General features: G+C 39.0%; 3 protein-coding genes across 5 annotated transcripts; all 3 read left to right on the top strand.

The window, feature by feature from the left end:
• The first annotated feature begins 2477 nt into the window (after positions 1 to 2477).
• Positions 2478 to 30405, top strand: LOC139738703 (DENN domain-containing protein 11-like). The gene is made up of 8 exons (XM_071649338.1): positions 2478 to 2685; positions 11711 to 11810; positions 13401 to 13559; positions 14499 to 14706; positions 20653 to 20791; positions 22348 to 22473; positions 28609 to 28834; positions 30207 to 30405. Exons 1-8 carry the CDS (start codon positions 2478 to 2480, stop codon positions 30403 to 30405), a joined length of 1365 nt encoding a protein of 454 aa, XP_071505439.1.
• Positions 30406 to 35688: 5283 nt separating this feature from the next.
• LOC139738712 (VPS9 domain-containing protein 1-like) lies at positions 35689 to 63431 on the top strand. Its single transcript, XM_071649347.1, has 14 exons — positions 35689 to 35929; positions 37588 to 37660; positions 39470 to 39574; positions 41398 to 41725; positions 49414 to 49525; positions 54152 to 54214; positions 55061 to 55201; positions 56136 to 56367; positions 57771 to 58874; positions 59714 to 59843; positions 60558 to 60781; positions 61609 to 61693; positions 62689 to 62793; positions 63178 to 63431. Exons 1-14 carry the CDS (start codon positions 35825 to 35827, stop codon positions 63272 to 63274), a joined length of 2904 nt encoding a protein of 967 aa, XP_071505448.1. The 5' UTR covers positions 35689 to 35824; the 3' UTR covers positions 63275 to 63431.
• A 24903-nt stretch (positions 63432 to 88334) lies between these two features.
• LOC139738713 (uncharacterized) lies at positions 88335 to 96149 on the top strand. Of its 3 annotated transcripts, none has more exons than XM_071649349.1 (2): positions 88335 to 88478; positions 93404 to 96149. In XM_071649349.1, exon 2 carries the CDS (start codon positions 93415 to 93417, stop codon positions 94966 to 94968), a length of 1554 nt encoding a protein of 517 aa, XP_071505450.1. In that variant the 5' UTR covers positions 88335 to 88478; positions 93404 to 93414; the 3' UTR covers positions 94969 to 96149. The 3 variants fall into 3 exon arrangements, with proteins under 3 accessions (XP_071505450.1, XP_071505449.1, XP_071505451.1); XM_071649348.1 differs by lacking the exon at positions 88335 to 88478 and adding an exon at positions 89704 to 89809; XM_071649350.1 differs by lacking the exon at positions 88335 to 88478 and adding an exon at positions 89708 to 89809 and having other exon boundaries at positions 93407 to 96149.
• Positions 96150 to 144179: the final 48030 nt, after the last annotated feature.

The following is a 144179-nucleotide window of genomic DNA, read 5'->3' on the forward strand; positions in this document are numbered from 1 at the left end:
AAGCAACATATGTTCAGTTGTGTGTCTTGGATGCATACTTATGGAGGTAGTATGACTGTTGATTGTAGTCATTTGTTCATGTTTTTCTCATGAACAGAATATCGTCTTGTGTAAGAAAATGGCAGTTTCATCTTTGTATTCCTGTAGGGCTGACTTTATAAGATTTACTGGAATTGTCTGCTTATGGTGGCTTGTAAATCATGTATTGTTTCAAGGAAAGAAGAAAATGTATTGTAAATAAAACTAACTCTGAATACATTGATTTTATGTGCATTGTGATAATTTGTGTCTGTTTGTATGTGTATGTTAATGTCTGTATCTGTGTCTGTGTGTGTGTTAATAGCACTCTTAGGCATACCATGTATATAGGTTTCTAAGGAAAAGCAAGCTCTTCCAAATAGACCTGTGATAATGAAATACATGTGTTTCTTTCTTACTTGTATTTCTTTATCTCATCTTAATCCTGTCATCTTTGCCTGTGCCTTGAGCATTTAAAATTTGGCGCAATGTAAATTGCATCTATTATTGTTTTGAGAATGTCTTTGATTGCTATTACAGGGGAGATTCGATATAACGAACACTGTATAACGAGATATTGGTTAATACAAGGAAACTTTCGTCGTCCCAAATTTCCTTCCACTCAAGTCTATGTAAAACACTACTACAAAGTAGTACTCTTATAGCGAGATCGGCTTTATGAAATAACTGCTATAATGAGATCAATTTTGTGATTTCCAAAAAAAAGAAAGAAAAACATAGTTCGTCAAACCTGTTATAGCGAGGTAAAGCGAAATCTCTTCGGATAAAGCTTTACTTTTACTTCACACCTAGCACTGCATGCTATATGCGTATGTGCCCACATATTGTATTCATACATGCAGAGAGTGTGCTAGGAGTATGTACGGCCCTATGCACATTATATATGGCATCATGACATACGATGCATCATGCGTTACCCTGGGGTACCATGTTGTGTAGCACCACCTTGCGTCCACTTGAGGACAGCTGCAGAGAAATGCATGCACTGTGTGTGCGTGTACATAGTTATTCCCGTGCCACTGCATGTTATACAAATGTAGTATGCATGCATGGTACGCTGTGCTAGCAATAACGTGTGCCGCAATGCAGTGCAGTGGCTAGCGCGCGCTAGCTCCAGCTAGCTATGGAAAAAAAAATCACGACAAATAATTTCCCACTTTTTGCAACCCAGGGTATAACCTTGAAAAAAAAATAATTCAACAAAATGGGTGATTTTTATTTGGTACCCCAGGGTACCATTTATGTCATCATATAGCAGGTGTGAGGCAATCTTCTGATGCTGTGATTGGCTCTCTGCTAGGGAATTCCCCATCTTCACACACTCAGGCATAAATTCAAAATGTGTCACTTGTCACACACAGCATTATGCAGAACATGCACAAGCTTTCCACACACAATTACATTCTTGCCATAACCACATACCAATCCACAGATGATCATGACACGATTGCACGCAAACTACCGGGTATGCATTTACAAATTCAAACATCCAGTTTAACAAACACATTCTTGATATTGTATTTCATTGGCGAAACACAACTTCTTACACATAAAGGTGAGTGATTCCCTCACACACATTGCCAGGTTATCAGTCTTAATTGAAACGTCATATGTAGTCCCACATGCGCAAATTAATGTCTAGGTTATGCTTTTTTTCATGCCTATTGATATATTGAGATTTCGACTATAACTAGGAAAACGACTCAGTCCTAACCTTCTCTTTATATCGACTTTCCCCTGTATCATATAAATGTTAAGATTGTATTGCAGGACATGGTTACCCCAACCTGACACTATGTAAATTGATGTACATGCTTACTATATCATCAAAACATTTGAGGCAAAAGTAAGTTTTTCGCAAATCACTTTGTTGTTACTCTAGTCGCACTTGGACTGGGTAATCCTAATTGCAATGTCATCATGAGCAACAAATTGATAAAGTGACAGTCTAGTTTAACATTCGATGCCTGTCGCATCCTAAAATACTAGTAACTAAATTTTCAAAAAAGGGGTACATCGTCAAAGTACAAATACACCAGGGGACTAGTCGCTCTTGTTCCATCCTGTAGTAAATTAACAACATGCACCTAAAAAGGGGGGAAGAAGGGGAGGGAGAGAGAAAACGAAAGGAAGAAAGGTCTCTGTCTCGTGATTGGTCAAAAGTTTTTGAACATCTAGTCACGAGAGCATTATTGCAGACGGGATTGGCTGTTTGACATGAGCAGGAACAAGTGTGTACCAAAGCCTGAGCTACGCACGTACGGTACATGTGTGCTATTTCACCGAGCCCAGCATGCAGAACCCAGCAGCACAAGCGGGCGCGAACCTGCGATGAATCACACAGGAGCGCGTGGCTGCTGTTCGGATCGGACGGAGACGGGGCAACGCTGCTAACGCAAGCGCTTCGTAATCTCGATCTTTGGCTGTTTACTGTCAAGATGGCGACCTCCACGAGCGATAAATCACCGCTCCTAGTGAATATTGAAGATGATTCTGTGGACGTGTTGAAGCCTAAATCGCAACTGAAGCCTTCGCCAACGAAGCCAGGGGCTACGGAGGGAAGAAGAGAGGCAGAAGACGGACAGACTATACCGTTTTCCGATGACATCGTCGCTGTTTTTGTGGTAGCCTTCGACACTCGTTCAGGTACGTACGTGGTTGGTGGTGGGATGGTACGTACAGTACTACAGTATGCGATGATGTCAACAACTCAGAACTGGACAACAATGCTTACATGCTCCTTTGTGGTCCTTGCATATCACATGATGGCAGCGTTTGTGTGCTGTCTGCTCCTACTCGCTTCAGCCAAGAAATGGCAGTCGTACAGTCCAAGAACCCATGTGCTTACCTAACGGTTAGTTGTAGTAGATCTTACCGCAGCAGCGACCCCATCCATACCAGTTCGGGAAACCCACTCACAAGGGGGGCCCCTCCTTATAAGTAACCCGTCCCCCTTACAGTAACCCCGTCCCCCTTATAAGTAACCCCCGGGGCACTCCTTATAAGGAGTCTCCACGCTTTTTTGCAATGCAACGCGAAAATGAAAGGACTGCGGCAATTCGCTTGATTATGTCCAAAAAGCTTCACAAGTTTCCTAGTTACTCACGAAATTTGAGCAAAATCGGTTCGAGGCATCATATCTAAAATCATGGATTTAAATGCGATGTCAAACGACCCATGCGAATGCTGAAATGCGAGCGATTACTGGCGTGAGTGTCGCCAGGCGCGGCGGCGCGGCAATGCTTGAGTGCAGACGTGGCGACTGAGTACGGAGATGTCAAACGACCCATGCGAATGCTGAAATGCGAGCGATTACTGGCGTGAGTGTCGCCAGGCGCAGCGGCGCGGCAATGCTTGAGTGCAGACGTGGCGACTGAGTACGGAGACTTTCGTACCGGAGACTTTCGTACTCAGTAGCCACGTCTGCACTCAAGCATTGCCGCGCCGCCGCGCCTGGCGACACTCACGCCAGTAATCGCTCGCATTTCAGCATTCGCATGGGTCGTTTGACATCGCATTTAAATCCATGATTTTAGATATGATGCCTTGAACCGATTTTGCTCAAATTTCGTGAGTAACTAGGAAACTTGTGAAGTTGTTTGTTAATATGGACATAATCAAGCGAATTGCCGCAGTCCTTTCATTTTCGCGTTGCATTGCAAAAAAGCGTGGAGACTCCTTGTAAGGGGTGCCCCAGGGGTTACTTATAAGGCCAAAATAAAAAAAAAGGTTGTATTGGCGTAACATGAGATTTTCAAATAGGGTCGGTCGGGCGGATTTTTTTTTTTTTTTTTTTTTTTTTTTTTTTTTTTTTTGCTACCTGCATTTTACGTGTAAAACTCGTGCTCAGTAAACAGTTACAACTGCTGCGCCGAATGTGCTGAATGTGCTGTGTTCATCTATTCTACAAATCATTTATGAGGCCGATATTACTGGAATTATACCCCTTCACAGAATTTAAAGACGTTGAAATCCCTATCCTGAATGTTTTCACGTCATATTTTACTATTTTGACGTAGATAAGATAGATGCAAATTGACCCACATGTACGATCTTTTCATCGCACACGGCGATCTCTATTACAGTCCCACATATACAGATTCGTGTAAGTTCTTCTATGGCAAAACTGTGCACAATGCATTGCAATCTGAATGCTAAGTATACACTGTATAAATCTTGATTGGGTACGCGTCCGTGTTGGAAACAGATGACGTACTGATCAAGCGAGGCTATGCGAGCGCGAGGCGCTAGCTAGATCTCTCCCTCGTACATCCGATATCCCCAGAGCCGTTCCCACTTCCGGGTTTTTTGCGATCGCGATCGCAGTCAACAAGATACTTGATATCGATGGCAAAAAAAATAACAAAAAAACATAGGGTCGGCGGAATTTTTAGGGTCGGGCGGGTTACGCCAATGCAACAATTTTTTTTTTTTGGCCTAAGGGGGACGTGGTTACTTATAAGGGGGACGGGTTACTTATAAGGAGGGGCCCCCCTTGTGAGTGGGTTTCCCGAACTGATACGGACAAATACGTACCGTAAAGGGTGTACAGCGCCCCGCGACGGGGTTATAGTAGATCATGTCTAATCATGCTAATACTAATGACAATGTATTTTTACCAATTTTGCAAGGTGCGGCCTCAAGAAAGATGGATCCTCGTGACGGTGTGTGATTGGCACCGTACATTTAAATCACATTTCACATCCCTTTTTGGTTTCAGCAACCTAGTACAATCACCGAGTTTGAATAATCATGTAGACCAAAGCTAAAGCCATAAAGGCCAACCCAGGGTGAGGCTCGTGTGTGAGATACACAGCCCTGTCGCTGTACATAAGTGGGTGCTTCGCACGGCATTTGGTCAGTGCTGTTCGGGCGAGTACTAGATCTGTAACTGTGTAGACGTTGTAAATGTAACAAACTGACGAATCGGGATAAGATTTTTTTTTTCCATTATTTCAGAGAATAATTTTGCCAAGGCAGTGGACTAAATGTCCTCTGCGATAGGTTAATTATTGATAAATAATGCAGCGTCCATTCATTTAAAATCATGTATGACGGACAACAGTTTACCACTGGTTGCGTTCCATTGCGTGCCAATGCACACCACCCGGCTCGTCTCTTCTCAATTAAGCCGCGCAGGGCCAGGAAAGGGCATTAGAGCAACCATGTGGCGTACCATTAGTGCTTTCATTATGCACACTTACATTGACACATACACACACGCATGCACACGTCACAGTACCGGAACGCATGCTGTCGAACCTGCAGTGTCTGATAGGTACTCAAACTTGCACACACTATTGGGGTAAAACCTTGCACAGATAAAATAGGGCAGTAAAGTGCACAATTGCCATTTAGAAAATGGGTTCAAGAATGTAGCCAATAGGAAGCGCTGAAATGAGTGACGTGTGCCTTGGTTACTCAGTCCCATTGCACTGCGTGTTAAATCCTATTGCCGATCGTCTGTGCGCGCGGCGGCTCTTTTGAATTGCATGCATACGCGCTGTCAATCCTGTAAACAACTTCTAGTTCGGGCTGCCAGCCGGCCGGCCTTTCTTCCCTTGTGCATAACGTGTGGCACAGGTTTGGCGTACGTATACTCTACTTACGTACACTTTGTACAGTACAGTAGACCAAGCATTGTGGGACCGGACGCGTACATGGAGTCACTTTGAAGGGCAAATCCAACGATTTAGCAGGTTAATTCTCACGCCGTTTTCAGAGTATGTTGTCTAGTAGACCTATATGAGGAGTCTATATCAAGTCTTTAAGGTAAAGGGTGCATATTCTATGTAAAATAAGTAAGTTTTCATGCGGGAACTTAAGTGTCCGGAAACCCAACCCCCATCATACTGTATGTGCGGGATTTCCGAGTGCGACGTGCGTAAATGTTTGGGACGAACATCTTCGGACGTCTTGACCCACAAAGGTACGTGAAAAACGCTGAAAAATGCTGTTAGTTTTCGAATTTTCGACCCATTTTATAAAACAAATGATGCACAGGATCATTTCGTGGCGTTAGTGGAGGCGTAGCTCACTCTCGGGTATTTACAATGTAGTGCAACATGCACGAGGCGAAGCCGAGTGCATGTTTCACAATTGTAAATACCCTCGAGTGCACTATACGCCTACACTAACGCACTCTATCCTGTGCATCATTTGTATATTATAAAATGGGTTCAAGAATGTAGCCAATAGGAAGCGCTGAAATGAGACACACCTCCTTCCTTTACTTCAGTACAACTGCACTGCCTGTAATCCTATGGTAGATTGCCGATCGTCTGTGCGCGCGGCGGCTCCTTTGATGAATTGCATGCATACGCGTACGCGCTGCCAATCCTGTAAACAACTTCTAGTTCGGGCTGCCGGCCGGCCGGCCGGCCTGCTTCCCTTGTGCATAACATGTGTGGCGTACGTACGTATACTGTACTATACGTACACTTTGTACAGTACAGTAGACCAAGCGTTATGGGACCGGACGCGTACATGGAGTCACTTTGAAGAGCAAATCCAACGATTTAGCAGGTTAATTCTCACGCCGTTTTCAGAGTATGTTGTCTAGTAGGCCTATATGAGGAGTCTATATCAAGTCTTTAAGGTAAAGGGTGCATATTCTATGTAAAATAAGTAAGTTTTCATGCGGGTGTCCGGAAACCCAACCCCCCATTATACTTATACTGTATGTGCGGGACTTCCGCGAGTGCGACGTGCGTAAAAGTTTGGGACGAACATCTTCGGACGTCTTGACCCACAAAGGTACGTGAAAAACGCTGAAAAATGATGTTAGTTTTCGAATTTTCGACCCATTTTATAAAACAAATGATGCACAGGATTATTTCGTGGCGTTAGTGGAGGCGTAGCTCACTCTCAGGTATTTACAATGTAGTGCAACATGCACTCGGCTTCGCCTCGTGCATGTTTCACAATTGTAAATACCCTCGAGTGCACTACGCCTACACTAACGCACTCTATCCTGTGCATCATTTGTATATTAGCCGACTTACCAACTGCACCTCTCTTTCTCGTGTTGACGTTGCCTCAACGTTAAGCCAATTTATACTAACCATTTTTCCACATGCCCCACCTTGGTATGATTATATGTGCCAATATTACACCAATCACTTTTCCACCCTTGTTATTTCAAGATAGTGTTTCAAGAGAATGAACCTAGTGTGTGTTCTTACAGTTTGTCAGTGGTAAATAAACATGTCTTTCAATGAATTGCCAAGACAGTCACTGCTTCTTGCTTCTAGTGACAAAGCATGTAATTGTAAAGTAGCATTTGCGACTATGTGACAAGGAGTGATGAGAGAATGTATTTTTGTATTCATTTAGATATCAAATTCCACTTTACCAAACTGCACCATAATCACATAGGAATTGTAGTGCTCAGTTCTACTTAATAACTTATTTCCCTTATGTAAATTTGAACCAAATAGAATGGTGGCAAGTATTGATATCTACTAGTTGGTAAGTTTGCAATGTCTTCACTTAAACAAGAACCATTCAAATGGTCTTCGATGTACATTGCCTATCTACATGATTTTGAAACTAAAGTTCACCATCTAATTTTGTATGTGAATGCCAGTATGCAGGTAGATGCTATGATGTCTTTCAGTTAACAGAATCTGAAAATCATGAAATGTGTGTGTTATTTGATTTTTAGTCCCACAGGTTACTTGAAAGACACCATACTTCTATATCCATATGAAATTTGACAACTAACTTCAATTTAAAAATTGCTCGGGCAGCGTATGCCCAAGACTTACAAGTGAGTTTTTATTTTGAGCAAAGACATCGCAAGTTGACATTGATATCAACGCTTCCCAACATCCAGTTAAGTTCATATGAACACAAACCCAAAGAGCAATGTGGATTGAGTGAAAGTAGCAACATTAATAGTACACATCAGTGAAAGTTTAAGAAAATCAGACTATCGATACAAAAGTTATGAATTTTTAAAGTTTTGGTGTTGGAACCATTGGATCAGGAGACTACTAGAGGTTATGACGTATACATTGTGTGGACAACAATATAAAGAAAATATGTGTAACTTTCATGAAAAATGATTTTTTTTGTAGAATTCCCTTTATATTTTCTTTATATTGTTGTCCACACACAGGTCATAGTTTATTTGATGAACATTGGCCTTGAAATGGCTGAGATACCCAAAAAAGTGATCCTGATAAAATATTCAGGCCACAACTTTTATTAAGATCTCTTTGTTTTACCTTTTTTTTTTTAGATATCTCGGTCATTTCAAAACCGATATACATCAAATAAACTTTTGATTCCCCTTATTATTGTATGTTCTTTAACATTTCATAGATTGTTTTTTTAGATATCTTGCAAAACATCACAAGTTGAATCCTCACCTCAACCAGCACTGTACAGTCCCTTTATTAATATTACTCATACATTGTATGTCAGATCCAAATTATTTTCATATTTGTAACAAATATGAAAAGGATATATGTGAATTTTGTTCAGCCAAATTTACTCTTCCAGAAAGAGGTACATTTTTGAAATATAGGTTGACAGACGATATCCATGTATGGTGTTGGGAATATTGTAGACAAGTTACAATTTCAAAAAGTATCACATGATCCTGGGCTGTAATACGGGATGTATACACTTTCTACCCTCTGGGGGAACATAAGACTCTTTGTGTATCACATATTTTGAGGGGTTGGGTTGGGGGAAGGAGGGGTTCAGTGCAGCAGATTCAAAGAAACACACAGTGAACAGACACACCCAACATTCAATTTGCCGGTAAGAGGAATAAATGTCAGCTGCTATTAAAAGGTACCCATGACACTTGTCTTATGAAAAAACAGGTATATTGTCTTGAGCCTCCACAATACATACAGTAATTATGTTAAGCATGAAGGCAGCAGACCTGCTGGTAGGGATTTTCAGTGAAGTACAAATTCACTTAAATGCAGTTCTTTGCCTTTTGGTGACTCACATGGGCAAAGCCTTTAGCATGAGAGTTATTCAGTTTTAGTAAACATATTCATGCTAATAAAATTTATGATGTGGAAAGCATTGACAAAGATACCACCTACTTATCATAGAATTGTTGCCAAACAGACAAAAAGTGTCCTGGAGAAAAGGGTTTTTCATATTTTCTAACTTAGCATTTAAAAGTGCTTATCATAGATATGTATGCTTTTAAGGGGAGGTGAGGATTAATTACTAAGCTGATGAGAATTCCTTGTCAGGCAAATATGACACCACTCTCAAATTGCGTAGATATCAGGCTGATCATGAGTTTAGTATGACTTGCATTTATGTGCAAGAGTCCTTTAATGCACAGATCTCTTCAGTTCTTCCTACTCACTGATGTTGAATACCATCACTGTGAATAATGGTAAAAGGTAGTTCCTAATGGCAATGCTATGTGCAGTACATTTTGTAACAGGAAAAAAAAAATGTTTGGTACTTTATAATATTACACAAATTTCAACAAGTTGTGATTTTCCTCCATAAGGTAGTATGATGTCATAAACTGTATTTACTCCTGAAGGTGCCTTTCATAAAAATGTCTTCCATTCCTGCCATCGGTGTGTTAAAATTTATGTCCATGGACCATTGGAATAGCTAATACAATCCAAGGCCCCAAACCATCCTGCAATGGCATTATACACAATTCCGTCATAAAATTTAAGATTAAAACCTTGCGTGAGGTCAGTCATTTTGTGGACTCGATTGTGTGTTTAGTTGTAATAAACAATACCCAAATTCTATTTGATGATCTAATAAAATGTTTTGTTCAGTTGCTCTTATTTATTATGATTTTACAACTAAATTGTAGTGTGTGTGATTCAAAGAATGCTATTTGCAGCTGCTGTAATGTCACAAAATGAGTGGGGGGGGGGGGAATCTGTTTTCAAAATGGAAGTTGAATTAGTGCATATCACCGCATAGAATCATAAACGTATTGGTGCATACCTTCCTAATTAATAATTTCCATGGTTCCATCCCATTGGTTCTATCGTCAGTGTGAGAAAAAGTGCACCTGTACCAACATTTGGCTGGTAATTAGCAGGCCAACCCTGGCGTGTTGTAAGAGATTACGTTAGCTGCTAGATGGATATCTATTTAGTAATATGTATTGATGGGTTATGATTCACAGCATTTGTCATGTAATTGAATTATTGGAAAGGATTTATGAATTGAGAGGCACAGCAGCTGGAATATTTGATAGAAAGAAATCACAGATGCAACCTTATTGTAATGTGGCGTGTTTATGTACAAATTTTTGTCATAGCATCATTCACTTTTTTTGAAAAGCTCATTGTGCCTCGATCTGATGAGGTCAAGAACAGTATAAATAGTTGTATTATATATTAATAAATGATCCACATAGAATGTATTAGACCCCGTTTACAGTGCGAGGCGAGCCCGCCTTCATTTCAGTGTAAACGCGCAAAAGGCCAAATGCGGGGCCAAAATTGTCCGCGCATTTGGCCACGCTCTGGAGGTGGTCTCGGCCGCGGCTCGGCCGCGGCTGAGCCTGGCCTTTTCTCAGTGTAAACGCAAACTGGGTCAAATGCGCGGCCAATTTTAGTCTGGCTTCCAAACCCCCTGCCCGTACTATTTCGTTATTCAGGATATTAACCCCTTCAACGTCAAAAACTAGTATAGTTTAAGATGGGTTTGTCCTGCAAAGGATTTTTCCTTTGGCAAAGGCCTTTGCCCGAACGGCGACTTCATCGCCATGGAATCCAGTTGGCAAAGGGTGTGAAAACCAGACTATACCAAATTGTATTTGTTTACAAGCAGAGCGCCACTACGACAAAATATTGAAAGGTTTGAATTAAAAGCGCGGCCGAGCCCGGCAGTGTAAATGAGGCTGGGCTCAGCCGCGGCTCGGCCCAGCCCCGCACTGTAAACGGGGTACAAGTCTGTGTACATTAGTCAGTCATAGTTATCTTTGCAATTTGGAACAACTTGAACCTTTCAAATTCATGAAATTCTTCCGATGTAGGGCAATTTGTCAAGTGCTCAGTAGCATGAACCTTATTCAACTTGCATTTGTATGTCATTATGAAGATTAAGCCAGTTCCATGCAAGGTCTTTTTAAAAGAATATGAAACATAAGGTAATAAACTGTTGAACTTTGTATGATTCTTATCTGAATACAACCTGTATACGTATCTTTTGTAAAATTTTCACCAAGTGACACCTCTGTTGTATTTTTATTCTTTCTCTCTCTATCTCTCTCTTAACCAACCTTCATATCATGCTTTGCCCCTCATAAGTGAGACAAACTTGCCAATAAGAGAAGTGACCTGCACTCAGGGGAAGAGGGAGAAAAGAGGTCCTCTCAGAATGTGACAATACAATGGTATCTAGTCTGGCTTCCAGGCAATAGACTTCCCCTCTGGAGACACGCTCAGGTGGCACAGTCCCCTCGACTCTTGAGATTGTGGGCTGAACAGGTATGATGGTGAGCGGAAGCACCCTACAGCCTGGAGGTCAGGCTACACAGCACCTCACCAAAATAGTCTTATTAAATATCTTACTTTAGGTAAGAACCCAGAGAAACAAAACAAACAGGAAACCTGATCCGACAGCTCTCTGCACAGTCATCTTGTGTGTCATTTCCTTTCACTTGTGTTGTTGCTTTCTCTCTGATCTCGCTCCTTCTTTTTCAAACTCTCAGGTAACATTGTGGAATGGTGCCAACCAGAGGACATCAGTCTGGAAGGTGTTGAGTTTAAAGCAATGGCCAGTGGTGCACACACAGTCCTAACTGACTTCATGTGAGTCCATCACAAATTTGATCACAAGGAACCAAAAGTTGATGCACAATAAACTCAGCTATAATAGCATAAAATTAAGTCTGGTCTTGATCTGCACTTTTTGTATTAGTGAAGTGGATTTGTATGTTGGTACTTTCTCATTTCTGTACACAGTATTGCTTCATAGAATGTAAACATTGAATAAAAACTCTCAAGGATTTAAATCAAAGGAGGAAAAGAATTGATCATCCAGAAAAGATAATGAAAAGATAGATAATGAACAAATGAATCAGTGAGTATCCAGTATGAGTTTGTAGTCCGTAGAGCACATTTTTGGGGAGCAAGATTTCAATGCTTTTTGAAACATATGGTCTCATTCTACAATTCCTGATTAACCCTCTGCATGCCATACTAATTTCCTGACGTTTGTGTACATTTGACTAATTGGCACAGGAAGGATTAAGGGCTTTCACTAAAAACTGATGGACTAGTTTACTAAATGTATTTGGAAATTATGAGTACTTCTATCATTAGTGTTGGCCATAGCAACCTATAGTTATGTGATAGGCTGCCATGCAGATTTTATGACCTGGGCCCCGTTGCATAAAAGTCACTATTGTGATAACTTTGCCATCCAGTGGTAACTACCATGGTAACAATACTCAACAGCCAATCAAAATCAAGAATTCCATGGTAGTTACCACTGGATGGCAAAGTTATCACAATAGTGACTTTTATGCAACGGGGCCCAGATGACAACTACTGTATTGTGAGCAGGGATACATAATTTGTAAATTTAAGCTGCACAGAAATAAAAATTGAAAGGTATGCATGTACAACAAAAGCTTGTCATCACTTGTCAGAATCAGATGAATGCTGTTGCGTCCTTTTGACTTGTCCAGCTGTAGTTTTGCTTATGGTCAACCTTTAGTATGTTGTATAGTAGTTGTCCTCCACAGTATTACTGTAAAAGTGGATATTTTCGCGCGACTAATTTTTCGCGCTTGGCCGGGTAAGAAGAGTTTCGCGTGTTTTTAATTCTGCGGAATCAAGACATCAACTACTGGAACATATGCCACGCAGAAATATTTGCACGCTTTTATTTTCGCGCTAGCTTCTGGTTGCGCAAAATGCACAAAAATTTCAACACCGCGAAAATTTCCACTTCTACAGTATGTGTTCTTTCACAATAACAGATTATACACACATGCAAGATCACATTTCCACTCTAGAAATTAACTTGAATTGAAATTAGTTGAATGACTCATAAAGGATCTTAGTGATATGATGATCTTCTTTACTTAATATGAACCACTGTAGTTTATTAATACCATTTACATTGTATCTATTACAGGAGAAATGTGTATCATGTGCCATCAGAAGATGTCTATATTGCTTTCAAGTACTGAAGATATGAGTTTTTGTATTCATACATCGTGGGTTTTTTTTTCCAGACATGCTGGTTAGTCCATATCAGGTAAATTAATTTAATATTTGAAATTTGATATTTTGAAGAGTCTCTTCCCCAAGCATGATTTCAAGTTCCCTTGATTGCAGGTAGTTCTTTAGAGCTGTAATCTTTGTTTCATTTGTCCATGTGCTCACTCACAGCTATTTCAGGAAAGATAAGTACTATGGGCTGAGTTGCTTTGAAAACATGCATGTGGACAACGTAGCAGAGAGAGGCGCCAGAATGAAATCTGTCGGGATCTTGTCGGCATCATACACCACACTACACAAACATATGAAATTCTTGGAACACCAAGTGAGGTAGGTGTAGTGGTGTGAAGACAACCTTGCTAATTTCATTTGGAGGGGCCGCTGCAATGATTTTCAGTCCTAATGGGGAAAAATGTGAAATGCATCCGAGGGTGCGGTATCCAAACACTGCAGTCTGCAGGTTGTATGGTGTGATGGGTTTAAGAAGGTACTGTTTATTGGGACACAACAGTTTGACCTCGTATGTGATGAGAACATTGTGCTCACTGTTCATGTCACATGAGAAAAAAATTAATTGTGAAACACATGCAGAAAATCAACCAAATTTGGTATGAGGATATACCACAAGAATCTAGATGCTTATTTTGTTGTAGTTGGTTGAAAAAGCAAAAATCAAGAACACATTGCAATATTTCCAAGATGACTTGAAATGGTCATAAAAGCTTAATGAAAGCAGAACTTTACTTTCTTAACAGAAATATTGACCACGATAGTATGATGTTTAGCTAGAATTTTCTGTGTTGAAAGTCATAATGTTCCATTTGACCTCTAACCTCTGTAAACTCCCATTGATGTAGAAATGATAGCCTGTTCTTGATCATATGAGCATCAAAATTTGGTAAGATCCATGTCATGCAACATGTTGTCAATGGTATTGGGTATGATAGATAACTCTTTAAATTTAATACCATTAGCCCAACAGTTTTCATTTGACATTTTGAAATTATGCTGAGAAAGTGACAATTTTTTTTTTTTTTTTTTTTTTTTTTTTGGGGGGGGAGTCGTTTAATGAAGACAAACACATTTGCGTCTAACGATTGTTCAGTGATATTAAACATTTGAGATAAAAAAAGCTGCAAACCATGTGAAAAGATGAAATGTATAAGTGCATGTATAATTCTAATGTGATATTTTCCATCATTTGCTCCAACCATTCTTATTCTGCTTTTTGTCTGCGCCACATGACCCATTCCTCCCCTTGCACAAAAGGCATCAGCTTGAGGTTCCTGGCCGATACGAGCAGCTACTTGCATTCTTCAACGATCACAAAGCATCACTCCCACTATCACGAGAAGCCTCCAGAGAAGGCATCTCTGGTCTCCACTCATCGTCCAGTCCTCTCCATGTCTCGTCCCCGCTGACCGTCCAGACACCAGTGTCCACGCCCAGCTCTGAGGAGAGCTTCCCAGAAATGAAGGTACAGTCCAGTCTTATCTTTCCAAAGCCAGCTGTTCTGTACTATTATCTCTTTTCTGTTTACTGTAACTTGTCTACAGTGATCACCTCCTTCATTGTGGTCACTACAAAATTGGCTACATAGAAATATTGGTTTTACTTCAGGGTCACTTTTATAGGGTTGAAAGTTATACTTTTTTTTTTCAGCTGTAACAGACTACTGTATACACCATATATTTGGTGAGTCTACTTTTTCATGAATAAGGACTTCCTGACAGTTCTGTAAGTGGTTAAGCGATCATGGAGTATGGTAATGAATGGATAAATGCATGCATACTCACTGCATTCATGTTGAGATCAGAGAATTTCATATTTTCATGTGTTAAATTTGCGAAATTTGCAAAAATAAAATCCTCATGAAATATATGGTGTATTTATGCAGTATTTGAGCATATTAATGTACAGGTGTGTTATATTCTCAGATCATTGTTTTTGTTGCTTTTAGATTAGTGGATATCTTAAACCTGTAATTTTTGAAATTCCTGTGAAAAATACAAGTTGTTGAGCACTGCTTTTGCAGTGTTGTAAGTGACGGGTCTAGGAACAGTACCCCCTGGAAAACCACCCTCCAGATAACTACCACCCGGATAATTACCCCCCAGGACAATTCCCCCCTAGGGCAACTACCCCCCGGACAACTACCCTCCAAGGGCAATTACCCTCCAGGGTAATTACCCCCTAGGACAACTACCCCTCGGACAACTACCCTCCTAGGGCAATCACCCCCCAGGGCAATTCCCCCTTAGGAAAACTACCCCCTGGATAACTACCCCTCGGATAACTACCCCTGGATAACTACCCCCGCGGATAACTACCCCCTGGATAATTACCCCCCGGAAAACTACCCCCTGGATAACTACCCCCCTGGAAAACTACCCCCTGGGTAACTACCCCCAGGAGAACTACCCCCTGGGTAACTACCCCCAGGATAACTACCCCCCGGATAACTACCCCTCGGATAACTACCCCCCGGATAATTACCCCCCGGATAATTACCCCCCAGATAATTACCCCCCGGATAATTACCCCCCGGATAATTACCCTCCGGATAACTAACACCCCCCCCCCCCCCCCCCCCCCGATAATTACCACCAGGATAATTATCCCCAGGTTAATTACCCCCTCCTCCGATAACTAGACCCCAGATAACTTCCACCCGATAACTACCCCCTCCGATAACTCCCCATGGATGATTACCCCGGATAAGTAGGCCTACAACTCGCCCTCCCCTATAACTATCAAGAGGAAAATTACCCCCAGGACAGTGCACCACATCAATTACTCCCTGGGTAACTACCTCCCGGGTCACTGCCCCCACCCCCCCGACTCTTACTTTAATAAAAAGGATATCATTACTACAGAAAACGAAGTTCTTTGTATTATTTACCAGGAATCACGGAGATGCCATACTGAGACATCATCTTATGAAAACAACATCTTAAGGATTTACGATTTGTATCGTTTGCATTTAGGACGATTTATGTACAAGCTTAATTTCTCCCTCTGTATTTTGACTCTATGTTCATAAAACACGAAGCTGTCCCTTCATATCCTACCCGGTAATCCAGTAAATGTCAATGCCTTTAACCAAAACTATTTTTGCTAAATCTGTATTTTCTTTTACTGTTCCGAAATTTCGGATTTCTCTTGATAGTATAGTATAAAAGAAGTTTTAAAGGGTATGTACAGTTCTGGTCGAGGTGAGAATTTTGCTTTTAACGTTTTGCGAGATATTCAGAAAGCGCTCTATGAGATGTCAAAGATCATGCAATTCTAAGGGGTATCAAAAGTTTATTTGATGAAAATCGGGTTTGAAATGGCTGAGATATCCAAAAACAAGGTGAAACAAAGAGATCCTAATAAAGGTGGGGCATGTCGCCTTTTAGTATTATCACTTTTTTGGATATCTCAGCCATTTGAACACCAATTTTCATCAAATAAACGTTGAATCCTTTTAAAAATTACATGCTCTTTCATATTTCATGAGATGTTTCTCACTATCTCACCTAAGAATGTTCAAAACATGAATCCCCACCTCAACCAGTACTGTACAGTCCCTTTAAGTTTGAATGCCTTTACCATTGAATTAAAGACATTTTGAAGAAATGTTACACTTCAGAATGAGTTATACTTTTTGCAATATTTTTTTTAACCACAATCGTCTATCGTTTACCACAACTCCATGTAACACTTCTTTATTTTGAGGAGCTTATATCTCATGCCTCACGTGCCCTGGTTTTGACCCATTATCTTCCTCTTCCCTCTCGCTTTTCTCTGTCCACCGTGAAGGTAGTCTATTCCTGTCATTCATTACTCACCTTTCCTCTTTCTCTCATTACAAGGGATTTATCTCGTGTGTGTTCATGTGCAATGCACTCCCGTTAAAACGAAATGCTCAGGACCGGCAGTTTTTTGTTTTTTGTTTTTTTTTCGTTTTAACGAAATTTCATTATAACCGAACAAATATAATATGCAATGTATAAGGAAAAGAAGGAAACCACGCATAAAAAATTCTATTTGTTGAATCCTCATCATACGCTGGAAAGCTATGTGAGATGGGAGAATACCTTTTTAATTTCGTTTAAATATTACATTTTAAAAAGAGCATAAAGTTGTTTGTGTTGTCACACATGTGTAGAAAATGACGGTGTAGGATTTGGTTACAGTTCGCTATTCCAAAGGTTCTTTTCTTACTAAAGTACGTTACTCCGAAGCCTCCTTATTCCGAAGTTTCGCCATTCCCGGGATTCCGATGGTTTGTTTATCTGAAGGTTTGCATTTCTGAAGAATCATTATTCCGAAAGTTCATGATTTAGATCAAAATAATATATTGTTCATTTTCCGAAGGTTCGTTGATCTGAAAATGAAATGAGGTTCGTCATTTTGAAGGTTTATAAATCAAAAAGTGAGAAAGGTTCACTATTCAGAAAGTCTGTTGTTCCGAAGGCTTTTTCATCCGAAAATGAAATAAGGTTCGTTATTCCGAAGAAATTTTGTTAATGAAAAAAAAAATGAGAAAGGTTACTTATTTCGAAGATTTATTTATCTTAAGACGATTATAAGGATTGCAGTTCTTAAGTTTTGTTAGGGTACTCTCCTTTTTTCACCATGGACGATATTTTTGTAATGTTCCGATTAACGAACGTTTTGAATTCCTATCATGTTCGGACTAACGAACCTTATAAGAATGAGAATAAGGACCATATTTTATTATCGGATTAAAAAACCTTTGTTATGGAATAACGCCAAAATGTGCTTAATATTTCATTTTCGAACTATTACGGACATTTAGTTGTATCAGAATCTATGTGTTTTGTATTGAAGGACTTCGGAACAATGAAACAAACCTTATCTGAATTCAGATTATTGTATTACAATAATGCAAGTTCCCCTCGGACTGTGCGTGATACGCGGAGTGAACATTCAATGATGCGTTCGCTCATGCAGAGACGCTTTAAAAATGCTTGTTCCGCTACGCATTTTCGAAGCGATCCGCATTTCGTTATAACGGAGCACATTTCCTTTGTTTTTCTTTGTCAGTGGTGCTCAGAAAAGACTTCGTGATAACGAAAATCTTTTTATTACCGTCTTCGTTATAAGCGAATTTTGTACCATAGACTTTAATGGCGATAATTTTGGGACCAGAAGTTTTGCTTCGTTATAACGAAATTTCGTTATAACCGTGTTCGTTGTAACGGGAGTGCACTGTATCTTTATTTGTGTTCTTCGTCTCTGTCTTAATTTGCTTTCTTTGCATTGTTTCATCAATTTTGTAACTATTTTACTGTTATACCGTTAACGCTCATTTCAGGATTGCCCTACTGCATCATTGGGCATTAACAACTAGTATATCAAGAATGTGGGAAGAGATTGTCACCTCCTTGGTATGATCACCGCAGAGCATTACCTCCCTTGACAATTACTCCCTATCAAAATTAGGCTCCAAACAGTCACCCCTCTTACAATAACTCTCCCCCAGAAAATTACGTTTCTCATTGTTATTTTCGAACATCGTTTGCTATTTGAATTGAAAAAAAAAGAAGCATTTTTTCACTACATATCGTCTGGTTTTGGTCGAGACCTAACTTCAGGTTTTAAACATCTTTTGGGTGAGAAAATTAGAAACCCGTTACGAAATGAGCATGTTATTCCAAGAAGGATTCAAGTTTTTGTGAAAAAAAAATACTCTTGAAATGGCCAGGATAAAACAGAGCAGCCCTATAATGTAAAAAGGATTCTGTCAACTACAACTCTCTATAGATCTATTAAAAAAGAGGGTGCAGGACAAAAGACTTCGTTAACAACTAGGGGTGTTTTGTAAAAAAAAAAAAAGAAATACCGTTAAACTCGTAATATTTTACTCTTTCTAATCAGACTAACTTAATTTGAACTGGATTTCCCCTTAAAGTGTCGAGGACATTTAATTTGAAAATTAGCACAATTCTACTTGTATGTAAAACAAGCTGTAATCTTACTCTTATGACAGATTAGGGCACCGTTTGATAAAAGTTGCCAGTTATGACATCTTGTTAGTCTCTAATAATTTCAATAAAACCATGGGTTCTGCTTGATTGATAAGCTCGAGTCACCGACTTGTTACCATGGACCTGCTTTGATCGACCTACAACGTCTACGATTGGTAATTGTGTGGAACTGACAGCTTGTCAGGACTGACTTCATAAAACCGTGCGCGGATCCTATCAGAAATTATGGCTTTATATCGAAGGATCCCTCGCTAATGTTAAGGAAATATGAATTGCAGTGAAATCAACTCTCCTTTTCTTATGTTTATCTTCTAATGTGTTATAACGGTAGAAAATGACAAGCCAAAAGAGTAAATGATGACAGTGTAAGTGAAAGGTGCATCTTCTGATATGGTGTTATGAACTTATGGAAAAATTACAAAGGGTGGTACTTCTTTCGGGGCGGGGAGGGAGGGTTGTCCAGTAGGTAAGTATCAGGAGGGGGTGGGGGGGGGGGGGGGGTCGGGGTATGGTTATGGGGGGGGGTAGTAATCCGGGTGGTAGTTATCCGGGGGGTAGTTATCCGGGGGGTAGTTATCCGGGGGGTAGTTATCCGGGGGGGTAGTTATCCGGTTGGTAGTTATCCTGGGGGTAGTTATCCGGGGGGTAGTTACCCAGGGGGTAGTTCTCCGGGGGGTAGTTATCCAAGGGGTAGTTATCCGGGGGGTAGTTATCCAGGGGGTAGTTATCCGGATGGTAGTTATCTGGGGGGTAGTTATCGGGGGTTAGTCATCCAGGGGGTAGTTACCCAGGGGGTAGTTATCCAGGGGGTAGATGTCCTAAGGGTAATTGCCCTTGGGGGTAGTTGCCCTAGGAGGGTAGATGACCGGGTGGTAGTTGTCCTAGGGGGTAATGGCCCTGGAGGGTGATTGCCCTAGGAGGGTAGTTGTCCGGGGGGGGGGGGGGGGGGGGGGTTGTTGCCCTAAGGGGGAATAGACCTGGGGGGTAATTATCCGGGTGGTAGTTATCCGGAGGGTAGTTGCCCAGGGGGTAAGTGCCCGGATACGGTAAGTGACTAATATTCATCTATCTTAATCTTTGGAGAATCTTGCCCACACAGAATCTACTGAAAAGCTCAAAATGTTCAGACTCTGTTGATGTTTTAGTTTCCTTTTGGACTCATGGGATCTTTGCATTGGCATTGAAATATTTTCATTTCAATTTGCTTTTGTAATGTAACTCTATGATCATTGATAAAAACTTGTGAGGTGCTAACATGATGTCCTCACGTAATGAAATTTGTAAGCTGCTATGAAACTATTCTTTGGCAGACCCAGTGCATTACAAAAAAAAACTAAGTTAACTTGAAAAATCATATGCAGTTGCATCAATGTAGTGTTGTCATCAGTGTCAATTTGATCTTTTTATTTTCTTTCATAAATCAGATAACACATCCAGCAGGGTGCTTCAGCCAGTTCATGAACTTCTTTGGTGAGCAAATCTTTACCCTGTGGAAGTACATCCTGCTAAGGAAACGGATACTTTTCTTCTCCCCGCCTCCCATCGGAGTTGTCTGTTACCGAGGTAACCCCTTTTGATACGCTTAGGAGATGTATAAAATATTCTGTCATTTGATCCCATTTGGGGTTAACCTGCTAGGGGAACTGTTCAGCCAAATTGTCGAGAATTAGATTTTCACCGTAGTGAAAAAAAGGCTTGTAAGGTATTGCTTTGGGTGTTAAGGTGATTGTGTACAATTTTTTTTTTTAAATTTAACAAGTGTCCCTTATTTAGGTCCAGGGTCAGGGCCCCAAAGCAATGCCAGACATAATGTTTTCTCCTAACAAGCATGGCACTCTTGGTTTTTGACTCTCATATTCCCAGAATTTTAATTTTTTTTTTCTGGTTAACTTTTTCAATTGTCTGAGCTTGTACATGAATCATTCCCTTTGCAGACATTTCTATTCCCAGAGAATTTACAACCGTTTCACTTCTCAAAGCTTTTTTTTAACCCTTTAATTGCTAGAGCTCTTCAAATAAGTTTTTTTAATTCTCTTAACTCTTTTTTTCCTGTGGGAAAAAAAAAAAAAAAAACAGAAGTAATAGATCCCTTGTTTTGGGGACCTATCTTTCCTTTGAATAAATTGCCTTTTCTGAAAGCTTTTGAACATTTCAATTAGCAAAGCCTTATTTTGTTATTGTTGTTTGTTGACCTCATTACCTAAGATCCTCTTTGTTCACTGCCCAGTTCTCAAATTGTTTTAACCCTTTCATTCTTAAGGGCCTTTGGTAAACCTTGCTTCTTCTTAGAGCTTTTAAATCCTTTAATTCTCTCTCCCTCTCTCTCTCTCTCTCTCTCTCTTTTGGATGATCTTTCCATTCTTGGAGCTTTTGTGTTTAGTGATCAATTTAGGCATAATACTGTGAGCTCTTGTATTTTGCATGTTCTTTTTGTTTTTATTTGTCAGTTTTATCATTTTCATAGAATCCTGTCTTAGTCACCCTTTCATCCCTTGAGCCTCTTTTGTTAACCCTTCCAATGTCAGAGCCTTAAAATCTTTAGTTTTTGGGACCATTCTTTCATGGATAACTCTTCCATTTTGAAGCTTCTAAAAGCCTTTAAGTGTTAATCCTTTAATTCTTAGGAACCTTTGTAGGAACACTTTCATTTCCATAGCCAGTGAAACATGCTGTCTTGTTTGTCTTCCATTGTGCAGAGCCATTTTCTTGCCCAGCCATTCTCACCACCCCTAAGATTCTTCACTCATTATTTCTTTTTCTCTAGAGTCTGTCCGTGTAGCATAGGTATTATATCGTTTTGTAGGCCTTTAGAGGACCTGTGAAGAGTTACTCACAATATCCTGTAGAGTGAAATGTTTAATGGTTTGGAAGTTTGTTAATTTTGTGCTGTACTGAACTAGCATGAATATAGCATGTGAATATTGTTCATTAATATGAAAGTCTCTTGCATGAAAAAAAATACTCTTGTCTGTGAAAATACAAATAAGCAAATATCACTGAAATTAGCCCATGCACTTTTAAGTACTTAATATCAAGGGACACTGCAGGCAGGTTGCAACAAGGTCAAATTTATTGTGAAGCTCAGGATAAGATTTTACTGTCCCTGTTTTCTCTTTCAGTGTATTGTGCAAGTCTGATGAGCCAACACGATGTGATTCTCAACAGCGCCATTGAGCTGAAGCCGTACTTCTATGTCAACATTGCTGATATTGACACCTTGGAGTCAGAGATGTCCTATATAGCATGTGAGTCCATGTAGATGAAAAATTGACTTCAATAGATAAAGTAGAATCAAATAAAGTAGAATCAAACAAAATTGTAGAAGTGCCATAAAAATTGCACATAGAAGGAGCTTTTACAAGGAGCTGCAACCACTTAATGCAAATTACATGAGGTAATGATGCCATTACCTCCCATTCATTAGTACATTCATGACAAATATACACTCCCCTCCAAAAGTCGGGGAACACCTTTGAGCAGAAACCGAATTTGTCCACATCAACCACATTTCATTTGTCATAGCTTTGTGGTACTACAACAATTTGGTATCAAAGTGAAGAGTGCACATTAGCATTCAAATTGACATAGGTTTTTAACTTACCCCTGTTAAGCATTTTAGGAGGCAGTCGTATGTTAAAGGGGCAACCCACCCATCAAAATGTAATACCCAGCAGACACAGGAAGTTATTGGCTTTGGTTCGTGGTGCTGGAACTTGTGCCCTTTACTCATTCCACAAAGTATGCCCTTTCTATGTGCTAATGAATACTAGTAATTCAAATTTATTTTTCAATAAACAATACCCAATGTTTCAGATGAACGGAAAACTTATTTCTTGTTTATTGTAATTCAATAAACACAATAGACAAATACTTTTTATTTTTTCAATAAACATGCTAACAAAGGTCTTGATTTTTCTTCTTGATCATGGAATTTCATTTATTGTGATCAATTTCACAGTTTATTCTTTGTGTGATACCAAAAAATCAGAATCTAAAATGTATATTCTGTGTCATTATGCCAAGTCTTTGTTTTTTCATAGTGTTCCACTTAGACAGCCTTCTCATCAAAGAATCCTCCTTTGACAGCGACCACAGCACGGCAGACTCTTGGCATCCTGTTGGTCAACTTGTTGATGGAGTTACTGGAAATATCTTGCCATGCCTTCTGCAGAATCTCTCACGGATGAGTCTTTCTTGTCGGGCAAATTTCTCGGACATTTCTGTTTAGTTCTTCCCACTGGAGCTCGATGGGGTTGAGATCTGGGGACTGGGGTGGCCAATCCATGATTTTCAGGACTTGTTTGTCTTCTTTTTTTCTTCAGGTAGTCTTTGCATAGTCTTGAGGAGTGTTGCGGGTCATTGTCCTGCTGGAAGACAAACGCTTCTCCGATTAGACGTTTTCCTGAAGGGATGGCCTTCTGCTGTAAGATGGAATGGTAGCCGTGCTGGTTGAGGATACCCTCTACTCTGTGCAAGCTGCCAACCATCCCTGCACCAAAGCAACCCAAAACCATGACATTGCCACCACTATGTTTCACAGTTGGTTTGATGCACTGTGGCAGCATCTTTTCTCCCTCTTGTCGTCTCACATAGGTACGCCTCTTACTGCCAAACGCCTTGAACTTTGACTCGTCAGACCAAAGAACCTTCTGCCACTGCTCCAAAGACCAGTCTTTGTGCTTCATTGCCCAAGCAAGTCTTTTCTTACGTTTTTTTTTCTCTGAGAAGTGGTTTCCTTGAAGCCACACAACCCATCAGCCCTGCTGCATGAAGACGTCTCCTGACTGTTGAGGAAGATACAGGTGTCTCACGATTGTTGTTTAAATCGGCTGTGATCTGTGGGCAAGTCAGATAACGGTTGCGCAGACTCCTCACCCGAATGTATTTTTCTTCAGCAGAAGATGATGTTTTTGGCCTACCACATCGTCTCCTGTCCTCATTGGACGCGGTAGCCTCTCTGCGTTTAAGACTGTAGTGAACAGCATGGACACTTGTCTTTAGTTTCTCAGCTATTTCACGCATTGAATAGCCTTCGTTTCTCAAAACTACCATCGACTGGTATGTTTCTAGAGAAAGCTGTCTTCCCTTAGCCATTTTATTTCTGTGTCTGACAACTGACTAGGACAAACTGAAATGGCAAAATGAATGAAGGTGCACTGGTATAAATGTAAAAAGCTCTGAACAACTTTCAAACTCATGAATTTCAAATTGCACTGACGCCTACACCACTTTCATGCATTTTCTTTCAAGTAGGATGATGCATGTATCAAGTTCATTTGTTTTCCTGGATAAAAATGCATATTTCCATAAATTAACCCTCTAATGAACAATAGGCTACAAATATTCAGCAATAAATTCAGAAGACAGCTGCTGTAATATTCACAAATAATGACAGGAATTTCAGAATAGAACTGATAAAAAAAGTGAGATTTTTTGGAGAGAATGCCATCTTGATGGGTAGCCTGCCCTCTTTGGCAGCCGTTTGTCTCTAAAGAGCTTTAAATTTGTTTGAATCAATGAGAAACTATACACTGATGTATAGTCTTTACTTTAAAACAAACATAAAGCTCTGCTGTGAGCATGAATTCCAGTAAAATCTGCTTAGTTTAGAAAAGCACAAACTGATTGCAGGTGTTCCCAAACGTTTGGAGGGGAGTGTAATAGAAGTGTGTTTTTGGCTAGTAACTTGATAATTATGACTCCCTTCTCATCAAAATTCTGTATTGCTACATTAGTGTAAGGTTGTAATAATTTGATGCAAAATGATGCAATAAATGTAGGTTAAAAAAGGAAGACTTTAATGAGGATTTTTTGCAGGTTATTAACCCATCCTGAGTATACTTTGGCAGGTGTCTATGGGAAATGTGTGTAGTACTGGTAGCAAAATTAGTCCGTCCTCAACGGGTTAAGAGACTTGTGATGTAATACATGTGATTGTAATTGCATCTTCTCGTCTAATCTCCATCATTGCCTGCAGTGATTGATTATGTTTCCATGATGATGTTTTGCTCTCATCTGAACTTAAAGGGACTGTGCAGTACTGGTTGAGGTGGGGTTTCAGGTTTATAACATTCCTAAGTGAGATAACGAGAAACATCTTATGAAATATGAAAGAGCATGTAATTTTAAGAAGGATTCAACGTTTATTTGATAAAAAATTGGTTTTCAAATGGCTGAGATATCCAAAAAAGTGATAATAATAAAAGGCGACAAGCCAGGCTTTTTTTTTTTTTAGGATCTCTTTGTTTCACCTTGTTTTTGGATATCTCAGCCATTTCAAAACCGATTTTCATCAAATAAACTTTTGATACCCCTTAGAATTACATGCTCTTTGGCATCTCATAGAGTGGTTTCTGAATATCTTGCAAAACGTTAAAAGCTGAATCCTCACCTCAACCAGAACTGTACACACCCTTTAAAATATAGGTAAGGCTGTGCAATACAGAGGCAAAAAATAAAACAAAAGCATACAGGCACACAGACACAAACACTCACACACTCACACACACACACACACACCTGTATTATAAACAAACACGCTTCACATTCCTAAACCAGGTGTTGTGGAGTAGATTTCACTTTAACACCTGTCGGAAGTTACCGATCAATGGAATGCAGAACAAACAGACAGGGAATGTTGATTACATTAAACACCTGTTTTCTCAATGTTTTGTTCTTTCTTATCAAGCCATGTTCACACAGTCACGTGATTGGCCAATTAGCTTGTATCTATATAGCCATGGTCACACTGGCAAAAGTCACAAAGTTTAGATCACAAAGTCTTTGTAATCTTTGGTTGTCCATCTGCACTGGCTGCCAAACTTCTCGATCTTTAGTTCTCGAAGTTAGGGTCAGTAGTGCACATGTGCAAGAAAAAAGAAAAGAGTACCCTGTCTGACAGGTAATGATTGTGATGTAACAATGCACACAGACACATCGCATTGAGGCACTGCCCAAAAACCATCGATCGATGCCATACTTGCCAACATTTTCATTTGAGAAAGCGGTAGAATCCAGGATGCCTATATGCGAGCAGCGCTAGCTTGAATGCTAATGAAATCTTTTAAAAGCGGTAGTCTACCGCCAAATGCGGTAGAGTTGGCAAGTATGCGATGCTGATGCTGCAAACAGGTTGTGGACTGGTCATGTGACAAATTTTGCAAAGTTTCAGTTGTGAGTGTTTGAATATCTCTAGTTTTAGTGGGAAGTTTTGTATGAAGTTTTGCGGGAAATTTGCGGTCACACTGGCAAAACTTTGAGGTCTTAAAGATCATAATCTTAAACTTCGTGATCTTTTGCTAGTGTAACCACGGCTATTGAGTTGGTATGTACATTCACATGGTGTGTTTCATTGATGATAGGATGCATGGTTAGCTAGCAACAAGCTGAATTCAATGGTAAAATCTTGAAGTGAGTGCATGGCATGCAAGGTACCCCCATTTCATGCATAATGGTCATTTGATCACAGGCATTTATTTCAGTTAAGTAATTCAGTGCTCGTTTGGGCCAAGCCTAATCATGAGCTCTTTGTTCTTTGTGTTCACATGGATGCACTAATTGCCATGCTTTGCAGAGGGTGTGGTCATTATGATCAGTGTTTTTGCTAACCGCAAAATGCTTATGGTTAGGATCATCCTAAGATAGCTAAGACTTCATTTCACCAGTTCTCAAGTTAGAGGTCCTTAGGACACTCATATCATGGAAGTTAGCTATTAAACCCCAAGTTAACTGAAAATTAGGACAAATCTGTGTGGACTGTTATCTTGACTGAGGTGAACTGCACCATTTGTTTGTGCCATTTTGCATGTTTTAGCCATGAAATGATTGACATGGTATTCTCCAGCTGTTAGTGAACTGACTGCAGATGCAATTAACAACTTGTTTTTAACATTTTTTTACAAACAGCTCTCAGACAAAAAAAAAAAAGAAGAAAAAAAAAAAAAACAAGACTGCCCAGGGTCAATTACTGAATATCATCAATATGCAGAGGTCATTAAACTGTTTCCCTTTTGTCTAGTCTGCCTGTTCTTTCACAGTCTCATCTAGCAATCTATACAATAGAGTGCCAAAGTTTGATGTCACAGCCATTTATTGCTGTGGAAACTGGTTCTTAACAACCTCACCTGGTCCAGTCTGTGAACACTATTGTTATTCTATAGGTGTGGTCAGACTGGCAAAAGATCGAGAAGTTTAGGACAACTGTATATCGCAAGTTTTGCCAGTGTGGATGCAAACTTGATGCGAAACTTCTCACTCCAACTAGGGATATTTTCCCCATGCCACCCCCGCCAAATTTCTCGATCTTTTGCCATTGTGACCAGACGACAAAAAATCATGCAGACTTTGCAATCTTAAACTTCTTGATCTTTTGTCAGTTTGACCACCCTTTATTTGTTGGTTTTTTCGTTTTATGTAAAAGGAATGCCTTTGATATGTTTGTGTACGATAAGATTAAGACATAATACTGTATACAAATAGTGAATGGTCACGAGTGCAATGGTACGAGATTTCACACGAGGTGAAAGATAGAGGCGCTCTATTCAATGAGGCGAAGCTGAGTTGAAAAGTGCGCCTCATCTTTCACCGAGTGCGAAATCTGGTTCCACTGCACGAGTAAAGACCATACACTATTTGTTTTATACAACACCTCGAACGTCAACAGATTTGGTACTCACAAATTCTTGAATTTAGCACAGAAATGGCAACCATTTTCCGTGAAAGACGAATGAATAGCCTCACAGTTGCATTTACCGTGTATGTACATGTGTACGTACGTACGTATATATGCGAAACAAAGTTGTTTACAAAAATGAGTGACAAAAGTACGCACTTGTAAGCGCGCTTGTAATTGTTGAGTGCGCGCGGCACATGTTTGTTTATTGTGACATCAGGGCACGTGCAATAAAACATTTTGGTCAAACCAAAATTGCATGCTGAGACAGCGAGAGCGTGCAATAGAACCTTTCACTAAATGTCATGTGATGGACAATCGACCAATCGGAAAGCTACATTCTAAATAAGTGTTGTATAATATGTCCAGTTTGATATATGGATTCATTTGAAGTAAGATTACAGCAGGATGATGATGAGTCAAAGTCAGGTAAAGATCACGTTAGGAAATGAATTCATTGTGCTTTATAAGTACCAAAGTTTGATGTCATAGCTTTTCATCACCATAAAAACTGGTTTAAACAACCTCACCTGGCCGGAGTGTTTTATGCATGCACCTGATTCAAACACAAGCTATAACAAAAGACTGTAAGATCATGACTTTGGTACTCTATTCATCTATCTGCCTGTAAAGTATTTGGCAGTTTCAGGATTTGATGCTTGATATATATTTCTTCCTTTTTCACCAACTTTTGATCCAATCCAATCAGGCACAACAGAGAAGATCTTTCAAGATAAGGAGAGCCTCTATGACGTGTACGTGGACAACCAGAATGTGAAGACACACGTGCAAAGCCTCCGCGAGATGGACAGGACCAACACAATGGACAGGGAAAAGTTTGTGCGGCTCAATAACCAGCGTTCCACAGCTGTCTTCAATGCCCAGGAGCAAGGTATGGAGCCCTGCCAGGAGGATGATGACGAAATCTTTGCAAAGTGAGTGCGCCCTCTTTTGCCAACCTTTACCAGAGGAAGTTGTAATGATGGTAGAAGGATAATTGTTTGTAGAAGTACTGGTAGTAGCAGCAGCAGCAATAGCGCAGTCATTGTAGAGGCAGTGATAGTAGTAGAGGTAATGGAAAATGTAGTATTGTAATGGCAAATGTGGTATAGTACGAGATCGGCTATAACGAAATAACTGCTATAACGAGATAAATTTTGAGACTTCCAAACAAAGAAAAACATAGTAAATCAAACCTGCTATAGCGAGGTAAAGCAAAATGCCTTCGGTAAAGCTTTACTTCGCCTGTGCTATCATCTTCCGAGATTGTAAAGCTTGATGCGCCAAAAACTGTCTTGTACACACATAGTCATTTTCTTCAGTGCACTCTAGCACTGCATGTTGTACGTGTGAAGTGTGTGTGTGCACGCACACTGATACATGCAGAAAATGTGGTGGGACGGCCATACGTATACATGACATCATCATGACGTTTAGCCGCGGGTGTGAGGCAATCGGATGCTGTGATTGGCCTTCTACTTAGGGAATTCCCCGTCTTCACACACACGCAGTCATTATGTACATATAGAATGTGTCACATACACACACAGCATTGTGCAGACCATATTCAAGCTTTCCACACACACACACCCATATACGATAACCACATGCCAATCCACAGACGATCTTGATACAATCGCAAGCTATATAAATTTACAAATTCAAACATCTACAATTGATAAGAAACACAGTCTTGATATTGGATTTCCTTGGCGAAAAACATCTTCTTACCCATAAAGGTGAGTAATTTTCTCACACACAATATCAAGTTATCAGTCTTGATTGAAATATGATGGGTAGTCCCACATGTGCAAATTAATGTCTTTATTTTATGCCTTCTTTTATGCCTACTGATATAACGAGATATCGGCTATAACGAGGAAAATGACTCGGTCCCGACCATCTCGTTATATCGAGTTTCCACTGTAGTAGTACTAGTAGTAGTGACAGACATAATTCAATATTAGTAGTAAAAGTAATTGCAACAGCAGTCCTAGTAGTAGTAATTGTATTCACAGTCTGGTTATATAAATGTTAGACTTAGTGTTACAGGTAAGGATAGGTGATTATGCAACATTGTCAGTCATTGAATATTATCTGCTGTTTCTACTGTCATTGGAAAAATTTGGCAGTAAATGCATTGTTGAAATTTGTTTGTTCGATACCTTTGTTGTTATTGTGACAATATTTTCAATCAAACTCCATTGTACAAGTTTTTATGAGTGATCAAATGTTTTGAATAATGCTGAAATGATTAAAAACGCACATGAAAAAGCGAAAGCATATGTACCTCTACATTCTCTGCAGCTTCTTCCACGAGCAGAACAACCATATATTCCAGACGCTTCAGGAAGTTGCTGCCACGGAGGACAAGTCGCTCACCACTGACCACATGAAGGCCATGGGACTGGACCCGGCGGGCGATCGCCAGTTCATCATGGATCTCGTCGAGCTCTACGGCATCGACATCATCATGATGATTGACACTCCATGCTGTCCAGTTTGAAGTGGACAATGAGATAAAATGGTGGTAAACCTCTGTGTAGGATAGAGTGATTTAGTCATGTATTCAAAGCAGTGGGTGATTTTTTTTTTCACAGGTCCAGTAACAGCTGCTCATTTCATTTTCTTCCTTTGATTTGTTTTGTAAAGGGTGCAATGTGTCAGAAGTCAATACGCAAGTATTTTTTTAAACTTCTTTGAATGACTTTATGGACGTTAAAGAAATTAAGATGAGGTTGCCTGTGTGTTTTACAATTAGAGCATCACCTTGCAAGCTATCCTCATATTCAACAGAGAGTTTGTAACTATTTATTTTGTAAAATGAACAGTAAATTTTGATCATTGATTTCTATTTCACTTTTATGATGGTATGAGTCTGAGCACTTTGTGGACGCACAGTTATCAGGCATTCTTTGTGGCAGTATTTTCAATTAAGATATAATTTATGAGGCAATATATGTAAAGAGAGGCAAAGGTATATATATTCGTGGACAGTCAAGGACTATGTAAAGATTTTTAAAATGGGCACTCACTCTTCCATTTTAGTGTTTTTATGTTTTCGATCTGAGAATTATATTTGTATTATTGTGTTTCTTTCTAGGGGAACGTTATACAGCTAAGTCAGCAAAGTTGTAAATTTTTTTTGATTATTTGTGATTAAGCAACTGCAATGTTAAACAGTGTCGTTAAAACCTGCCAGCTTAGATCATTGAAGTAAGAAGCTTGGGATGTCCGTATGTTGCAAATTTGATACTGAAATATACTATTGAAAGTGGTTTGTCATTGTAACATACAGCAGCAATCAAAGGTGTGTGTTGATTTGGATACCTGGTGTTATGTGTGTGTATATGGGTTTGTATGGCTTGCAGGTGAGGACTGAGTTTGTAATATAATTCTTGGAAATAATCGTTGGCAGAAGTCCTCACTAGGCAAACTGGAATCTTTTGCATTTGTACTGCCAGACATCTATTGAGGAAAAACAAACAGAAGCACAAACATTTGCACTGGAGGAAAGCTACAAAAGCCATGTCATTGCATGTGTGTGTGTGTGTGTGTGTATGTGTATGTGTTTGTGAGTATGTGTAATCGTGCATTTGCACTATATTCACATAGTGCTGTGATAACTTTCAGTGTTCAAGTTCCAATTAGAAATGTAAGCATTTATTCAACCAAAAGTGTTGGTTTGGAAGACAGTATGAGCTGTAAAATAGGGTTAAATGGGTTTGGCAGTAGTATGTATCTTTCATTATGTAATGAGATATTTGATGTATTATGTTTTTATCATGTCTGTAGTTGCTTACTTGATGTTCGTTACTTTCTGTAACACGGGAGTGTTTGTGGATAGTAATCATGGGATGTGATTATTTAAGGTCCTTGTGTCTGTACCTTCCTCACAATGTCATTTACATTGTGATGAAACACTTGCTATGGAATGTAAACAAGTCATTATTCATGAGCACAAAATTTTTACATTTGAGTTCCGATTTGCATATAATGTTCTCAGTGGCAGATCCAGGTGGGGTGCATTGGGCGCGCGCGCCCCCTTTGATTTTTGTTAAAACAGAAGAAATAAAAGAAAAAATGGGGGCGTGCATCCCCTTTAATTTTGTAAAGGCGCCCCTCCTTTACAGAATTCCTGGATCCGTCCCTGGTTCTCATGGTGTATAGAATATGAGAAGCAGAGGAAGGAAAAAAAAGAAGCCTCTAATAAACAAATTCTTCCTGAACATTACCAGATATCTATGAGGCCAATTGACTTTTATGTAACATCATTAAATCAAATGAGATAAATAATTTGATTTAAATGTCACATTGTCATTTGGAATTCAACCACAACCAGTACAATTCAGCATCATGGTTATTGTGGAATTATCAAATTTCATAAATCCAAACTGTAGTGATACTTCTGTTTCCTATGATTGCTTTCACTTTTATATGAATGCAGAAATTGAATATGAAATGTGTGATATTCCTTTTTTTTTTCACAAAAGCAAATATCATGAGTATCTTTAATTTTGTTACGTTATTCATATCATTCCAAATTTGAAAGGGGTATGTCATTGATTGCTGAACCATATTTTTCTATTTCTCTCTCTCTCTCTCTCTCTCTCTCTCTCTCTGTGCACAATTGTAGCTGTTGAAACATTATGGCCCAGGAGAAAAAAAAATCATATTTTTATGTCTGTCTGTGTTTCTGTCGGATGATTTAATAGAAACAGTTAGCTTTTAGGCAGCTAATCAAATCTTTGAATGCCATATGAAATGAAGTCGATACTGGTGTGTGGGTTTCCCTTGATTTCTTTATGTGGTGAACTGACTACGCCCTGAAAATTGCATGAACACATTGAAATCTTTACTACTCAATCACAACCATAAGATGGCATTTTTATCTGATCTTAAAGATAAAACCAAAGATTAGAATCTCAATTTTCTGTATGATGAGGCGATCATGTATTGCAAAGAAGATGGTAATTTGCATCACTTGTATGATTTTGAAAATATGTAAAATGTCTTTTTTTATCTATTTCTATTTTTTTTCTTTGTGCTCTGGGTTTTATGAAAGATATGCATCCTTTATGGCAGGGAAAATCATTTGTCTTTTTCACCTTGTATGAAATGTATACAAGCGTTATGCAAGTTGTATCACCATCACCCTATTAGCAGTGGTACCGGTACTTGAATAATGCTGTGCGAAGTCATTTCTTGGTGATTAACCGACATCCAGAATTTTAAATTTAAAAAAAAAAAAGAGAGAAGTGCAGTTTCAGCAGCTTTCATGTTCTATTTCTTTAGTTTCATAGTTTTGACAAAAACAACAACTTATTTCATGTTTACACTTATCCATTTATGAATTAATTGACATCAACAGGGGTCTTAAAGCAATTTCCCAAGATTTTGTGTATCTTCATGAAGTGATACAGTCAAATTCATGAGTTTGTTTATTATTTGTTGGTATGTTCAGGAGTCTACAGTGATATTTCAAGTAGCTGAATTTCCCATTTGAACTGAGTTAGACAGAATGGAAGGTTTCTGCTATTTCACTGAACATACTGTCGTATATCAGTGTGGGATAAGATTAAATTTACTAAAGTATCATACAAAAACTGGCTTAACATTGATGTGTGATCTTGGTAAATATACCAGTATGCTTTATGGGACATGATTTTGTGGGGAGAGGAACAGAATGCCAATGGAATAAGAAAGATTAGGTTATGGTAGGTAATTTAATATATGTGCTGATATCGTCTTTTGGCACGCTCCACAATCTTCTCGAAGTGAAGAGTATTTATATTTGTGAATAGACCTTTCTTGAAGTACTTGGTATATTAAACATACCTCTTGTCAGACACAAGCTGTGAATGATTGTGGTGAATGTGTTAATTTTTTATTTGGTTAGGATGTGCAAATTGTGAGTAGCTCTACAGTCAGTCACATTCCTTGCAATTTTTATTTCTTTTTGAAAGTTTCTTTTTAACATAGTCTATATTTTTGTTGAAAACATGCAGTTATGAATTATGTATATATATCATGTATATATAACTGTTAACACAAGGATATATGTTTTATGTGACAAAAATATATGTGCAATAGTACAGAGCTCCAGACTTGAGCGTTATTATTCATGATAGTGCTTATTAAAAAAAAAAAAGATGACTGAAGATCATGAATGCTTCTGCACAGTACGATTGTCATTTTCTGTGGTCCGAGTGATGTTTGAGTGGTCATTGTGTGATGGGGGTTGTCTTGCCTGTGTAGCGGAAGCGAGACATGAGCATCAATTTTCCATTGCTGTAGTCGTCAGCATCGGCATCGTCACCTGTTTGGTGTATTCTCTGTAGCTTCCCACAGCTTTTAGCTCTGACCACCAAACTTACACCACAGGTACACAACCTAAAAATGCCCGTCAAGTTCAAATATGGGTGAAGTTTGAAAAGTTCAAAGATCAATGAATTTGCCTTGATAAGCACTGTACTCACAGTACATTGTATTGTGGCGTACTCTCAATTTTCCACACATTTGAGCTATGATCACCAAACTCACACCACAGGTTGCCAACATAACCTGAAATGCCAGTCAAATTTGAATATGGGTGAAGTCCAACAAGTTAAAAGGTCGAATGGTCGATGAACTTTACCTTGAGATATGACCACTAAATTCAAACCACAGGTACATCACATAAAGATGTCTGTCAAGTTTGAATATTGGTGACTTGTGACATGGTCAACTGTCAAAGTGTCAAACTTTCCACAACTTTGAGCTATGACAACAAAGTTCTCCATAAGTGCATCACCAGGTTAAAGCCAGTAGATGCCATTTTAGAGGAAGGCAAAAAATCACATGAATGGGGGAAAGTGAACAAACAGCAGCATGCTCAAAATGTACAAAAGTTCACAAGCGATGGATCACTATTGGGGAAAATAATCACTAATGCTCTGACAAAGTACTGCACTTGATGATTATGAGGAATTTCATATAGTGATTGTTCATATTTACCTCTTACTTATTTTGGTTTGGGTGATTACATTTTCCTTGACACTAACATGATCTCTTTTCAAAAGTTATGCAGGGAAAATATTGAGACAATGATGTGGTGTGCATAAGGAACTGATTATCCAGGTAGTCAAAGCCAAAATGAATATACATTGAGAAATACAGTCAACCTTGCCTAAGTCAAATCTATTTTGACTCAAGAAATACCTTCGACGTATAGAGAAAATTTGACTTCAAAATCAATTCAGTATAGAATGAAATAAAAAGAGGACTTGAAAAGACCTTTGACTTAAACGATTAGTAGTAAGGTGGACTGTATAAAGATGCTTAAAATGATCACTGCTGTGATAATCACTGCTATTACTACCAAGCTGAATTTGTCTCAAAGTACAGATTGATCAAATTATTCATCTACTCGTCATCTATTATTCTGTTCTCTATCTCTATCTATCTATCTATGTGTCTACCTTTCTTTCTTTCTGTTCATCTGAATTTATTCAATTATGTAATCAATTGTGATATCTATTTTCCATGTTCTATCCAGTTTAGTCGATGGCCTATAAAAGCATTTCATTTATAAGTCTTTGATAGCCACTCCTAAATGGGAGTGAAACTTGAGAGCAATCCAATGAAGAACTAGCTAGGGCCTTTCTTCCGCATGTAAAAAAAGCAAGCAAGCCAGCAAACAAACAAACGTGCTATGAAGCTAGGTACGGGTAAAGCAGCTTCAGAAGTTCTAGTACCTACTCGTTTTATGTGGTACGAGAATAGAGAAATATAAGCTTGAACGCAGACTAACAAGGAATGACGTCATATGTTGGGCTGCTGGACATGGTGGAGAGGTCTGTTTACTTGTAAAACCTGTGGGTTTGCGGATTTAATGGCACGATTTCACCAGCATTTTATCATAACCTGTATTAATTCATGAGGAAATGGATTCAAGACAACCAAGTAACGATAGCGGGCAAGCACAGCTGCAGACGGCCATGAAAGCTGTCGGACAAGCTATCGAGCTCGACAGCGACGGCAATGCACAGGTCAGTCACAGTTTCCACGCCCACGGCTGCCCATACCTTTCAGATAGCACTCCGTAGAAATACATAGATTACACGGAGTAGTGAGTGACAGTGTTCGATTCGAAGTCATCACAGTCACGACACGCACATTTATGTGCTTGTACTTGCATATGTCAAGTAGCATGTAGTGTGGAAGTGTATAACTTACCATACTAGTAGTATAGTGTAGTGTGTATTATGACTTAATATTTCAAATAAGCAAAGAAAGGCATATTGACAATTGTTTGCTACACATCACATGGAAAAGAAAACACATAACGTTACAGTGTACACACCAAAACTTCTCAGTAATGTTAATCATAATGCAGATATTCTATGCACACCCACAAATGAGAATTTACTTATTTAGTTCAGAAATATCAATAGTATAGCAAGCATACCCTGGTGAACATGATTCAATTGGGAACAGCAGGAGCAAACGATGGTTTTAAGGCCATGTAGTATCTAATACTAATATGAAAATAATCATTTTTTCTCATCATAACTTTTTGGAAAAAAAAGGGAGGATGAGCACACTTATGGCCGATCCACGATCCGACAACGCTATTTGGGTAGTCTAATTTCCATTCATATTTAACTACAGTACAATCTGTACTAGGCTGTGCGTGTGCGAGGTTCAATGGCTGGAAACAGTGAAAAATAATCAAAATTTCGAATTTTTATTTAAAACACACAAAAAAAACGTTGACATGGCTAAAAAATGATAAAGGCGGGGACAAGAAACTATTAATGTTTTTTTTTTCTACATGGCCTAATTGTGTGTGCTTCTATAATGATAATAGTAATAGCTGTTTTTTATATAGCACGCATTTCATACTTGTTAAGTATCTCAATGTGCTATTACAGACTATTCTACATATGATTATCAGCTAAACCAAATGTATAAGGTGTCTGATAATAAATCTTGAGTCATTAGAGTATACTAGAGTATTTAGACAGCTAACATTTCAACAAACTGATTAAGAAAACATGACTGACAACTACAAGGTGATGCATTTTTGCAATATTTACATATTGTTACAGTGTGTACTGATTAAAAATTCATTTATCCTCTCTTTTACGAGGGGCATTAGTATGTTTAGAGACTGAATATGCGATGAGTAACGAGGAAAATTATTTTATGGTGTCAATAGCACACTGTTCCCCACGACAACTTCTCTTACTATCAGAGTGTTTGCTATACATAGTAGATTTTGTTGGGCTCTGTACTTTGTAATACATGGGACAATATTTTGTCATACAATATAGCACGGCAGAAACCACAAGTATTGTAAGCTGTGCCACCCAATTAGACATCACTTATTAACAAACTGAAAGTGATCATGACCTATGCTATCATTTTGATCAAAACACATTGTCACATACTTTTTCCTTTTTCCGTTGCTTTTCTTTTCTTTTTCTTTTTTTTTATTCTTTGAGTTTAGGAGGGTCAAAAAGTTAAAGATTTTTTTCTAAACTTTGGCTAAACATTACATTTTCCAGTCATAACTTAATGGCAGGAATGTCCAACAATGATATGATGATTGCATAGGGAAGATTGTATTAGCAGTTACATCTCTGGATTGAGTGTCAGTGTCACATCTCATTATTTTATATTAAATGGTGCAATTTCATTTCAGGGTGCCTATTTGCAATACCTGAGCTGCATGCAGTACATCTCACAGTGTCTGCTCCAGGATGCAAGAAATAAAGGTAATCATAATGTTACAATTTCTGTCCTTTCTAAAAGTCTTCCTGGCAACCCAAATCATCTACAAAGAAGTGAAAAACAGATATGTGAATTTTTTCATCCTAGAACATTGTTGATGCTGCCTCAAGATCTCAATAAATAATGCAAATGTTTCTTTACATGTTATTTGAAGTCAGGCTGTCCATAACAACAAGAACATAAAATTTGTAATTACCCATAACACTCAGTATGGCTCACTTTATAAGATCAGTTATCAGATATTTCAGAGAGAGGGTTATATTTTGGTGTTAGTTTTTTTTGGTGCTTGTGAACTACAGGAAAATGCTGGGAATTCACCCAGTAAATTGTTACGCACTGTAGGATCTAGTGAGCCCGCTCAAAATAAGTCTTGTCCCACATAAATGGCTGAAACCACTTTTCTTGTGTGGTTGAAAAAAAAAAAGAAAGAAAAATGTTTGCAGTTGTTTGATCACTGACATTTGGTCATGATATAATTTTTTTTCTTTTATGTAGAACTCGCAACTCATGCTTGATACAAAGTCTTCTCCAAAGCCTGCATGAAATAAAAGAAACATTTTTAAAAGCCCTGTTGGAACTGTATGGAAAATTTGTTTAAATGGATACATGGAGTTGTGGTGACAAGAAGTGAGTGTATTTGCCAAAATGTGTCATACAGTGGAAAAAAAGAAGATTGTGTAAACAAAGCACAAGTGTCAAGAACTATATGAACTTCGTTTTATTCTCTTTTTGATACAAGAATTATTAGTGTCTTAACCCGTGGACGTCAAGTCAAGAGTATACTTAGGCAAGTGTCTATAGATGGGAAATGCATGTTGTAGCAAAAACAAACCATTCCAATGGGTTAAAGGACCGTGTGTACAGTTCTGGTCGAGGTGAAGATTTAGCTTTTAACGTTTTGCGAGATATTCAGAAACCACTCTATGAGATGTGAAAGAGCATGCAGTTCTAAGGGGTATCAAAAGTTTATTCGATGAAAATCGGTTTTGAAATGGCTGAGATATCCAAAAACAAGGTGAAACAAAGAGATCCTAATAAAGTTGTGGCATGTCGCCTTTTATTATTAGCACTTTTTTGGATATCTCAGCCATTTGAAAACCAATTTTCATCAAATAAACGTTGAATCCTTCTTAGAATTACATGCTCTTTCATATTTCATAAGAGGCTTTTCATTATCTCATTTAGGAATGTTCAAAACATGAATCCCTACCTCAACCAGTACTGTACAGTCCCTTTAAGATATCAATCACCCTCTTTCAGGGAGATACTCTATAGATTTGCCATGTTACAATGTCTTTCATGTATGAATTTTGACTGGAATACTGATACATTACAATTTAATGGGTATTTGCCATACAAAGACTGTCCCTGATAACAAAGGAGCCAGACTCTATGTAGAGATAATTACTTAGAATCAAACTGGTTTCTATGTCCTGAAATATACAGTTGGGACAGATGAGATGAAAACTTCATTGTCTTGGCCCTAGGGCAAGCACACAGTGAATGTAAATAAATGAGGGCTGCATTTTGTAATAAATTTGTCTGGCTGAATTGGAGATCCTCCATTTCTTACTATTATGTGTGTATTTTCTATTCATTGTTATATATATCTTATTTGAATACAGAAATAAAACAGCAACAACAAGGGAACTGGCCTGTTCATTTTGACCTTGAGTACCATTTCAGGATCATTTAAAGGTCTTGCAGATTCTGCATATTTTTCTCAGAATTTCAGATATTCTCTTACATATTTCATTTTGTGTTTGTTTCTAACCTTGCTGTTGTTACAAAAGCTGCCCAGCCAGGGCCTGTTAGCCTGAAGACAAAGACAGCCCTAAGAATGGCCAAGCTAGCTCACCAGTGCAGTGAACGTGTGTCAGCCATCATGGCAAATATGGGTAAGGAGATATTTACTGCATAGTACTTCATTTGGCAGTGATGCCAACATTGAATCAATTTACAATATGGCTTTCAATAAATTTCTATGATGTACCAGTACAGTGGCTAGTACTCTCTCGGAAACTTTATCATATTAGATATATTTATGCTTTTAAAGATTGTGGAGTTTTATATGTGGCCCAATAATTGTGTAAGTAAAGTGAATTTGATTTAAGTGAGACTGCAAGTAAGGTGTGTAGCATTTAATAGTCTGCAAGGGAGAATTATAAAACTGTTCCCTACACATCTTGATCTCTGCAAGTAATTAATTCATGCAGTCACAAGACTCTATTTACTTATTTCCAGTCCATGCAAAAAACAGTCAGGTGATACCTATTAAAGTGACAAAAATCAATAGAAATTCTCTGTAATACAATGTACAATGTATAATAAGATACTTCTTAATCAGCCTCTTATCACAACAACTGTCGTTTTCAGTCTCATATGTATGTGATGTGCTTCTGAAGCCCTTTGTAACCCCTTTTCTGATTAGTTATTTTGCACTCTTAAACTGAGAAAAATCTGGTAGCTAGGAAATTCATTGCATGCAACCACTAGCTTGTAGGCTTCCTAAACATAATGTTTTCAGGATCTTCTAACAAAGAGAATGAAAGTGAAACAAAAATGTCTCTTACTTTGATTGTCATCAAGGGTCAAAGTACATAGATCTCTTGTATCTAGAGGTAGATGAAACAGTAGACAGTTTTCAGTTGTTTTCCCAATCTATAAGTTGGTTGAGATAGTGCATAGTCTATGCAGGAGTCAAGGGTTGAGTAGTGTGACTGGAGGAGACGTTACTTTTGATGATTACAATATGTCCATGCTCATTAAAGGCCATTATCACATCATGTAGCAGAATTGAGTGAACTTGACCCTTGAATGCATAATGTACGGAAACAGATTACACATGGTTCCATAGTTGGATTGAATCTGCTTCATAATGATAACCAGTGGCAGCTGGTAAATTTTCCAACCCTGCAAAGAATGATTGTAAAGATATAAAGAGCATAAAGGTTGACCATATCAGGGCAAAAAGATACAAAATCATACAAAGATAATGTTCATATTTCTTTTGATCTACCCCTTAGCTCTTTCTGTTTAATCTCCATGCAGAAAGTGATAAGTTTGTTCTTCAAAATATATATATATATATATATATATTTCATTCTTCACAAAGCTGTATGTAGTGTTCTTTTTTTAATTAATTGCACAAGGCTATCTAAAATCCACTTCCATCTCAATTTCCCGTCATCCATTCTGTAAAATAGCCACAGACCTGCAAATATGGAAACTTGTGACTGCCAGAATAACAGTGCGTGCATTGCGTTTCCTGCTTTAAGAGTTAAAAGGAAGTTCCACCCTAAGCATATTGCTAATATCAATTACGGTATGTGTACATACTGGCAGAATGTGTAGAATTCTTCTTGTATACTGATGAATGGCAATTCCTATGCATCCATGGTGTATGAAGAAATGTGAACCAGGGATTGATTTATGACAGTTCCACCAACAACCTGCCCTTGTCTCTGCCACAAATCCCACCCTTTTACCATATTGAAACCATTGGTTATAGGTGATTACCATTTTAATTTAAAGCGTAATCCCTACCCTGGGCTGATAGTTGATATTGACATGTAACCTTCATGGAAACATCACTGATTTTTTGATTGCATCACTGATCTTTAAATTCTTTATTTTATTTTACTTTCATTCTGTCCTTGTCATTATTATCATTGCATATTTGTTTTTGGTGTTTTTTTTTGTCTTTGTTTTATTGCAACAGAAGAGGGCTCTACTTCCACCACAAGCCTCATTGTGCCTACGGCTCACTTCTCATCAAACCTGAGCCCATCTCCCCCTCCTCCTTTCCAACCCCCTCCATCCCAGCCCCCTCCATCTCACACTCAGTCCACCAAGCCCAGGGGCAGCAGCCCTCACATGATGCTGTCCTTGTCAGCATCCACTGGACGCATCAGCCCCTCCATGTTTCCATCAGTCCCTTCCACCTTGAGTCAGTCGGTGCCCACCCACGTGGCAGTGGTACGGCCCACCGTCCAGCATCCAGGCCAACAGAGTGGGACTGCTCCATCTTTCCAGCCTGCTGTTCAGAGGTATGATCTTGTCTGCATGCCTAGTCTCCTCCTCTTCCTTCATGGCATTAAAAAACAAACAAACAAACAAACAAACAAAGCCTGGGAGATATTGCTGTACTTGCCAGACTGTGATACCATGTTTTATTTCTGGTGTTGAACATAAGAGATGTGAGGATTCTAACAACATTGAAGTGGCAATGGAAGAATTTTCTTTTTGACTGACCTATAAGCATAATTTTAGGCCAAACTTCTAGGAGCAGGTACGTATATACACTATACATCTGTCAATATAATTTTGCTAAAGCATTGATGGGGGGGGGGGGGGGGGGGGGTGGTTGCTACTGAACGTGATAAACGTGAAGACCACCTACGAGGTATGCTTGTAATGTGTCTTTCAGTAGGAGCATGGGGAACAGATTTGTTTTCATTCGTTTTCATTCAAAACTGTTCTGTTGAATAAGGATGCTACAAGGTATTTTAGCCCTTCATCTGCTCAATCTCATAGCTTTTACTTATCAAGCTTTCTCATCAGTATTCAGTTAATCCCCCCAGACGTGACCTAATAGTATAAGTTGTCAGGCCCACTGAGATATATATGGTAATTTGCCTCAGTTATACAAAGGGCACGTGGTGATGTAATAGGGATTCAAAGGGGGATTAGGTAAACTCTCTATTCATTGACAGTTAGTTTCCAGACATATGTGCCAGTCAGCGAAGAAAGCACTCCAGCATGTGTGACAGCTGGCAAACAAAGTGCAGTAATATATATATATATATATATATATATATATATATATATATATATAATCATATATATGTATATAGTCATATATATATATATGTATATATATATATATATATATATATATATATATATATATATATATATATATATATATATATACACACAGTGTGAAAAGAAGAGCCAGGTGGACGTAGCTAGGTCAACGTGTCTGTTTATTGCCGCCGAGCTTTCGGTCCCAAACGGACCTTCATCAGGGCTGTAACGATACAAAAATGACTCACTCGTATGGCTACACTAATAAATATATATTCATATATACAGCATGTGGCAGCATTGCAAGACGTAAGTGGCTATATAATACAGTACAACAGCCACGCGTCATCTTCTGGCTATCGTATAATGAGGTAAATAATGCTAATATACCACAACCATTCATATACATACAGTTGTATTATAACATATAACAGAATATTACATAAGGTACAGAATATGAACGGTGCCTATATAGCGCATATCACTACCGTGGTGTCTCTATGCGCTTTAAAGGAGAGCGATGAAAGTAGAAACTAATGGTTGAATACCACTGTCTTTATATTGGCAATGAATAATATATCTTGTCCAGAGATTTATGCATTTGGCAAGCATTGGCAAGCAATATTGGTTAATATCAAATATGAACTTGTTTTTTATGCAAACGGTAATGATATCAAATTCAAAATGAGCAGAGTCCTAAGATTTTAAACTATTTAAACTTAAACTATTTGTGTCTCTCTTCAGGTTATTACAGGAGGTAGAGAAAAATAGTCATCCAAAGTTTGATCGCAAAGAGTTGCAGTCTTGCCAAATGTATGGATTATTATTGATCCTATTCAAGAACCTTTTCTTTTTTTGTCTAGCAGATTAGCCCTTGAAACAATACCTAACTGCATCCCCAGCCTGGCTTAATTAACTCTGCCTAATCCTCTTGATCCCTATCAGTGAAAGAGAGGAAGCTCGGATTAGTAACCATAAAAAATGTCTGTTCGTGCGTCTGTGTATACAATGCAATGGAAGAAAACACTCCATGCAGCAGTGTACAGGGGATTGTACCTAAAACTGCACCAAGCAAACAAGGCTTTTGACACAAGCACACAAAGAAACTACTAATTGGAGTTACAAGTGGGTGCTCCTGTACTTTGATCAGATAACATCCATTCAGGGATGAGAAGGACAAAAAGTAAACAAAAGTATAGATTTCCAGAGGTCACATTAAATGTCCATCTTTCTGTAATTTTGGTTTGACTTTAACCCATTGAGGACGGACTGATTTTGCTATAACACATGTTTCCCGTAGACACCAGCCCGAGTTTTGTACTCAGGACTGGTCCTCAGTGGGTTAAGATTCAAATAGTGTTACTCCTTGGTATTTTTAAGCATTGTTAAGGTGAGTGAGTCACAGTAGCTGCCTTGATTTCCTCTTTCTGAAAACAAGCTGTGGAATCTTGAGCATTCTCCTACTGTACTCCACAAGGCTGTACAAAATCAATTGAAATTCAAACATCAAATGTCAGCAACTCATGTGATATGAAATATGTGTGTTGTCATTCATACCTGAAAGAGAGCAACTAATGTTTCCAAACCAGGGTTCTGTCTAGGCAGGGCTGCACACTTTTTTATTTATTTTTTATTTTTTACTGGTCCATTCCTGAAAAAGTTACTAGTCCAACAGTGATTTTTACTGGTCCTGGACCGTCGGACTAGTGCCAGTGTGCAGCGTTGACCTAGGCTTATCTATAAATTGAATTTCAAACTGTATGTGGTATCAAATTGGTTTCAGCAAATCTTGATTTAGCATACCCATGGATTTTGCAATGAAGAGAAATATAAAGTCTTTTCTTTTCGAAAGTTCTCTTTCATTTGGCTTGAGTTAAAGCATCAAAATCACAATCAAAATTTTGTTGAGTAAATATTACACTATAACCATATGTGGAAAGCTCTGCGTTTTCACTTTGCTTGTTTGTTTGTTTGTTTTTTCTCTTTTGTCAGGCTATTGCTCACAGTGACATACATGCAAATTTGAAGCACTGATGAGATCACCACACAATACTTCCATTAGTTTGCACACAAATATGTTGTGCTGTGGATGAAAAATCTCATAAAATGGAATACACAAGCCTGATTAAAAAAAAGAAATCAATCAAGTAAATGTCAGTTTTAGATAATTACCTCCATGAGAAAAATGTAAATGACTGGAACTTCATTTCAATCTCAATTACAAATACGTACAAAGTGATGATGTAATATTGGAAAAAAAAAAATCCTCCTTCGGATGATTTTGCTTTCTTAAATGGAGCATTGATATTTGGTTTTTAATTGTTGAGATCTACTAGTTTAGATTAAAGAAAAATACAAAATCAGCCAGAAATAGGATTCCATTTTGTGGCCTGTCTGTAAAATATATTGTCTTGACCAAGTGAGGCAAAGATAATAATTCCATGATATTGATACAGCTTGCTTTACAATGCCTTGGACTGGCCTCTAGAGGGCTCACTTGTAGAAGTCACACATTTAGATGTGACTTTGGCAATGGAATTAATTTGTTCAGAGAAGATATCCTTGATTTTGAAAATTAGTATTTTGCTCAAAGGTTGTTTTTTTTTTCATTTGTTTGTTGTTGTTTGTGAGGGATCTGTTGTGTTTTTTGTAGGACCATCTATTCTATTCATGCTCTGGACTTTATGTCAGAAAACAAAACCTAAGCACAGAGATTTAGATCATCAAGAGGTTACTTTCGTGATTAAAACCTGCTAGACTAGAATGCAGTATTCTAAGTTTCAGAAACTCACCTAGTCCTTCTGTAGCAGTTGCTATTGTGTTCAATTGATAAATGATTTGTGTGTGTGTGTGTGTGTGTGTGTGCTATTATGTGTGTGTGTGTTGCTATTATGTGTGTGTGTGTTGCTATTATGATCACAAATGTATATTTTCGTCATTTCAATTGTAGCAAATGAAAATTGTTATTTTTTTTTCTATTACTTTGAATGGAACAGAATAAACATCGTTGAAAAACAAAAAAAAAGTGTGTATGTGTGTGTGTGTTCTTGTGGACAAAAGAGAGAGAGAGCACGTTAGCAGTGTGTCCCAGTGGACCCTGGCTGCACTTCAAAGCCTCTTTTCTTAAGAGTTACATTCTCAGAGTACAGATTTTTTTTTTTTTTTTTTTTGTAGTCACTACTTCAGCTAGTTAGAAACAGATTATGTTGGTGAGTTGTTCACATCATTTTTAATCTGAGAATCTCTTCTTTCAAAATCTGACTGAAACTTTAAACAAAAATCTACCTGGTGATTTTGAGTTGGTTTTTATGATGCAAAGTTGCATACAGGATGGCTCACTAAGTCTGACACTGTTATTTGAGACAACTCTGTGACTGTATAGAAAAGCTATCAAGGGTGTCAGTAGTTTTTGTGGAGCATTTTGAAAATACTTCCCTTTAAGTGATGGAAATATGTCTTAAGTCATTGTCCATGTATATACGTAGCTAGTAGTCTACACTGTAAAGTCATTCTGTCAGTATCAGATGATACAGTGTGAAAGACAGGTAGAGAGCATGAGCAATGTATCCTGGAGCTTGTGGCATAAAAAGATGCAATCAAGCATAAGTCAGGTGTCAACCAATCAGAATTGAGTGTTCAGAGACTTACATTGTATATATTTGATTATCTGACTTATGTGGAATTTCAACTTTTATGCAACAGGGCTGAGCTTTGCATCACATGATATTGCATTGCATAATACTGCACAGCAGTTCTTTGTCTCCATAGACATGCAAATTCCCAAACCTTGTTGTTTTCCTGGCGATCTGCTAGAAGATAATGAAACAGGCATGCCAACACATGATCAGCTGTATGTCAGCTGACTTTGATATGTCCGTTTGCTCTATCCCCTGAAATTCAACCCCACCCCTCCCCCATACACACACAAATGCACACATACACACACACACCCATACACACACACCCATACACACGCACACACACAACACACACCCTTTTGAATGTAAAACATGTAGGAGATATCAGTTGCAAGTGGTGGAGAGGGCATATAAAAGGCCAGGATATTAGAGATAATTGGTGAAAACTGATAGGTCTCAAAGTTTGCCTCAAGTTGTGGAACACTCTTAGGTCATCCTCTGAAAGTCACTTTCATTTCTGTGGAAAAGTGCATGCTATCCTGCTTTGTCTGGATTCTTGGAAGTCCTTTACATTCTAATGAAAAACTCTGGCTCGCTCTTTGATTGAAACATGATGAGAAGCGCAAATGACTTTTGATAATCATCCATTCTATGTTGGTGAGATATGTTGCACATAAATTTCAGGCATTGTTAACACTAGGCCTTCCGTGACATGTTTTCTGTTTGATAGATCACTTGCTTTGTAGTTGGAGTAACCTGGAGAAACCAAAATATGGCATCATTTTGCTCTCAGTGTTGCAGCTTAAAAAACAGAAACACATGTAATGAACAATTTGCAGATAAGAATTTGGTATAAAAGCCTGTCAAATCCTCTGCAGATGAGAATAACATATTATGTTTTATAGCAAAGAACGATGAAATTGATAATGATTGCACCATAGAATGTTAGCCATTGGACTCGTATCTGTTTTACTGCAACTTAGATATTTTGACAATTCTGCTTGTCCACATGGTCTAGAACGTAATCAAAATAATGTGAAAAAACAGAAAAATATATATTTTCATCATTACTGCCTTTAAATGCCTAAAGTATACCTAACTTGAATATATATGTTATCATGTATCGAGGAAATAACAAAAAGAATAAGAAAATATGTACATACAAAACTTTTCAGCAGAGTTATGTGTAGAAAGAGTGTATGGGCAACTGCTCATGCATGATTCTCAAGGAGTAAATTAGAGATATATTTTTTCAAGATTGTTCAGTGATGGCCATGCCCAAAGGTCTCCCCATCCTTTGTGCCTTTGTCACTTTGTCACCCCTTCCTGTGAGAGAGGTGTGTGCACCTGTGATTCCCGCTTGCTCGTGGCTCGCGGCGGTGAATCACGCAGCACGCCAATCACCCTTCACCAATTCGTTTTTCTCGGGGTCAGTTGCAAGTGAAAGATTGTTGAGCGAGTCGCTATGTCTCGGTGGCCTGTTTGTCCATGTTCTAGTGTGTGGATTATGCCTGGATGGGAATTTAGCATGGTACTTATACCGTCTAGTCGTTATAGCCCACCCAGTCTCTGCTGGCACAACAGCCTTCCATGGTAAAGTGCAGGTATGCTACAGTTTGCACTTTTCCTCTCTCTTTTCTCTCCCTCTGTATTACAAGTCGCTCCAAAATATAGTCTTTCTTACTTGATTGAATTGAAGATTTTGGCCATTTGTGCATAGATTTCCAGTATCCCTGCATTTCTACATTTTTTTTCCCCTTTGTCTTTGTGAGATAGCAGAGTGAGTGCAATGCTGAAGTGATGGACTGCTTTCCTGTCATTGTTCTATGTCAGGCACTTTGGCAAGATTGAATGCCAAGGCTGTGGTTGCAACTGCCATGTTGCATCTGTGTGTTATGAGGAACAACCTGAATGGAATCTTCATTGTCAATCAGCGATTTTTGTAGTCTGTTTTGTAATGTCATGTATTGCTGTGTAACCAGTGGAGATTCTTCACTGCTCCATAGAGTTTTGTACTGAACATTCATTTCAAGAGAAACTGGCTAATTTTATTAGAAGTATTTGAGATATAAATGCTAGAGTGTGTAGACTAGCAAGTTCAAATGACCACCTGATGGAAAAGTACCAACATAGATCTGAGAATATTGGGCTGGTAGAAACATCTCATTTCAGGAATTTGAGTCATTGAACTTGCATCATTAAAACCAGTTTTCTTTTTTTTTTAAGTACTGCAATTATCTGTCATTAATATTCTTTTTTGTATTAGTGAATAAAAGTAAATCTCAATGAAATATTTTTTCTGTTGCATTTTCAAGGTTTTCTGCTCATAAATTCACTCTTGATCTGCCTTCATGAGATTGAGCTGATTTGAGCATGCTGTCTTGTGCAATTTTGCCTATTGTAACTCTAAATAAACAATCACTTTCATGCTACTTTGCTTTGAGGTACAGGTTTGTTGTGTTATCTTACAGGCACCCTTGCAACATCTGCAACATACTGTGTCAACCATATGCAGACTGTAGTTAATATTTTGTAGTCATCACTTATATTTGTCAGTATACATCATTTTTGATGTATCAGATGTCTTTGGAAAGAATACAACATTAAATGTTGATACCTTTATGAATTTGTATGAATTTGATCAAAATGTAACAAGCTACATTAGGATGTTTTAAAAATTTAATATGTATTTTCTTTAATAGCTAGGAGATAGGCATTTTTTTTAAAGCTACATTAGGATGTTTTAAAAATTTAATATGTATTTTCTTAGCTAGGAGATAGGCATTTTTTTTTAAACACATGCTTATTTTTTAAGAATAAAGGTATTTTAATGTTCTAATAAAACTAAATTTGGGAATTTGCCAACCAAAATGCAACGAGCAATCATCATCACTACCCAGCTGTGTATGCCAAAAACAAAGTCTTCAGACAGTACTGATTCTAATGCCATGGAATATGTAGGATCATGTTGAAATCTTTCTCTGCTTCTAGCATACCTTCTGGGAAATAAGTGAATGATAACTGCATGGTCCCCCGTGGTCCACCCCTGATGACTAGCAACAGTCTGTGAATGGTCCATGCACAAGGTCCACACCTCTCTCCATTTCAAGAAAAGAAAGAGGAGAAAGCTAGATGATTGTTTTAACCCGTTGAGGACGGACTGATTCTGCTATAATACGCATTTCCCATAGACACCTGCCCGAGTATTCTCAGGACTCGTCTTTGACAGGTTAAATGCATTTAATATCTCCAAGTCATATGTGTCTTCTGTGTCAAACTGTCTTTAATAGGGATGATACCCTCAGTCCCCTGGAGAAGGCGTACCGAGAGAACCGGAGATTGATGGCTGCCTACAGGAGCAGACTGAGTCGGATGCAGACTGGCAAGAACAAAGCCATTGTGGTGAGGCGTGAACCCATCCCATACCAGAGTTTAAGATTCCTATATACTTTGTATAGGACTCTGCCTCACTCCCATAGGGAAGGGGTTAATGACTAGTATCACTCTTCATTCACTTAACTACCCCTTCAATCAGATGATAAAGGAATCTCTTGTGTGGTATGAGTCGTGATTGCTAATTTGTTTTGAGTTATGGCTCTTAAATTAAAAACATAGAGCCCTTACAGATGAGAGAAAAGTCTGTCTTGTAGTTATTATTATTATTATTATTATTATTATTATTATTATTATTATTATTATTATTATTATTATTATTATCATCGTCATCATCATCATCATAATCATCATTATTATTTATTCAGCCAAATGAAAATAACAATAACAGTTGCATGACATACATTCAAATGGAAATAGCACAGTTGACGTATAACACAAACAGTATGGACAGGGATGCAACACATTGGCTAGGGCTCACAAAAGTAATTATTTTACTGTTGCCCTTAAATAGGCATGTGAGCCCTCATGCAATGCATTCCCTTACACACATATACAATGGACGTATAAAAATATGAAATGTTATGAAAACAGACTAATAATAAAAAATCGCATTGATGTTTCTGGATCGCAATTGTAATCTTGATATGAGTTTTGGAGGTAGAAGCTACCTGACCTGTTGGTCAAATTCACAAAGCACATGCCAGCTAGTGCAGCACGGACAGATTACATTAAATTTCACACGGGCTGTGGGTGGAAGTAAATGTAGGGTCAAGTCAAGCTCTGCCTCCTCAATCCTGTTTTGGAGGTCAAGCCCTCACAGTCTTTAGGTGCGCACCAAGAATTGAGCAAATCAAGATTTGAAAACACCGCCGGACCACAATTTGCTAATTGAGATTCTGGAATCATAAAAATCTAGAGTTAAGAGAAACTGATAACAAAATCAGAAAATATTTGGTAAAGAGCTTGAAAAAGCTATCATGGTAAAAGGTTGCATATTGACACACACATGAATATGTGAAAATGTGCATTAGAAAGTGTGTCTACAAATGACCATTTTTTATAACAGTGTGCAACATGCCAGAGCATGTATCTATTGTATCAGTAGACTGGGATTATTTGTTTGACAATTTTTTTTTTCAAAGTTTTTGTTTGCCAATAAATAGTAGCCGGGTTCACACGTACACCAATTAGCGGGATACAAATCTCGAGATTTGCATCGCGATCGTCATCCCGAGTTTTTTGCACGTGTGGACAGAAAAAACCCGAAAATTAGCGGGATAAGCATCGCGATGCTAATCCCAAGAAATCTTGCGCTGGTTCGTCAATTAGCGGGATAATTGGCCGCGCGCTGGTACGTGTGAACGGTCGGGATTACAATCTCGAGTTTTTACATCCCATCATGCAATGCGCACATCACAACAGCGAGGCCTCTGCGAAGAGGTCCTTCACCTCTTTGGAGCACAACAACAACAGCGCGCGAACCACACCACTGACGCGTAAAAGACAATAGACAAAGGTAAGTGCGCGCAAGCAGTGATAGAGAAGGGCGCTGTGTGACCCAGTTTGCAGGCTTTGTTGTTGTCTCTATCGGCAATTAGCGGGATAATTCGGTACGTGTGGACGCTCGCCAAATTAGCGGGATACCGATCGCGATCGCCATCCCGCTAATTTGGTACGTGTGGACGCTCGCCAAAAAACTCGGGATGAGCATCGCGATCGTCATCCCGCTAATTTGTACGTGTGAACCCGGCTAGTGAAACAAAAAATTAACATACAGGAATGTTGCCAAGCCCCTGGGAATGAATCCAATAACAAAGTAGTCAATAAGTTCAACAAACTTTTGCTGACAGTGGCCATACCTGTGGAAGAAAGGTCATCAGACTCTTTCATGAATTTGTGTGTGTCTTTGTGAGTGTGTGCGTGTATGTCACTGATCTACATGTATGTCTGTTCTTTATTGTATGTCTTGTCTGTATTTATTTATCCTTATGTGTGTGTTGTGTTGTGTGTGGGTCTTGTGTATATAAAAGTGTATTTTCTGTGTCCTGTAAAAGGAGGGTGGTGGGATGCTAAAGTTGGAATATCTGTGATAAGCCCTTTGACAAGCAACCATCAAAGCATAACAGTGAAATTCCACAATTTGTTACTGGTACTTACAACTTTAGACTTAGATCTCCATCCATCAAAAATCATACCAGCATATACGTTCATCGTAGGGGTACTGTCATTAAATACAGATTTTCTGATATTGACTGAGTACCTGGTAAAGCTGGATGTAGCCCACCAAGCTAGTATCAAAGCAGAGTATTCTCCAAATGGGGACTTGTTGGCTACACTACTATAGACACCCATGAATGGAGTATAGTTTTGAATAATGTCACCTGGGGTTTGCTGATCTTGCTTCTCTCAGTGTGGTCACACTTGTTCTCGATGTGAAGTACTTGATTAGTTACTTGATTTTGTTGTTGTTCTTGTTGTATTTGTTATCGAAAAGGAACAACTTGTGTCCAGCGTTGTGGAGTCCTGTGAGGATAAGATCAAATCATATTGCATTGTCCTGATACATTGAACTTAGCATTATCTGATGAGATAGCTCTTTACTCCCAATGGATGGGACTCTTGCTGTGCTTTCAAAGCCTGGAATTTTGGATTGATTTGCACACTTGGAATTCTCACCACATTACCCCTCTGGAATATTATTTGGACATAGCCACTGGGATTTGGATGTTTCAGGAGACTGTCAGAAATGGGTGATCCAAGTGATAAATATGTATCTTATTACATGTAAGACATATTATTACTTATTGTTGTTATTGCTTTTACGTTGATGCATTATAACTTGTAACATTATCATTATTGCCATCATATACTTTTTACTTCACCACTTTTCAGGTTGAATTATCATGTTGTTTGGTGTTCATGCTTTTAGTTGGAGAAACTGTCACACTTTTAATGAATTTGATGCAAAAGTTATAAAAAGTAGTACAATTTTGCAGTATCTACTGAAACATTTATTTGTCGATTATGTAAGACTTGCAGTAGGGCTAACTGTAACTGGCCATACTATTTTGCGTTGGCTCCTATTGTCAAATGCATGCCACCACGTTTTATCATGGATACTTTTCAGTTTCTGCATGAACACAAACTACTGCTAAATGTATATTGTACCACTACTGCATGTACTAACTCACAAATTATACGGGGAAAATCTAATTTCTCTTTGCAGAATCATGGTACTTTAAATTCATATCTGGGAAATATATCGCTGAATTGAATCTTTAATTGTAAAGTGATATATAAACACCTTATATCTGACCAAGGTTTTAATGTCATTGATGGGAAAACTTGAAGGAGAAAGGAAATATACTGAATGATTTAACTTCTACCCCTTAATATCAATCAATGATATGCAGGTAATTACCTCCAAAATTCTCATACTCACATAGGTGCATAATATACTTCAAGGTATAATGTTAAAAGAGTCACAATAAGACATTGGTGCTGACTCATGCTAGATGCCTGTACAATGAGCATGAGATATCCATGCAGTAGGTCATATACCGGTAACCGGCTCTATCATTAATAACTTCCTCTGCCGCATTTTTTGCTGGTAAAGTTTGTCATTTATAGGTCATGCACATTTTTATTAAGTACGACAACATCTTTTTATTATTTTTTTTAGTGGAAATCTGTTGGTCTGTGAGAGAAATACATATGTGGTATTTACAGTACCATTATATTATATATTTATGAATATCCTTGAATATGAGATAGATATCTTATACCTTGCAGTCCTATACATGTATATGTGTGTCTCTGTGTCATATAACAAAGACACTACAGCTCTTCAGCAGAGCTGGTTGAAACCTGTTTGTGTGCATGTTTGGCTGGAAAACCATGTCTGTCTGTTGGTGTCTGTGTTTGTGTTTGTGTTTGTTTGTTTGTTTGTTTGTTTGTTTGTTTGTTTGTTTGTTTGTTTGTTTGTTTGTTTGTTTGTTTTGGGGGAGGGTTATTTGATTGTTTTTGGGTACAATTCTTTCTGTTTTGCCAAACTTTCCTAATGAATGCAATACTTTTCATTGATTTTATTGAGGTTAACAATGTATTTGGGCAATATGACTCCAAGCATTCACACGTCGTTGTAGGCTGAATACTGCATAAACATGGGCTCTTCAATATTTACAACTAATGACTTCAACATAAACTTGCATCTAGACAGGAAAGAAAAAACATCAGATACAATTGCGGTGAACACTGTAAGTCTGACTTATTTGTAGGAATTTTTTTTTTGTTGGTAGGAATAATAGCTTCATCTGTATCATTCATTTTTTTTTTCTCTCACTGAACCATTTCGTATGCATTCCTATGGAATGTTATAAAGGTACTATTTCTTCAAAAAAGATAGGACTTTTGCTTTTTATGATAAGAGTAATACTGATTCATAATGATATGTCGTATATATGTTAAAGGTCTGACTATTTCATACCTTTAAATACAGATGTATGACATTTAGAGATTGGAATGTTCTCTTATCTTACATTTGATATCAATACTAAATGAGACACAGAGGAATTAACACTGTACCAGTCTGATATGATGTCTTGTGATGCTTTCCATTCTTGTCGTCTACAGAACCTAACATTCCAGCGTCGTTTGATGGAGAACATGGCCATTGCTAGAGCCAGAGAAGCCAGTGTATCCTTTCAAAAAACTGTTGTATGCATTTTCTTCCTTAAGAAATGCATGGATATATACGGAATGATGATGAAAATGAATGGAATTGTCATGGTATGATGTTATATTTAATTTTTTATTTACAAAAGGGCAAAATAGACATAGATTTCAAGACATGGAAAGAAAATTAACAGACAAATGATGAAATTTGTGATTATATGACTGATAATCATGAAATAAAGAGATTGCATATGTAGGTGTCTTTGAAGGTGAGGCTTGAAAAGTCTAGGATAGTCCAGGATAGTCCAGGAATGAAAAATCGGTGTGCAATATCATTTCCAGATGGTGTTTTTACTTCAAGATTAGAAAAAGAGATACCATTTATCAAAGAACTGTTGAGAAGTTTGGTCAAATAGAATTGGTAACAATCAGTATCATGAATTAACTGCATTAGGTGTATAATCATAAAAGACTTAGTCAACCTCCTTCTCGGTGAGCAAAAGGATGTGGAATCCTGTGTCATTCACTGTATAATATGATTCAGAAGTTTGTAAATGTCTGGGTATCTTTGCATTTTGCATTATCATGCAATGAAACAGCACTGAGCCAGCAGTAGGCACAGTTTTTAGTAGCTTGCTTAAATAAACATCCCCCATTTGAAAAGATGCATGTGACACAAAAGTGTATACATGGGAGTATGCATATGGTTCTCATACTATAAGTGGTAACAGTGACTTTTCGGATATCAAATGTCATGGTCTTACAGCAGGAATCTTCTTTTTTATCAAGATATTTGGATTGCTTTGCCATATGTAAGGGCTGTGACCTTTGAACTCTGTCAGGTTTCCTTAACCCAACAACTGCCAGCTTGCCAAGAAGATCAAGGAGAGGCAGCAGAGACTACATGAGCAGGCTGCCCAGCGGTTCTCATCCAGCGGTCAGCCAACCAAAGAGGAGATGGAGCTCAGAGTGGTGTATGCAAACATTATGGAGTATGAGAGCATCAAGGTATGATGGTCATCACACTCACCCAGCACAGTCCTTCTAGTTCATTTATTCCTATCTGCATTTCAGACAGTTTTCTATAGAAATTCTGTTGATATTTATTTGGATATGTGTGTGCATCTGTGTGTGCATCTGTGTGTGTTGGTGTGTGCATGTGTGTGTGTGTGTGTGTGTGTGTGTGTGTGTGTGTGCATACTACAAGATATCTTGATTTGGTGAAGAGGTTTTAGAGACTGTAAGTTATGCCAATATAATGTTACTGAGCAATTGTCAACATTCAAACAAATGAAATGTATGAAAAATGTCTGCTTTTATTGTCAACACTTATCTGAATATTACCCCTCCTCCCACTACACTTTCTGTATGGTACAAATGTGTATTATCATTGTTACCTCTGCCGAGGGGGGAAGTTATGTTTTCTTTGGCGTTTGTTTGTTCGTTGGTTTGTTTGTCCATGTGCAAAATAACTCAAAAAGTTGTGAACAGATTTGGATGAAACTTGCAGGAAAGGTTGAGAATGACACAAGTAATAGATGATTAAATTTTGGTAGTAATCGATTCAGCAATTGTGGATTTTATGAAGGATTTTTTATATGTTGGCAGGTAGGGTCAATGAACTTGGGAGTTCAAGCTGCGCATTTTTGAGGTTTTCAAACATGCACTAAAGTGCGTGCTCTAGTTTCTGCTAAGGTGAGGTGAGCCATGCAGTTGGAAGTTGATGACGTAACAAAAGGCTTCTATATTGGGGAAAATGGGCGACTTTCAGCACACATAAGTTTGGGTGGAAATCACTTATCTCTTTTGAAGAACGAGATCAGTGGTGGGAATGAGCTGTTTGGCGGAGGTCTGCGCTCTTGGAGTGCTTCTCTAGTTTTGCTTAGTGAAACAGGATGTAAAATGATGAATACTGTTCTCAATCCCCCCCCCCCCCCACCAGACATGGCTCCAAGATTGGCGTCAGCGTCTGCAGGAATCACCACGTGACCTGAAGCTCATCCATGACCTGGTCACTGAGATCCTGTCGTCCGACGGCCACCCGCTGACCCAGCTCCTGAAGCGCTACCAGATCATCATCTACCACAAGATCATGCCTCTCATCCAGAAGGACCTGATGTCCATTGAAGAGATCGTGGTGCCCTACAAGGACATTGTTCCCCTCAAACTCCAGGGTGAGCCACTCTGCCCCTATCACTGTCACCATGGGGTGGTATCTTCTGATGTCCATAGAACATCACCTGTATCTTATGATACTAATGTTAACCCGTTGAGGACGGGCTAATTTTGCTACAATTCACATTTCCCATATAGACCCCTGCCTGAGTGAGTATACTTGGGACTCGTCCTCAACGAGTTAATTATATTGTATTGGATGGTGATGAATTGGATATCAGGGAATATTGCATGTGTTAGAGCTTATATTTAGTTGCAATTTAATGTGCTGCTAAAACCCCTTATATAGATCATAATTGTTCACATTGAATACACGTAGATAAGGTAATTTGATCTTCAGACTTGTGTATGTTCCTTGCCAAAATGCCCTGTGGGCATCAAGTCATTTCACTTGTTTCTTTCACCATTTTTTATTTCATTTAATCATCTATTTTTCTCCTCCTGTAGTCTTTTGCCATGTGACATACATTCTTTGTTGCTAGGCTGGGTAAGCCCCCAAAAAGATTCTGGCAAACATTTTGGTATTTATTGACAACCTGTGTGAATGGTGTGTACGCAGAATTTGAAGTTATCATGAAACTTACTAGTTGTCCTGAAAGACCTAGTAGAGTGGGTAAACACGGGTGGTCCAATTGAATCCATCTTCATTCGCTGTCCATCAGGGTACATTCAAAGACCATGAATAGCGCCCATCAGCGAATGTGTGCATTGAAGCGTACGCTCACTGGTAACGGTCGACTCCAGTTGAGAATCTTCAGCTGTGTGTTTACCTACATAGTGATCAGCTGTACACAGATCATTACGGGGTTTCTTGAATATATTTTAGCTGAGGTCAGCCTTCCTAGTCCATGGTTTCCCCACACTACCAGGGCCCTGTTTCATAAAGCTGTTCTTAAAGTTACGAACAGCTTACGAGCGACTGGTGATCAGTTCTGATGTGCTATACACTATTGTACTTATCAGAATTTTCATAATTCAGCACAAGAACTGATCACCAGTCGCTCGTAGGTTGTTCGTAACTTTACGAGCAGCTTTATGAAACACCCCCCAGGTCTTTAAACCTTCTCCAAAACTGTGATGGAAATTGACAATTAGACTGTTGGTGTGTGTCTGTACAGAGCTACCAATGAAATACATACATTGAGCAATGGAGGTAAAAACCTTTGAGCATGCACAGTGTCATTAGCATGTTTAGAATTCAAATTAAAAACAGTTCTTCCTCCTCGAAGTGTAATAGAAAAACAGAAGTGCTTTAAAAGGAGAACAAATCTTGAAATATATTTCTTTTATTAAAAGGTAATGAACATATTCCAGAAATGTGTGCACACTCTTCAATTCAACATGAGTTAACCTACAGATGTACAATTAACTCATATTAACTCATTGGTAAACTCTTTTCTAGAGCCCAGAGCTATTCCTGAGGATGGATTCACCACGCCAGATGAGCTGGACCAGAGTATGGATGAGATGCTGTCCAAGAGGTTGCATGCTCTGAGGGAGAACAGCACATCCAGCATGGAGAGTGAGGCGTCGGACTCCCGCCCATCCAGCCAGGCGGACAGCCTGCTCTTCTCTCCGGCAGACATGAGCACTGATGCCTTGGATGAACTCCTGGCTGTGGAGGAGGAGGAGAGTTCTGTTTCTGTTGGAAAGGGAGATGAACAAAACGATGGAATCCTCGGGAAATCAGGAGAAACGGAACCTCCTGGTGAAAGGACTACTGAGCAGAATGGCAAACACGAGCGCAATGGTGACTTAGAGAGTAACACACCTGACAAGGGATTGCAAAATGGAGTGTCCACAGCAGACTCTGACGATGTATCAAGAGAGAGGACTGCAGGAGATGATGATGTTGCCCTTGGCAACGATAGTGATGATGCAGCAGACGAAGAGGATGACAGTAACTCGGTAGTTGATACCATGAGAAAGATTGTGAGTGAAGTCAGAGAAGATATTGTGAAAGCTGTGGAAGATGGAGACAAATTGTGCCAAGACCTTGAAGAAGGAAAGGTCTCTCTAGGTGCAAGTGATGACAGTGGCAACGTTATAAACGATCAGTCAACCTCAACTGTCAAAGTCACAAAGAAAACCGATACCAGTGGAGATGAGTGTGTGGACAGTGAAACCAAAGATAGGACTAAGAAAAGAGAAATCAATGACAGTAGCATTGACAGGAATGGGAGTGATGGTCGTTTGTCAGATAAATCTTTAAACAGTGAGAGCATAGATGACTCATGTAGACCTGGCAAACATGAGGGTCTCAGGCAAGATGAAAAAGAGGATTGCGAAACCGCCCCAAACCAGGAATCTGTAACCACCAATGGTGACCACAAAGACAGTGTGAGCAATGACAAAGATGCGGATGCTGGAGAGGTGGAGGGGGATGGAAATGTTGAGGAATCAGAGCCAAAAGGAGAGGGCGGGGAAGAGCGGATTGCCGAGATGAAGGCTGAGGCTGTGAAGAGACACCTGGAAAACATCTCAAAGGATGTTCTCATGTTCACCGGTATGTGGTTCGCATGATGGTAATAACCCTCAAGATTTTAAGTCAGTCTTGAGGCAGTAGAACATCAGAAGAGTTACAAGCTTATTGCTAGCCTTGCAACAGTGTTTCATGATCCTAATGTAATGCTTGAAAGTTGACTAAGTTACTCTCAGAAAAGACCAAAGAAGATGTCTTTGTAACTAAGTGATAATGATATCTTCATTCCCTTTCCCCAAACTCAATTCCCATTTGACCTACCAGGGGTATTACTAGGCACATACTTGTCCTTTGTCGGTTGCCACCTATATGCAGATTCTCATAGAACTTGGGGGGGGGGGGTGAAAAACAAAACAAAAACAGAAATATTTGCTGTTTCCTGTTTGCATGTTTACCGATGACTTGGCATAAGTTCCCAGCAGAGTCAAAGTTATGAATATTATTTTGTGAAGCTATTTCTTAATGCTACATGCAGTAATTTCCTGTGGAAAATTTGATGTACAGTTTTTTGTTTTTGTTTTTTCTGTGATAGTGTTAGCACATTTTGCTGTTGCCCTAGTGTATAGTATGCTACATTTTCTTGTGCAATCTTGATCAGAGATAACACGAAGTGTGGTGCGAAAGTGTGCAATTGACAATATTTACATTACAGTGTGGCAAATTCGAGTGCATATCATCTGCTCACGGTGATATAGGTGAAGAGGGTTCTCTTGTAGCAGTAAAAATGACATGTAGGATTATAGTCTCTCACAGTCTATCCTAAAACTTCAATCATTTTGCTCAAAGTACCTTCTACCAATATGTCTCCACCCTAGTAGGCTCGAATGTCAAATTGTTTTGGGGGTCCTTCTTTCTTAATGCAGAGAGACTGCTGTCAATCCTTGTGGCTGTTTATGAACAGCTGAACAGCACCACGGCCAAGGAGCAGTGCATAGCAGTCATCGAGGTGTTCTTCTTCAGGGATATATGGCAGCCTCTCCTCATGTTATTCAGGTAAATGAGACATTTGCCCTGTTGTTATCATTTAATTGTGATATGTGGAGCTTTTAAATATGAAATGCAGGTGCAGTTGTGAAAGAGACCAATGGGAGAAGTTGGGCAGGAACCAGTTTACACAATGGTCTGTTGTAATAATGTTTGAAAATTGATGTTTTGTGATCACAACTGGTTGAATTTTGAAGGAGAAATATGACCACAAATATCCTCACAATATTCCTGTAGCATCACGATCCATCAACTACTTAATAGTAGGTGTATATTTCACCCCATATATATTCAGCAAATCTGGAAGACAAAACACACACAACATCAAAGCCAAAACTGCCTGGAGTCAGAGAGGCCCATTAGAAATTGTAGATAGTATCTTGTGAGACTATCCAGACCAAAATATCTGAAATCAGATCACCCTCTCAGATTCATCAAGTGTGTATGAATGCGGTATGATAAACAATGATAAATTCTTCAGTTAAAACAAGCAAGTAAGCTTATTCATCCTGATGATTTTCTATTAGTAGTTTCAGAAAAAATAAGTTTGTAAGGACGGTATGTTTGTTTAGGTAAAGTTTTGTGCCGAAGCATATCACATTCTTGACTTCTTTGCCATTCCCTCTTTGAATTTGCCATCCACAAAAGTGAGCAATGTTTCTCAAGGTCTTTACATGTACATGATGTTTGCTTCAAATCTATGTTGGTTCACAAAAATCACAGACGATTCAACTACAGCAAGGAGAAGTCAGCAGCCATCGCCATGACCAAGTACCAGCACGCCATGCCGCAGCACATCGGAGTCCATGAGAAGTTTTGTCTGCTGCCAGAGGGCACTGTTCAAGATGGCAGCCAGGCCTCTCCAGGTTACCCTTACCAACCAGCGGTGGAGGAACTGTGCAAACTTCAAGGCTACACCTGCCCTCTTGAGAAACTAGAGTGTATTGGTATGCAGGATATGTTACCCAGTACTTGTATTTGATCTAACTTATTGCATTCTAGGATGCACCTGTTCTGTGTATGAAAAGGCTAATGGGAAATACTACGTATACCATTTCTGTAGGGTAATGGATTAATCACAATTCTTTGTGGAATTACTCTAAGACCATGAAAGCCCAAGGACAGAACTGGTTTGATTGTGATTCAAGACTTGCATGATCCCTCGCAAGTACACTGCTTTTATCATCAACACAGTATTCTCAAAGTATCGGTCTGGACAATATGAATAGACTTTAGATAGACATTGGAAGTGCTGGCTGGAGGAATGACCCATGTTCCTCTTCCACTAGTTTGCTATGTACAGTCAGTGCTAAGCTTTGTTCCATGTTTAGTTTGATGAAAACCTCATTTCAATCAAGGACATTTCTATTTTACTAGACTTTTGTTGTGACTATTATGATCCAGTCTCAAACAGACTGGCAGAATGTAAATTTTGGTACCCTCCCAATATGGGGTAGAGTCCAGACAAACATAAATTCGATTTACACCTTTCATTGATCAGGAGATTTTTTTTTTTTTTTAAAAATCAGAAGTTCCACATGTGTCTGAATCTCAATCCTTGTATGGCTTTCTTGGTGTCCTATGTTTTCATGTGTGTAGTTTCTGTATAAAGAGAATCTTGTGCTGAAATGAACACACACACACTAGCAACAATTCACCTCAGCCGTTTGACATATAATGAGTTATGTTAGAATAAAATCTGCTGCTATGGTATGTTTGATCATCTCTCATAGAATGTCTTGTACTCTACATCGTGTTTTCATTCTGTTACTAGTGCGAGTGTCAAAGGTCATCATAGAGTGTGTTGGAGACTTCTTTGAGAGTCAAGGCAAGCCAAGGCAGAGCCCGGAAACTTCAGTGTGAGCGTCAAAACATTGGAATACTTGCAGTGTAAAAAATGGTGAAAAAAACAACAACTGAATGTAGGAAGGTACCTCGAATGGTTTAGACTTTTAATAAAAACCTCTTGTGGTTTAGACTTTCTGTGAAAAGCTCTTATGGTTTCGACTTTCAATGAAAACCTCTTACGGTTTAGACTTTCAATAAAAAAATTAATATCTTATAGTCACCTCTTCAGGTCATTAAGTGGGCATTACTGTAAAAGTGAACATTATGCGGTGTAGACATTTTTGTGTGTTTCGGGTGACAAGAAACTAGTGTAAAAATGAAGGCACAGAAATATTTTTGCCTGTTATATGTAACATTCATTTTATGTTTTGATTCTGCTGAATTAAAAACACATGAAATATCTTGCCTAGCCAAGCGCAAAAAATTACTTGCGCAGACATCAGCTTTTACAGTAGTTCTAACAATATGACAAAGGATTTTTTTTTTTGTATACAGTCCAATTTCTAGGCAGAAAGCTTTATTAGAAGATTACTAGTGGAGTTGAAGACGGGTGTGTCATTTTCTTTGAAATGCCAACCCCGCTAAAATATTTTCTATGTGTTTTATTGTGAAGAGACTTCAACACTTTTGTGAATGTGAGTGTGGTCCTGAGAAATACCTACTCAATCGTGATGTTTCAGCAGGCATGTTCTTACTGTCCCCAGGAGTAGATGCTTGCCGAATCGTCGAGACTGAGTGGGTCCTTTTCTGGACCACTCTCACATCCAAGAACAAATACATGTTGCACTCAGAAACATTCTACCACCAAGGAAACCCTCCGGGAATATAGATTTCAACACCATATGCTTTGTAGACAAAACCAAGGAGCAGTGCTCATCTTATACTCATGTTTTTATTTGTAAGATTTTGAAAATGACTTCTTTAGTGTACATGTATGACTGTATCCTCAAAGTCAGTCTACTAATAGTTAGTTTCACTGATATTTCTTGATCGTCGCTATTCTTAGTGGCTGTGATGATCTTCTCCCGATCCTGAGTTACGTCATCATCAAGTCGGCCATGCCTCAATTTGTCTCAGAGTGCAATGCCATGGAGGAATTCATTCACGAGGGGTGAGTTTTCCATGTTACTTTTTACCTGACCATGTGCAATGTCCAACACCATTCCATTTATGACAGATGGATTTGACCATTACTTTATTTTGGGCATGCTACCATGCACAATACCACCATGATTGTGAGGGGTGAGTTAAGGCTTCAAAGAAAGTCAATCAACATTTTTGCATCCCCATGCAAAACATCAAACACCATTACATTCATATGAGGCAAGTTCAGACTTCACAAGACATCACACATTTCTACGTTGCTATGTAAATGTTGAGCAAACGTGTAAGCTTTTTAGCGCTGTTCAGAATCAGCCTTTTTATGACTTTCTTGGCAACTGTGATATTGTTGTCATAGCGACACACTCATTTTTCTTGGTCTTTCCTGGCACAGCTATTTATTTGGAGAGGAAGGATACTGCCTGACAACTTGCCAAACAGCTCTCAGCTATGTCCTGAAGCTAGGGAGCACAGAGGATCAGCCCAGCTGAGTGTAGACTGACATGATGACAGATCCCTGCCAGTGGTAGGCAAAGATTTGTTCCATCTGGGGTAAAAAAGAAAAGAAAGCAAGATCTGAATGGAATAATGAGTTGACCTCAGTGAAGAGAAAATGCAATCGCTGCGAATTCTAATATACAAAGGGAACAAGAGGACAGATTATAGAGCGGCGATTGCCAACGACGGGAAATGTCAAATCATGGAGCCTGGGGGTTTAAGTCTCATGGTGCTTCAACACTATTCCAAGATGTGTCTAACTGAATCAGCTTGAACTTTGTTTTCTTCTTCTTCTTCTTCTTCTTTTGTGTGTAAGACTAGGTATGGGTTATGATCTATACCATATGTGATTATATGCAATGTGCTTGCAAAGAGGTGATTGGGACAGTACTCATACAGCATAATATAATTATTAGTATGATATACAGTGGTGTTTGTAGGGAGAAAAAAAAGATCGCTATTGAAAAGCACAATAATATGAGGAAAATGTGCAGAAAAGATTTAAGTAGGAAATGAAACGTATGAAATTTAAAAAGGAGAACGAGAGATTAAGCAAATAGAGGAGAAACACAGGAAAGAAAGGTGATCAGCCTATGAGGAAACAATTATTTCAATTTCAACACAAGAAAACTCTGGAGCAAAACATGAGTGTCTTGATGCAGTTCTACGCAAAGTAATCATATGCCTCAGTAGATGTCAAATGTATATGAAATTATGAATGCCTACAAAATGTATGACAAACTCGTCAATCTTTCTGCTGCATAGTTTATCATAAAAGCAAACAAAACCAAAATATCTGACTTGTTAAGATAGCACATATTATAAAATGGGTTCAAGAATGTAGCCACTTGGAAGCGCTGAAATGAGTCACGTGTGCTTGTATTAATTTCTTACTAACATTCACGGCCTGACGTTACAATAAGATGTTTGCACTAGCAGTGCGCACTCAATCAGTTGTTACAAGTGCGTCGCGCGCTACTATACACGCTGTCAATCCTGTAAACAACTTCTAGTTCGGGCTGCCGGCCGGCCTTTCTTGTGTGCAAACATGTGTGGCGTACGTATGCTCTTAAGCCCGCCGCACACTACACGATTTTGCCCCGATTCACCGGTCTTAAGACCTTAAGACTAGAAGTGTGACGTCACAGTCTTGCCATTTTCTAGTCATACGACTGGGTCTTAGCGCCAGTCGTAGAGATTTGACATGTTGAATTTCTATGACTGGTCGTAGGCTTTCAGCCATTCACAATGCAGTAAAATGCAAGCGCACGCAGTGCGCACTGCGCGCGCTTTACAGTCGGGTCATATAGTGTGTGGTGTCCGGTCGTACGACTGGTCTCAATACCCAGCTTGGCTTAAGACTTTAAGACCAGTCTGATCGTGTAGTGTGCGGTAGCCTTTATATGTGCGGGATTTCCGAGTGCGACGTGCGTAAATGTTTGGGACGAACATCTTCGGACATCTTGATCCACAAAGGTACGTGAAAAATGCTGTTAGTTTTCGACACATTTTATAAAACAAATGATGCACAGGATTATTTTGTGGCATTAGTGGAGATGCAGCTCACTCTCGGGTATTTACAATGTAGTGCAACATGCACTCGGCTTTGCCTCGTGCATGTTTCACAATTGTAAATACCCTCGAGTGGCGCTACGTCTCCACTAACGCACTCTATCCTGTGCATCATTTGTATAGCCACTGCTAAAATCTGCCTAATATCACTGCTTGCTTTTGCTTCTTAATGCTCAATCTGGGCCCCGTTTCATCAAAAGATAAAATCGATTTTAAATTTCCTTACCACACAGGCTGCCATAGACTTACAGTTGAAATCAACTATATAATCAATTTTAACTCTTCATAAAACAGGGCCCTGGCCTTTGATTGCTTTAATAGTTGTATAATCACCATGGTGAGTGCAAGGTCCTCTTATAACCAATGGCGTCACATCATAGATTGCAAAGAATTGCCCGTCAAATCATTGTTCTGTGTATTCTTTGTTCCCTGTGAACAAATCCAGTGTGAAGTTTATAATACCATCATGAAAAGTTCTGTGTTGCAGATTTTGAGCTGCCGTAGACACAGATTGCCATCATGTCAATTTATATGTGGGGGGGGGGGGATTTAGTTTAGTTCTAATGTCGGAAACAGTTGCACTCCATCCCTATTTTGTTCCTGTGAACGAGATATTTACCAGCAGATCTCCAAAATTAATGGATTTGTGTTTCTGATCAAAGACAGAAGTTGTCTTTGAATACGCTGATCAACACTTTCACCCTTGTAGATGCTTTTAAGTTGTCAGTGTTGCATCATGTGGATTCAAATCCTTTCTTGATATTTGTACGCCGTAGCAAAATAATCTGGTTGCTCTCTCTCTATTCCTATGACAGAGCTCCACACTAACTTCTCTCTCTGGTAGCCTGTTCAGACCACTAAAATCTTGAATTTGAAATTTTGGTGGCCACAAAAAGGAAATGTTGTGGCCTGAAATAAAAGGATATATATAAAAATTCATTTTGAGTTTTAACTGCCCGATTGGGCCACCAAAAGATAGCCTCTTTGGAAATTTGGTGGAACGACATCAAGTTTTAGTGGCCCTGGGCTACCACTAATGTCAAGCCCTGTGTAAGATTATCACTAGGTGGGTTGTTTCTACATTATTTTCAAGATTTAGCAAACATGCTTTGTCGCAGAGTGTATGATTATCTTATCATGTTACATTTGATAGTTTGACAAGTGAATGTTAAAATAAAGGAAGGTAGTTTAAGCTGTTGCAGTGAGGAGATGGTTCTGAACATTTTTGTCTATAACAAGGCATGAAGCACACAGATTTTTCAGCCCTTAGGAGACTTGGATTTATAGCAAAAGCCAAGAAAATGGTTAAGGGTCAGTTTCCTTGTTTCATAATACCAAAAAGTGACTGAATTTTTAGGGGAAAAAAAACAAAACCTTACTTGAGTGTCCGCAAAATTATTGTGAAAGAGTTGTGTACCTTGCTGTATGTATGAATGGGTGGGAGGGTCATGCGAAATAATGGTGGCATTAGCCACAGCTTTATTTTAACATGATGGGAAATTGCTTCAGTGAATGTCAAGGTAGTAGCATTACATTCTCTAAAGTAATTGTATTGAATACAAATATTTGAACCCGCAAGAACTGTAACAAAATTTGAAAGGGATTGCCACAGGTAGAAATATCACATTGAGAGTAATGCTGCCATAATATGGAGACTGTGTTGTCTTTCATATCATGTTCTGTAAGGGTCGTTACTTTACTTCCATACATGTACCAGAATGATGTGTACCTGAATACTCTACTCAAGCAAGGACATGATATTCACTTAGCATTTGTGATAGCCATTGCCAGTAATGTGCTGTATCACATTATTCAGTGACTCCTTGAAGGAAGGCTACTGCCCCACTGCCACATTCAACTTCCTCGATATTTTGCCAAGAATTGACAATTATTTGACTCATTGCCAGGAAGTTCCTATTACTCATTAGTGACTTTATTGCACTGAAGCGACTGCTTGTATTCAAAATTTTGCACCTCCTTTTGCTCAAAATTCGGAAATTTGCACCTACAGCCATCAATGCTTCTTGCTGTACAGGGAAGCCCATTATAATGAGCTCACTTGCAATGAGGTACCACATTTAAAGAGGTGAATTTGGCAGTCCTAATTTTCTGTTGCTGTGTTTAGCTGATCCCTTGTTTAGTATGATTACAAAAAGGCACCACATGTATCGAAGTAAAATCGCTGGTCCGGACAAGCTCATTATAACAGAGTTTCCCTGTACAGTGCTAGCCACGTGTACAAGTGATAAACTGAAACAAAATTGAACTTTTGTGTAAACATGTATATGATGGAAGAGAGTGGATCAGACATTGAGAGAAAAGAGATTAAAACATGAGAGTCTTGAAGCCTGGAGTGATGGTAAGATTCTACTTGGTGCAGAAAACAACATATTGGTATTACAAAGCTTATTATTTACCCTTGCCACATGCTTTTTAACCTTGCTACAAATGCTGCTACCGTAGGTCAGAATGTGCTCTTCTTACAGTCAACCTTGCCCAAGTAGACCTCATACAACTCAAAAAATAGAAAATAAAATAAAATAGCTAAGTCGAAGAAAAGAAACATGTTGATTCTGGTGTGGAAGTCCAGTGGTCCCTTTGGATTTGACTTAGGCGAGGTTGACTGTACAGGTTCAATGTATTCTACCTTTTTACTGTTTAATCCAAATGTGTGTTTTTTCCTTATATTTTTCATCCTATGGCTGTGTCTGATTGAATGTGATATGTATGTAGCAATACAATACGTGCCGTGTAACAATGCTTTTTTAAAACTCATTTATCACAATTATTGGACTGAAATATTGAAAATTGGATGTCAACTCAAGAGAACATCTACAAGACTTTGACTCCATGTTCTTGGTAAAGTGATATATCAAATAGTAAATTGGTGTAGCTGTATGAATTGCTCTGTGGTTCCTTACATACATTTCATGTACATGTATTTCACATTTTTTTTGTTGAATTCAGCATTCCTGTGCAATAAATGAATGAAATTACTAACTCTGACGTTGATGCATTTCTGTCTTCTTGTTAATACTTGTGCAGACTTGAAACTTTCTAAAGTTAGAGTATAAGTAAGATAGCAGGATAACAACACCGCAGTATAAACTCAAATTCATTGCAGGTCATACCTGTAGTACATACTGCTGCTGCCATGAACTGTGGTAAAATTTATTCTTGGAACCAGTAAAATTACTTTCTTTTTCTTAATTTCTCACTTTTGTGTGAGTTTTTTTTTTTGTGGTAGTTATTAAAAAATTATTATTATTATTTATTTTTTTTTGTAATAGAAAATGTGACTTGTAAGACCACACACCTACTTGTTGGGTATTTCAAAGGAAATGTCTGAGTATTTTCAGTCAAGTAGTGTACAGGTGTAAAGTCACTAGATTCATTATTTTTTTTGGTAACATTTGAACGCAAGGTATATTCATGTATTTTACCGAATTTAAGAATGAACTATATAAGAAACATCCAAGGATACTAGAGTTCTTGTTACAACATACTTTATTTTAGGGTAATGTGTGCATGAGAAAAGGGGAAAGAGAGAGAAACGGTGGTTGGATCGACTAGCTGAAGCACTGAAAATGAATGAAGGGGCAGTTATTGTATTAAGCAGATGGTGAAGGGGGGGGGGGGGTACTTTAGGATCTGATGGAAGTTATGCGTCCAACTTATATACTGATACATGTACACTGTACTAGGTTCCCGATCCAATGCATTAATGTTGAAGTTCCACTAGTCATAGATTTGAGGCACAATGCTGCCATCAACGTTGATTACGCGCAAACTTTTGGGATTCTGCGGTACTCGCGGACGTGGCCGATCAGTAGCTTTTCCCAAGAGGGTGCAGCGCCTAGCTGATGGAGAGGGTTATGAATTCTGTGAAGCACATGTGTGTCGGGTGCAGTATTGTACGTACAGAATTGCTGATTGTAATTCTCTTTTTACACGAAAATTTCTTCTTCTCATCCATAAGAATGCAAGGAATTTCATAACAGTCCGTAGCGCCAATTACTGATGGTTCCTTTGTTTTTTACGAAATGCCCTTTCAGAACATAACGAGGGCTTATTATGTTTTGTATGCCTCCATTTTAAACAAACCCAAGCCTTACCAAGGAGTTTTACCCTAATGTATTTTGACGGCAAAAGTGAGATTACTTATGTATTTCGAGTGATGTCAGTTATGTGATTTATATATTTATTTAATTATTAATAATGTGATTTAAAAAGTGCTTAAATATTTATTTTATTATTAATAATGTGATTTAAATGTTGAAACTCGTCTTAGTGTTTTTAGGAAACTTGTATATTCTGATTACATCATTGGACATTGAGTTGAAGAATTTATGAAAGGTGAAATATTGCGTGTCTGGTGTGGTGGTCTTGTGGTAGCCATGACAGAAATATTGCGTGTATGTGCTTGCTGAAATGGGTACATTGTGCCAGTGGGCTTACTTTAAGTGTCACGCTGCAGCGGTTTTGCGGTTGGGTTTGTTCGGGATTGTGGTGGTGTGGTGGTCTTGTGGTAGCCATGACAGAAGAAACCATGGTGTGTTTTTATGAAACTTTTATATTACATCATTGGGGGTTGGGTTGGAGCTCGTCTTGTGGATGGGTGTGTCCGCGTTTGCGGGTGGGGCTTGTGCTGCACGTCCAGTCATGGCGACTACCAGGGAGAATTCCGCCCGACCATCCGGGGGTTTCATCTCTTTTATTGACTTTGGGTGTTCTGCATGAATGATTTCTGAGTAGCCTAGTCTTCTCTTGCCAGTCGCTTTCTCTAAAATTTAGAGAGCACAGTATCCAACAACTCGAGTAGCCTAGTCTTTTCTTGCCAGCCGCTTTCTTTAAAATCTAGAGAGGACAGCATCCAAAACAGCTCAATCACATCGTGTTGGGTGATGTGTAAAACTCTTGTGAGTGGAGACCAAACCCTTTATTGTCCGGATCAAGTGCCCACAATGTAGCTACAATGAGGTAAAGAATTAACCCCTGGCGAAACCACAATCCCAGAGTTCCATTGATTCTGTAATACATGACGGCAGTTTGAATACACCTGTTGGTAGACCTTGCCCGTCACTGAAAAGGAATTTTGACGCCAACTTATCTTCCAATGTGGTCGAAGATTGAAGTTCAAAAGACTGGAGTGGACAATGGATAATGCAATCACAGTTTTCTACAAGGATTGTGTAAGAATGCCACGGTTTAGTGTCGAGGCTTTCTGTCCTAGGGCTGGCATAGACGCGAAATGTAAAGAGTATACAAGTGTCACGTCCCTATACACTAAGCGCACACAAAGCAAAGCTCAAGTTGCCCCTCTCTTATATACCGTATTTAGTATTATTTTGAAGTTTGAGATCTAATGTACACCTCAAACAAAAACTGTTAACATGATGAGATCTCATTTTGTTCATTAGAGTATATTGTCTGGACTGTTCATGCCTGAATATCTGATTTAAGACATAATTTTCCTTTTTCTAACACTGGTCACTATTTTTCCATGATTAACTCTTTGACACATCATTACCTCACAAAATGCAATGTATTTTAATCTATTCAAGAATTTTTAAAAACTAAATAGCTATGGAAATGTCCATGTAGATACCAGAACAATCATGATAAGATTTGTTTGTTTGTTTGCTCTTTTTTAACATGAGTTCTTCATAATTATTCGTACAGTGTCGTGATAATAGTATTACGTATTGTGACCGTATAACCACGCCGTTCATCAATCCAAATAAAACAAACAAACAAAAATCTATCCCTGTATTGAATTTTAACATAGTCATAAATACTGGAGTCGGCGCAAAGCATAAGTTGTGAATAGCAAAACTTTATCATTTTTTCCCTTCGATAATTCAGTCATACTGTAAATTAGCAGTGACATGTGAACAACAATTTCATCTAAGCATGTATCGTCATGACAAATATCAATTGTCATATTGCTTTCTTGCCACTCGGGTTAGAATCTGAGAGTTGTTAGATTATACAGATTTTAAATAGTAAATATGAAGCAAAATTCATACATGGTTTCTTACAACTCTTAAGTTCAACGGACTCCAATACCTTTGAATATACCTCCTCTTATATGCTAACACACCCGTACATAAATACATACCAAACAAATACATAGATATATTTTGTGTGTGTGTGTCTCTCTCTGTCTATATAAATAAGTGAATAAATAATATATGTATATATATATATATATATATATATATATATACATACGTATACACCCTCACACACACACACACACACACACACACACACACATATATATATATATATATATATATATATATATATATATATATATATACATATATATATCATATGTTTATATTATAAGAGGGGACGGAGTACATTGCAGTCTTCATTTACCTGAAGCTAGCTTGAAGGAATATAATTGCTAGGAAAACTGAGGAAAGGTGGATTTCACCTAATCCTCTCAAATTGAATGTCGCCCGACGCGTGGTCCACGAACGAAAAACAGGGTGTAATAGGGCTACCCGGCAAGGAGAGCTGGGCGTATTAATAGGCATTGCTATATAGATTGAAAGAAAAAAAAATCTTCTCTTTGGTTGTTGGCCCATCCCTTTCCCATCCCTCTCTCTCCATCCAGCCCCCCCCCCCTCCCCTCCTCTCCCTCTCTCCTTCTCTCTCCTATATACTGCATTTTTTTATCTGTATCTCTTCATTATCTCCTTCTCTTCCCTCTCTTTCTGTCTTTTCCTTTTCTATCTCATTATCATTTTGATTTTCGTATTCCTCCTCCTTACTCTTTTTCCCCGTCTCTCCATTTCTATTTCACCACGAACTCCATCACTTTATTGGTTCTTCTCCCCCTCAGCCTTGAGCCGATCTTCAACAGGTTTTACGGGGATTTGGTCAACCGATATAGCCACAAGTACAGGCGACCGGCGCGGTAAGCCGGCAGAAAATATGCAATAACCGTCCGTCCATACACAGCCTGTCATACGCGCACCTCATAATTCACAAAATCTCGTTCCGGTTTAGATAGAGCTTGGACAATCTCGTTACCAATGGTGCGTCAACACACCAATAAATTGCACCAATCGCATTTTTCCTATACACTTTCTACACTTGGCACATCTTAATTCTCTAGTTTCATCTACGTAATGTTGCGCTGAAACTTAATCGTATTTGTGGTATTACTGCAGGTCCTAGGGCTGTGCGTTGGAGCATTACGTGGAGTATCGTCGGCAATTACTAGGATTATCATTTTCCAAACGCCATGACAGCAGTATTTTGCAAAAACGCACTACCACCACCACCACCAACAACAACAATAATAATAACAACAAAAGATAATAAAAAACAAAAATAAAAAAAGTTATGTAACCAAGCTATCAATTGGGTCCGGTATGTTCTTATAATTACGCGCGAATCACAGTGCGCCTGTGCACAGTGTTGTTGTTGTTGTTGTTGTTGTTGTTGTTGTTGTTATTGTTGCAGCACGAGGCAATCATAATGCTTTGTGCTCTCATGCCCATGCTTTAATCTATCATACCATTAGCCACTTTGGAGCTATACATTCTGTGCATGAGCAGATTAAAAGGTCATCTGAGAAAAACAACATAATGAGACACGGTGTCGTAGTGAGCAATGTCATGTACAGCCCCTGAACAATTGTGTTTTTTTTAGTGAAAGAACATTTCTAAACATTCAAGTGATCTTGTTTAACATAAAAGCGAGTTGGATTACATAAGTGGATGATATCTATAGCTTGACAGCATTACCGTTTTGTTTCGATGGTTTAAAATTCGGGATTCATCGCTTTCTGCGAACTGGTGTATACTGTTGAAACGGGTCTTTAGAACAATAATCTTCGCTATCTTATGCGATAGCAATCACGTCAACTCCCAAGCTGCATTCACGGGGAACTACATTGCATGTTCACGAGCTCACACTGATAGAAAAACAAAAACAAGGTTTAGTCAAACACAGTGCAGAACATCGATTTTAGCCTATTTTGGCATAGATAATTAGAAAGAATCTTTTGGTATTATGTCATCTATTTATAAACTGAGTAACTCTCCCCATTAAAAGTTCACCATGGCTAAACCATTGCAAATCTAGAACAATATATTATTCAAAGAGAATGCGACATTTTTATTCTTTTGAATTCATTTCAAAGAAGGTAGTTTACTGAAGGTTTCGTACAATCCGTTAAGGGGATTTTGATGATGTGACATATCACTTCACGTAGTCTACACAAGTGATACAGACTTTTTTGAAAATATGAAAACTGTAAATAAACTTTTAAAATGTTGTTTACTTTGATGCAAGGTTCACGTTCATTTTATTTGTTTCGTTTAACTTCTGACTATCTTAAAGTGAATATGGATCTGGGTTAAATAAGTTTTCTTTTGGTGGGTGTGGGGTGTTTCAGCTTTTTTTCAACTATACCTACAAAAAGCAAAGCAAACACATGCAGGACCTGCTTGTGAATAGAAAGCAAAGTAACTCCGCCGAAAAATATTAAATGTCCTCTCATATCTTCTCCCCCTCCCCCCCCCCCCCCCCCCTTCATCTTGCTCTCCCTCTCTCTTGTTGTACATCAATAACCCACTGTTATTACCTTTTCGGCCAATTTTCAACAGGTTTAGCGCTGTTGCCAGATAAGGTACAGAGTTATATCTCCGCCGATGTCTCCGACACAAGGCGAGAATAAAAAATGCAATAACATTCCCCGCCAACGCTCATATCTCCGGCACAGCTCGCGCTTTGGCGGTTTATACCAACATATTGTCTTTCCACACGTCGAAACCCAACAAAACAATAGCGTGCCATCATTTTCGAACAAATCCCTTTCATCTTCATATATAACTTCATCAACAATATTCCGGCCTTGTGATGAAATGTCATCTTCTCCCCCTTTCATTGGGCCGTTGAAGGACAACACCAACAATTTAGAATATGGTTATTCGTGAACACCTACAGAAATTTTGTTTTCGATGTCGGTTTCCATCTCGATATATTCAGTGTCTATATTTTCGTCCTGTTTCATCTTTGGCTGGTGTCATATTGAAGGCAGCATATACAAGATGAGTGTTCAACAAATTGCTCTTTTATTACATTTTGCCGTGCAACCAAGCGAAAATAACATTGGCTTCTTCATTGAAAATATGAAGGTCAAATACAGTCTTGTTGGGGAAAAAAAAAACTTTGGAAAGCTGAAAGTCTCATATATGGGGTGTTACAACGTGAGAGGAACGCTTGCACTTTGCAGGGTTCATAACTATGATTCTGTAAATCATAAATCCACACCTTTTATCGCAGGTGTTACCTCTTCAAATTACAGCCTTCAAATGTATTTTCACGATAACTAAATAATGATACTTCATTCGGATGCAAATTACATTTTTTACACTAATGTTACTTGCCCTTGCCATGAACTTTGGTTTTAATGTTCTATGCAGCGTAACCCAAGGTTACATGTTTCAATTTGAAATCCAGTGCCGTATCAGGAATCATGCAAATATAAAGCTGATCTATGAAATCGACAAAAAGTGTGGATAGATTTGTTCATCGGTGCATAGAGTCCTTGAAAGAGGAAGTGTATGCCTAATTCACATACAACTTTCCTCTAATTTTGAGTAAATATTGACATAATCCTGTGTTCTCTATGAGCTCTATATTTTCTGTAACGTTTTGCTTTGATAGTTACATTTCAAGGTTAATTTCTTCTCGGTGTCAAGCCCAGAAAAGCTGCAGCAATTTGCGATCATTTCCTCTCTGAACGCAGCAGTTTGGTTGTTTGAAATGACCCTGACATTTTTCTACCATGTGATTGGTAGAAAATAAATACAAAGTCTGTGAAAGTGAAGTGTTATACGGGAGGAAAAGCGCGTGCATTGATGTCAGAGGAAAATGTTTTCGTGTTTGTTTTGACTGTCCTTTGTTTGGTAATTTGATGTACATCGAAATCATGTTTTAGAAAATTTCTTTTGTAAGCAATCTACCAGAACAGTATTATTGTTATGCTGCTTTAACAATATACTTTTGTTACTTTGTGGTATTTATTTGAACAGTAAATAAGGGAAGAATTTTTAAACACATACTACACCCACGATAATGTGATTACATGTATCTACCCGATTTAAAAAAAAAATGATACGGTGTAGAGACGTTTACCTCAAAATAGCAGGGAAATTATGATTTTTATCAAAAAGACTGAAATATCAGTTTTCTTTGCATCAAATTTACCTGCTCTGTTCTTTAGATCTCTGTAGTCAATTGTGTTTGCTGTCTTGCATTATACGTTTTGCTGAATACTAGATGTTGTAAAGATTTAAAGACTTGATTTTCTTAGATGAGACGAGTGAAGACTTCATGAATGAATGAGCATAAGACATTAATATTGAAGATTTGCGTCTCCTCGTATTGAGTCTGTTCAGCCAGTTTCTTCGACGTTCGTATTTAAGACCAAATCGGAGCAATGACAGCCGAAAAATGGTAAGCTCATGTTGTGAGACCTAGTGCTTTTAAACAGCTAACTCTTCGAAGAAATCCCCTAAATCTCCAGACACTTCATGATTCTCATGATCTTCTAAAATCTCATTATATACCCCGGGTACGGATACGGTCTTGATAAATGTTTATTTGGTTGTTATCAGTTCATTCCGCGTATGCCACGAAAATCACCAATTAAGAGGACAAGATAAATACAACCACGAATCCTATAAACTGCCATCCTGATGCAGCAAAGCACTAATAAACACACTGTCTCATGACTGGCATTAAATTGCCAGGTGCAAACTGTCTACGGTAGACAGGTGATACAGCTGTACTATGTTTCAGTAGGACTTTTTGTGTGTGTGTGGGGGGGGGGGGGGTTGGGAGGGGTCGACAGGAGCATTCGTTTGGGTTTTAGTTCCTCGAAGTCGCTTTCAAACTTGCTCGTTGTACAAATCAAATGCATCTTTATCGTTTATCGTGTCTACATTTTTAGCATTATAACATAAACCCTCAAGGTTACGGTCTCTCACCCCCTCCCCCCTTCTCTTTCTTTCTGATATACTCTGCAGTGTATAGCAAGTCTTACACCTGGAACCCACTCTCTGTCTATGCCTTGGCATTGCTAACACTCTTCCCTTTAACATTTGGGATGTTTGCTTCCCTTTGGAGTTAGCCAGCAGCGCTATTATCCAGCAACTTCTCCCCTCTCTCTCTCTCTCTCTCTCTCTTATCTTTGTTTGCTTTTAACGTTTTCTCAAAGATCTCTTTAAAGGAACAAAAACAACGTCTCCGGCGGGTTTTTTTTTTAAATCTTTTCCTCTCCGTTGGCAAGATGGAATAAATTTATCGTAACATTGTATAAAGATTCTTAGAATTGGTTTGATGAAATTACAAATAAGGCGAGATTATATCTATGTTTTATCAACATCACCTTTCTCTTTATAACAATATGCAATATTGTAATCAAGTGGGTGGTGTGAATAGACACCGAGTAATCTGACTTATGATTCTTAACTTTATTGAACAAAAAATGAAGAGTCTTTATACAATATTTAGTCGAATCCGTTTGTCATTTCATTGTTATATTTGTATTTAGAGAGTTTTCGAATTGCAGAAAACAAACTATCAATTGTAGATATAAAGATGTCGGAAAGATTTTATATGATAATATCAATATTATGATAAATAAATGAATAGATAAACATAAATACATATAACCATATAAACACTCACGTGCGAAAAGTATTAGAAAATATACATGAATTAATTAGGAGGCACTGTATGATATGAAAATAAGCGGGGGGGGGGGTTAAAGAATGTGTATATAGTATAACATGATTTCAGATATCATACATATTATTAGGCACATTCTTTTGACATGTCAAGAGTCATTTGTCACGAAAAGTTCATGAAGTTCGAGTATTTTGTCGGGTCGCCTTCTGATAATGGCGCGCATTCTCCCTGGCACAGACGCGTATGATGGAGACCATGCATTCTTTCTTGGGTGATGCTGCCTCTCTGTATGCCCTGAATATAGGGCGTATCAAACTCTCCCTGGTGGTTGATCGGTCCTTGGTGAGGACTCTCTTGACGCCATCCCACAGATTCTCCATCGGATTAGCAGTAGAGTCTTAGCATCTGGTGATGGCGCAGTCAACTGCACCCCACTGACGCCATTTTTGTCATACCACTGGTCCATCTGGGTAGCCCTGTGCCCCGTTGCGTTGTCATTCTGGGAAATGAATGGGTGTTGCGGGTCGCCAATGATGTTACCCATGGATAAAAGAGAATGAGAGTTGAGAATCTCCCAGTATTTGCATAATCCATGTTCCTGTCCACGACAACAAGATCATCAACTCCATAGAAGCCGACACACCCCAGACCGTGCATGTGCAGATTCGAATCGGGTTAAAAGAGCCTGACGCACGAGGTACCGATCTTCACAGAAGCGTGGTCTTTCCTTCCTCTGCCAGGTCTTGGTCGCTTGTCACAAATTGTCTGACCCCTCGTGGCTTTTAAACACTCTGTACATCGTTTGACAGCTTACCTGAAAGCCTTCAACAATCTGAGCCTCCGAAACCCCCTCCTTCCTCAGGGTGACGACTTTTCGGCGTCGCTCATTAGATAAGTCGACTGTCTTAACCATGGTGTGTGGTTGAGGAACTCAGTAGCCTTGATTGAGAGAGTGAACAATAGTTACACCTTCGTTTTTATACCGGAATATCGGTCACTATTCATTTATTTAGAACTAAACACGACTACAACAATGAAAAGTCATTGACCAAGAATTTAACCTATGTCCTCCACATTGCAATACATAAGGCACTGGAGTATAGAAATACAACATTGTCATACTTTTTGTTCCTCTTTTTTTCTCATGGAATATCAGTCAGCATTAACAGTTCATGAGTTACTCAGGAAGGCGGACCGGGGATAGGAGGCTGAAAAGAAGAGTTGATGAGAGATAAGGTTTAATCTCCGGTAGACCACATTGATCATTTCGAGCTTTGGTGGGAGTGATTGAAGGGGAGAAGCAACTTCATGAGCAGGCGTTCCGTCAAGTTTTCTCAGAAATACGAGCAAAAACCCCTCATCCATTCGGAGCTTACAGGTGTGTGACTGATGAAGAGGAATGGACTCCGCGAGGCGACATCGCATGGCGTAACGAGCATCGGCGCGAAGTAAACGGGCGCATTAGGCGTAACATCCCACTGTGTACTCCGCTCTACTTTGATTCTTGCTGTTCGGTGTGTCTTCTTTGATTGAGTGACGCTATTAAGGGGAGCTGTAATTGCACAGGTGTGCGCTCTCCACGAGAGATGAACGTGCGATACATCGTGACAGTCATCGGAAAGGAAACAGTACAGACAACTCCCTTCTCCCATCACCCCTTTGCTCTTTTCCTCCGTCACAAAACGGGTCTCGCTGACGGGTGAAAATGTGATAAGCGCGAAGGGTTGAACTTTGAATCGTCATTACGGGAGTAGGTATACATGTATACATTATTTCACTTTGTATAATAAAAACTTTCTTTTACATTTATATTGTGACTGATTTGTTTTCACATACAGTGAACACACAATGATATACATTTTTGAATGTGAATATTGTTGAGACAGTTACATTGCCTTTGAATCTACGATAGATTTCTTCTCAACATACCTACATATCTGGCATGCTACTTTCCCTGTGCTTAAAACTTACCACTTTCAAGGCTCATATTTTCGACTTGATGGTAATTTTGTTTAGAGTGAGAAAGAGCAACCTGTGGTGTTATTTACGCTGGTAATTTATTTGTCTACAGTATAATATTCATGTCGGAGGCGGACAATCGTCAGACATCTTAATATCTTATTGTCTTAATGTCTAGTTACATCTACACACAAACTAACACATACAGAATATACAGACACACAGACACATACATATATGTATGTATAGTATATATATATGTATACATATATATATATATATATATATATATATATATATATATATACGTGTGTGTGTGTGTGTGTGTGTGTACAATGCAATATTACGGGGTTTTAAAGAGGGCCGCGTAAATCGTTGATATACACAATTATAAAATCGTTCCTCATCTTAAGTTCATTACCTTGCTAGGGATGAAATACTCATGTTCATGTTTATTCAATTTGTTTCATGCATTTAATTTTTTTTTTCCATGGATATAAATATAGGAACAAGGAGAGAGAAAAAAAAAACAGAGGAGTTTCTCTCGACCTCAATCGCCCTCTGTCTTGTTAATCAAGCCAGAAGTGAGCCATCTGTTGGCCTTCTTAAACCTTCTTATTGGCTATCGACTCTTTTTTCCCCACCAATCTCCTCTTGTAATCTAAACCTTTGCATCCCTGGCACGTTTCCCTCACGGAAGTATATTAACGACATAATTCTGCGATATGGAACAATTAATTTCAAGATATCGCGCGTCGATCAGTCGATTGTCTCTGGTTGATTTTGCTCTAGATTGTTTAAACTGATAATGAAAGTGCTTCAGTTTTGAGAAAAAGACCTCATACACTGCGATGGTGATATGTCACGCAGTGCGAGAAGTTAAGACACGTAAGCCCTATACACAATATGCTTGAAAACTGTGTCGGGATAGAAATCAAATAAGATATTGCAAATCTCCTATGAAGGGATGTTCATCAAAAGAGACACAAACTGTCTACTAAAACAAGTTTGATGAAGATTTAAAAACAACAACAACACACTAGTTATAAATACACATTTTTAAATACAACACGACGACCATCGGAAATTAGGCCTACGTCTCATTAAAGATGCGTTTAAGGAAGAGAAAGGTCTATAACAAGCATGCAGCAGCGGAATGAGATGGAACGAAAAACAACAAAGAATGCAGAATAACGTGGTCGGAAGATGACTCGTTGAAAGAAGACGAGAAAACTCTGAAACAAAGATAATGATGGCAGAAGGACCTACAGCCCTCCTCCAACATCCCTATCGGGCATGACCTCGACATATGTCTAGCTTTCTTTTCTTTTTAAAGAACAAAAAAGTGCCCACCCCTCCCCGTTGATGATCGGTCTGTAATGCACCGTGACCGATCTTCACGGCCCACCACACAATGTTTCGCACCTTTCTCGCATTCGCGCTCGGGCCCGTGCTAGCAAACCCTACAGGGGAATCCGAAAAACACAAAATACCGTCCACTTATTCTCTTCTTTCCTCTAACCACACCAAAGACCAACGGTTAATGCACTTTCATGTAATTAAATTTTCAGCAAAACACAGAAGACACTGCCACTGGGGTAAGGAAGAGAGAAAATGAGAGAAAGAGAGAAGAAGGGGACACATTGAAGAGGGTAGCCTTTACACCTAAACGCTCAACCTAGTTCCAATTTCATTACCGGCTAGCATCGCACGGATTATTAAACGTTCATCAGGTATTCAGTCATTACTCACACATTAAGTGATCCCAAATCCGCTTAAGAAAAGGCAGTATCCTCGGCCACAGGACGCGCGGTTTGTTATACTCGCCTCGATCATGCCCAAACTAAAGATGAGAAGTTCATACTATTTTCGTGCCGTCCATATGGCCGATTCCTCGAAGATTTGAGAAAAGAACGAAATGAAAGAGAGGGAGAGGAAGAAGCGATCAAACAAAAAAGAGGAAGAGAAAGAGAAAGGGAGGAAGAAAACGAGATGTAGAGAGAAGGAGTAATCTAATATTTGGTAATCAGCGCGCACACGACTTGCTCTTTGCCGCGACGGATTTGTGTGCTCGCGTAAGCGCGCCGAATTACGAAGAGCGTTGCGATTTGCGGTATGTTGATCCCAAACAACCAGAACAGGTGGTGTACGTGACTCACTCGGCACTGAGGCACTCAGGACGTGTGTAACGTACGGGATACCTAAGCAGACGGGTAGGGGAGACCAAAACTCCCTCTACGATCTTTTCTAGAACAAAGCACGAATTAGATAGCAACGTATCAATTGCAACGAAGTCTCAAGTCTTCATTGCAGCCATGATAGGATAAGCGAATTACTGACAGGTTAAAATCACACTGACAGGGTGCGATGTTTCTGAGGATTAGACAAAACTCGATTCCATTATTACGATTAAATTTGTCCTTTTTGACCTTTTAAGAGCAAAGAGTCTCCCGCACCATTAAATTCTTGCTTGTTTCCCTTTTTCAGATTCAAGGGCCAACGTCCTTCACGTTCAACAAAAAGCAAAAAAAAAAAAAAAAAAGTTTCTTCGTGTCACGATAATGTTTACAACATTAGCACATTGACACAGCTCGTCTGATGTTTCGTTAACAATGACCTAAGTCAATCACAAATACAATATGAACGTAGCAAGTTTCAGATGCGTTTAGAGAAGAGTTAGGACCATTATCATGTATAAATGATTATTCATAAATGCGCTTTATCAATGTTTCAGTCAATGATTCATCAATTTCAGCCCTTTCTTCAAAGTCATCACTATATCTATCATAACGCTAAAATCATTTGGTGCTATAGGCTCTAGATATAATCGATTCTTTTCATTTCATATATATCGATTATGTATATATTCGTATTTGATGTACAGACCTTCAAACGTAGACCTATGTAGTATATGGATTGAACACCAAAGTCTGGGTCGATGCAGCTTTTCTTTTTTCTGCTACCTATCATGGACCTCTTCCACCAACAACTCTACAACGTTCAGTCACACCGTCAGTTCATCGGTAATCCGTCATTTTTGACGAAACCGATGATGTTATTGAACGGTTACAGTTTGCGTTGTCCACGTTCAGCAGTGGTGTGTATATGCTCCGTCAGAGGTATGGGTTTGGAGACAGATTTTTACAAAAGCATCACGTCATGCTCACACAATATACGAGCACACACACACACACACACATACTATAAGTTTTTTTTTCTTCTCCTCTTTTTCGTCCGTATTCATGAACGCAAACATAATCCCATAATCTCTGCGATTGGCGCGTAATTCTCATTATATTTGTTATCTTTTGTTACACATCTCAACATATTCTTGCTTTTATATCTAGCTCATATATGGTCGTATTTTCTTCCAACTTTTTTTTTCTTTTCCTCACTTTGTCTTCTCCGCTTTCCCAGTCTAATCTGGCAGGGGCCCACGAGGTGCGTACGACGTATATGATCCCCAGCCGATGGACTATACCTTCACACCTTCGCAGAAATTACTTTTGTCACCCGCGCGCACGACGGGAAAGAATAGAAACAAAGCGGGTGGATGGTAACAGGTTGGTAACGTGTTGGCTTAGGAAATGATACGGCTTCCTTAATCACCGCCATTTCCTACCCCGTGGTGTCGGGGGCCTGTGGCGGGTGATTTCGCTTCAGACAAGGAGGAGCGGCAGGGACGATTGAGTTATAAATATTAGAAAAGTGAGGGACGAGGAGTGTTTGAATTGCAAATTGCGGTTACTCATTTTTTTCTTCTCTAAGTTGAGTACCTTCATTGCTCAAATGTGAACAGCTTCGTGTTAAATCGCGTAAAATCTTCCGAGTCTTAAAACAAATAATCTGACAATTACATGCGCAAGAGTTTGCCTTTGTAGAATGCGTACACCTCGTGTCAGACTAGGGAATCGATTGATGAGGGAATTTCGCGTTTTATGTCATAATGATTTAAAGGGAAATAAATGAGTGGGATCCTGCAATTGTGTGCGTGTTTGTCTTTATAATAATGCGTATGTTAAAAAAGTGTGTTAAAATGTGTGTTGAGCATGTTTTGAAAACACGTGTTCATTGGATGCCGAAGGGCAACAACAACATGGAATAATAAAACATAAAATGTAAACAAAGGGATGTGGATGGAGGGATTTGTTTGTGTGTGTGTTTGTCTGCGTTGTTGTCCTTGGAATTTCAAAGTATTAAACAAACAGATGTGGATAGGAATAATATTTTTGGGTGGTGCATATGTTTATGCGTGTGTGCGTGTGTGTGTGTGTGCGTGTGTGCGTGTGTGTGATTTTGTTTGTTATCGTCATTTTTTATTGCATTATGTTATTGCACGAAACATAACAAAATTTTACATTGTCAATGAATATTGTACATCGCATGGAGAGAAGAAATAAAAACATAAGAAAATAAAGAAATGAGATGGTTCTATATAGTATTTTCATTGTCTTTATATTTCCTATATCACTATACAGTATACCGTCCAGCAGTGTTCGAAAAGTGCAATGGAAGCAAACAAACAACTTGCAGTAGATGAATCTGTCATCTATGAGGACAAATTCTGTGAAGATTTTCAAAATCCTAAAAACGGATTGCCAAAGGCTTTGCAGCTCTTTTACAATCCATTAAAAATCAACCAACAATGCACACACACACACACACACACACACACACACACACACACACACACACACACACAGAGAGAGAGCATCTATGTCACTTTCCAACAACGTGTACTCTGCATGAGAGATTTGGGAGTATAATGACTTGTTGATATCAACTTGTCAAATATGATGTTATTTGAGTGCTGATCCTCAAGGCAAAATATTTTATTACATTATCATGGTTCATTTGAAAGACTCAGTATGTTAAGAATTAATGACAGCAACAACAAAAAAAGATGAAGCAAAGCAAATTGTATGTAAGGGTGCTGTATGTTTGTGTGTGTCTGTTTGATTGTTCAGAAAGTTCGGTTAAGGACGGTGGTGCTGATGGGAGTGGGCGGAAGGGATTTCTCTTTCGAGCTATGCTTACGAGCAGAGGTGTGTGGCGCCCAAGGGACTACAGAGCGGTGTCTGTTTGCGGACAGAGGATCGCTGATAGCTCAACAAGAGCTACGGGCGAACCAACGTGAGGTTAAAAATTTTGGGCGCCATTTTTTGTCTCTCCATCTCGCACTATCCCTCTTACCGCCCTCTCTCTCTCACCGCCCTCTCTCTCTTTCTTTCTTTGTCACCATCTGTCTGTCTGTATAGCCTATGTCCGTCTGTGTGTTTATATATCATCAGTGTGTATATATTTGTCTATACATATCTCTTTATCTGTCTGTCTCTTTCCCCCTCTCTCTCACTGCTTATATGTTTATTTCTCTTCTTCTGAACCAGATGGTTTACCTATCATCCCTGCTGGAAATCGAACGCCGGAGAGGTGTTCCATTCGGCAAACTCCGACCCCTCTCTCACTCTATCTCTCTTGATTTATCCCACAGATCACGAGTGGTGTATCATGACTAATCAGTGAGTAATTCCACCTTTCCTAGATCCTCCCTGACGCTAATTTCGAGTGATGACAGTAAATTTTATTGATATCCCATGCAATCGACATCCTGCGAACTTCTTTGGCACGTGACTAAAGCGTATTCTCAGACACTCCTTTTTCATCTTGTAAAACCTGAATATATTCATATATTCGTGTGTTCCCTGTGTTATGATGGATGCCATAGTATTCATATTCTTCTATGGTCTTGTTATAGCAATCACTCATTTACTATATTTACCACAGTGATATTGGGATGTGGCTGTGCTAATGTGATTATAAATATTCAAGACAAGCAATCTCGGTGAGCATCTGATTGTTAGAATCTAAATTGTGCTCTAAAAGCGCGCTAAAGAGAAAAAATAAAACATTTCAAAGCAAACACACAACGATATCTAAAATCACATTATGCGATGTGCTTCCTACTTGTTCTTCATTCAGAGAGGGAGGAAAAGTCAGAGAGAGAGAGAAAGAGAGAGAGAGAGAGAAGGAGAGAGAGGAAGGAAGATTCAGACAGACTGATAGAATGACACACAAACAGGGATTAAAACAATCATGGGAAAACAACGAGTGATCTTGAAGAAGTCGACCAATGATAATAAATGTGAGATGTAAGAAGAGAGAGCGAAGCACAAAACAAGTCTGGCTGGAAACCGATGAAGACGACAATAATATCACTTGACATCGTGTAGTTTAGCACATGGCAAAATTGGAAAACCTCGCAAAAGAGTCCCAGTATCTTTTTGTTGTGCAAAAGAATCAGAATGAAAATAAAAACATATTCTTATCAACACGTTGCCTTGATATTGAGAGAACATGCCCAAATTTATGTAATACTTTTGTATGACGACAGAGAGAGAGAGAGAAAGAAAGAGAGAGAAAATAGAGGGTGAAAATAAGGGGGAAAGGAATATTCATCAGTCTGGCGATCCCGTTAATGAGTCATGATACCATCAACGGAGAAACGGGAAAATCGGCCGTGACGCGGACCAGATCTGATTAGATTCTCATTCATGAGAAAGGCACAGCGCGTCATCATGAGCAGACGACAGGAGAACGGGATGACGATAACCGATGACGATATCACCTGGCTGTCTATCGGTTATCTGTGTGTTTGTTTGTTCGCTGGGCTACGATGAGCGGAAAGCAAAGAGGGATGAGGGATATTATGGAGAGTGTGGCAAAGCAAACTGGGAGCAGCAAATTTAATCATCATTGTCTGTATGTTCAACTCCAATATCGACCGATGTAGCTATAGTGTCACTACTAATTATCGTGCAATGATTTCACACTTGATGAATGCCGTAGAGGTGAAGCTGTTTTCTTCTTCATGGCGGGATGAGTTTTGCTCCCCAGGAGGTTCAGTTTGGAGCAAGGATGGGACCTGCTTGAATCAGTGGTATGGCTAAGGGGCGATGTGATCCACCTCCTCGGACTGAAGTGGAAGGGGATGACAATTTGATCCCCTCCCATCCTTCGTTTGAAGCTTTAATTACTATACGTGATATATACATAAGATGAATAAGCATTTATCTAGAAAAATATTAAATGTATATAGTGTACTTTCATTAGTGTTGATGTAGATATGGCTACGTGAATTACGAGTCTGTGCGTTCGTGTATTCATTCAGTCAGTCAGTCACTTCTTTTAAACGTCATTCATATAATCGAACATATATTCCTGTCATAATTTTGTGAATTTCAGTATTTGTTTCACGCTTTCTTCAATCATGGAAGGTCCGTTGTGTTCCGTACGAAATCATGCCCCAGCTGGATTAAATCTTTGTTTCATCTTCTGACATTTTGACTCTCTAAACTCCTTGGAAAGAGTGGAGAGAAAAAAAAATGAATGAGAGTTAGTCTGATGTGAAATGTATCATGAATTCTTTATATCTGACATGAATGTGTTAGTGATACGTCTTCCAATACATTATTTTAGCAATCATCCTCACCTTTTTTTTTCCTGAATTTGTTAATGATGGTAACAGGAAAACACTTGATACCTCCTTTCTTCCAGCCCCTTACAGCCCGCATTAATCTGCCCTTGATCGATGGCGGGCTTGAACTTGTTAAGCTGCCAGAAAAGTGCGGGACGAAGCCAGAGTGGTCGCAGAGGCGTTAAGTCTAATTACTGGGGCTGATGATTTCAGGCGTCGCTAACATTCGATCCAGCCATGCTTCCCAAGGTTTTAAGAGCTGCGTTCATTTCGATGTTAATTTGATAGACTGCCGGGATTTCACTTTCATTTGCACTCTTGGGACTTTTTTTCAAAGAATCTTATTTATATGTTTCAAAACTGTGTAATAAATTTGTGCACTTGTGTCCCTGCACAGATACAACGACAACATTAGTCTAGTCTTTGTGTTTACGTGTATGTGTGTGTGCGTGTGTGTGTGTGTGTGTGTGTGTGTGTGTGTGTACATTTTATAAGTACGAGATCGTTGTCACTATCATTTTCAATTTGCTGCACAAGTGCTCAGAAATTTTTAGAAGGCCAAGAAGTACAACTCTTATGGGGAAGCTTAGAGAGTTCTAGTTTGAATTATTTCATGAAGTGGTATATTAAGATTAGGATTTGTTCTAAATAATCTTTGTTCCTTTAAGCTGGGGGGATATTTACATTTATTCTGAGATTTCGTAAAGGCAGAAGCGTAACGGCAGCACGTAAATGAAAATTATCAAAATTAGAGGAAACAAGTTTGGAAGGCGTTCACATTGGCATACCGGGAAATTCACTGAGAATTAAACGCTGTATCATAATTCAGTCATATTTATGGTTCAAGGTATTATCAAGGTCAGAATGTGTTGTTTTGTCGGAGTATATAAAAGGCTTCTGGAATGCAGGGACGAGGAAAACAAAATAGCTATCAAGGGTGGTAGAGTAGGATTGCATTTGCTGAAATGTAAAAGTGTAAAGGTTGGTTGATTCGGTGCTGTTAGGTTAATGGTTAGCCCGAGATAACTACGGTGTACTACTATTACTCCGACATTGATTTAAGTGTTTTATATTGCTAATAAAGGAAAAACAGTCTTGAGTAACTGAGGATTTAATGTCAGTGTAACTTTACTAGACTGACTTATCCTTAGAATGATAATCACAATAGCGCTGTCAGATGTATATAACGTTAAATTCTTCTTGCGCTCTTGTAAATAATACTGGCCTTTTACTAGACATATTTTACGCAATTTCATGTTGAGTTCGATGTGCCATACAGAGGCATCTACAATGATAATTATATATGTAAAAAAGAAATACACATACGCACGCACACACACACACACACACACATATATATATATATATATATATATATATATATATAGATAGATAGATAGATAGTGCGAAAGATTGTTCCCTTCCCAAACGTACGCGGTGCCTCATTGTGGATCCGCCTCAAGTCTAATTTCTTTCACTATAAATATATATATATATATGTATATATATATATATATATATATATATATATATATATATATATTAGGACTCGACACTATTATCTAAAGTCATTGAATTTGAAATGTCGGTTACCCGAAAAGGAAATATATTGGCACTAAAGAAAACATAGCAGTCTATATTATATCCTGAATCTTAGTTGTCAAGTCGGGCCACCCAAAGATTTTTTTGAAAGTTTAGTTGCCCAACGTCAATTTTTAGTGGCCCCAGGCCACCAGACCACCAACAATGTCGATTCCTTTAAAATATACCTGTAAAAAGGCCTATTACTCCAATTACTGTTTGTTAAAGGCATTACTTTATACCATTTGCAGATGAAACCAAAACCTAGCCTATGTGTTTTAAAATTATTCTTAAGTGTGAGTTAGGGATAAAAACAAGCAATGTAAAGATGTTAACCAGTATAATCAATATTAAGTATTGTTTAATAGACAAAATGTGAACAACAGTTATAATAAAATTGTTTCTGGAATAAACCTATGTACCGTTATGGTTTATTGAGAAAAAAAATTTGTGATATCTCCTTATATTTTAAGCTTTTTTGCGAAATTTTTACATGGTAGGATGTTTTGTGATACAACTAACCTACACATATGCATCAAATGTGATAACTCAAACATTTTTATAAATCACTGCTCCCAATGGTAGACGATACCTTTAAGGGCTTCCAGTCTAGTCATGGAGAATTGACGGGGAATCCCGGAAGATAACAAACATGCACCTCAAAGCGTGCACGACCGCCATTCTAATGCAGACAGCTTCTTCTTTCTTTCTTTTTTTTTGTATGGTTGCACACGTGTTAGGGGCAATTTAGCTTGGTTTCCCGAACGTTTGTAAAGCTATTCCCACAGCTTCTCATCGTCAAACCAAGACGTAGTTTATTCTCCTGGAGTAAGAAGGAAAACACTCATGGACTAAACTCGCTGTGACCTGTGGCATTCATTTCCTCCAGGGTAACTTGTTTCAGCGTTTTCAATTTCACATCTATAGTTTCGATATGATTTGACACTATGTACCGTGTCTCGCATATCACCATGATTGCATCGTCTACCACTTCCCTTATCATCTCTTGTTAACAATCTACAGTATTCGAACTCTGCACTCTGTACATTATTAACGCCGCTAAGTGTATACAAACTTTCACGTTCTATACGTTTGTTACTCAGGCGTGCCTATATTTGATGCTCAATGCTATTTCTGCTTTAATGTAAATGCAAATGACTTGCTTGTACCTAATTTACAATAATACGACCAAGAATATTGAAGGATATAGATTTTAATTGAACTTCAACATCAAATGTGCGATAAACACGTATGCCCTGTACAACACGTGTGGCGTAAGGTTTAGAAGTACGTGTAAGTTGCAAACTTATATAATATGCAAACTTATATGATACAGGCTATAATAGTCAGTATATGATCCAGGTAGCCAGCTAAAAATTCCTTTAAAGTCCATCAATATTTGACTATTATCTCTTTGATAAAGACGATCTTGTGTTTGGTTAAAAGGGTCAGATGTGTTACGAAATGAAACTCAGCAAATGGATATCATCAGACGATCATCCTATTTCTGTGTTGCATTGCTCGGAATGAATTGGTGATGTTTGGAACCAATCTGCAGCCAGTTTTTTTTTTCTCTCTATGACCTTCTTAAATACTTTTCATACTTGGTTGTTACATCTTTATTACGTCGCAGCACTTGGCAATATTGCAATGAATAGAACACAACGGTGCTGTCAACACCCAATCACGATGTGAAATTAATCTCAGTGTTCCACAGGAATTCGTGAGGGTATGACAGTTAATGTGACGATTGTGGGAAGACTATTAAATTTGATAAAATGAACAATAAAATCTCCGTTTCAACCCAAGACATCAAAGAGAATGGAGCATCATACTAATATATCCCTGCTATCAATGGGAGGGGGGGGGGAACTCTTCGACTATCGTTGCTGCAACGAGCCAGAGGACCAGACAGGATGTTTCGCAACAATCCTGTTTGTTCGTCCCAACCTACGCTCTTGAGTCGAAACTCCTCTGTTGGACTGCTGTCAGCTTCCCAAGCAGCGGAAGCCACCGCGCGCTAGTAATAGTGCTGCAAGGAAGTGAATTATAGAACGCGCGCGTGTTGGAAGCAGCCACAGGAGTGTGGCACTATTTTAGCCATTATCGCTTGCGCAGACACCTGTGAAAGTGGGGATTACAATTATGAAATGTTACCAGATTTTGAGGTGATTTGTCAACAATGTGACGGAGATTCCTCTCTAGCAGATAGGTAACTGTGGTATGTATCATTGAAATGTTATCCTATTTCAATTCCTGTGAAGCTTTTTTGATGCAATGATCAAAGTTACATGTTGTGTTTATATTGTTTTTATAGAATCGAGACAACGATTACATCGACATTGAGCTCTTCGTGTCTGTGCACTTACGCTCGGCTACCTAAGATACTGTATCCAAACATGAGAGTAATGTAATAAACAGAGGGCTGCGTCACTTGCTGTGATATACTTACGTGGGACGGGAATAAAACACTCGCTGATCCCCATCAAATTCTCGCCTTCATTCTCCCTATGAAACTTTGACTGTAGCACTGCGCACTGATCTACACAATACTATATCTTGTTGGTCATCCCATTCCCTTATATATATTATGCCGTGCTAAACTAGAGTCGGGTTTGCCTCGTGCCATATGACACTACGCTGTGAGTGCTAAGAGGACGTAAGTCCTGCAAGAATTGGATGAATTTATCGACGACATTGACGAAGCACTGACTCAAGGTTCGTAAAATGCCCTCTCCTCCCCACCCGTCCCCACGCCTCTCCCTCTCTCCCCTTCCCTCGACATAAAGGAACCCTTTGCGATGGTTAACTAGGAGAACGTCAACATGTAACCATGGACATCCTTTTTAGTTCTTTGGCTCGAGTCACTTTTTATTACTTTGCCAAACAAACTTTTCTGAAATTTTCCCATGTATGAGACAAAAACATAGCTATGACACTTAACTGACAACTGCTTTCTGCGTAGCTCTAACTAGAAGGAAAATAGCTTTATCGTGTATACAGATCATTGCCAGCCCGGCAGAAGGACCTATAGCATGGACTTTCATCTCAAAATCTGTGTGTGTGTGTGTGTGTGTGTGTGTGTGTATGTATGTGTATCAATTTGACAGAATTTTGAAAGCTCTTTCATAGTATATGCTATCATTTTTTTGTGTGATTTTATTTTTTTTTTTTGGGGGGGGGGGGGCTGAAAGTTTTAGGGCCCTTCGGCCGGGCAGACGACCAGATGAAGATGAATAAGTGGAAATTATTTTCATCTCTATGAATAAATATCGATGCAATGACATTTTTCAACAAAGATGGGCAGTTGGCAGTATATAGGCACTTGGGCAGTGCCAGAAGTGACTCTCTATGTCCACAATTACACCTATTCATTTTGTTGATTGCATGCGGTGCTGAGGATGGATAGATATTTATTTCATGATTTCATAACGTTTAATTCCTGTACAATGTAGTTCTTTACATGCAGTCATGAGATTTAGTATTCGAATTCCAAGAGGAATTTAATTTATGACCTTTATTCTGTTTTACGGGCTTGCCATCTTATTCTAAAACGGCAGTTCAATGGTGCTCTTCAGCTGGCGTAAAAATCTGAGGACTCGTGGAAAAATCAGTTCGTATAATACTCTACCTGTATTTGAAACTACAAGAGACAAAGGAGGTTCTACAAGGCAGTTTAGGTGAATTAGAATCATACAATAAAAGGACAAAGAACTTTTGACTTGACCGAGATAATGACTGTATAGAGTGTGCTGTACAGCACTCAAGATACCAGAACACAAACAATATCAGTTTCGTATTAAACTGCGTTTGATTCCAGTCTGATGAAAAGTTGTCAAAATATTTAGCTGTTTGCAAACGATATGAAACTCTGGCCTTTTCAGCCTCCGTCTTCACAATGACCGTCTTTGGAGTTTGCATCATATCATCAATCTTTGCAATGAAGCTGTTATGTCTTACCGGTACTTGTTTGTTTTGGTATGATTCCCTGTAATAGAGACAGTAAGTATTAGTCTAATGGTTAGTACCTTTTGTTTTCATATGTTGAAGTGCAGTTACGGAACACCACAATCAATGTGGTTATTATATGTAAAGTTGCATGGCTGCCTGTATCGTGGTAAAGACCTCCTATTTATATAACCACTGATTTCCAAGTGTCGACATTAACTTTGCAATTCAGCTGGAAGCATTTTGCTCACACAAGGTATTCTAAACTGAAAAAAGAAAAGGGATAGCTAAGAGGGAAGACAGTACTACCTATACCCTCTCCAGCCCCATTCCCGACCCCATCCCTACAGTAAAAGATTAAAAGATTTACCAAGAAGCTGGTAGACATGATATTGGAAAGATAACTTGTTGCGTATTCATGTGATCACATACTACAGCATAATGCAATACCATATTCGTGCCGGTATAGTGTGTACATTTCAAAGGTCACTTTGTAGAGCGTACGTCGTTGCCACTGACCTTTGGAATCACAGCTTAATCACATCCTCTCCATTCCATAGATATTTATTAAAGGCGTACAAACTCTCACAACACCGTCATGGGGATGCTATAACAGAAAGACGTCTTTCATATCTTAGTAATTTCAATTAATACGTCTATTTGCTCATTGTGACTATAGTTTCTAGTTTATTTCATGTAATATACTCCTAGGGGATAAACTCGGGACCTCTTTAAAATTACCTCGCAAACTGTGTATTTTCGTTTTCTATAGTTTGTCATGCTCATTCTGTAACTGACTTCAGTTTAGTAATATGCACCAAATGGAGAGGGTAACCATACACTATGAACACACATGTTAAATTCTAAACACACACACACACACACACACACACACTCACACACAACAAAGCTTAGCGTTTATGGATATTGTGTCTCTTTTCCTTATAGCATATATGTACGCCTCTTGGATTCACTTTAATTGTGAAAATAACATAGGCCTATTTCTACCATTATCTCGTTCATTAACCTGCGCATTGTTCCAGCTGCGATCTCTGACCCATGATTTTGTTGGTACACGCTATGCGCAGAATTTCGCCTTTTATTGATCAGATATGGCGACTCCAAACATTGTTCTCTAAATCAGGAGGCTGCAAGTGTAAAAATAGAGGAAATGCCGTTTAATATCAATAACTTACTATACTCATCGTCTGAAGGTTGAAATAATGACACAGGATTGCTATCCTCTCGATTACCGACTGGGTGCAACTGTTATTCATTCAGGGGTAGTACATGGCACAAGCAATTCCTGGACCCAATGGGTCTTCCAGTCCTCTTCTCTCTTACCAGTGTAAGATTTGACTTTGGTGGTCCAGGAAAAATGTAAGGTCCAAGGAGAGCTTTTTTTTATATGTTCTGTTTGTACAGAGTGATGTTTAAAGAGAGATTTGTTTAAAGAATCTAACATTACTTAAAGTGGCAGTGGAAAAAGGGTATGGGTTGGATTTTATCGACATTAGCTTCCGGCTCCAAACCTTCTTGACAGCTTACGTTGGCGTTCCATGAGATGTTTGATAACCATATGACATGTGTGTTTACGTGAGGGAGAAAGAGAAAGAGAGGGAGGTGTGGAATGTACTTATGTATGATATATTTCCGCTGCTACGGTTATACGTTGACATGAATTTCACATTAAAGCAACCCTTTTGTTACTTACTATTATGAATAAATGGTGGAACCTAATTCCGCTTCATAGAATTATTAATACCTTTTTATCATCACATTGTTTTAAAGTATAATCCGTAGATGAGTATTCACAGCTAACTCATGCCTGTTCTTCTCCATTCTGTTACTTTTATTTTTACTCCAGAAGTTCACATCATGGCTGCTGCTTACAGAGTCGCACCAGTGGAATTAGAATGCTCGATTTGCCTTGAGCTTCTTAAGGAGCCAACAAAACTAACCTGCACTCATTCCTTCTGCAAGGAGTGCCTGCGTGGCCTTTACCAGAACCAATCCAAAGATGACATCGTCGACTGTCCCCTCTGCCGTCGAATCACCGTACTGGAGAACGGCGACTTCTCCGATCTCAAGCCAAACATGGTGCTCAAAACAGCCGTCGACGAATTTCGAGAGAAGCTTCGTTCGCTCGAGGACAGGGCTGAATCGAGAGTGATGGCGCTGATCGAAGATGTTACCCTGGTCAACAAAGTGGAGGACACCGTACACCGCTGTCACCAGGAGAGGATTGGAGACATCGAGAAAACCTTGGAAGAAAAGCTCGTGGAGTTGACGAAGAGGATGCACGACTTGATGGAAGTGTGTAAGCAGGAGGAGAGCGCCCAGATGGCCACCCTAAATGAAATGAGGGAAAGCAAGATGTACGTTATTTGTGGTATCAGTGGCGCATGTGATGTGGTGCGGAATGGATCAAACGCGCTGATGGAGGGCGCTGCGTTGACCGAACATGAGAGAGCTTGCAGGCATCTGGAGGAGATCCTTGAGGGGAGCTGTGATGGAGATGAACTTGTGAAAGCCATAGAGAGGAGAGCCGAAGACCTGAAATTCATACCAAAGAAAGGGAGCAAAAACCTCGATCTGGGAGAACTCGACTGTGTTCAGAGACGGAACATTGGCGATGCCACTGAAGGCGTTACACTAGAAGACTACTCGCTTCCCAGTGAAAAAGTGATGGGTGTAGCCATCACACTTGAAGGCGCAGTGGCTGTTGGGTACAGAACAGGAGGGATTGAGATCAGTATGGCAAGGGGTCCTACAGACAGAATCCTGCAGAATGTCAACGTATGGGGCCTGGCCATCACAAGTAAAGGGAATTTTGTCGTCCGCGATATGGACAATAACGTCTCTATCTACTCACGAGACTCAGAGAAACTTGACGTCACGTTTAACACACTGGATTGGGTCGAAGGCGGCTTAGGGGACATGACCATTTCTGATGATGATACAATCTTCATCAGTTACTGGAAACCTGAGATCATTCAGGCTTTCACACTCGAAGGTGGATATCCCATCGCTGAAATCCGCTGCGACGGCTACGTGCCTTATCACATCTGTACCATGCGGGGGAGTAGACAACTTGTTGTTGCGGACGGGTGCACCGTGCTCGCCACAGATGAAGACGGAGAAGTGACGCATGTAGTCACCGAGCCCGGATTGGTCGCTTGTCCCGCAGTCATCGACGGTGGTATCGTCTTCATTGCGTGGGTGGACGACCAGGAGGGCCTGGTGAGCATCGGGATGTATTCCTCCGACTTGACGCACATGCGGGAAGTTGTCAGAGACGTCAGCGTAGAGAAAGGCCGACCGTGTAGATGCTTTCTGAGGACTTTAGCCAACGGAAACTTGGCCTTCATTAAGGGTTCAAGGCTTTACATTTTCAGTGTACCTATCTCATCCATTTGTTCTTTTTTGTAATCTGAGACAGTCCCTCGCGCATATTGGTTAAATTCACCCCTAGTAGCTTAGGTCATGATTGATTTTGTCAAAGTTAGTGTGGATTTCCTAGTTTACTTCTATTTGCAAAGGTAAATCTTGCGTCAAGGCTGAAGCATTTAAAAAAATCTCTTCAGCTCAAGGTCATGTCTTCCTCTTACCCATATATGCTGCAATAATAGACATTCCAAAAGAAGCGATGATGATCTGGGTTTATGTCTTTGCCATCTTGTTATCATTCTTTGTTGTTTTCACAATAGATGCCAATTCTTTAAGTTCACCTGAACTACACGCCCAAGTGAGCTATTGCCACCATTCATCGTTCGTCCATTGGGTAAACTTATCAAATTTTCTGCTTCCTCTTGAAAGCCACACAACAGATTATTACCAAACTTGGCAGGTAGCATCCCTAGGGTGATAGGATCTTTGTTTGCTCAAATGGGCACTATACCCACCCATGGGACCGGGGCATGGGATCCCTAAATTAAAGAATTGTCAAAATTATTCTTCTCGAGAATGAGAAGTGATGGGCTTAGTTAGTGCTGTGAGTAAATACGTAGGTGACGGCAGTTTTAAGTTTGTTCACTGCGGGTCCGGAAGTGCCCTTCCTCGGGGCTCCCTTGAGGCCCGGATGGGGAGGGGGAATTAAGGCCCAATTTCCACAATTTTCGACTTCTTTTTGAAAACCCTATGAGAGCAATTTTCACCAAAAATAGCATGTAGCCTCACTGAGGTGATAGAATCTTAAGTTATTCAATGGGCACCACGCCCCCTCCCCCTCCGGGGCCCCAAAGCCCTCAAATCAAGGAATATTTCATATCTTCTTCTGTAAAACCAAACGCCTCTAGTGCTGTGAGTAAGTTCATTAGTGACTGCAGTTTCAAGTTTGTTGCAGATGGAACTAGGGACGCCATAGGATCTTAATTGGAAGGAGCAAAGGGGTGCGGAAGGTCTCAAAGGCTCCCAAGTTAAGGAATCTTAACCAGAAGTGATAGATCTCAATGCTGCAAGTGCATTGGCTACTGCAGTTTAGAATATGTTAACACTTGATTTGGGTGTGCCAACCCCCGAGACCTAGTTGGGCCCAATTTTCACATTTTCATCTTCTTTTTGAAAATGCATGGTCAAATTTCTAACAAACTTGGCGGGTATTTTTGTTAGGATGATGGAGTACACATGGGCACCAAGGCCCTCTTAGGGGCGGGGGGGGGGGGGCGCTCTGCCCACCAAATCAGAGAATCTTTAAAACCAAATTTGTCTATAAAACCAGAAATACTCTGAGTAAACACAGTGTACATTAGTTAGTGTACTTCCTAGTTTGTTTCTTGTAGATCAAGGAGTAACTCCCATGAAGACGGGACAGAATTGGGGACCAGTTTTCACATTTTGATCTCCCTTTTGAAAACGCATGTTTCTAATTTTGTACAAATTTGGAAGCTATTATTGTCAGTGTGATAGAATATACAAATGAACACTATGCAATGTCCTCCTGAATATCTCTCAAAGTTCCCCTTGTTTGCTGTGCTCTTCTTGGGAAATGATTTGCAAAAATGTGTTGGAGGTAAACATATTCATGCAGGAGAGATGTTCGAGTATAAGTAAAGTTTTTGGTGAAACGATTACTTTACTTTTACATGTATCTCCAGCATTGTGCATAACATACAGTATTCTTATATACGCTCAATATCTGTGGAAGATGTCGCTTTATTTTGTATCATCAAGCAGGCAAATAAGAATAGCCTAAAGAACAAGTTAGTACAAGAAGAATATGCATTGCTATTAAGCTCTTTAATGCTGTTACAGTATCATAAACTATAAGTAGTAAAGTGTGCTATGCGTGACAAGCAACATGATATTCTCCATGAACAAAATATGTAAATCTATTAACTGGATTCTGTTCAAATATATCTATGACCAGATGTACTGCTTTAATAAATTTTACAGATTGTTAAACGTAGGTATTGCACCTGGTAGATTTTATTTTTTAAAGCAAACCTGTATCCGGCATTTTATGAACTCAACTTGTTGGCATGTAATATTCAAGTGTTGCAATATTTTGGAATACATCGTTTGTCTTTACTTAACTTGCTGTTATCTCTTTACACAACATAATTATTCTTTACTTGTTCTGTAGTACTTTATTTGATAAGCTATGTATCTTTCTTATCCCGTCGCAAGAAAATGTGAATAAACGTGAATGTTTGAATTTTCTGTGTGTTTCTTGGAAGGTGATACATGGTCATTGTGGGACTCTCTGTGGAGCGCCATTTTCTAACCTGGCGCCATTTTCGCATTGGCGCCACCTGAGTCGGTCATACAATATTGCCCCCATTCCCTGTATCAAATGCCTGACACAGACTAGTGCACCAACCACGCTTGCTGCGCCAAGCTCGTTATGCGCACGCACTCCCAGCACACACACACACACACACACACACACACACACACACACACACAACACACACACACACGCACACACACGCACAGAGGCACGTGACATAACACACTATAAAGAGCTGAATAAGAATGAAATGCTGCAATGAACAGCACATGATAAAAAGCACTGCTTCGATATAATTTTGTCACGTGAATATTCTCTTTCTCCATTTCACATTTCTGATAAATAATCATTTTCACGTATGGTTATGTGTATATCGGCCACTTAATTAAGAGTAATCGAAATAACTGGCTGTTTTTTCATCTACATTGTTCTGCAAAGTACTAGTACCGATAACTACATTTTGCAATTGTGAAAAAGGGTTAGAGATTTTCAGCCTAAAATAAAATGTCTAATATTAAACCTTGGGTATGAACCCATACATGACAGTTTCTTAAACCATCATTAAACTAGATTTCCGGAACCGAAAATGCAGACTCGCTTCTAGGGTTAGGCTTAAGGTCAAAGAGAATGACAAGCACTATGATTGTATTCTCAAGGTAGATTTACTTGGTTTTGTGCAATGTACAATTTGGGGCTACAGAATGATTTGCTATTCTCTTTGTGAGTGTTACTATTTACCATTCGTAATGAGCTCCAACAGTCGAAGTTACTCCAACCTCCCTGGTCAAATCCCATCTTGCGTTCCATTCCAAACGTGTCGAAGCTTCTCACATAATGATAGCGTGCTTGGTATTTACGAAGTCAGTGGCAGCATTTGGCTCGCTTGTTGAATTTCCCCCGTCCAATTAATAAAGCGTCTGTCAACAGGTCTCTGGGACCATTTATTGTCCAATCCCTCACCGTCAAGGGGTATGGGGATCGGGGAGACTGGTGCCTCCTAGGTTTTCGGTTGAAGATTAGCGTGTACTTAGGACCGGAAATGTTTAGAATCTTGATTAATCAACAGAGGGGAAGGAACCGGGACACCATGGGTTGTGTTTGCGTGATGAAAGTCTCTTTTCGAGCTCCCCCTTCATTCCTCTCTCGTGCAAGTATGTTGAAATCACCGCTCAGATACCCGACATTTTGTTTCCTGAGAGATGGGGAAACGAGGACAATTTGTCTATGGCACAGGGATTGGAAGATAATCAGAGAGTAGGGGCATCGACCGAGGAGGGCGTGGATGGGCTGGGAGAAAGGTTGGCGAGAGTAAATAGGAGAGTAGAGAGAGGGAAAGAAGAAATCAGAAGAGAATGAGAGAGTGCGTGTGTGGCTGAAAGAGACTTAAAAGTTATCTTTTTTTTTCTTCGCATGGTTTCCGTTGCTGATTGTCAATGCGACGTTTCTTGCATACATGACGATCAAATAGAATTGCTTTGTGCTCATCTTGCATCTCTGGTTTTATTTCTAGTATCTAGAATGTTTGATCATACTAAGTGTCAGCACATCTTTTTTTTTTCAGAAATAATTCATCTGTAACCTTCCAGGGGTGTCGTGACAACAGACAATAAGAGAAAACACAGTAACAAACATTCACTAGGCAAAATAATGATTCACAGAACACTGACAAACTCGAGAGCTGATAATATTTTTTTTACATACATTTCATATTCAAAGGTTTAGTATACCTCATCCTCGTCATCACCTGTAAGCGCATCAAATTGCAAGCACGAAATACACACATACTCGGACGACATTGACGTTGTAGAATTTGCGCCACTGAAATATAAGTTTGTCACCAAATAGCTTTGAATTATTTCATTCCTCTTAGCACGAACGAAAAGGGGACCTCAGCATGAAGGTATTCATACTACACAGTGAAATTACCATGGAGTCGATGTTTAGAAGAGACCAAGATACCATGATCCTATGTTTTCCGGAGGGAAGCACAGACAGAGTCTATTTTCGGGCCTGGGGGGTGGATGTGAGGATGCGACGTCTCAAGACATTGTTGCTATTTTAGTTGTCTAAACACTACGTCAGTCTCTGAAAGGCAGAGCAATCTTATACCCAATCTTTATCATTAAAGGCATTATTTATTCTCTGCAGATGGGAAAAAAAACCCAGCTTTAGTGCTTCAAAATAACTTCTAAAATATGAGATAGGGATAAAAAACAACCAACGTAATAATGTTAAGTATTGTTAAATATAAAAAAAAATGTGAACAATAGTTATGATAACATTGTTTATAGAATAAACCCTCTCAAGTAATGGTTTAGTGAGAAAAATAGTACATCTTCATTATATTTCAGGCTTTATTGCAATTTTTATATGGTAGGATGTTTTGTGATACAATCGACCTACACATATGCCTATGCATCAAATGTGAAAACTCGAACATTTTTTAAACCACTGCTCCCAATGGTAAGCAATACCTTTAAGGTCAGTCGTTGGGCGCAACAGGAGTTGAATCATCCCCCGAAATGATTCAATTACAGCGTCTGTTATCGCAATCGGACAGATGAACCGATCACGTGATTCAGGTGTCGTCTGCTTGCTCGATTTTCCCGGGAAAGATGGCGTCGGGTGTCCATTTCTTTACCGGATGGTGAACCTATATCTGACCAAGATTTATGTATTCTGAAAAAAGTAAAGATACTATAAATGATGAATATTACTAACAATAGAATAGAAATACAACAAAGAAAGAATGATGTCTAAAGTGTACAAACAGCGACTTGGAAGATGGAATTTTGTGGCTTGAGCGATTGTAATGATTGTAAGAAAGAAGATTAATAGTCAGGCAGGACAGAAGAAGAAGAAAGAAGTGAGTATAAAAAACAGAGTAGAATAATCATGAGTCTACTGAAAGTATATGGCAATGTTCCAGTTCATTGTTTCATTTATGTAATAATGTAATTCACGTCACTAATAATCTAAAAGTGAATTATCAGCAAAAGTTACCCAGAGTTCTATCTCTCTTCAGCATCACCCCCCCCCCCCCCAAAAAAATGGAGAAATAATATATGTCTGTCCAATCATGTCTTGTGATCGTCGGATTCACTTAATTAGACATTCTGCTAGGAAATTCGATATAAAAAAGTAACACGTTTTTAAAAGTTATATGAAATATCGTGAACAAAAGGCAGTGAAAACAAAATGCTACACGAAGCAGCATTAGGCCTTTATTACAAACAACGACCCATATCATTTCCGATCGCGATTGGTCGTAATCAAATTATCGGGGTGATATCGCTTCTAGATGAGCGAAGCGCGAAATCGCTGCTCGCTCACGGACAAACCTGATTCATGAACATGTTGCGTGCTAGCCTTGCTCCAAGGAAAATCGATTTTGAAGATTATCTTTCAAAATTGTTGAATTTGAAAAATAGATCCATTCTCAGTTTAGATTCTGAGAACGGCCACCATCGAAAATTATGCCATTGAAAAATGCATCTACATAGAGATAAAGCCTAATGCATTTTGTATGATATGTTTTATCGTATAGAGATTGGAGACTAAATTATTCAAGATGATAAACGTTTTATCCTTTCCTTGCAAGAACAGAATACAAGAGCCGTCGTGTTTTTAGCCTCGAGTCTCATGTCTGTTACGCTTTTGAGAGTCTACCATAGATGTGCAATTATACTCTCCGGAAGTTCTGCACAATACAGGAATAAGAAGAAGAAGACTAAACATTTACATGATTTAAGGTAAAACAAGTGGCGTGACTGGTGACACAACATTTGCTCCTGCGTCAATTGCTCCGGTATTATCTTCTCCGAGGATTTATAGGATTAGGATTAGGCTTGTGATATGGTTTTAGTTCTAACCAGTTTGATGTGATGATTAGGATTAGAGTTAGGGTTAGGTTTGTGGGTAAGATTTATGTTTAGCTTAGTGCGCAGATATTTCGTGGGAGAAATTGTCGCAGGCTCAAATGTCATGGAACCGGCGTGAGTTATAGGATGAAGTGAAGTTTATGTATACTGGCACACCGACACTATCATATAGAATATAACTCACCATAATTAACTGAAGTGATAATTGTCTATCCCCTTAAAGGGTTTGTTTTTTGTAAAGGCCAGCTGGTTTGTCTGCAAGCAATTAGTGAACTATATTCCATGGCAAACCAGCTCCCCCATACCCTTTCTTTTTAAGTCAACCGTCAATCGTCAACCTTCGTAAAAGCTTGCAGTTTTTTTTTTGTGTACAAAAAGGCAATACGCTTGCTAAAACTGCCACCTACGGGATTCATTGGGTCGTTGTAATCAGATATATGTTATCTGAGTACAAATACTAAATTCAGAGAGTGGGTATACAATTCCCTAATATCTAAAGACTGAAAAGATTGTTTCTTAGTTTTGACAAATTGGGCGTCTTGTATGAGACTACGAGCGAGAACTCTGCGCGCATGGCGTCGAAAGATGCAGCGCTGAGAATGGAGAGCTGCCACAGAAATTACCGACAAAATATGGACCAAATTAGATTAGCAGGTATCTCTTCGTATGAAAAGGAACGGAGAAGAGGCTTTCGTGCTCTGCTCCATGTGCTTAATTCAAGGGATAAAATGGAAGACCTAATTTTGTGTTCTCAAGCGGAGATTGTAGCGTACCGTACGTTTTTGTGTGCCAGCCCATACTGCATGAGGTAGAAGTCAATTAAGAAGGCATTGACTCAACTTTACCTTCACGTTTTCGTTTTCGTTTTTCTGTATACTCTGTTTTATTTGCCTGTTTGAATTCACTTATGTTATATCGTCCATATTGAGCTGGACTTGTGGTGTGACAAAGGAAAATAAAAAGAAGGAAAAAGCATAGTTGCTAGTCACCTGTGGTTTTATACGGGAGGCTATCTTGTGCACATTTGCGTTGCTATTATAAGTCCATTGCAATGATTGATAAAGAGTATAAGTGCGTTACACGTGGCTTCGCGACTAACGTGTCGTTGCTATTATCTATGTCACTGTTTACGTAGGTTGACGTCATTGCTGACAAACTTGGTGGAATTTCTTCGAAAAATTGTTCGTGAGCATTGTTCCAATTGACATGAATAAAATCTTCTACCATGCACTTTAAAATCTTGAAATCTCTTAAACCCCCCAACCCCCCCCCAAAAAAAAAAAAATCGACAAGTGACAGTCTTCTTTATGTTCTTATCATTGTTTATATTGATTTCTGGCATAAATCATGCAGTGTTTTATCGTTTATCTGTTATAGATGAATTCCTGTTCCTTTGTGCATTCTCTCCACGTTTTTCATTTGTGTTTGTATGGGTCAGAAGAATCGGAAATCTTAGCAATCTAAACACCTTCAGATTAAATCCCCAGCCCTTGTGCAACCTTACCCCCTCAAAAGATTTTTAAACTATTGAGTTCAAATTCAGTGATGTTTCCAATTACGATTAAAACGGCACAATGATAACAACGATAATGATAACAAAAATGAAAACAATAATAATGAAAATGATTCATCATGCATATGTAATGATAATTAATGAAAAGTATGATGACATTATCAATGTGCTTACTGCGGCACAAGTGCATAAACTATGATACTAGTAGTTACAAACACAGCGCGGACGATTAGAACGCATAAATGCACAGCTAATTATACGCCTAAGAACACAATCAGCAGAAAGACGAATAGACGCAGACTAGAGAAACAAAATACATATCTAATCATATGCTAGCTTGAAAAAAAAATGGTTTGCTTTTGGATAGTATGCTGGAAAACTGTCAAAGAATCCGCAGTTTGTGATGTCTGTAGTGTAATCGCTCCTGAGATATGACCACTTATATGACATGATCGACCCCCAATTCTTTACTTTGCAAACAATAAGTCAGTCATGAACGAGCGTGTTTATCAGGAGGACTGTTTCAAAGGAATGATAGAATATTGTAGAGATAGTACCATGTACACACTGAAATACATCAGCAACAAATAGAAACTTGAATCAATGATGTTGTGATTATTATAAATGTTACTTTAATTTCATTCATTCTCACATATCACGATCTTCATTATCATTTTCATTCTTAATTACATGATAGCTAAGCAAAGAGGGCGTATTGCGTTTGGAGGAGGACATAAGGGAAAATGAGTTGATGTCTTTAGGAAATTCAGCATTTATTTGGAATTTTAATGCTGTTGGAGGAAACTATGTGCTGGTACAATCATTCTTCTTCTTCTCCTTTTGAGAATGCAACAGGAAGATGGAGTGGCGTCAGTCCGCGGCGTATTTGACACCTCGCTCCCTCTCCATACCGGACCCGTGCCATTTCTGTCGCCAGACGAGCGGGGCGGAACGTGATTAATTGCGACCACCACTCGGCAGGCTACAAGCTGCGTTTCCCCCCACAAATGTGAGACTATCCATCCTCTCTCGTCTTCTTATCTCCATTTTGGCCCCCTTCGCTCTCCCTCTGTCCCCCTCAGCCTCTGCCTTTACTTCACTCTTCCTTTTTCATGCTATCCACCCCTCTGTATCTCGTACGCCTGTTGAATCCATGCGAGCTCTGATTGGGGCGGATAGAAGGTAAACATCCCAGTTTGGTAGGACCATAGACGAGCTTCGGCAATTTATCTTTATTTTGAGAGCGCCAGTTCAGAGCACGGTGTGGTGATAGAGTTTATGTATGTATACCCTACATTCTTATACAGTGACCTCAGAGTGCAAGGGAAGGGCATGGGAGGTAAGTCAAGTTTATGCCCGATTGAACAGCGTCCCATCCTACGATTCGCTCCTCCTGCTAAGATGGAAGTGCTTGGTTGCCTATCTTCTGTTTTAGGTTGATGGGATATGCTTGCAAAACAACGTTTATATTTCATAAAAACAGTACACTATGCAACACAAACATATTATTCAGATAGTTCATTTATAATTATGCTTACCGGTACTTTTGTGTAAGAGCTATTGATGAGTGTGGGTGTGCGTGTGCGTGTGTAAGTGTTGGTGTGGTTTATTTGTCTAAGAGACCTTGAATGCAAGGAAAAGAGGAAAAGAACGCAGATGAAAAGAGAGGGAAAGCGAGTTCAGGACCCACACCATTAATTTGTGCATTTGACATACCAGTAGAATCCTACCACCTTACAGGTGGAGGGTAACCACCAGATACACGCCATGTAGAAAGGAGTACATTAACTTCGATTGAAATCAAAATGCTTACAGTCCGTTGACTTGTTATTCCGTCACCATGTCGAGGAATCCAAGGTATTATGTGGCGTTGCCCGTCTGCTAGGACACGGAGAACACGCCCCTGAAAAGAAGGGAGATACAAAGACGGCAGAAATACGATGATCTCCCTTGAGGCACTTGTGGATTTTTACCTGTTCACCGGCTTGGCGGGACTGCTGTTTTAAGCCCGCAGATTCGATAATGCAAATGGATTGGGGAGTTTTAACAAGATCAGCGCGAGTTTTTGTGAGGGGAGTAAAAAGATGTACCGCCGAGTTGATCCCCGATGCTTTCAGAGATTTGATGAAATATTCTTGGAGCGAGGGACAGACAAAACATAGAAGCAAAAAAAGGCAGAAAGTGAGGGAGAGAGACGAGTAATGTAGAGAGAAGAAGAAAAAGAAAAGAAGAGAACAAGGGAGAAACTGGTAATTGAATTTTCTTCGCATCGGGTGCGCACTTAGCAATGATTTTATTCTCCCACCATTTTGTCGTGTTATTTTCATACCATGTGGAAATATCGGTATCTCTGGGTTGAGATGGAGGCGAATGTTATGGAGTGCATTACAGTTCCGCCAGTGAATGGACTTCGTAATCCCAAATGAAGACATACTATTCTCCATAAAAAGTACACTGGTGTCGTGTGCAACGGACATTTCAAACAGCGTGGTTTCCAATTCCCTCCTCTTCGCCGAAAAAAAGATGATATAATCGAATTTTTAGCTCCCAGTCACTTCTACTGCTTCCAGCATCCGTCGATCGTTTGTATGTTTTATTGATCCCCCACACTCACGCACAAACACACACACAAACACACACACACACACACACACACAACTGCAACTGTGTCTTTGCCTCTGCATTCGAAGGCAGCATTCGAGAGTCAGCTGACAGTAATATAATTCATAGATGGATCATAATGTGATTTTAGATTCCCTTTGACTTGAATTTCATTCAAAGTGTCATTCACGAGTTGACGTGCAAGGTGGACTGACCAGCCACGTTCGATAATGAATTCACCTGAATAGAACTACGTCTACCTTACTTTCCCGCTCATCATACTCTGCAGAGACCAAATACGTATGTTTCTATAAGCCTGCAGAACGCAATGTTATTTCCAACGAAGCATAAGGCAATTACATATAGAATTAAGGATTTATTATACTTATTAACTTCAGACCGGGGTGTAACTCTTTTGTTGTACAATTATTATTGTTCAATGTTCATTGTTCAATGTTTTTTTCACAAGGCTTATTAAATCCTGACCTTGCACAAAATCTGCGCACACCCGCTAACTTCATATCTTAGGCAGATGCTTAGTTGGTGTCGACCCGTTTTAATCATAGCTCAAGACGAGACGGCTGGTGTGACATGACCACTGTGAGTGTTTGTTTGTTTCGCAGGTATAGCCTCCTATCGTAGTACTATCACACAGACACACACAAATTGTATACACATTGACAAACAACACGCACATGACATGCGCACGCATGCTCTCTCACTCTCGTATACAGATGTTCCAGCGCGGCTACAGGCTATCGTCGCTCTACCAGCGCGCCTCAATTTACACGTAGAAATCGATACCGGAGATGATACGATTGACGGAGGGAAGCGAGTACGGGAAATTACTGTATCGATAGAGGTGCTATTATCGTTGTCTGCCACTACTTTGGACTTTAGAATGAATATCGCGCGCGGAACCGTTACAGTCCTATTCTCAGAAGAAGCAAGCAGTACACACTCGGACTTTGGACAAACTTTGTAGGAGTAAAACGAACAAAAATCTACTTATAAGTAGTTCATGTCACGCAAGTCACTGTCAAAAAGCATCGTTAGGGAAAAAACTTGGGCGAGTGCTCTTTATAATGACGATGCAGAAATGCAGGAAAATTGTAAACTTTATAAGAATTAGCTAACTTCATTGCTTTTCAATGACTCTTCTAATTTACTTGAATGTTGTTTTAATATACCCAATATTTTTTTTTCCTGTTTAGCAGATACATCTGCAGAGATATCGTCTACGCTTAGATGGAGAGGGAAACCCCCGCTATGACGCCGTGTTTTTCTATACATCCTTTGCTCCATTCCTACGTCCTTGCGTTTTGTCTTTCGGGCGAATAACAGATGTCTTCCAGTCAGCCGCCATTGTACTGACCGAGATTTCATTTCCTACCGAAGCCGCGGGATGTGCACGCACAACGAAACAGGTTCAGCCGCGCGCTGTGGTATCACAATGGCTAAAAGAGAGGAAATAGGCAAACTGAGGATGTTGCAGAGTATATGGGTGGAGGAGGAGGAGGAGGAGGAAAAGGAGGAGGGGCAGGAAGGGGTGGTATGTGTGAGGAAATGCTTTTTCTTTTTCGTCCTTTTTTCAATTCATTCAGGGTTTTGTAGGGGGTACGACCTCGGGGTTATTCCAGCGGGGGGACTTCCTCAGGTCAGCATCTCTTCACGCTGATTCCGGGGCGCGCTTCGATGACCAATTCGGGAAGCCGTATTACAAGCACGCACTTTGCTGCAGGAAATGCAATTTCCCGAGGAGCGCCATGGATATGGATTAACTCCGCTCCAGTATCATGGCTCAAGAAAAGCGCAATAATATTTTCATCGAAAACGACTATCAAGGAAGCAATCCTTGACATTTGGTCGACCTAAAACGGACAGGTGTCCCCCAAATTACCCTGCAAGCTCTATGCAGAGCAACACAATAGCTAAATCAATGGTGAAAACAGTCGCAACAAAATCCAACTAACAAACAAATACACATACTTGCGACAAAAGACAAGTGCACAAACAAACTCTCCTGTTCTACAGTTGCTTTTTAGTGCGTGGAAAAAAAAAAACCACTTGCAATTTGTTGTGATTCAGTCAAAAGTTTCAAATCGGTGATGACAAACTTTGCAATCTCATTGTTGGGATCATCAAACATTTCATTACCAAACAGTATATATTGGTAATTGGTTTGAAGCTCACTTTATGTTCAAGGGGTTCGTTGATAAAAACAGAACACAGCACATAATGTACTCAGTAAGGGACTTTTGCGACATATACCTGGAGAGAAAGCGAGAGGCTCTGTATCAAGTCAATATTTAGCTATCTCTGGCTTACTCTTGATGACAAACGGTTTTGACATGGTCTGATAATGGTATGTATGTTGTTGATCACATAACAATAAAAGTCGTATGATATAATAAATGGAAAATATACAAGGTTGTAAATGTGGCAGCACAGCTGTACCATCATGACATTGCTGTTTTACAGAAGGGGCAAGATCTACGGAGAGGTCCAGTTATGTCGAGAGGCATTTTTTTTTTAATGCTTGCCGTTTATTACTTCAGATGAAGCTAACAGTTTGTATGCAAACCGACTGCAGTAATCATGCAGTGGAAGGTCAATAAGGGAGCCATTGTGACCCACTCTTGAAAAAAAAAATCAACACCTAAGTGCTAAATATTAATCTGACGCCACGGATATAACTTTTGTGCTTGCCACTATGAAAAAGAGACAATATCATAATCACCTAATTTGTTGGTTCGTAGAAGTGATTACGACCAAAGTCATTGTTTCACGAAAACCTGTGAAACTTTGCTAGTCTATAACTTCCTTACATTTTCTTTCCATTAAACTGTACTGTTCAATATTGTTTGATTTTACTATCAAAAAAAATCTATTTTGCTTTTTACAGGAGTCAACTTTGGCGTACGTGGAGTAGCGTTTCACTTTCAGATGGCAATACATCATTTTGTAATTATCCATCTTACTTTGATTGAAAGAGCATAAAACTTATGAGATGAAATTGAGTTGTGTGTTTGAACAGGGATTGCTGAAGTTGGGTACACAGAGGAATCCAACTGTTGAGACTCTTGGACCTCGAGGAGAGATCGATTCAATTCCTTTTACCGCCCCGAAATTTCGTCCTAATTTCGTTAATTGTGTTGATCTTTTGCAGCTAGGCGTGCGATTATCGTGTCGGTAACTTAATAACGCCCGCCCGCCTATTCCCATGCTGTCTCGATTTACCCGCCATCCCAGCGAGTAGCTTTCGGGCTTTTATTTACACCCCTTTCTCCCTTCCCCTTCCCCCTTCCCCATTCTCTCTGTCCGGCTTTTTGGCTTCTTTGGTTTAGATATTTTGAGCAGCACAAGGTAGAGTGTATCCCCACGAAAGGACGTAGCCTTGGGATTTCGGCAATGTAGCTAGATGAGTGAATCACTGAAATACCAATCATAGAATCGCAAGGATGGGCGGTAGAGGAAGAGGGGGTACATCGATTGGGAGGCATCAAGTCGCCAAAGTGGTCCTAAGGCCTTATTGATGCCATGGCCGCGCTACAAGTACAACGCGCGCGGACCTCCATGTATACATGTACAAGGTTTTAAGACGCACTTAATTGGCGCATGCATTTCGTACCTTGACAAGCATTCCCGAGGTCGGGATTACAATCAGATTTGGCATCAAAACGGCTACATGTTTTATTTATTTGTCAATTAATGTAAATTTCATTCATTTCCCTACAAAATCCGATCTTTTACAGTTCAAAATACCACAAATATGTCGGAACCTCCAGTAACTGATTTGATGCTAGCAGATTACTGCATTGGTGTTTTGTAAAACAAGATAGTTCCCCGGTATGAGAATAATAAGAGAAACAGTAATAATGAGCCATGTAAAAATTCCCAAAAGGTGAACCGACAATAAAATTTGATGTGAATAGGTTGAATCCTTGGACATCTGAGAACTCAGTACATTAACAGATACAAATTGAAGTCATTATCGGTTACTTGTGATATATATATAAGCCTATCATCATTATAATCATTACTATCATCATTATTACTAAGATACTATTGTTGTTGTTATTGTTATTACTATTTTAATCATCATCATCATCATCATCATCATTGTTATAATCATCGTCAACATTTCAATGATCACAATCATGTGCTTTATAGAATATCTGCTTTGAAAATGCAAATGGCACCTTCATTTTGATGTAGGTAGTCCTATAGCTGTATTGACTATAAAAAATGACCTGCTGTTCGTAGTTAATAGTGTTACAAACCATAATGTTATATATACCCGTCCGCAAAGATCCTATAGCAAGACTCATTGAATTCTGGAAGCAGATTATGCATTATTATCTTACCGTAAAACACACCTACAAACTAATAACCCACTGCATCTGTATTTACTATACTTAAAACAGATGACTTAGTTCAGTTCAGTACAACCATGTTTTTACACACCATTTTGAAACTAAAGTTCACGCCATCTTTCGGAATAAGCAATTGGTGGACTAACTGTCTTCATACTGAATACGTAAAGAACTGTCAAGATACACAGGAGTGAATACGAGATTTATAGAATGTCAAGGACTAAAATCAGCCCCACTGTTCAGCTGGCCACTCAGAGCGCTTGTTCACTGCTGCAATGACGGGGCAGAGAAGGCGAGGATAAACTTTAGGTGCCCATTACACTAACACACCGCTCTGAGAGTGTGTAGTTTATGAAAACAAAGATGACGCTCACTAATGAAAGTTTAGCTATCAGTTACCACAAAATATGAAAGCCTGCAGTAAGGCTCATCTCGCCGAAATGGGATAACAGATTGATATTGAGTAGGTGCGTCACGGCAATTAACTACCGGACACTTATGCCTTATCGTCTGAGAGATACCATGACGGACAACCGCGTCATATTCTCCTTTATCAATCGGTTTAGAAATATACAGTAATGATTGGCGTGAAGCTCCGCGGTAAAAATGCACAAGGTGCGAAAGCCCAGTGGCGGCGCTTTTTAGCTTTGACCTTTGGTAACACCCGCTCCCATTGCAAGATGGATAGGCACGCTCCTAATGACGCAACAATGTACTGCATGGTCGGTGAATATAGACAATGCTTCGGGGCGAAAAAGATGGGGGAGGGTGGAGAAAGAGGAGCGGGCAGGGAAACAAGACGCAACAAATAATTTAGAGCCGCCTCTAAAGAAGACAAAATTGTAAGGCAGATGGAGCGCAGATGAGTAAGTGACATGCTTGACTAAATCAGAGCCTTCCTTGGCCGTGAAACGCCGGTAAAAATAGTAGTCCCATGCATAATAAATTGTGTTGGTCCAGACGCCCCTCCGGCATCGTCACAGGGAGGGAACTCGCCGTAAATATCTCGACGAGAAGCAATGTCGACCTGACGAGTGTCATCCCAGATGGAAAAATCGTCCTATCTCGCGACAAGGAATATGGAAAGACATAAGTACGGACAGAACTGTATAGGCCTACAGGAGATTAGGTTATGGCGTCTTTGTTCAATATGACTTCGCGAACGCTCGGTATCAGTATTAAACGCACGCACACACACACACACACACACACACACACACACACACACACACACACACACACACACACACAGAAAAGGATAACCCTGAAGCTTGTCAACGCACAATGGAAACCCCATTCCTATCAGTGTGTTGCAATTCTGGTGATGATCCGTCATGGAAAATAAGGGAAAAAGAATGAATGGAAATGGTGAATAAAAACCAGACGACGCGTTTGCGCATGCGCACTTTGTAAAATTTGAATGGGGACGGGAATGTCGAGGTCCGTCCGCGGAGACATATGGCAAAAGGGGTCCGGGAGAGCTCTCATGACGATTAAAACCATCACCTCACACCTTCCACTGGCTCCGTTAATAGGACGTTGTTATGTCATCAATTTTTCAGTCCTGCTGATTTGTCACGGGGCGCATTTGGCGGGGACATGAGGAAAATGAGGTACGCTCTTTTGTCTCCGGTACAAAACTTCGCAACAGCTTTCTTCGCCATTACTAACCACTGGGAATATTGGGCTATCATGACTTGTACGAGTACTATCTCTTCACTTTCCATCTCTTTCTTGATGAGAGGCGATTAAACTCTCCTTCGAGAAGGTTCGTTGTACTATCCTTCTATTCACAAGAAATGTGTAACATGTTGTACTTCTTTCAAATTGCTACAAGAGTCGTTGGATAAGGGAATATATTATGCACTTTCTTCAATGAACATTAAAGTTATGAGCATGCGTGAAAAGAGGGCTCCACCCCTCCTCTGCTAATTTGGGAATAAATACCAGGGCTGAGAAGGAGAATCGAAGAGTCGCAACAGTGCTCAGGATTTTCATAATGGCAGAAGCAGCAAGATAAATGTAAATCGGGAAGGCAAAAAGGGACAAAAAGAGAAAAGAAAGAGGGAAATAATTTAATAGAGAAAAAATAATGAGAAGAAATTTGAAGTGGAGTAGAAAAGTAAAAGATTAAAGATGTTTTAACCTAGAGAAAGTCATCCTCACCCCTCACTTCAACCTCGGAAGTATCATGATTATAATAAGAGTTCAGAAACTTTCGCTATCGAGTTCGTTCTCCATATCATTTTATATTGCATGGTTTGAAAATCATGAATATACATGAATAAGACCAACGCTGGTTCATTGCCTCCTCCACCCCCCCCCCAAAAAAAAAAAATAAGAAAAAGAAAAAAGAATGGAGGTGGTGGCAAGAATGAATTTGTGGTACCTTTTTCTTTTAATTTACTAGAGCATTCCATCTATGTCGAAGAGAACAAATCGAATACAACCCCCAAAACGGACACACACGTCCACAGGAATAAAGCTTACTGGTTGGTTTATATGCGGCATCATCCTCTTTATATTATTTTCGTTAATCAACGTACAGATTTATGCTATTACAAAAAAAAAGCTGAAATAAAATTTAAAGATATCTGACGGATATACGCGCGAATATTCATTTTCTCTCTACAAGTACAATCTGTCAAAGATCATACCAGTATATACGTGACCTGACCAACGGAATTTAATTGACCCTATGACCACTCACAAGCCATTCTCTTGCAGCTCCAACGACCAGGAGCTATATCAACAACATCTTATTGTTGCCAGTTTTAGGTTGTATGAACATGGTGACCAGCGCCATCTAGTTCTGTGCACCAGAAAAGTGCGGTCGCGGCCGCTAAAAGGGGGCACTATTCTCTGGTCACGGGTGACTACCTTGCTCACTACTCAGTGTCCATCTGTTGAGATGTTTTTCAATTGTGTCCTCAGAGACCCGACGTGAACCCACGTTTATTGGAAGTCGTTACCGCCATCCGTAATCAAGCTCTAATTTCCTGCAGTGCCTTGTTCCTAAAAACACTCCTGTTAGGGGGGGGGGGGGGGGATGAAAAGATGTAGAATATGTTATGGCCGTATCAAGGGCGAACTCAGGTGAGCAAGTTCGCGCGCCCAGCTCTCTCCCCGGGAGGTGTTGGGTACGCAGGTGGTCAGACAGCGGCGGCAATTACCGTCCGCCGGGATCTAATGGCGCGCCCGCGACTTCGCGCCTTCACACCTCGCAGAGTACATCTTGTGGTCGTCTGCCCATTTTTCGCGTATTCCGTGCAGTGATGCCATCATGACGTCCGGTTTGTTTTCGTTTGTTTTTCCTCTTTTTTTTCCACCGCCTGATAACAGAGAGAGATAACTTGGTGGATCACATAAAAGCAATATTCTACGATAATTACGTGTGCTTGTTGTGAGTGTGTGTCAGACCAGACAATACAGGGGGTGGAGCTTATACGCGGGAATGAAGAAAACAATGACATCATCTCCAGCGATGATTAAGGCGTAATTGCTTCAAATTGATTTATGAATCGCAGTCCAAAGAATGAGCAAAGTCATCATTGAATGAGTCATAGTCATGAAAAAAAAAAATGTATGGAAAGAAGAATGAAAAGAAGAAGAGGATGCCTCATGTGTCTGATATCACAAATTTAAGGAAATGACATTGAGAAAATATGAGTTCTTTGTTTAGGGAGACCTTTTGGGATGACGTGTTTTTACAGTTGTGTTGTATTTAACAGGTTTCCAAGTTGTTCATGTTGCGTGTATATAGCGGTCAAGGTAACAACAATTCAAATGAGTCATCTCTAATTTCATTGTCCATTTTGGAAAGTGCGAGTTGTAAATAGGTATGGCCGCAATAAGGTATAGTAGGACTCTTTTTACAGTCATTTCATTTTTTTTTTCATGGAGAATTAACTCTGGGAAACTTTTTTTTTAATGAAATTTGTAAATATTAACGAAATTTTAAAAAAGATTTGTTGAATTTAGACCAACCTCTAACTTGTTTTAAAAGGTTCTATATAGAAACTAGGTTTTATAGTTAATTCAAAATACGACACCATTGGACACTCGATCACCTGACAGCGGTGTTATCGCGCAAGCGCAGTCAAAATAATCGGAGAGCACATATGCTGCTATGTGACGCATCGTGTATATGGCCGGCGCCACGTTTTTTTTTTAAAGGGGGCGGGGGGGGGGGGGCAGTTTATCTTTCTGGTACCATTTCAGGGTTTCATCAGCTAACAGGCAAAAACAAAGCAAAACAAGGCCTTCAGCGCAACTTTCTGATTCCACTTCCGGGTTTCTTCAGTTGACAAGCTAAAAAGAAATCGCTCTGGTACAACTTGTACTTCCGGGGTAAAAAAAAAAAAAGGGGGGGGGGGCAAGCCCTTTCTTACAGTTATGAAATCGATAAAATCGAATATTGAAGTTGTCAGATACAATGCTTACCAATAAACTAAACAAGGTCAACAAAGAATCTTACTAACCGCTTTGTAATCTTTTTAAGTCTTGAAAAGGAGATAACGTATGCATATAATAAAACAGGGTTTTTAAAAACATATACACAGTAGCGTATATATAAATATATTTATACATATACACATATATGCATGTACGTATAATTATATTCAATACTATTATACACGCACACACACACACGCACACGCACAAACACACACACACACACACACACACACACACATATATATATATATATATATATATATAGTATTAGAATGGTAAAAGTTTCTTCTAAATTGGACTAGAAATATGGAAAATGCGGGATATTAAATATTCATATATTTCACCGGGACAATATCGGTTGCAACCTAATCATGCAAATTAATCAAGGTGATTGTATGATCATTATAAGCCCCAACTGTACCACTGGTTTTCTCACAAGCCCTCTAACCTTTAACCTTTTCCTCTCTTCAAAGTCATTATTTCTAATTTGCTGTGACACAACAAGCAAAAAAAAAAAAATGGTTTTTGTCTGCTTGCGGGCATAGAAAATGAAATTTAGATAAATTTTTAGTGAAACCAAAATTTAATGTCAATTTGGAGACTTATGAGGCCATGATATCCTCACCTCATTCTATTTGCATATGCTAATTCCGCTAATGTCAACGTGTCTAAAACAATCACTTTACTGTAACAAGGAACTGTAAATAGTGTAAGTTATTGTATTAAAACGATTTTACTGAAGTGTTCGTGCCGAAAATATCATTATTAATGAACCACCTGAAAATGAATTAATTGTTTATTATTGTGCGATCACTGTCAGTGTGAATGTGGTTGTAACACATGTAGAACATTGATTCTATAGATTTGCTACATTGGGACTGATCTTGACAAAACCTCTGCCAATTTAATTATTCAATTTCCTTGTGTGCTACTTAAAATTTGTGTTTATCCATTATCTTGTATATAAAGTACTATGTAGTTTTACATTTGATAAAGAAATGTATGTACCTACGAAATTCCAGAGAATAGTTTGAGGTAGTGTAAAAGACTGGGGCACGGTCACAAACACATATTTTCTGAATTTCGTATTTGAAGGTATTTTCAGCATTAATGTGATTTACTGTTGTAGCTTGAAAAATGCGAATACTTCTAGCGCCAACTTACCTCAATTATTTTCTGCACCCCGTGCAGCGATTGCAAGATGACGTTATTTCTATACATGTTGTAGAAAAAAAAAGAAATCTACCGAGAACACTACTGTTGAAAGCTGTTCACTATATTTGGTGGGATGAATACGTTGTTTATAATTTGTAAACATGAGCACACTCAATTAAATACGCAAAGAAGTGTACAAGCACCATTACACACACACATATACACACAAACACACACACAACACACACACACACAACACACACACACACACACACACACACACATACACACACACACACTTCTTAAAATGAATTTGAATTGAAATGGTTGACTTGCGAATTCATAGGCTTATCCTTACTAAAACATTTTAACTCAAATCTTTGATTCTAAGAACTCTACGGAACTGACAAAATTGATTAATAACAATAAACCGGGAAGAAACAAAGTACAATAATTACATGCTCATACATGAAAAAAGAAATGACGCATCTTAAAATAACTCTCATCTATGAATGTAGCAAATGATTTGTCAACCTTGATATTGCGTGATTTAGGCGTCAAAAGAGAAAGTCTTAAAAAGAGAAACACGAGCATGTAAATAAAAAGGTGATTTTATGATTAAGTTATATTATGCAGCTGACAAATTGGGTTAGTGGATTATCATTTAAAATACACCATCAAGTTGTTCGTATAATATTCTTATTTTTATTCAGACGTCGTTCACACATCCATGAGAAAACGGACGTATGCATGTGCGATCTAAATGTAAATGCATCTTCCGGCTACAGGTAAAAAGAAACTTGAATAATTTATCGGGCCATCATCAGTCATGTCTGAGAGAGAAAAAAAGGGGAAATGTTTGCCCACTCTCAGGGACTTGTTGAGGCTGGTGGCTAGAAGGCTCGATATGGATGCGTGTGGCAACCCCGTCGTGTGTTCCCGTTTTCTCGCTTCGAGGAAGCAGATCTGTTGATTTAAAATTTAAAGAAAGTCATGCAGCGTAACAAAGCTCCGGGCTAAACACGATCGAAAGTGGTTGACGAGAAGTCGTGGCATCCCATATCTCCCTTTCTTTCTCTCTTTTTTCCCCTCTCCATCTCTCTTTCACACCTTCCATCACTCCAGTCATACTGCTCCTGTATACGACATACATAATAAATACACAACTCATAATTGTCTTCCGTGTTCGTGCAATTCTTTATCCTACACAAATATTTGACCCAGAGGATGGTAAATCAACGAAGCTACGAAGTAACAGCGAGGGGAAAGAGCGTCCTTTATGTGACCGTCATTTCTAAAGTTATTTTGAAAATGTATGCAAAATTGTACATCTCAAACATCAACTCACAAACAATATATATATATATATATATATATATATATATATATATATATACTAATATGATCTGTGTCTGTATCTGTATATGTATGGATATTCATGTAAAATACTGTATTCCACATTGACGGTGCCGCATTAATGTATCAATAGCCAAGAACTTGCATGGTGTGAGAAATGACCTACCATTAAGTCGTGCTCGTGGCGTATACTGAATACATGTCTTTTTTTTTTTTTTCTTATTTCATCTTTGTTCCTATACCAGTGTATACTAAAGTAGTTCGTCACGTGCAAGCAGCATGCGTGAAGCCACCAACAAGGTAACAGGTTGGGAGATATGGACAGACTAATCCAGTGAGTGCGCCCGAGAAGGCGGCGTGTGCATCTGAAGTGTTCGCAGGCTTTCGGTGGTTGGGAGACACTCGGTTTCCGGCTCAGGAAGATAAACAAAGACGGTAATGTCACATGTATAATGATACCAAATCCATTAATCTTTCCAAGAGAGGAATACGGTGGGGGAACACATCCGAAGAAAAAAAGAAAAGAAAAGAGAGAGGCAAAAATAGAAAGAAGGAAGCAGAACTTCAATCAGGTCCTGGATAAATGAATTACTTTTGGGCGCACAAAGCGAGAAAATGAGAACAGGCCATTCTCTAATCACTGCGCACAGGGGAAAAGCTATAAAACCCTAAATCATTGTGCGAAATGAAATCTAAATATTTTGATTCGGCTGACAGTGCGCGCGCTTTTTTGCTTGTTTAACGGTCAGCGCAGACGATTGGTTCGCCCTAGTCCACACTGAGAAATTAACGTTATTCCTAGTTCTGAGATATCAAGTGAGCAATGGATTTTGTTTCTCTAGCACTAATCATAAGAATGAGACGTATACATGTCGTTTATTTCTGACCTTACTTGGTGTAGGCTGTCATGACGAAGCCTCTACCGAATTAATCAATGGGAAAGCACATACTGACTCAAAGTATTCACATTCACTGTTCACATTTGCAAATTCATCCCTCGACGGCAGTCAACGACAACATAGTAACTTGTTGCCTACAACGGTGTAAGTATTTTCCTGCAATTAAAGAAAGAAATATTGGAAAGAGAAACCAGTTCTTTTTTTTTTTTGTAGACGTTGCTTTCTTTTATTATCAGCAGATGCGAGATCAGTACATTTAAAACGCTACTGAACTTAAATTTATTGATGTAAGTATGCGTGCAGTCTAACCATCAGTGCATCTGGTGATAGTACCAATTACGTGTATAGTCGTATTAATGTACAGTAACACACAGTAAAGTTATAAAGCAGATATTACGTGATGCCAACCTTTAGACATACTTACCAGGTGATATGTGAGGTGATCATGTTGGTATATGACGTGAACTATTAATTAGCGTCGCTCTAATTTATCGCTGGACTTAGGTAATAATACATAGATTCCAGAAAAGGAAAGACTATTGCGAGTGCTGCTCGGCTAGCCATTAGATTTTGAATGTGAACGGGACCCGTTCTCGCGCGGTCCTCGCGGATTTTTGATATACGGATTAATTCCCGAAAATTGAGTGTATTGTCACGGAGGGGATCAAACGACTGTGGGTCGGGATTGAATACAAACGGGACTGGAGGTTGTGTGACACGTTTGACAGAGCGTTAGATTAAAAGAGAGACGAGGTTTGGAGAGAGGAAACAACCAAGGAAATGGGACTACAGTAATGCAGACAGCAAGAGAGAGACGGGGGGGGGGGTGAAATAAAGGAGGAACGGAGAAAGAGAGATTGACTGAGATACTATACGAGAACACGAATCAATGTATAAGGAAGTATAGAAAGAACTGTTTAAAGACACCACTCCTTTTACAATCCGAAATAAGCCTTGAAGCTGATAACAATGACAACATCTAACATTTATAAGAAGTGAAAAGCGAGAGGTTCGACGGCACACAATGGAGATACATACCGAAAAGGCACGAATTGAGTAATGCCATGAATGTATATAATATATATATAAATATATACATATATATATATATATATATATATATATATATATATATATATGTTGGGAGATAAGGGTATAGAGGAGGCAAAAGCAAATGCCAACATAGATAGGTCTCCGACATAATGTATTACACCATCTAAAATTTTTAAACAGTGTAATATTTATACTTGGTAGCGTTAGGGTACAAGAACCGTATACTCTGTAATGAGGTCATTTTATCGCATACATATTGTTCTTGCAGTGCGCTCACAGCATAGCAATGAAAAGTTCAGATTCGAGCATCATAAGACGTTGGCTGTAATCGTATATAGACATGACCAATATTGTTTGTTTTGGGGCTTACCGCGCGTTTCTTTCTCGATAGATTTCTGGACAAAGAGTTTTAGGCAACTTGGAAGACGGCAAAGCAATTACAGTCTCAAACACCAGGAGAGCAAAGCTGACTGGAGAGCCTGCTCTATAGTAAAAGTTATACGTTTACGACCTTTTGCTGGGGAAAACCGTTCACAAATCGCAAGAAGGAAACAAAGAGAAAGAAACAGAAGCGAAAGACACGGCGGCTGGGGATTCCAGTGAGGAAAATATATGAAGCTTGCTGGGTATTTTCTCACCGGCAGATTTTACTGACTGGTTGCTTGCCTGCCGATTAATCAAGACTCTCCTAGATTTAAGCCATTCCCCTAATTGAATAGATTGATTGAGTGTAATAAGAGACAGCCTATCGGCTATGTGCTATTCCAACATCTTCTTTGCCTTCATTTTTCTCCCCCCTCCATCCCACTCTCCTCTCCCCCAATCGGAGGGCAAGCATTTACCCATTCGTTGACTCCTCGTCTGTCTCTGTTTACTTTGTAGTGTGATATAGCCCCGCGCTCTCTGCAATACTGCGGTTATTCACTTAATGAGAGCAGCGAAATTGAATTACGTCTATTTCGGTCTATTTACACACCGTTTCATAATACTGCCCGTATTGACTCATAAATAGCGTGTGTACACGTGTAAATGTAATTATCGTATTGTTACATCCTGGATTCTTGCTCATGAATGGAAAGCAGCGGCAAGGAAAATTCGCGCAGCAGTTGGCATGTTAGCTTGAGATGAATTAATCTTTTCATTCGATTGAAATAATTTTTCGACCTCCGCAAGGACGAGACTGTGCAGGGGGTGGGGTGGAGAGGGCCGGGGTGTGCAAGGAAGCAATCTTGAGATATTTTGAGGGAGACATAAAAAAGAACACAAATATAGAGTATGCTCCCTTTGAACTTAAGGAACTGTTTTCATCCAATTTTAAATCTTAGTCTTTTCCTTTTCTCTTTCACAGCGCCAAAATTGTTTTATTTGTTAGTTTTATCATTGTTGGAGGTGTGTTTCTTTTTATCTTTTTTTTGGGGGGGGGGGTGGAGGGGTGGGGTTTGTGGGAAGATGATCGAAATTGGAAATTCGTTTTTTTCTTTTTTACGTCACACAAATTACATCCTTTTGTTCGTCTGCATGACAAATAATATTTATGAAGATAGGATGTTTGCTAGTCATAGTAAAAACTTAAAATTAAAATGTGATTGTGTGTCTTAATGACAAACATTACAATGAACAGAAAAGTCAACATGTTTTTAACTCTTAACTCTACGAAATTTAACTTGTAGGTGTTACGTTATCTTTCTGAGTAATAAATACTGAAGGATAGCTGACCAAGAAAATGATTATGATGATAGAATAGTGATGAAAATGATAATGGATGATGATGATAATAATAATAATAATAAGAAGAAGAATAAGAAGAAGAACAATGACAATAATAATGACAATAATGATGAAATGATAGTATAAAACTGAAATAAAATGGTATTGTATAACTAGGATAAACTCTTCAGTGTATTATGAAGTACGATAACTCTATAAGAGATGTTGGTCAATCCATTAGAGCTGAATCCAAATCAGCAATGATTTTAGAAACACGCATTGTTATAGAAGTGAAAGAGCAAAGCTCCAGATTTAGGCGCCAAATATATATATATACATGTATATATATTTTTTTCCCATCAGAACTATTGCAAGCCGTGTCAGAGCACCATTTTGTAGATATGCCGTTAATATTTCGTTCCATTAAGGTCACGAGGAAATCTGTGCTTAAGAAGGGGAGAAGAGCAGTTGCTTTATCATTAACGTCCCGCTATTGGTTTAGATTATCATCCACACTGCGCTCTTAGACTGACAGTGGAATCATACCCATGCCGAGATTGGCGTCCGCAAATTACGCCACCTACGTTGAGGACAATTGCTTTACAAAGCTGACAAAAAAAAAAACCCGCCATGCCTCGAGTTCAACGCAAATCTGCAACCACGTTGTGAATGTACCGTTGCGTGTATCTACACACAACGAGGGTACTTCGCGCTCTGTTGAAAGTTGATGTTGGAAGTTTACCAAAGTTCTTTCATGTGGCATTGCTTGCATTTGTACTGAAGTGTTTTCTTTTTGCCATCATGTTAGATGAAAATATTCGCATTTTGTCCGTGGATATACAGAAAACAAAAAATCGTTTTGAAAGGTTAGGTCATAGCTAGTGGTAAATGCCATTTCATTTTCACTATTATCTGTCACGAGAAACATCAAGAAGACAATAATAAACAAGACAGCTAAAAAATAACAAGGGAACATAGAAAAAGAAATCTCAATATCATCAGTTACAGTGATCCTGCAAACATTATGATCACCAGATGCTTTGCTGTAAAGATAAACAAGTCAGTGCGTCTGATGTTGCCTGTCTAATTTTGACAGATAGTATATGGTTTAAGGTTTTACTGCAGATAAATACTTACAAAGGTCATGTTCAGCGCATGAGCAATAGTTTCAGTTAGACACGGATATTTTAGACAAATATAGCAATCACGACAAAAATAAATCATAAGGCTATTCAAAAGGTGGTGACCAAGGAAACATGGTGGGTGTGGTCAAACTATAAGAACCAAGGAGTCATCGAAAATGCCATCGACAGCAACCAGTAGGTGTATGCAATAAAGACAATTCATTAATGTATGTTATCTTGCTTCGGGAATCACGGAGAGAGAAAAAGCTTTGAAGATCTATACCGACCGAAGGCTAATGGTACACCAAGGATAAAAAGAACAAGCATATAATATATATATATATATATATATATATATATATATATATATATATGTATGTATGTATGTAAAGGAGAAAAAGATATATATAATTATAAACATAGAGAGAGAGAGAGAGAGAGAGAGAGAAAGAGAGAGTGAGAGAAGAGAGATATGACGAGAAAAAGACGGGCAAGGAGAACGAGAGGGAGATAAAGGGTAGTAAAGCAGAGAGAGAGAGGGAGAGAAAGAGCTGAAAGTAAAAAGACATATGATTAGAGGAGGGAGATAGGTTGAAAGAAAGAGAGATAAAGATAGAGAGGGAGAGAGAGGGGGAGAGGGAGAACTGACGATGATGTGACATACAAGCAGACAGTGCGAGTGGATGTGAAAAATGAGCCCACGCAGCTAAGGTAAACAAAGATAAAAATAAACGGTAATTGCCCGATTTATGGCCCTACTTATCTCCCCGTGGGCTGGGAAAGAGTGTCCGAGTTTGGCCCGGCTAAAATACAAGACAACATCAGGGGCGCTCTCTCGTACCACGTTATCTCCGTTCCCGAGGAAACGCAGAGTGTCTGAAAAGCCCCTTTCCAGCAGGATTTCACCCATTTTTCATTCCAGTTCCATAATAGCAAGAACAAAACAATAAGAATCAAGACGGAACAAACCGCGCTTTGTATTGACAGTCAGCGTTTCATTCACAAGTACTACACTCGTGTGAAATTCAGTTGGCTAATGACATAAACACCTAAAATGTCGTGGTCACATGGTATGATTATTGATTAAAGATTATATGATCTTATTACAAGTTTTGCTATGACAAATCTATTCTTAATCAAATACACCTTAGCACATGTTCTTTAAAGGGGATGGCTAGTAACTGATCAGTGGGAATCAGTGGGAATGCTGAGGGATGATTGTTCCAATCCTTGTGGGATTCATTTAAGAGTACATTATATATCTATTCTTGTGTGAAAATTATTTGCTTCAGAATGGTCTTATATTCAAGTAATGTGCAGCTTAATGTTTCCAGTTAAGCGTCCCTGGTCAGTGACGGGGCTTTAATCTGCACATTACTTGAATATGAGACCGTTCTGAAGCAAATAATTTTCACACAAGAATAGATATATAATGTACTCTTAAATGAATCCCACAAGGATTGGAACAATCATCTCTCAGCATTCCCACTGATTCCCACTGATCGGTTACTAGCCATCCCCTTTAAGTTGTAAAATTTTCTCAAAGAAGGGAATTTTTTAAGGGGGAGGGGAGGTAGAATTAGTTTTAAGTGAATGTGCTTGCAACTGAAAATTCCAAGGCGTGGACCATTTATCTTCTTCAATATCCTTGATGCATACAAAATAACACAAATCTGCAACATCTGCAGTTTATTCTTTATGTTGTCACTGCAGCTGCATGGATGCAACGCATGAATAACATCCTGTGTGTATATACGTATCTGTATTAATGTGCATCTATATAACTGTCTATCAAAATAAATTCTGCACATTCCCAGCGTATTCAAAGCAATGGACATTGTTGACCCCTTTCCTTCACGTTATCTACTTTACATATTCCATCCATCCATTTCTTTCCACTACCATCCCCCCCCCCCCCTCCCCGTCGCTTCTTTCCCCCACACGTGCTCTTGTGTTGAGCATCCAGGCGAGCGGTCTGCGGGTGATAAGGGCAACAACTTGGTCCACATCTTGGGTAGACGTGCGTAATGAAGACCATCTGTTGAGGCATTTAAGTGCACGGATTAGGTGATAGCGTAGGTTTTAGTGCTCGTAGTCTTTACACAATGCGTTGAGAATCTACGAATGACACACACAAAAAATACAGCCATGACTTCGGCAAACAACACTGGCTGATAAAACATTAGATCTTGACAGGTTGTTTACGTCGATATGTTCTTTGCGGTAGAATAATCCCATTATCTTTGTATCAAATATTTTACACCTGTCTGACTCGCGCGATCCTTTCAATTGGGTCTGTTACGTACACAAAAATCTTTCTCAGAAACGTGTGCTTTTAATAAGAAACATGATTTTGCATGTGGTGGGACGAGTGGAGGTATATCACAAGTAATGCAGGAATGAAGTGATGATTTCGTTATTGGATCACATGATTCTGAACATGTTCAAGTAGGAATGTGTATGATATCCTTGGCGTATGCAGTATTTAGATGCAAGTGCATATAGAAATATGCATAATTGTTTACATATTATATTTAAAAATTAGACACACACATTTATACACACAATTCTGTACTTTGTTATATAAAGATATGCCATAATGATTGTAATAATATTCAACTAAGAAAAGTCATACTGTATTTCTCAGTGCCTCATGTCATTTATTTGTACCAGTTTTAATCAAAACCTTACCTATGCAAATGATCACTAACTTGTTGGGATTATACATAGTAACATACGACGAGCCTCACATAGTACGATCACTACGAGGACGATAGCAGTTGGACATTAACATTAATGAATAATCATGTAAACACTTCATTCACATTTATGCGCAACTACTGATTCAAATACTTATAGAAATCATCGAGATACTGCAGTTTGAAATGTATATGTGCAACTACTGAAAAAAAAAATTATGCGTCTGAGCGAGGTTTATGATCTCGGGGATGGTTTTACAGCATATTATTCCTATTTAAGGAATCGATGCTAAATCTGACTTGAGATTGACCGTGGTCGTATCAATGATTTACAGCTTAGTCGCGCGTATCAACTGAGGGAAAAATAAATCGTAGTCCTCTGGCATTTAGCACAGAGTATGTGTGTACGTGTGTGTGTGTCGCCACACATAGCGCAGACTGACTGACCGTTCTATATGACGTCACAGCATCGGGCAGCGACTGATGGGTGCTTTGCGGCAGCAAGCGTTGGAACTTGTCACTTCCGTTGAGTTGCATTGCAAGTTCTGTATTGCTCATAGAAAAGTATTCCAGTGGGATAAACAAATAGATATTTTCTCAGGTTTGGAGATTGTACTCTTATCTATTGGTCAGCACATGTATATGAACAAAACAAACAAACAAACAAATCATTCCTTGAGGTGTTGTGACAACGGTACACTGTAAAAACAGCGGTGTTAGATTTAACACCACGGGTGTTAAATCTAACACCGATCAAACTTCAATAGAGGACCACACCCACAGGTGTAGAAAATGCGATGGTGTTGAAAAGTGTTCACCTGACACTTCGTGGTGTTAATTTGACACTGTACCTGGTGTTATTTTGACACTGTACTGGTGTTAATTCAAAAATGACACCACATGGTGTTGATTTGATATTTGTTGGTGTTAATATCAATGGTTTGACACCCGTCCAGCTTCAATAAAGAAACACACCAGCTGGTGTTACTGTGGTGTAAATCTATTTTCACATTTTTCCAAAAATCTAGTATTTCAATGTAAAATTCTTGATCGTCTTGTTTAAATTAAAAATCAACAAGAAGTGCAGTTACTAAGAAACTCTTCAAAAACAGTTTTATATTTGGAAATGACACCCGGAGGTGTTAATTTAACACCATAAATGAGCACCGAAAATTCAACACCAGCTCGGTGTTCACTATTTAACACCGGACTTTTTGCAGTGTAATGATTGTCAACGGCAAGATGTATGCCATGTGTTCGACGTCTCTTCAACAGATGGTGGTCATAACCTTTACAGTGACCCCTGACCTTTTCACCTCACGGTAGCTGAGACCAGTCTCCCGACTCTCCAAAAATACCCCGTCGCATTCCTCGTCGTAGGGTACTTCGTCGCATTCTGTTAACTGTAAGGGACATCATATCTTCGAACTAATGTAATTTTCACACAGGACTCTTTGTTGTGAAATCTACCATTGGAATTGACAATTGATAAATTACATCAACAACACGTGTCTTCTATATTTTGATAAAAGAAAAAGAGAACAATAAACAACAGCTGTGCCCAGAAAAACTGGGTTCAGTTCATAAGTCCCCCATCATGAAGCATGACCTTTACTAGACGTAATCCATTGTGAGGTAAATAGAATGGAGATTAAGAGGAGTCCGTTTTTCCCTCACTGCTTGTTAAGGAAAAGGAGTAAAATTATCGGATTATCTGGAATGAGGGAATGGAAGGAAGGAAAGATGACGTCTTTGTATTCCTGTTGTTGCTCTCAGATGCAGAATCTGGTTCTTCTTCGGGCTTTGTAATCACGCGGATTAGAATTCATCTGCTATCCCACATATTCTTGTCCCTCAACTGTGAGTAGGGGAGAAGTCGTTCTCAAACTGTCAGTAGTATTAAACCAGGGATCTGAATGATATTTTTTTTTTTGGGGGGGGGGGGGTTGGGAAGGATAGACAATTGCACTTTGATAGAAGACTGGACTGAAAACCTGATAAAATTGCTTCTTAATTCAAAAAGAAAAGAAAACGTAAAGCATTAGTAACGCATATCTCCTCAGTGAATTCTATATTTGCCAATTTCATTTTCTCTCCATCCTTCCTAGAGGAATAATTGGTCTTTCAAAAGCTTGTTCACGTTTACTCCTCTTAAACTGGTTACTTCGGCGATGGTCGAAATCAGCCCAAGCAGATCGACCCACGCTCTCGAGATCGTTTAAAACTTGGATCAATCTGTTCTTGTCGTTGCCAACGTCGACAGGGAAGTCGATGGTCTCTTCATTCCAAAGGCACAACTCCCATCACTTGTCATGGGCGTACTTGAGGAGGAGAGGCCAGCCCTCAATCACAACAAATAGCGGGTGAAACACAATAGATCGAGCGATTAATCCCCTACGCTGGGCAAGAGATCCGCCTCGTGTTAATATTTCACCACTGTAAATACAACGGGCACTTAATGCGAAATACGAGTCCCTCCTTCGAGTTTAATCTCGAAAATTATCCACTATCTCCTACCGACCGAAGGGGGGAGAGAGAAAGAAGAGAGAGAGAGAGGGAAGAGAAAGATGCCATATTGCAAAGGAATAGCTCTTAAAGGTTGCCTCTCCAACTTGTTGCGCAAGTGAAATGACTCGTTGAAATTTACGACGAAACTTAATATTAAACCTTTTTTTCACTGGGTGAGCAATAGAAGAGTCAAAATCTATTTGAACGATAGGATTTGGGGGTCTTGTTCCTTTTTAAAGCTTTGGTAACGTTTATTTTGTTTCAAGTAAAACAAGAAAAAGAAAAAGAAATCGTACCATGAATCCCATCAATAATCACAAAATATTAAAGGGACGTTTTGTCAGCCAAAAAGAAAGAAGGAAACATGGAAGAAGTTAGCCGCTGAAATGTGAGATTTATACACTTCTAGCAGCCTTGGAGTCGTTCCTAAGACCTCATTCACTCATTCGTTATTGTAAGTGTGGTTTGAAATCTGAAGGTGACACGTATTAATTCCACTGTCCTTTCTTCTTTCGTTTCAACCGTCCTTTTCTCCCTCCGTCCCTTTTCATGTCTTTGTTCAGTCTGTGTTCCCGTTCCCCTCATCCATTATTCTCCTACATGGATCCCTGAAACAAAGTGCCTTTAACATCAAGGGATTGAATGGCAGAGACGCAGAAAAGAACTAAAGAGCAAAACTGCAAAGTCTTTTCTCCCCGCAAGCTTTTTTTTCCCCCTTTTCCCGCCAATTTTCCGAGCCTTTATTTACCGCAGAAACGTGCGTCCGCAGCCGTGCATCTAGCTTGATTTTGAGCCTAATTAGCCGGTGCTGCTAATACGTGTCAGCGAATCGATAAATTATCCCGAAGGTTTGTTATTGAGAAATTAGGGATGATGCTAAGGCCCATACCACGCACAGGCAAATGGTGGCTCGGCACACATATGGGTATTTGAAGAATCGAAGCCCTGAATGTGTGATGAGTTTGTACAGGGTGTGTCAAAAGACAGCAAGCTAGCGTCGTCTGCTCATGTAGCCATGCTGCAGAAGTCGTAATCTCGATTGCTCCAGCGACCGAATGAAAGAAAACACGCATGGAGAAGACTCGGGCACCACCACGTCTGTCGCGAATCAGCTTTCCACTGCAGGAAATGTTCAGCGTCACGCCTCACCTCCTTCCAGGCCTTTCAGTCAGTGTTTTTTCACTCATTGACTCTCCTTTCTTTCTTTCTTTCTTTCTTTCTTTCTTTCTTTCTTTCTTTCTTTCTTTCTTTTTCTGCCTTATTTTCTTTCTCCTGTTCTCTATCTCTCTTTCACTTTGTCTCTAACTCCATCCATTTGATTCATTGTGTCATTTCTGATGTACTGTATTTGTAGGCGATATACAGCCAGAATCAACCATTCGGCGCTTTATACGTCATTGATTTTCTGAGTGGCCCACATTTCTTCAAGCTTGTCTTTTACGTGGGCCTCTCTTTTACAATAACACGATTGTTTTGAACATTAGTTTCACATGTATATGTAGGAGTATTGTTGAATACATTGTATTTTCTCCCTTGAACTTGCATCAACAAAAATGTGATATTGGAAATAAAATCTCATCTGAACTGAATTGAATTGAATTGAATTGAATTCCACCATTCAAGATACATACAAATATTATATATATATATATATATATATATATATATATATATATATATATATGATAGATGTGGGGGGAAATGGAATTTAGAATTGTACTTCAGTAAATAAAGACGTGTAAACGTCATACTGAGGTGACGATATTGTTCTCCTACTGGCATATCACATGGATAAAAAAAACCAAAAAAAAAAAACCCCAATGATTTCAGATGTTCCGTTACATGAAAGGAGTGTATATTCCTTCGGCCATTAAAACTCGATGTGTAGTTTGTATTGAAATTAGCTATAGGCATTTTCTCTGTGTCGCATTAAAGGAAAAAAAAACACAGGGACTTTGGACAGTGTACCAATCGACGCTCAATGAACAAAAAGGATTTAAAGGGGCTATACAGTACTGGTTGAGGTGGGGATTCATGTTTTTTACATTCCTAAGTGAGATAATGAGAAACCTCTCATGAAATATGAAAAAGCATGTAATTTCAAGAAGGATTCAACATTTATTTGATGAAAATTGATTTTTAAATGGCTGAGATATCCAAAAAAGTGATAATAATAAAAGACTACAGGCCACAACTTTATTAGGATCTCTTTGTTTCACCTTGTTTTTGGATATCTCGGCCATTTCAAAACCGATTTTCATCAAATAAACTTTTGATACCTTTTATAATTGCATGCTCTTTGATATCTCATAGAGTGGTTTCTGAATATCTCGCATAAAAGCTAAATTCTCACCTCGACCAGAACTGTACACACCCTTTAACAGGAGATCCGAGGTTCGATTTCTGTCCAGCACGTACGTCTTGTGTATGGACAAGATATTTCACCCTAGGAGCCTCTCTTTCAACCTTAGGTGTACGCGTGACTACCTGCCAATTGCTTATGTATGAAAAGAATGGTGAAGGCGAGGTAGTGAAGGAAAACCAGAAAACCACGTTATCTATTTTGTCTATAGGCCCAGTATATTGTGTGTGATGTTGGTTTTTCTAATCTATTAATTTCTGCATCATACAATCATTACACAAAGTATATTCATTCACGAAACAAAATGCAATGTAATTCTTCTGATATGAAAGCTATGTGACGAAGCAACTATGAGCTACATACACTACTACAAACTTATACAACCACAAGTCACCGCAAATACACAGATGAGCAGTTGTCACGATAGATTTCAACAGAATCGCCCATTGAGATACCTACACACTGTTGAGTGGCGTCATCATTCACAAGTTTGGGATGTGCTGTCTCCGCCAGGCGTGCAGATTATGACTTGTTGAAAAGAACGCATCATCAATCTTCATTGCAGTGCAATAAAATGCATGAGAGGATATTTGACATAACCGTGGTTGACGAGTGGAACGTTAAACCACTATGGTCTATTTTGACTTCATGTGCATGTGTGTGTGCGTGGGGGGGGGGGGGGATTTTACAAGACTACCTTACCCATGTATCGCAGTTGTCTCACAGATATAACCGTGCCTCAAAACCTGGTGATATGTCGCTGAATAATCGTTCTTCAGAAAAGAAAATTGCGATGGTATTATCTTGATATTATGCCAACAATACTAATAACTACGAATAACAATAGCCAGGCAAACAACAACTATTGCAAATAACATGATATTGCATTGGACAAATCAATGGGGGATGTGGTAAAAACAAACTATTTTGTTTAACGATTCAAGTATTATAGGGAAGCCCCCAAGAAGAAAAGTGTAAATGGTTAATACACCTTGCAAAGATTCCCTCAGCATACATCGGCATATCAGCTTGGATTTTGGATTCTCCACCAGAATCCAGCCGTTGGTCGAGTTGCTTCGTAAAATGCTCTCGCGGGAGCCACTCCCCGCCCATCTCCCATCTTCCATTTTCTTTTGCCACAACACCCTGTGGTAGCGTCTGTCATCTCGTAGGGTTGATTTGAGTGCGCCCAGTCGCTAATGCGGTGGGTTTCGTAATAACGTGTGAAGCAATGCATGGCAAGAACACCTGTCGTGTGTCCCTTGACGCGCAACACGTAGATGAAGGCGCGCAGCCATCCGTTCAATGACGCCATCCATGGGTGGAACTACATGGCTATCATGTATGCACTGTCCTTGTGACATGTCCGAAAAACAGGTCTAACAAAAAGGAAAGAAAGGAAAAAGAGACCACTCTCTGTGTTCCCGGTAGTCTTATGGATGGTGTCGTTTTCCTTACACGACTTATTTTACATTGACTGTGATGTTAGTTGTACATTGTGTACACATTGTCTGATGTTAATATTTGAATATACAGACTTTTAGTGGATGAACCAGTCATTGTATAAGAATCAATTTGTATAATATATATATACAAGCTTGTATATATATATATATATATATATATATGTATATGTATATATATATATATGTATATGTATATATATATATATATATATATGTACAAATGTGTGTGTGTGTGTGTGTGTAGTTTGTCATTAATATACGTGATGAACGCAACCCAAAACTTCGATACAACCATTGATAAGCGCATTGATGCCAAAATGAGTAACTAATTTGACTATGATTTTCTTATGCTATTTGAAAACAGCAATCCACGAATGAAATGCTATGATCATTACCTCATGAGACTAGCAGCAGATTAGTAGTATGATGTTAGTGCGAACGAACTCACATCTAGACGATGACCAATTCGTGTTCGGACTCCTTGTTCGAGACTGCGATAATAATATGCAAACCAGAGAACACTACAGTCAAGTGGAGTTATCCATTCGCAGATTTTCCACCATTCGCCATCGCCATGAAAAAAAATAATGAGATCGATATGAATGTGGATAGAGTGAGTTAAGCACAGAAACACGTTTCATAATGATGGGTCAACATCGACATCTGCATGGTTTCTTCGAAATCTTTCCGTCGAGGAAGAAATGAATAACTAATCACGAATGTCTTATTTTACTGCACCTGCTTTCCAAAACCACCTGAAGTTATTTTCGATAAAAATCTAAAGTCTCCCAGGTCACACTCATTCTCAACAGAGAGATACGAGACAATGTAAACAGGTGGTTTGGGAGCAAGTTGATCACGCTCGATGTGCAGGGATTTATTCCAAAGTTTTTCTGAATAAGTGACGCCGGAAGAAACAAAATAAAACAACAGTGAGAGAACATGGAACAAAGGACCTTTCAGACACGACGTCTTTTCACATTATCAATTTAGTTATCAAGATTTAGAAACCCGTATCAATTATTCTCTTGACATTGCCACAGATGTTTTGGAGTGAATGCTTTGCTGCTGCAGGGGAAGATTTACCTCTGCAAAACCCAGAGTCTATGACTTCATTTCGGATGCAATACGATTTACGGTCTTGTGAATAGAAATGACAGCCAAACTCGATGGCCAAAAAGAGAAAGTTTGTTGAGAAACAGTACCACCGTGAAGATGTGGTAAGATAAACTTGCTCAAATTCGAACATTGAAAACAACAGGAGTGGATGGATGGAAGAAATCGAGCGCCGTATGATTCCTCGTCGTTTCCTGTGTCTTTAGCTGCATTTGATACGAAGTATGGAGATGGTGACGTCCTGATGATGTCATAATCAAAGTGACTATTACATTGTGTCATCATTCCACCACTATGTCAGCATCGTGGCTATCTCACGAAAGGGAAGTGCGATAGAAAACGTTGGTAATCCCTGTAAACCTGTAACGATATTGTACTTTACAATTCTTTACGTTCTCTTTACGTTCTCTTTTCCTGCAATACTTAGCCCTTGGACCAAATTCATGCACACGTTATCTGCATTCTGTAATGCCAAGCTCTGTGTCTTATTGGTATAGCCCATCTTATTGTCTATGTGTTGCCGACAGTAACGCATCAACCTACTTTTAACAATGGACTCTCTTTTTGTCTTTTCTCATATCTCGTTATTAATGGTGAAGTCTGGTAGGATTGCTTGCAGTTACACTCTTGATGCGCGCTCTCCGCGGAGTTCGAGACGTTTGTTAACGTCATTCATGGGGACTATTAACATCTCATCGTGTAATGTGTAGCAATATCTCCGGCGGGCTGACAAGGGACCCAGTAGTTGCAGGCAACATCACTGGTTACCAATCAATACCACCCCGGGCTAGTCCTCTTTCTTCGAGTACCGGAATGCCGGCATGCATGCTGTGCCAAAAAGGTTATCTCCTGCTTTCCGGCATGTCTCAAAGCAATTTCCGATACTCTTTATTGTGTATTTTGTGAATGACTTTGTGTGTCGATGAAGGATTTTTTTCCCCGAATTAACAGACAGGCGGAAGTTTGATTGACAGGTGAATAGATTTCGTCAGCAAGGATGGTTTGTACCCACCACAAACCGTCTAAAGAGCTGCCGATGATTGCGAAAAATATAGCGATTAAGATTATAGACGTTGACGATTGTGTGAAAAGGAATGCATTGATGAAAACGATATTATCCCAAATATAACGATGATATCCTGCATGAATGTAGGATATTTCTAATTTTTTTAGAGCTTATCTAGCTTGACTCTCTTCCTGTGGCAAAACTGGATATGAAAAAAATTGTAAAATTTCTGTCACTGTCAAATTTGATCCCAATCTACGATTAATTTGGAGATTTGGCTCTTCATCAGCGGGCTTCAGTTGAATTCAAACTATCAAGGGGTCAGTGACTGCCTTGAAACTTTGAAAAAAAAATGGCGGTCTCTATCCACTCTTGATAGAAAGCAGAAAAAGTTACGGCTGGACTGAAAGACGAATGAGAGAATTCAAATGGATGGAGAGGCGGGATTTTTCATCTGAATATACGAGGAGGGGGAGGGGTGGAAGGTAGGGAGAGAGAGAGAGAGAGAGAGAAAGAGAGGGAGGGAGAAGAGACATTTTCATCGGCGCCACCGGAGAGGAACACCGCCTTGGAGTCCCTGTTCGAGAGAGAGGCTGCAGTCAATAGTGTTTGGCCAGGAGGGCTGGGGCCGATCCATTTAATACCCCTGATTGCGACGTCTAAATGCCGGGGAATAGGTCACATGCCTGCAAGAAATGACAGAGATAAATAGATAGACAGGGAGACTAGAGGATGATAGATTGATGGATAGAAATATATATATATAGATAGAGAGATAGATAGAATAATGGAGAGAATAATGAAGAAATAGTTTGAAAGAATGCCTAGTCTTAGAAAGAGAAGGAGTGGAGTATAATGGAGGCACAGGTGAAACAAATTATTAGAACGTTCAGTAATATCTACTGTATTCGCTATTATCAGTGAAAGTATTTATGTATGTATGTACTATGGGAAGGAAGACAAGGTGTTAAGATTGATAAGTGTATCATGCTTAATTTCAGTGTTATAAAGGTACAATCATTTGTAACTTTAGTTAACACAGATGAATCTTTTCCCCTCTCCACTTGAGTGATTTCGTACAAGATCAAATCATGTAAATGAGAGAAAATGCGTCTTTGAATTCCTTTTTCATGATGGCTCTCCGAAGTGACACAAAAACTTGTGTAAAGATTTAATCGTACTTAGTCAAGATTTGCTCACATAGGCACTTTAATGGAAATCAAACCTCTGTATCTAGGCCATCGCATGAACGTCTTCCGAGAGGTAGAGAATCAAACAGATTCATAAGTTATATCTTTTCATTTATCTCAACCATTATTATCATACACTCTCTAGACTTGTTGATTCTGCTTCCGTGCAAAAGTTGGTTCATATCATAAAAGGACCTAAATAAAACACGTGATCGCGAGACGCCATAGGGTTCTCAAATTATTTTAGTTAACTAGGTCACTCCTTTCTCTGAGCAGGCTACCTCTTTAAACATTACAGTCAAACACTAAATTTTCTTGATTCTGTTGACGTTGTTATTCTCAATCTATCTCCTCAATCTACTAAAATGATACAAGAACATGTAACATTACTTAGATAAACACAAATTTCACAAGCATGATTATACGACTACACTCGTTACGTATTTGAAAGAAAAAAAGCGGGAAAATTCGTCGTCATATTGTCTGTATTATGCTAATTAGGAGAGATGAAGTTCCCCTTGGAAGACGCACGAGAATTGAACGACACATTAAAAGAATAGGGTTCGCAAAAGGCTGATTAAAAGAAGACAGGAGATTGGAGAGGCGACCCGATGGTACGTGCACGCGAGAAACTTGTACAAAGTATTTATAGAAATTGCACTCGCATGAGGCTGATTAACAGTGAATGGAGAAGGGGGGGGGGGGGACCGGTGGGGGACTAGTGACCGTACGTGCGGGCGAAAGACGGAGCGTGTGCACCCTATGGGAAGCCAAGTTGAGAAACAACCACCTGCTCAGCTGGTTATTATACAGGGCTCAGTCGAATACGGGGCTTATCGTACTGAAAATCACGGAGAAGATGCCAGTTGTTTTGTTTTATTTTTGATTTTGTTTTTTGTTTTTGTTTTAGGAAAACGGGGAGATGAAATCGAGGGTGCGTATCTTAGGTAGAAATTTAGTCCTACAGAGCTGTAATACTCCACAAAATAAAATGGATATGATGAAAAAAAAATATCGGCTTCTGATGGAGCGTTTGACACTCACAGCTGAGCCCGAATGTGTTAGATTGTATATAGTGTTAACGTGTGTGTGTGTTTTAATGATATTATCATTATTCTTTGACAGATTTTCATACAGACTTGTACCGACGGGTAGTATGTAAAATAGTGATACATATCTTGATTTACTTGTGAGTATTATTTTGTTATGTTACATGCTTTTCCATCGTTTCATTACCAAAGCTATCACACTCCAGCTATAAGTCAATTGTATTTGAAAGGTGGTATTTGTTCATCTTTCGAATATACTTTGTGATATTTCATTTCATCTCATTTCATTTCCGACGGAAGTATACAATATGACATTTGCATATAACAAAGCCAAGTATATATTTGCCAAACAAATTTACTTAACAAAGTAAAGTAAAGTAAATATTTGCCAGAAGAATGTAACAATTTGTATCAATAAACCACCAATCCCTCAACAGAGCTGAGACTTTAGAGGAAAAGAGGATGAAGAGAGAAATAAAACCCTTTCAAATTGTCACAAGACAAATGGACCTTAAAAAAAGCTATAGAGTTTAATTCTTGTGAGGGCATGTAGGCCTATTGTATGTGAAACATTGTTGTATAGACATTTCAAGTATTTATTGAATCACATACAATCTGTGTATAATGGTCACGATGGAAATCTCCGTAGCAGGTACAATGTATGATGTCTTTGTTTTGCTCAGGATAGCCTCTTCAGTATTAATCCTGTAGATAGTACAATAACCTGATACAATCATTCCATATCATTGCCGGACACCTACTTTACCTCGTCGACTGAGGGGGATATTATGGGTCAAAACACTGTCCAGGGTATTTACATCTAACAGAGATCGAACCAATGATCTCTTGTTCGAAAGTGCTCAGGCCTGTCCACTATACTACAGAGCTCTTCACGGCGTACTAAAATAGGCGTATTCATTAAACGTTCATTCAGTGCACTTTCTGTCACCTTCCAAGTTGCAGGGTCTCTGTTCTGCGCGTTCTCGCAAGTGAAATGACGATTGGGCAAAAAAAAAGTGCAGATAGCTATCAGAAATGTTTGAGAAAGAAAAGGAGAGGAAACAAAAGAAATAATAAAAAAGGGACAATGGGACAAGGACGAGTTTTCGTCTCATCACGTCGCTACCCAGCGTGATGCGATCGCGAGCACGGTGCTCCGCCTCGTCAACACGCCGGTGCGATCCTTCGCTTGGTGACTGCGAGGTATCAAGTTGTTTCAGCTACTCTGCCTTGCTGGTGTTTCTGAATCTCATTTCGACCAAATCTCGTTTCTCCAGCCCCCCCCCCCCCCACTCTTTCTCATGTTTTCGCACTCCTATCATCTATTTTTTGTTTGGTTTACTAGAATGTATTTTCCCCTTCTGATTATGTACCATAGGGCCTACTCAATAAGCTTGTGTTGTGGGGCGTTATTTTATGTTCTCTTCTGTCTCGTGATGTTGTTAATATTGTATGTTTTGTTATACATTGTATTCGCTTCAGGATTATTGGTCTGTTGTCACTTCAGGGCCCCATTTCATAAAACTTGTTATCAATAACAAGTTAAGATAGTTGTCATAAGCTACTGAAATCCTTGCATCTGATTGGCTGAGAGCAAATTTGTCATAAAAATGTGGCAGTTGTTACTGATAACAAGCTTTATGACACGGGACCCTGAAACTTCTTTGTGACTACATTCATAACAAGTATGCCGAGTACCAACTCACCGATTGCCTGTATTCTGCGATTGGGGTTCTATTCCAATATAAGATATCTGTAACTTGCCTTTCTTGCTTGCTTTTTTGTCCTCATTCTTCCGATCGACTCATCTGTCACCTTTCTATCTGGCCAGTTTCTCATCTTTTATGCTGGGCTTGGTTTGTTTTCTTCTCATACTGGCTGTCACCTCCCTCCTCCTCCTCCTCTTTCTCATCCTACTTCTTCTCCTCATGTTCCCGTTCCCCCTTCACTCTGCTAGCTGTCCCACGTCTTTTCAATTTCGCTGACGAGCATGCCTCATTATCAGCTAAGCCTGTTGCGTGCGTGCCTAGCTACTTCCCTGTCGTATCGTGTTGCCGGCGCGCTCGAATCCGAGCTTGATTTCGACAGGCCACTTAATGCACGCTCTAATTTCCCGCCAAGAATGCATGCACTCAGCGCTGTAACAATAGCTGGGCCCTTGTTTGGAGTGGCTCGTTTGCTATGTGATTGTGTGGATCTATCGAACGCCTGGAACAGAAAGTGGCGCGGAAGTTTCTCGCGCTACAAATCCCCGGTCGCCGAAACATCAGACTGCCCGGATTGATCGCGGGAAACCGGTCACCACCTTGGCATCACAGTCTGGCAAAAGTCCTGTGCACCTCACATGAGAGAGAAGAAGGGGGGGGGGGAGAAAGGGAGAGAGGGTGGATGGGTGAGTGTGTTTGGGAGAGAGAGAGATAGGGATATAAAAACTGGGATAAGACTGGGATTCCTCCGGGGGGAGAAAATGATGTTATCACTCTGAAATTACGCGACAGGAGCATACAGTATCTTCTACCATTTGCTTACGATGCATTCTCTACTCATTTACATTCCCTTACATTCCCTATTCCCTTTACATTTTCTTGTTTCTCTTTTATGAAGAGATTACGTCAAAGTTCATACTCTAAACAGTAACCGCATTTTGTGAGAATATTTTATCTGAAACTTTGAGTGCAAAACTGAATTTCCAAATTTTGCCTCTTCAATCTTCATTTAGTAAACCTCATAACCGGAATTAAATACGTTTTACATGCATTTTGTTTAATCTCTTCATTACAAAATAAATACTACTTTTCCGCCTTTTTTCATTGCCTTTAGGTATCTCCATTAAACTTGTCGATCTAGGGACAGATAAAACATAAAACAGCAACAACGACAACAACAAAACGTGTGACACGAACAATCGGAGAGTGTGCTCGGGACTCGTATTCAAAGGGTTAAAACCAACCTCACTCTTCAGTTTTAGTACGTTAGCTTCCAAACGTTGAGTAGGGCCTAACCTTTCGCTTCTCGTGATCTTTTATAGCATGGAAGAGTCCATCGTCCGCGCCTACAGAGTTAGTTAGGGGTATACCTCCACGAGACTGTATGCTCTGCTTGCTACCGCTGGGACCCGCCTGCTTTCTTGATACAATCAAGTAAGTGACATTGAGACGGGTCTCCCATAACCTATATTTGGAAAGTCGGCATTAAAGGCAAACGTTCTGTACAGGCAGCCCTGCTGATGTGCTCCTCGAATACTGTGATTGGCAATGGAACCATGCAGAGAGAGAGAGAGAGAGAGAAAGAAAGATATAGGAAGAAAGAGAGGGAAAGAGAGAGAGAGATGGAAGTCGACCTACCAGAAATAAGGAAAAAAAAAAAGAATTGGAACATTGGCGACACGGATACACCCTCAGAGAGACGCGGATGACGTCATCATTGATTTTCCTGCTCGTTCTGAGGAGAATCCGTAAATGTAACCCATATTTGCCGTCGCGTCGGTCATATTTGGATAATTTTTCGATAGTAAACAGATCTGGTTTCATGCGCTCGTGTACCAGAATCTCCCACCAAGTCGTGTGCATATTGCACACACCACTGGATCCCGGACCGGTCTCTGATGAACAGAAAATGCCTCCATCACGCACCCTTCTTCGGCGCTGTACTTCGTGAACTTCTTCGACAAGACCATGTGTACTTTTCTTGCACTATCGCTATTATAATTTCATTTTCCCTTTCTTTCCTTTCCCTGTCTATCCCTTCTCTCTCCCTCTCCTTCTGCATTTCTCTGCCATTATCCTTCTCCTCGCTGGTCTTCTTTCTTCAGGCGACACTTTTAGGCGAAATGAAATTTTCCAGGAGCTACAGGCTGACTCTATCTTGTTGCCATGCCAATCAACAATTCCTCAGAGAAGCACAGTTCTCACTGGTTACACGAAGGAAATAGATACGCTTTGATACTTCTCTCACCACGTGAAGAAAAAAGAGGAAAAAATGGAGAGATGAACGACACTCATATCGATGCAAACATTTAACATACTGTGAGAATTGAGCTTCATTTAATTTGATTTCATTTCTTTTACTGTCTTCTTACTTCTCCGGAAAGGTTAATATATGAGATTTCAGTTCGCACATGAAAATAAAAAAGATCCCCAGGGCACTGATATACAGACGTGAAACTACACGTCCGTCGATACAGGTTTGATTTTATTCTTAACTTTGCACTTAACTCCACAGTACAGATTCCTTTACACAGATTCAATTATATCACATTCTTTGTCAAATAAAACGAACGGAGTCATCTAATGAACTCTTCATCGAGTTTGTGCAATTCGAAGCTTTATATTTTGATTAAAACCTGCAGTGTCACGGAGATAATTTTTCTAACACTAATTGCCGCCTGGAAAATTTGTATTTCGCATTTGGGAAAGCGTGTCAACTGGAATTGAAGTAATATAATCCTGACAATGAAACACAAAAAAGTTTTAATCGTATGGCAAGTAACAATGAATTCGATATCATTGAACCCAAAGGGTTCGCACAATTTTGGAGCACATTGATAATTCTTTTTTTAAATGTCAAAGTTTGTTTTTCTCAAATTATTTTGATATGATTGTGCTGCTCGTTAATGTCCGTCATACATATTACAATATACAGTAATTCCATTGGAAGGGATTGAAAAAAGTACTGATGGATATACGACTCTGTAAAGAAATTAAAGAGCGGTGATCATTAGTGAGATTGATTTGAAAAACGATTCATACTACTAACAAGACGTCGATTAGATCAGTCAGTTTACATTGTTATGGCCATTGTTTAGAGGTGAGAGAGACGAGGTGAACATTACAATTATTATGCAGTTACGTAATAATTCTGAGCGTTACACGCATGAAATAGCCAAGAAATATTAAGCACCCCGTTCGTTGTTACTGTTTTTCTCGAAGTGTTCAATATAGATGCGTAATATTCTCGACGACATCGGCAAAAGATATTCCTTAACAATTTTATTTAGAAAAATCCGACGTGGATGTTATAATTTCAACCGAACATTAATAACTTATGAATCACTTAATAACTCGAACCGAACAACGGTCTAGTTTTACTGTTTCTCAAAATGAACGTATAGTGCGTTCTATACAAATTGATTAAGTTAGGTTGATGATCCCAAAGGCTCACATTTGGGATCAAATCACTCCATACTAGAGCCCCCCCCCCCCAAAAAAAAAAAATAAAAATAATAAAATATTTCCTAACGCTTGGCATAGTGCGAGATGAGTTAGTTCAAATCATTTATTTCTAATGGCGTCTAGGTTCATTATTTCTGTCTGAGGTAGATATGAAGTTAGTCTCCATCCGTTATCTCATAAACCGACATGCAAGGTAATTGGTCCGTCTAAGAGCGTTTCTATTCAAATTGGATTAGAAATATATGCATATTCACGTCTGTGGATAGTTATCATATTTGCGTGTGTGTGCATGTGTGTGTGTGTGTGTGTGTGTGTGTCCGTGTCTGTGAGAGAGAGAGAGTGTGTGTGCGTTAGTGTGAAAAGTCTCCTTTAAAAAAAATCATTACAATCTATTTCTATCAGCATAAAGATCACACACAAAGTTTTAATTCTTGACGACTTTCTTATGAGAATTGTGCAGTTGATGTTATCATAATTTCTAGCACTGCTTAAATACACCTTTCCTGGAAATGCGTTGAAGACATCCATTTTCTGCGCAGACGTGATAAAAATCAATGACCGAGTATAAGGAACGTCTTTCGCTGAGAGCGACAGACCCATTCTTCAGGTTGATGACTGCCGTGTGAGGTAATCAATGTCGATTGCCCAAATCGTCATAATGAACAGTGTCCGTAATGAGGGTGCATTGGTTTTTACCTTTTATGGACTGGTCACGTGCTTCTCAAGAGGAGTGGGGCAGGCGAGTTATTATTTTTTTTGTTGTTAAATATACCGCCCTCTTTGCTGGGCGAGTAATTGCTAAAACACACGGTAGTCCGAGTGTGGGGATTAATTTCGGAAAGTGGGGAAGTCTAATGAGCGGCTAAGACTGGAGAATGAAGCAATATTGACAGTCAAATGATTACGGGACCAAATGTTTGAGCCTTTTCATATTGAATTCATTCCTCCCCTGCTATTAAACTATAGAGCCGTTACAGCGCCTCCTTTCATATTGACTCTCATTCAAAACTCTACCTTTCTCTTCTCCGCATATTGTCTGGATCTTCCCCCGGGAGCACTGGGGAACATTGCGAGCAATTGTCCGCTGCCTTCAGTAGCAGCAGGAAATAGCTGGATTAGACGTACTACAATTATTGTAGGCGGGCTTTTCTATATGCAGACGTCCATCCTTTAGGTTAACCTTCGGGTTGGGGGTTGGTCTCGGGTGCATTGGAGACTTCATGCCAATTACCATTTGATAGTTACTTTGGCATTCTGGGGAAATTGAACAATTTGGAGTGTTTATCATGATAGTAACATTACACACACACACACACACACACACACACACACACACACACATACATATATGATATACATTCGTTCATTTTGATTTTCAACACACACAAATATTAGCAAAACACTCTCTCACAAACCCACTAATACATTGTAGGTTATACACGTGTATATAATTATGTCTAAGTGGAAACCTGCAATAATACCGCTAAAATAACAATTTTGCAATGACGTATGTGTTATTTGAAGTATAATATCCAAGATGGTAACTTGGTTTAGATGAGAGCACTGACATAACTGTGATTGTATAAGAAGGCATTTGATCGTTAGGATGTCCCATAGGCTGACAAAGAAAATCCTTTGTGGTCACTTGACTACTTGTCCGTTGTTTTGCCTTTCTCCAAAGTTGTCATTCCTTTCGGGTTTTTTTTTTTAAACAAATTACAATTCTTATCACTACAGGTATATCTTGGACATATCATTCTTCAAAGAATATATCACTATTTGCTCTGCGTGCTTTCCTCTTTTTTTTTCTGTGTAATATTCGCATATGGTAGATATTTCATTTTCATGTTTGCCTCTTTCAGTCTGTTCATATACCTGTCTGTCTATCTGGCTAGCTATTCATTTCTCTGCCCGAACTTGACTTCGTGAAATCTCTCCCATGTCTATCGCAAAATTATTTAAATATCGTATCTATCTATCTATCTATCCATCTATCTATTAATCTATCTATTTATCTATCTATCTATCTATTCATCTATCTATCCATTTATCTATCTATCCATATATCCATCTATCTATCTATCAATATATAAATATATCCATCTATCTTCCTATCTATCCATCTATCTATCTATCCATCCATCTATCTTTCTATCTATCTATCTATTTATCTATCTATCCATCTATCTATCCATTTATCTATCTATCCATCTATCTATCCATTTATCTATCTATCCATATATCCATCCATATATCTATCTATCTATATATCTATCTATCTATCTATCATTAATATCATTAGATATTTGACCAAGAAATAATACAGTACGTCAGTACAAATACAAATGCATTGCTCACAAAGATGGCACAGTCCAAGAAAGAGAGAAAAATGCTACATGTTGGTCTGGGCTGCCAAAAGCAATATGAATTGCTGTCGCTTCCGAGCAGGCCAGCCCAAATATGTAGCATTGAAGAATGATATTTGATTAAATATGATTATACAAGTAGCAAACATAACAAAGATATAAGATATGCAATATAATAACAAAATAAAAATCATCTGTATTATCAGAAGTAAATAAACAATTCATAATGATATACTGAGATAAAATATCAATATTATTTTCTGTAGAAAGAACATCAGTGAAAATGTTACACAAAGTAACACACTCTAAACTTTTCAGCTAAATATCTAATCTTCAACCAATTTTACTTAGTACTTATCATTCAACAGATTACCATCAAAATAAGTAAGCTTGAAATAGAAAATACAAAATACGATTAAAATTTTTTGATTCTTCTTGTCTGTAAAAACACAATTCTGTTAATCAAAAAACTATATTCTCCAATAAAATTACGTGTTTTTTTTTTCTTGTAAATTCACATTCAAAAACATTATGCAGGCATACTATAAATGCCTTGCATGTAACATGCATATAGATCTACATCCATTTGTACATTAACACACACACACACACACACACGCATACATATATATATATATATATATATATATATATATATATATACATACATATATACATACATATATTTGTATATATATATAAGCATTGCCTCCATAATTATTCATTCAGAGTTGCCTATATTATGTCCATATTCATGTGGCTTTGTCTCCCTTTCTCTCTTCCTTCTGAGTAAGTCCTCCGATTTCCAATCCTTTCCTGCTACTATTTTTTCCCGTCGCGTCTTTAATCTGCTCATCCCATTATGGCAATAACCGGTTCATATATCGACCAATTAAGTTCCCATCCGAATCCAAGGGAAGATATTGCAATTAGCGAAAGGAACGGCGATAGCATGAGAAGAAAAGAAAAAAGAAAAAGAAAAAAAAGAGAAACTGGGAATAATTGCAAGCCTGTTGCCCCTCAAATGAGCTGCATTTTAAGAGCTAGTCGTAATTACGGAATAATGACTTCTGGATTGGACTCGCATTAGGCGCCGAGAGTCTTAGAAGAGCTATAGAGACGATAGGCCATATATCGAATTTATGAGAAAATACAAACAAGGGAAAAGTAGCTTGGCGGAGATTTTTTTTCTTAGTTTTGTTATATCGGAGCACCAGGTGTGGAGCTATTTCTGGTGTTTTCCTCGTAGCAATCAGTAAAGATCAAGACATCTTCGCTCTCTCTGCGATACATGACTCTCACTTTTGTCACGTGCTCTTGTCAGAACTGCGTAAGTCCAACTGAAAATCGACTGCTTTAATGGAGGATTATAACCGCTGATTTAAGCATATACTTTAAAATATATGTCATGAGTTTTTAAAAATCAAAAGCTGAATAGATCTTGAACTGAAATGGACAATGAAAATTGAATATACAGTAATGATATGAAAAACATTGACAGAAGGCCAAAAAAGTTAGATGAAATAATTACTGTTGTCAATATCATCCTTGCCCACTGGCACTATAGGATTATTTAGTATTGTTGCGTTGCTTTATTTGTTGCTTGCTCAATCTCCATGACATTTCCCCGTTATTCTTTATGTGAACGGTGTTTGCCAGCAGTGGTTTTTTTTTTTTTTTTTTCACAGGACCTCTTTCATGTTAAATTCCTGACTGTACAATTATCGTTGATTATTCATTAAAGTGATTCCCATCATGATTATACGAAAGCTTAAAGGGGATGGCTAGTAACTGATCAGTGGGAATCAGTGGGAATGCTGAGGGATGATTGTTCCAATCCTTGTGGGATTCATTTA

Source organism: Diadema antillarum, unplaced genomic scaffold, assembly GCF_040938485.1.
Source record: "Diadema antillarum isolate AM-2024a unplaced genomic scaffold, OU_Dant_1.0 seq00000765_RagTag, whole genome shotgun sequence".
Taxonomy (NCBI): Eukaryota; Metazoa; Echinodermata; class Echinoidea; order Diadematoida; family Diadematidae; genus Diadema; species Diadema antillarum.

Excerpts from the sequence above, each read along its gene's own strand:
- LOC139738712 (XM_071649347.1), top strand. The coding sequence starts at position 35,825 with ATGGATTCAAGACAACCAAGTAACGATAGCGGGCAAGCACAGCTGCAG. Across the intron at positions 54,215-55,060 it reads CTAGAGCCAGAGAAGCCAGT|CTTGCCAAGAAGATCAAGGA; the intron begins GTATCCTTTCAA and ends AACAACTGCCAG. Across the intron at positions 55,202-56,135 it reads TGGAGTATGAGAGCATCAAG|ACATGGCTCCAAGATTGGCG; the intron begins GTATGATGGTCA and ends CCCCCCCACCAG.
- LOC139738703 (XM_071649338.1), top strand. The coding sequence starts at position 2,478 with ATGGCGACCTCCACGAGCGATAAATCACCGCTCCTAGTGAATATTGAA. Across the intron at positions 13,560-14,498 it reads TTCTTGGAACACCAAGTGAG|GCATCAGCTTGAGGTTCCTG; the intron begins GTAGGTGTAGTG and ends CTTGCACAAAAG. Across the intron at positions 28,835-30,206 it reads GATGACGAAATCTTTGCAAA|CTTCTTCCACGAGCAGAACA; the intron begins GTGAGTGCGCCC and ends CATTCTCTGCAG.
- LOC139738713 (XM_071649349.1), top strand. The coding sequence starts at position 93,415 with ATGGCTGCTGCTTACAGAGTCGCACCAGTGGAATTAGAATGCTCGATT.